The 144,179-nt window shown below is 35.9% G+C and overlaps 2 protein-coding genes and 1 long non-coding RNA gene across 11 annotated transcripts; 2 read left to right on the top strand and 1 right to left on the bottom strand.

Annotated features, from left to right (window-relative positions):
- The first annotated feature begins 45,430 nt into the window (after positions 1 to 45,430).
- On the top strand, positions 45,431 to 79,210 carry Echdc1 (ethylmalonyl-CoA decarboxylase 1). Of its 6 annotated transcripts, none has more exons than XM_046427598.2 (7): positions 45,434 to 45,583; positions 46,428 to 46,522; positions 52,265 to 52,486; positions 58,854 to 58,996; positions 63,476 to 63,528; positions 64,973 to 65,053; positions 78,148 to 79,210. In XM_046427598.2, the coding sequence occupies exons 2-7, from the start codon at positions 46,507 to 46,509 to the stop codon at positions 78,554 to 78,556; spliced, it is 924 nt and encodes a 307-aa protein (XP_046283554.1). In that variant the 5' UTR covers positions 45,434 to 45,583; positions 46,428 to 46,506; the 3' UTR covers positions 78,557 to 79,210. The 6 variants fall into 6 exon arrangements, with proteins under 6 accessions (XP_046283557.1, XP_046283554.1, XP_046283553.1 ...); XM_046427597.2 differs by having other exon boundaries at positions 45,434 to 45,708; XM_046427595.2 differs by having other exon boundaries at positions 45,434 to 45,865.
- An 835-nt stretch (positions 79,211 to 80,045) lies between these two features.
- On the bottom strand, positions 80,046 to 103,699 carry Rnf146 (ring finger protein 146). 3 transcript variants are annotated; one of them, XM_046427604.2, is made up of 3 exons: positions 103,594 to 103,699; positions 91,127 to 91,236; positions 80,046 to 81,784 (listed from the first exon to the last, which is right to left on the bottom strand). In XM_046427604.2, coding segments are annotated over exons 2-3 (1,065 nt in total). In that variant the 5' UTR covers positions 91,129 to 91,236; positions 103,594 to 103,699; the 3' UTR covers positions 80,046 to 80,721. The 3 variants fall into 3 exon arrangements, with proteins under 3 accessions (XP_046283560.1, XP_046283561.1, XP_058429671.1); XM_046427605.2 differs by lacking the exon at positions 103,594 to 103,699 and adding an exon at positions 103,425 to 103,564; XM_058573688.1 differs by lacking the exon at positions 103,594 to 103,699 and adding an exon at positions 103,186 to 103,204.
- Positions 103,700 to 103,773: 74 nt separating this feature from the next.
- LOC131423542 (uncharacterized) lies at positions 103,774 to 125,483 on the top strand. Of its 2 annotated transcripts, none has more exons than XR_009225246.1 (3): positions 103,774 to 106,811; positions 107,662 to 107,772; positions 124,814 to 125,483. It is a non-coding gene; the product is annotated as an uncharacterized LOC131423542 (long non-coding RNA). The 2 variants fall into 2 exon arrangements; XR_009225247.1 differs by lacking the exon at positions 124,814 to 125,483 and adding an exon at positions 110,261 to 111,553.
- Positions 125,484 to 144,179: the final 18,696 nt, after the last annotated feature.

Raw genomic sequence — 144,179 nt, 5'->3', positions numbered from 1 at the left:
TTGTTAAACTTTGGTCATGTCATTAAAACTTTCTCATTCTGTTTCCTTGTGTACTATTAACTATTTTGTGGAGTTTGTGGTACATTCAAATTGATAATATATGAGAAAGTGCTTATAGAGACCAATCATACAAATTTATTTAGTCAATAAGTATCTATTTCATTGAAAGGAAGAAGGTTGAGGCGAACTGTGGAGGAAATATTCAGGAAAAATATATGGGGCTTGGAACAATTACACCAAAAGAGATCCATAGTCCCGTATGTCAAATACCTCCATAGCAACAAAATTATAAATATTTGTAAAACTGTAGTTTGTATATAAATGAAAGTTTGCAAATTTGACTGAATTCAATGACTATTACATATATTTGGTGTTCAATTAATAGGTGATATTATGAGTAATAAAATAAAGGTAAAAATAAGTTATCATTATGTAAAATTTATTTTCCATTCCTTCATTTTTCATGTCTTTCATGATATGCCAGGGTGAGTATAAAAGTATACACAGATTTTTGAAGATTCACTACCAAAAATGTCAAAGAAATGTTAAGATTAACAACTTTTGTATTGATTACTTACTGATATGGTAACATTTGGGGTATACTAGATTAATTTAAAATACACTATTAACATTTTAAATGTATATAGTACATATTGACTTTCACACATTTTAGATAAAGCTAGGCAGTGAGAAGTGAAAAGCAAATTTGAAAAGTCACCTCTCCTCATTCTACTTTTGAGGCAGGGAATGTGATAGAACAACGAAAGGAACAATTGTGTCAGAACAGTTGAAGATCATCATTGGCTATGGTGTGCCTTGATTTTTCCCTAGCTATGGAGGGTCACTGTGAGGTTTATTGTTAGATTGTGCAGGGTAAGAAATGGGGAGTATTACAAATTCAAATTGGCTCTATGAACAGGAAGAGTATGTAAATCCTGGAACATGACATGATCTCTAGGACCCAGAAAAATTCCATCAGAAAAATCTCGCCTTCCTCACAGAACTTTGAAATACTGGAATGAATTTCTCAACTAGTCAAAGGAGGTAAAAGTCAACATGCAAGCCACCTTCCATAAAATTGTATTTCATGTTTTATATACGTCAATGAGTATATTTATAAAATCAGGGGCATCAGAGCTTCCAGAAACAATTGAAAACAAGTTGTAAATGACCATAGTCTATCAGATAGGCTTTATATCTTTAAGTATGACATAAGCATGAATTATCATCTGGCTAGTTCAAATGAAGTAGCAAAATCAGAAAAGGTTAGTTTAGAACTTCTTAAGTCCACCTCTTTTTAATCTGTATTATTAATGTGCAGAAGAAACCTGGGGCTGTATGGGCACAGGGTCAGTGCTGGGGTTGGTCCCCTGGACAGGTGAAGTGTGGGGTCTATATGGGACTTTACCTTCCCATAAGGTGAGTCAGGGTGAGTCAGGGTCAGAGCCTGCTGCTCTGCTCAGCTTTGGAGCACAGCAAGGAATCCCGGAGTGCAGAGAAGGAAAAACAGGAACATGAGGGGAATGAAGAAAACTATTTTTCAGTATACTTCCTCTCCCCTTTCTCCCCTTCCACAGTCTGCCTGCCTGTCTCTCTCTCTGAGACACACAAACACACACACACACAATACTATTTCATCCACAAGGATAAGCAGATGAAGACCCCCATTGTCCATTAAAAAAGTGGTAACGCAACAATTGAAAAAAAACCACAAACCCTCAGACTGGCTGACTAGGAACATTGAAAGCCGAGGCAGAGATAGTCAAGGACAATTCACAGGCCAACTCAGAGGCCATGAAGCCAAGTAACCAAAGATGTACGAGACACACACACTCACAAAGGAACTTTTTAAGAACTTGTTTGTCTGAGCTGGTGCGGGCGGGCAATGAATAATATAATTGTTCTTCTAACAGGGAGGATACAGGATTCTTTTCCTGAGCTATTAAATTTCATGTGTAGCTGCAGGAAGAGAAAACATTGAGAGAAAAATGATCCCTCAGGAGTTTTAAGAATCTCATCCCAACTGAGTTTAAATATAACAAAGCTTTAATATCGGTCTCAGGGTTCAAATAGATGCTATTTAGAAAAAGCAGGGCAACCCACCTCCCCAAAATAGTTTACCTCCTCAAATTCGTGTTATATTGTCTGTAACAAAGTAAACTGTTTATTACTCCTCTTTCTTTAGGGCAAACATGCAGAAATATGTTGGTATTTGCCTCTTTTTATAAAAATAATTAATAGGATTAAACATTTCTAAAAGGCAATAGTTGCATGAGCTAATAACCTTTCAATATGGAAAATGTTTATTTTGGTTTTGTTTTTTAACTCAAGTCCAAAAGAGCAATTTGGAAATTTGTGCTAAAAGAATTTACAAGATCATGTTTGGCAAAAATTACTTGATCATCTGGCTGTGAGAGAAGAGAGGAATGAGATTCAGAGTACAGATCATTCTGCACATCACCTGAAGGAAGCCAGGTTCAGAGGCACTGCCAATTGTTTTCCTGTCATTTCAATTACATTGAATCATACAAGTTGCAACTGAGTCCTTGTTAATAGGTCCTAATTCATAATAATCTCTGATTTGAAAGTTCTATTACAGATCACCTAATTCTGATTTTTTCAATCCACAAAGTGATTAAACATACACACAAGTATATGCTTTTTATGAAGAAAATATTCTAGTTGTTGTTTTTCCAGCTGCACATCAAGTGATAAGGAACATATTAGAATGCCAGAAGGTACTTTGAAGGGAAAAAACAACCAAATATTTTAAATGGTTTCAAAAAACTGATAGAATGAGATGGTTAATTCCAAGGTTGGGGAAAGAAGGTAACAAGGTGAGTCTGGAATCATTTGTTGTACAAGAAATTAAGTTAGTACTCACAGAAAGAAAGGGGGAAAAAAAGTGGGAGTGTGAATAGTTGACACAGGAAGTAGCCTGAAGTGTCTCCAATTTTATCAATCTGAGAAAACTTAATTATTCAAATTATACAGGTACAATTATTTGGATGTTGAATGGCTCCCAAAGGTCAATGCTTGTAATACAAAGTGGCAATACTGAGAGATGGTCGAACCTTTAGGAGGTAGGGCCTTGTGGGAGGTCATTAGGTCGTTGAGAGCATGTTTTCAAAGCTGATTGAGGGACCCTGGTCTTTTCTTCTTCCTCACTCTTTGCTTTCTGGTTCATGATGTAAGCAGTTTGTTCTACCACATGCTCCCTGAGATTGTCCTTTGGCACCATTACCACAGGCTCAAAGCAATGTTTAATTATCTAGTATTTCCTTATAGGTAGATTCAGATAATGCCATTCTGACCAGATTGCTACAAAAGTGAATCTGTCTTTTTCAGGGTATGATATCTCTAGGCACATGGTATCTACCTGAACCTCCTTGGTGATGTCAATTTTGATCACCAATAATGTCTGGTTTCTCTACTATGTACATACTAATTTCTCCCTAATAACTAATCAGCAAGTTATGAAGAGGCACTTTGAATCCATGTAAACATGAATTCTCTATCAATTTTATTTATAAACCTGTCTTCATATTTAGCATCTATTGATTATCCTTGCTCAAATCAATGTGGTATTGGTGATGGAGGCAAAATTACAGTTTTACAACTCCATCATCTTTGCACCTTTATCAGTTATCATTCTGTTCTAAGGAAGTGCCTATTCCCCCTTATCTATCCCCATGTGGACCTATGGATTCCAGTTTTATTCAATAGTATTCCTGTCCTCATGTATTGGTTAGTTTCGAGTTACTATAATGAAATATGTGACGCAGTTAACTTACAATGAGATAAGGTTTACTCTGGATCACAGATCAGGATGTTCCAATTGCTTTGTGGTAACTTCTATTGGAGATGAGGTAGTAATCTGAAGAGATAAGTGTGAAGAAGTTTTAGCCACTTGGAATCTACAGACTATTCACACATGAACATACTGCTATTTTTTGGATAAAAATGCTCTCGGCCCAAAGAGGAGTTCTTAGGTCAAACTTCGGGGCATCTCAAATCAATGGCAGAAAGAAGGCTGTAGAGTCTTGCTTTACTGGGTGAAACTCCCCAACAAAGTCCTCCAGAAATATCTTCTCAAAGACAACTGCCTCTTGTGTACCAACTCACCATGAGCTGGCTTCAGATATAATGACAATCCTTTACTTTCATAGTGCAGACCACCTTTCTGTGTCTTTTATTGTTCTTTGCCACTACCCTAAGTTATGAACCTAAGAACTGTCTGGCCTTGTTCTATATAGAACCTTAAAACTCCCATTTATGCAGGTGTTAGACTATCCTAGGTTGACACTGTCTGATCTGAAAAATGTATTTCAGCTTGGTCAATGGGAAAATCTATATCTTTACCAAAACCTGTCCTTTGTCTTCTTTTATAAAATAAAATAAGGGAGGAAGAACTCTGATTACCTAGAAGTTTCCTTGTTACACTGATAACCCATGTTTTCTGGTAAGTTGCCAGCTAAAATTACTAAGCTGTACCATGAATACGGGCTTCTGAGGTGATGATGGTGACTTAACAACTCAAGGTGACTTTGGTAGTGGGTAAACTGAGAGAAGTCACAAGGTTCTAGTGAGCCACCTAGCTTTAGTGGCAAGCATATCCATGTGGCATGCTTTACTGAGATGTCCTTGAGTCAAAGTGGTAGGCAGAACAGAAGTATCCTAAATAGCTATGATGTCTCCTAGTCTCAGTTTCTTGCAGATATAAAAATAGAAGAATGGTGTGGAGTAGGTCCTTTATAAGTCATAAACTAGAAATATCAAAACATGAGCTTCCCCTGGATAGAAGGGGTGGGAGTTTGTCATCTGCCTTGTGTGAAGGAGGCAGCAAGATAATTGATATGCCCACTATTTATAGCCAGGCAGTGATATCATGCAGGTAATTTGAGCTATGAAGGAGTGTTTTCATTTATGGATAAGTCCTGGATTATGTCTAAATGATATCAAGCATCTAAATAAGAAAATAAAACTTTGTGTGATAAGTGAATTGAAAATGCCTATAGGATTTATGTTCATCAGCAATATAGCTTCATATCCAACTGGGTGTTACACATCCATGCAGATCACTATTGATAGTGCACAGATGTGGCCTCAGGATTTGTCAGAGGTAAAGCACACTTGGACAATTATGAGCTTTGGGAGGCAGGGAGGTAAATGGGTTTTCTGTGAGCTGCGCTGCATTGTCCTTATCGTAACTGCTGAAAAGTGTCCACCTCATTTACTAGTAACTGCAATGTAGTGCACACTTGTCCTGCCGATTAGTCTGTATTTGAGGGGTTCTGAGACTTCATATTATTAGACATGGAAATAACTACAGCATTGCAAAAATTTGTGATGCTCTCTAACTCACTCTATAGTTAGTCCTCTGTTCCTTTACTTAGTCACATTAAAAGTTTCCAGAGATTTTGTAGCCTGATAAAGTATATGTTCTAATTCAAAGACAATTTCTGGCTTGTCTCTGTCCTCATTTCATAAAATCTGTCTGTGATATTGAAACTCTAAAAGAAACATTGTTAGTAGAGATATTTATGTACTATATATATTCCTTCACTCTTTCTTCAGTATTTTCTATTTTTGGTACCAGAGATTGAACTCAGGGGAACTTAACCACTGAGCCACATCCCCAGTGCTTTTGGTATTTAGAGACAGGGTCTCACTGAGTTGCTTAGGTCGTCACTAAGTTGTTGAGGCTGGCTTTAAACTCATGGTCCTCCTGTTTCAGCCTCCAGAGGCACTGCAATTACAGATGTGCACCACTGTTCCTGGCCTTTAATATTTTCTTAAAAGTTACATACTCAAGCATCCCTCTCCATTTTAAATCATTTATACTATGGATGACTTTAGAATATAAATACTAGTTTATTAATTTTCATCTTCTAGTTAATTGGTGACCCGGGTAATTAATTTTAAATTAGTATTTTATTAGGAAAAAAATAAAAGCAAAATTAGACTGGAATCTTTTAAGAAATGCATTTGGTAGGAAAAGCATGATTTTCAAAGCCAGGGATCTCTGTGTTGATCATTTTGATGCTTATTAGTTCTGTGCAAAGGAAATAAAGACTCTCCTTCTATGAATTTATTTCCTCATCTTTTAAATTTACTTTAAATTTGAAAATATAGTTTTTAAGATTTAACATGATTTCATGTGAAGTCCCTAACTCAGTATAGAATTGGCATCACTAAATATTAGCCCCCCATCTACTTCTTATCTTCCTTCTTAGTAGTCTTTTTCTTTTGTCTTTAGTCTTTTTTTCTTTCTTTTTAAAATTTGTTCTAATTAGTTATATATAACAGTAGAATGCATTTTGACACATTGTACACAAATGGAGCACAACTTCTCATTCCTCTTGCTGTACATGGTGCAGGTTCACTCCAGTCATGTAATCATACATGTATATAGGGTAATAATGTCCATCTCATTCCAACATCCTTTCCATCTCCACACTCCCTTCCCTTCTCTCAATCCCCTCTGCCTAATCCAAAGTTCTTCCATTCTTCCCTACTCCATGCCCCCGCCCCCATTATGAGAGAAAACATTTGGCCTTTGGTTTTTCACGTTTGACTTTTTTCACTTAGCATGATGTTCTCCAGCTCCATCCATTTACCTGCAAATGCCATCATTTCATTCTTCTTTAAGGCTGAGTAATATTCCACTGTGTATATATATATATATACCACATTTTTTTTTATCCATTCATTGGTTGAATGGCATCTAGGATGGTTCCATAGTTTGGCTACTGTGAATTGAGCTGCTATAAACATTGATGCCACTGCCTCAGTGTAGTATGCTGATTTTAAGTCCTTTGAGTATAATTTGTTAAATCTTTCTTCTGTCTTTTCTGATATCCACATCAAATAGAATAATAATTCCTTATAGCTTTTACCCATTATTTTGTTCCGTTCTAAAGAATCACAAAAGAAGCTTGTTTGGAGCGAGGTGCCAAGCAGTTAAGCCCAGGGAACAGTGGGTCACTATTCTATCAAGAACCTGATCTGTATTCATTCAAAAATGAAACTGGCACAGGTTTCTCATGCTTGTTCAATCCTGAGTGTATCTGTACAAGAAGAAGAAAGTCACTTAGAATCTCTCTTCTGGGAAAATTCTCAGAGGCTTTCCCTGAAAACTTGTTATTTTGGTTTCTGGCCAGAGTTCAGTAAAGCCAGTTTCTTATTACTTAATTGCCTTATTAAGTGAGAATCTCTTTAAAAAGACATTCATTTGGTTTTCCTTACAATGAGTTCTTTAACAAGTTTACTCTGAATCCGGCTTTGACTTGGAGAAGACAGAATACAAAGGGTTTGTTATTTTTCTCCAAAATGCTATACTCAGCTCTATGGTCAGTATTGAACATTTGAACAGTATATGGTGATAACAATAGGAAAAGAGATGATTACTTCTCCTGCTATTACCAAAATTCTTCATGCAAGTTAGAGTGCAAGACAGGCAGAGGCCAGGATGATGTGGGAAGTCATCAAATTCAGAAAGCAACATCTCCCTCTCTAATTTCACAATTATTAAATTCCAAAACTTTCTGGCTGCCTCCTTAGAAGAGGAAGAATGCTGATTGAACCTCTAACTAAACTCTCTTTAGAATACAGTTGCATACAGTTTTACAGTTAAATACAGTTTTAATGAACATAAAAAAATAAAATTATTGTGAATGCAAAACTATGCACATGTGAGGTAAAAATTTATATGATCATGACATAGTTTTTGTTAAATAAATAGCATGTATCCAAGGGACAAGGCATGCTAAGTCAGAGTAATTATATGTGTTTAATATAATAAAGATGAAAAAGTTGCCTGCCATCAAGAGATGTATCTTGAGATGTTTTTGAAAATGTGAGCATTATATGCAAGATAATATAAGTAAAAAACATAGAGGACCAATACAATACTAATGTTTCAGTCAGCTTTTTTTTTTTTCTGCTGTGACCAAAAGACCTGACAAGAACAATTTCAGAGGAGGAAAATTTTATTTTGGCTCATAGTTTTGGAGGTTTCAGTTTGTAGACAGTTGACTCCATAGCTCTGGGCCCAAGATGAGGCAGAACATCATGGCAGAAGAGTGTGGTTGAGGAAAGTAGCCCAGGATATTGCCACCAGGACGTGGAGAAAACACTCCACTCAAGGGACAAAATGTAAACCCTAAAGTCAGGCCCACAGTGACCCACCTCCTTCAGCCACACCCTACCTGCCTACTGTTACCAGCCAGCACTGATTATGTTAAGGCTCTCAAAATCCAATCATTTTACCTCTGAACTTTGTTGCATTGTCTCACACATGGGATTTGGGGGTTCACCTCATGTATAAACCATAACTAAGTTATATAAACTAGTTATATAGAGAGAGACTGGATTAGAGAGGACCATGTTAATGATACTATACACAACTAGCAGGAAATGGGAAGTCCTTGGAACCTAATAAAATGTCACAATGTAGCTTCAACACCATAGCCTAGACTATTTCAATAAGAAATAATCAGTTCTGGCATGCCGAGGAAGATGGCGGCGAGGGGAGTGCATTGCCCCCATGTGCTGCTTCACTGTGTGGGTGTATGACAAGTCAGGACGGCTAAAGGCTATCTTGTTAGGAATTTCCAGCAATAGTGGGGTGCTCCGGAACCTGGAGGAAGGATTTCCATCGCACGAGGATCGGCTACGGGGACTCAAACGCGAGAGGTTTGTCGCACGGAGGGTAACACTGCTTATTCAGCAAATCGCCCAGCGGCTAGAGTCTGCAGCGCGTGCTCGGAAACGAGGAGATAGCGACAGGGATACAGCGCTGCAGTTTCTGCCAGCCGTGCAAGCACCGTACTCAGGGCTGAATTCTGGGTTCGAGACGGGGGAAGGAAGCGGTCCATCTCGGTTCTCCACACCGGTCAGACCACAGAGGAGGCCAGCAGCCACCATGTTGGAAAGCTGACGTCACCATCCCTGTTTTCGACTAACCGCAGCTCATTCAGCCATAGAACAGGTAATTTCAGGCTGCCATTCGCCTGTGGCTTGCAGACAGATTGCTAGGGTTCAGTGCCTGGGTGCTTCTTAGAACCTGATCTTATCGGAGCGAACACCGAGCGCGGGGCGGCCGAGTTCCAGCTCCCGGAACTGCCCTGGCCCAGGGCTGCGGAGCCTGCGGAGGCTGCTTCTTGGACCCTGCTCCTATCAGAGCATACACCAAGCACTAAGCGGCCGAATTCCGGCTCCTGGAACTGAGCCCACGGGGACTGCTTCTTGGAGCCTACTCTTATAGGAGCTTACACTGAGCACGGAGCAGCCGAGTTCCGGCTCCCGGAACTGCCCTGGCCCGGGGCTAGGAGCCCGCGGAAACTGCTTCTCGGTCCGGGACCTGCTGAGGGCCGGTCAGGACTCACCCGTTGCTTTGGTTGCCCGGCAAGGGGAACGAAATGCTGCCATTCACATAGGATACCAACATGGCAGAGATCTGATGTCATCAGAAAGTGGCGGAGGAGAGAACTTCATCAATACCAGCGGCGACATAAACAGTTGGTCTCCTGGTGGGGGGGTGAGGCACAGACACCTGAGTCTCCTCAATTGTCGTCGAGCCAGAGGGGAGGAGCCTGGCCGCCGCCAGCGCCCGGAGCACGCCCAGCGGCTCGCCAGCGTGGTGACCGCGTGACCCCAATTGGAGAGGGGGCGGAGCGGAGCCGCCACCCGCACCCGCAAGGTGGGCAGACCCGCGACCCAGTGGTACATGGGCGTGGTAGGAGGGGCAGGGCAGAGCCGCCGTTCGTGCTTGCAAGGTAAACAGACCTGTGACAGTCTGGCAGGTCAGGCCCAGTGGCCTGCCAGTGTGGTACACACGTCACCCCAACTGGAGTAGGGGCAGAGCAGATCCTTCTCCCACGCCCGGATCAGGCCCTGCCGGTGTGGTGGCCACGTGACCCCAACTGGAGTGGGGGGGGAGCGGAACCGCCACCCGTGCCCGCAGGGTGAGCAGACCTGTGACCAAGCTGCAGATCAGGCCCAGGGGTCCGCAGGCGTGGTAGGAGGGGCAGGGCAGATCCGCTGCCCGCGCCTCCAAGGTAGGCAGACTTACAACAGACCGGAGGATCAGGCCCAGGAGCCTGCCGGCGTGGTACACACACCACCCTAATTGGAGTAGGGGCAGAGCAGAGTTGCCACCCGTGCCAGGAACAGGCCCAGCGTCCTGCAGGCGGGGTAGTCACGACACCCCAATTGGAGTAGGGGCAGAGCAGAGCCTCCACCCGTGCCCGAAAGGTGGGCAGATCTGCGACCGACCAGCGGGACAGGCCCAGTGGCCTGCCAGTACGACAGACACGTCACCCCATTTGGAGTAGGGGCAGAGTAGAGCCGCCGCCCGCGCCTGCAGGGTAGGCAAACCTGCAACCGACCGGCGGATCAGGCCCGGTGGCCTGCCGGCGTGGTACACTCATCACCCCAATTGGAGTAGGGGCAGAACAGAGCTGCCGCCAGCGCCCAGAACAGGCCCAGTGACCTGCCGGCATGGTAGCCACGACACCCCAATTGGAATAAGGAGAGAGCAGAGCCGCCGCCTGCGCCTGCGGGAAAGATACGCAAGCAGTATGAAAAGACAAGGAAAGAAAGGACCACAAGCAATGCAGGTCAACGCAACTTTAGAAGAGGTAACAGCTGCAGCAGATGGAATGTCAGATAAAGAATTCAGGATATACATGCTTCAGATGATCTGGAGTATCAAGGAAGACATTAAACAGCAAAATCAGATAACGAAAGATCACTTCGACAATGAATTACGCAAACAAATCCAGGAAGCAAAGGATCAACTATACAGGGAGATAGAGGTTATAAAAAACAAACAAACAGAAATCCTAGAAATGCAGGAAGCAATAAACCAACTTAAAAACTCAATGGAGAATACTACCAGCAGAGTAGAACACTTAGAAGATAGAACATCAGACAATGAAGACAAAGTATTTCAACTTGAAAAGAACATTGACAGCTCAGCAAGACTGTTAAGAAACCATGAGCAGAACATCCAAGAAATATGGGATAACATTAAGAGACCAAACTTAAGAGTCATTGGGATACAGGAAGGTACAGAGCTCCAAACCAAAGGAATGAGCAGTCCATTCAATGAAATAATACGAGAAAACATCCCAGACTTGAAGAATGAGACAGAATCCCAAATCCTAGAAGCCTACAGGACACCGAATGTGCAAAATCATAAGAGATCCACACCTAGACACATTATAATGAAGATGCCCAACATACAGAATAAGGAGAGAATTTTAAAAGCTACAAGAGAAAGGAAGCAGATTACATTTAGGGGTAAGCCAATCAGGATAACAACTGATCTTTCAACACAGACTCTGAAAGCTAGAAGATCCTGGAATAACATATTTCAAACACTGAAAGAAAATGGGTTCCAACCAAGAATTGTGTATCCAGCGAAATTAAGCTTCAGGATGGAAGATGAAATTAAAACCTTCCACGATAAACAAAAGTTAAAAGAATTTGCAGCTAGAAAACCATCTCTTCAAAACATCCTCGCCAAAGCATTACAGGAAGAGGAAATGGAAAATAACAATGAAAACCAACAGTGGGAGGTAGGACAGTAAAGGGGGGGGAAATAATCAAAGAGGAAAACAAACCATGTTTAGTAACAGAAATAAACAAATATGGCTGGAAGAACAACCCATATCTCCATAATAACCCTAAATGTTAATGGCTTAAACTCACCAATTAAGAGACACAGGCTAGTAGAATGGATCACAAAACAAGACCCAAGAATATGCTGCCTACAGGAGACGCATTTGATAGGAAAAGACATACATAGGCTGAAGGTGAAAGGTTGGGAAAAATCATATCACTCATATGGACTTCAGAAACAAGCAGGAGTGTCCATACTCATATCAAATAAAATAGATTTCAAGCCAAAGTTAATCAAAAGGGATAAAGAGGGACACTACATACTGCTTAAGGGAACCACACACCAACAAGACATAACAATCATAAATATTTATGCCCCAAACAATGGTGCAGCTCTGTTCATCAAACAAACTCTTCTCAAGTTCAAGAGTCTAATAGACCACCATACCATAATCATGGGAGACTTCAACACACCTCTCTCGCCACTGGACAGATCTTCCAAACAAAAGTTGAATAAGGAAACTATAGAACTCAATAACACTATTAATAACCTAGACCTAATTGACATATATAGAGTATACCACCCAACATCAAGCAGTTACACTTTTTTCTCAGCAGCACATGGATCCTTCTCAAAAATAGATCATATATTATGTCACAGGGCAACTCTTAGACAATATAAAGGAGTAGAGATAATACCATGCATCTTATCTGATCATAATGGAATGAAACTGAAAATCAACGATAAAAGAAGGAAGGAAAAAGCATACATCACTTGGAGCATGAACAATAGGTTACTGAATGATCAATGGGTTATAGAAGACATCAAGGAGGAAACTAAAAAATTCTTAGAGATAAATGAAAACACAGACACAACATATCGGAATCTATGGGACACATTGAAAGCAGTTCTAAGAGGAAAATTCATTGCTTGGAGTTCATTCCTTAAAAAAAGAAAAAAACCAACAAATAAATGATCTCATACTTCATCTCAAAATCCTAGAAAAAGAAGAGCAAAACAACAGCAAAAGAAGTAGAAGGCAAGAAATAATGAAAATCAGAGCTGAAATTAATGAAATCGAAACAAAAGAAACAATTGAAAAAATTGACAAAACTAAAAGTTGGTTCTTTGAAAAAATAAAAAAAAATCGACAGACCCTTAGCGATGCTAGCAAAGAGAAGAAGAGAGAGAACTCAAATTACTAGCATATGGGATGAAAAAGGCAATATCACAACAGACACTTCAGAAATACAGAAGATAATCAAAAACTATTTTGAATCCTTATACTCCAATAAATTAGAAGATAGTGAAGGCATAGATAAATTTCTTAAGTCATATGATCTGCCCAGATTGAGTCAGGAGGATATAGAAAACCTAAACAGACCAATATCAATTGAGGAAATAGAAGAAACCATCAAAAGACTACCAACTAAGAAAAGCCCAGGACCGGATGGGTATACAGCAGAATTTTATAAAACCTTTAAAGAAGAACTAATACCAATACTTTTCAAGCTACTTCAGGAAATAGAAAAAGAGGGAGAACTTCCAAATTCATTCTATGAGGCCAACATCACCCTGATACCTAAACCAGACAAAGACACTTCAAAGAAAGAAAACTACAGACCAATATCTCTAATGAACCTAGATGCAAAAATCCTCAATAAAATTCTGGCGAATTGGATACAAAAACATATCAAAAAAATTGTACACCATGATCAAGTAGGATTCATCCCTGGGATGCAAGGCTGGTTCAATATACGGAAATCAATAAATGTTATTCACCACATCAATAGACTTAAAAATAAGAACCATATGATCATCTCGATAGATGCGGAAAAAGCATTCGACAAAGTACAGCATCCCTTTATGTTCAAAACTCTAGAAAAACTAGGGATAACAGGAACATACCTCAATATTGTAAAAGCAATCTATGCTAAGCCTCAGGCTAGCATCATTCTGAATGGAAAAAAACTGAAGGCATTCCCTCTAAAATCTGGAACAAGACAGGGATGCCCTCTCTCACCACTTCTGTTCAACATAGTTCTCGAAACACTGGCCAGAGCAATTAGACAGACGAAAGAAATTAAAGGCATAAAAATAGGAAAATAAGAACTTAAATTATCACTATTTGCAGATGATATGATTCTATACCTAGCAGACCCAAAAGGCTCTACAAAGAAACTATTAGAGCTAATAAATGAATTCAGCAAAGTGGCAGGATATAAAATCAAAACACATAAATCAAAGGCAATCCTGTATATCAGCGACAAATCCTCTGAAATGGAAATGAGGACAACCACTCCATTCAAAATATCTTCAAAAAAAAATAAAATACTTGGGAATCAACCTAACAAAAGAGGTGAAAGACTTATACAATGAAAACTACAGAACCCTAAAGAGAGAAATAGCAGAAGATCTTAGAAGATGGAAAAATATACCCTGTTCATGGATAGGAAGAACTAACATCATCAAAATGGCGATATTACCAAAAGTTCTCTATAGGTTTAATGCAATGCCAATCAAAATCCCAACGGCATTTCTTGTAGAAATAGAGAAAGCAATCATGAAATTCATATGGAAAAATAAAAGATCCAGAATAGCAAAAACAATGCTAAGCAGGAAGTGTGAATCAGGCGGTATAGCGATACCAGACTTCAAACTATACTACAGAGCAATAGTAACAAAAACAGCATGGTACTGGTACCAAAACAGGCAGGTGGACCAATGGTACAGAATAGAGGACACAGAAACCAATCCACAAAACTACAACTATCTTATATTTGATAAAGGGGCTAAAAGCATGCAATGGAGGAAGGATAGCATCTTCAACAAATGGTGCTGGGAAAACTGGAAATCCATATGCAACAAAATGAAACTGAATCCCTTTCTCTCGCCATGCACAAAAGTGAATTCAAAATGGATCAAGGAGCTTGATATCAAATCAGAGACGCGCTGTCTGATAGAAGAAAAGGTTGGCTACGATCTACAGTCGGTGGGGTCGGGCTCCAAATTCCTCAATAGGACACCCATAGCACAAAAGTTAATAACTAGAATCAACAAATGGGACTTACTCAAACTAAAAAGTTTTTTCTCAGCAAAAGAAACAATAAGAGAGGTAAATAGGGAGCCTACACCCTGGGAACAAATCTTTACTCCTCAAACTTCAGATAGAGCCCTAATATCCAGAGTATACAAAGAACTCAAAAAATTAGACAATAAGAGAACAAATAACCCAATCAACAAATGGGCCAAGGACCTGAACAGACACTTCTCAGAGGAGGACATACAGTCAATCAACAAGTACATGAAAAAATGCTCACCATCTCTAGCAGTCAGAGAAATGCAAATCAAAACCACCCTAAGATACCATCTCACTCCAGTAAGATTGGAAGCCATTAGGAAGTCAAACAACAACAAGTGCTGGTGAGGATGTGGGGAAAAGGGTACACTTGTACATTGCTGGTGGGACTGCAGATTGGTGCAGCCAATTTGGAAAGCAGCATGGAGATTTCTTGGAAAGCTGGGAATGGAGCCACCATTTGACCCAGCTATTCCCCTTCTTGGTCTATTCCCTAAAGACCTAAAAAGAGCATGCTACAAGGACACTGCTACATCGATGTTCATAGCAGCACAGTTCACAATAGCAAGACTGTGGAACCAACCTAGATGCCCTTCAATAGACGAATGGATAAAAAAATGTGGCATTTATACACAATGGAGTGTTACTCTGCATTAAAAAATGACAAAATCATAGAATTTACAGGGAAATGGATGGCATTAGAGCAGATTATGCTAAGTGAAGCTAGCCAATCCCTAAAAAACAAATGCCAAATGTCTTCTTTGATATAAGGAGAGTAACTAAGATCAGAGTAGGGATGAAGAGCAGGAGAAGAAGATTAACATTTAACAGGGATGAGAGGTGGGAGGGAAAGGGAGAGAGAAGGGAAATTGCATGGTAATGGAAGGAGACCCTCAGGGTTATACAGTGGAGGGGGTAGAGAGAGAGGAGGGGAGGGGAGGGGAGAGGTGGGGAGGGTGGAGGATGGGAAAGGCAGCGGAGCACAACAGACACTAGTATGGCAATATGTAAATCAATGGATGTGTAACTGATGTGATTCTGCAATCTGTGTATGGGGTGAATGTGGGAGTTCATAACCCACTTGAATCAAAGTGTGGAATATGATATGTCAAGAAATTTGTAATGTTTTGAACAACCCACAATAAAAAATTAAAAAAAAAAGAAATAATCAGTTCTACATAAAATCCTCAATGTTTCTATTATTATTATTATATACAATGTATATAATCTAATTTGAAAATGGAGTTCATATATGCCTGTACTATATATACAAAGGATTTTATGAATATGGGTTTTCTTAATTCTGTCTTTAAAAGGTATGGCTCATAATATAGGGTTTTAAAAAATTAAAGGTAAATATTCAATTATATTGATTTACTTCAGATGGCAAATGTCCACATAATACCAAAACTAGGAGAAATAGATTTTTAAGGCAAGGTAAAATTTTGTTTGAAACCATGGAATTTAAGTTTTAAGGGCACTGATAAACATATTAGTAAACTCTTGGAGCTAAGTCAAGAAGTCCAACCTACAAATAAAAAATGATGGAGATTAATGTGTCAATAAATAATCCATAATGTTAAAGATAAGGTAATAGAAACTATCTAAGAAAGTAATGATGTTTTTCCTCAAAAAATTATAAGTAGGAAGCAAGGCCCTGAACAATTTAGGGAGACCCTATCTTAAAATTTAAAGATTTTTAAAAAGGATTGGGGACGTGGCTTACTGAGTTCAATCCTGGTACCAAAAAGTAACAGTAGAAGTATCATATTATATAGTAACCTCACTGATAGGGGATATCTCTGATATCCATGGGTTGAAGAAACATCTACACTCCCATGTCTGCTGCAGCACTGTTCACAGAAGACAAGATCTGGAATCAACTTAAGTGTCTATCAACAGATTAGTGGATGAAGGAAACATGGTATACATTCACAAGAGGATACTATTCTGCTTTTGACAATAAAAAAAATTCAGTCATTTTTGAAAACATGGATGAAACAGGAGGATATTATGCTAAGTGAAAATAAATCAGGACAGAAAGACAAAATACTGCATGACCTTATTTATAGGAAGAATCTAAAAAAGTTGATCTCACAAAAACAAAGCATGGAATGGTGGTTATCAGGGTTTTTCTACAAAATAATTCTAGGAAGCAATGCATATGTTAATTAGCTCAATTTAGACATTCTAGTGTGTACATATTTCAGAACATTGTGTTGTATATGATAAATACATAAAACTTTTATTTGACAATTTAAAAATATTTTTTAAAAACTTCCCTTCTGGGCTGGGATTGTGGCCCAGTGGTAGAGAGTTTGCCTAGCATGTGTGAGGAACTGGGTTCGATTCTCAGCACCACATATAGATAAATAAAATAAAGAGGTCCAGTGACAACTAAAAAAAAATTAAGAAAAAAAAATGATGATGGTGTTTTTAAAAAGACCAATGGAGCATTTGAAACACTAACTTTTAAGTACAAAGAAGAGACAAAAATGGAATCGAGTTTCTATTTAAAAAAAAAAATTTTTTTGGCACCAGGGATTGAACCAGAGATACTTTACCACTGAGCCACATCCCCTGTCTTTCTTTCTTTCTTTCTTTGTTTCTTTCTTTCTCTTTCTTTCTTTCTTTCTTTCTCTTTCTTTCTTTCTTTCTTTCTTTCTTTTTGAGACAGGGTCTCACTAAATTGCTGAGGGCTTTGCTTACTTGCTGAGGCTGGCCTTGAATGTGCAATCTTCCTGCCTCAGCGTCCAGAATTGCTGGGGATTATAGGCATGCACTTCTGGCTAGGGAGCAAGGAGTTTTCAAGGAAGTAGTGATAAAGATCTATGCTGGGAGTCCGATGAACTGAGTTCTTTAAATTACAGAGGCAATTTAGACTAACATGTTCACAGTATCCAGCTACTGATTCCTGGAACCGTCTCGCTCCTTATTTTCTTGCATCCTGACTTTTCTTTTGACTTTGTGAGGTATGTCTACACTCTTCCAAAAATTCTCTGATTTTACTTAGACTTGTCAGAATTTGTTCTCATTGCTCTCAACCAAAAGAACTTAATATATATTCCTACAATTGATATAACTTGACATTAAGGAAGATACGTTCCTAGGAAATCACATAGCAGAAATAACATTCTCAGTTTTTCAATCATATTTGAAGCTGTGATTATGTACTGCTCCTCCAGAGCATCTGTTTCACTGTTTGATTTCTCACTCCAGTATAAACTTCATGAGTAAACTTCCAGAAGAAAGGCAACATTACTATCTGCACACAAATAAATTCTGTGCAAGGAACAAGGAACATAGTGATAAGAGTTTAGTCATTGAATGAACATATGCTTATTAACTACTATGTACCAGAAACTGCTAAGTATTTAAGAATACAAAGACAAATTAGAGATTTCTACTTATCACAGAGCCTAGAAATGAGTAGGTGTGCCAATATTGTTAAATGAATTTAATGACCTAGACAGCTTACCATACTTATCATGGTACGTTTTGCAAAATAGTATAAGCTCACTTGGTATTGCCACAATATAACTACTAATATTATTTTCTTCTTATTTTAGGGTTTTCATTTATATTGCCTTATAAGTTTCTTTTTGAAAGGAAAAGTGACCACAACACTCAGAGCAACCAAGAGATCTTTATTGCAGCAGTGCAACAGAGGAGAAAAGAAAGAAAGAGAAGAGAGAGAGAAAGAGAGAGAGCATGCAAGAGAGAGACAGAGAAAGCAAGAGAGATAGCAAGAGAGAGAGCGGACCGGCAGGAGGGAGTCTTTTATAGCCCAAATTTAATGAGGTCTCTGGGTCTGCAAGCTGCCTTGTTGGCACAAGGGGGGTTACGTGTTCAGCCTTGAGCAGGGGGTTGAGTGTTCAGCCTTGAGCGGGGGCTTGGGCGTTTGGGCTTGAAGCAAATAGTTGATAAAGAGCCAGACAGAGGGTTTGAGTGACCAGGTCACCCTGCAGCTAACTTTGTTTGGCATGCCCTGCAGACAACTTACTCAGCCTGTCCTGCACCTAACATTTTTCCCTTTTTGTTTTTCTAAGTGACACGGGGGATGGCGTAAAGTCCTCTGGCTACTTCCTGCTTAATGGTGGGCGGTGTTGGGCCTAGAAGGGGAAGTGGAGGAATGTTTGGGGGACAGGTCTGAGAATACCAGCGCAGCCAAAAATAACACTCAGTGGCTATAGATAACTACTTTGGTAGGGGTAAAGTCCATAAAAGTTCCTTGAAGCCATAGGTTGTCGACAGCATCAAACCATTTCTGAGCAGAGGAGATCTTTGGTATCAGTCATTGGTCTTGTAGGAATTCTAGGAAATATTGAAGTGGCTTGGTTGAATCCAGTAATGTTAAGGGTGACAGCCGGATTGCAGCCAGTGGAAGAGCAATTGCCTTGACCCATAAATTGAGAGCAGGTGGTGTCATCCTGATGCCAAGTCACTCCATATTAAAGCGCCATCTGTGGTTGTGATAGAAACTTAAGAGAGATTAATGATTAGTAAAAGAAGAAGAGAGTTGGCAAAAAATTTTGAGTTTAGTGGGCATGGTGGAAGTCCAGGACTGGACATTTGGAACAAACAGTTGCCTTTTTAACGTGGGAGACATGGTACCAGGGGGAGTGGCCCAAAAGCTTCGTCACCATTGGGGTAGTAGGTATGATTATATGGGGTCCAGTCCAGTGAGGTTCCAACAATTGAGAATGCAGTTCCTGAAGTAAGACTGAGTCACCCAGTTGAAGAGGGTCCAATTCAGTTTGTGGTTGTACCGGGATTGAGGCAATGAATGGCGCAGGAAGGCACTGGTCTGCATGTTCCCTGGGAAGTGAGGGCTGAACCGTTGTCTGACTGGGTGGAGGTGGGAAATCTGAACCTGGGAATGATCTCCTCAATGAGGATGGAGGCAATGGTGTCAGCAATTTCCCTGGAGATAGGGAAGGCTTCAATCCAACCTGAAAAATTATCAACCAAAGTAAGTAGGTAGCAAAGCTTTTTGTGCCTAGGCATGTGAGTGAGGTTGATCTACCAGTCTTTGCCTGGCTAGTGGCTCCTCATCTGAGGTGTGGGGAGTTTAGGTTTGATGCTTTCTTGTGGGGATACTGTAGAGTAGACTGAACAAGCAGAGTGGACCTGCTAGAGAGTAGTTCTCATTCCTAGGAAGTAAAAGAGGGGTTGTAAAACCTGGAAAACAGGTTAGGGAGGGTTTTAGGTGGGGGCAGAGTCTCTGGAGCCAGAGGAGTTGGTCATGAGTCATAGGTCTCTGTCTTGGGCATCAGGGGTAGTCTTAAAGAAGTAATTGATTGACTGACTGGTTGGTGAATTTGTGTATCTGATCTTTCAGGAACTTCTGCAGGCAATTTAACAGTCATGGTCCTATTAGTCGTCCTATTAGGAGAAACATAAAGAGGATTAATAGGGGTCCTGTGAGGGGCAGGAGCCAAGGCCATACTTGACTGAAAATTCCCCATGGAGCCTGTTGGCCTAGTCTCCTCTTTTCTAGCTGTTCTTTGTCCTTCATTACTCCCAGGAATGATGGTGTTTTGGCTTAACTGTTTGGTAGGTGTTTAAGATCAAGCTGGTCAAAATTGACTTTGTTTTTATCTATTGTTAGGAGTCAGCCAAGTTCCCATATGGGTCACTCGTGGGGGAACTTGAGAGTAGCTTCTTAGTTCTGCTAGTGCTATTTGCGCTAGGATGAGTCCAGGTCTTGCTTGACCATGTGGCTTCCCTTGGAAGCATCAGGGATGTCTCCAATGACCCTCCTCTTCATAGCAAATGCACTGATTGGCTTTTTATTCTTCAGTGGTCTCATTAATCTCACTGATCAGGAGGTTATGTGGCCCAGAGTTGCAAAGCTCTTTAGAGAAGTTCCCTGTTCCCTAGATTTAGACTGACTCAGAGGACCAGAGCCAAATATTGGTTTTCTTGGCCTTTTTAATTTAACTTTAAGTCTTGATCATAAACATCCAGCAAAGTCAGTTTCACCCTAAATTAAGAGTACTGGGCTTTAGCTGAAGTTTGGCCTACTTTGGAGTCATTATTACATGTAGTAAGATGGGAGACAGAGCCTTATCTCAGGTAAGGCAGGGCTCTTTATAAATCTTAGGTAAAGTGTTCTAGTATTGAAGTTGATCTTTTTTTTAAATAAAGTTTACATATATTGTTGCTTGATGTCACATGAATACTAGCTAACACAATATGATATTACATTTAAATTGTACCCAGTGTATAGAACTTTATATTAATCTTATTGATAACAGGTCCAGTTACAAAACATTAAATGATATAAATAAATCTCCAATATGTTATTTTTATAAGCGGAACATCAGCTTGATATAATGTTTTTTTTTTTTAAAAAAAAGCTTCTATCTTAAAGAATTATATACCTGGAAAATAGGAACACATTTAATAGTACCACAATTACATTGATGTTTTTGTATTAATCAAGTTTAGCTCTTAAAGAAATAACATATTACAATATTGCAAAATAGCATTTGTTGTTTAACCATAGTTGTATAATTCTTAATTCCTTCAAGATTACTTGCTCAAAAAACTTACATATATAACCAACGTACATAGACCTTTTTTATCACTTGCTTAAACCCTCCTATTTACTTAATAGACTCTCTTATCCAGAAATACCTTTTCCTTCTATTAAATCCATACTTAGAACCTTCTAATTTCTCTTTCCCATCTGTTAACTCTTTCTTTATTCACACTTTGAACTAATCCTTGTCAATTTCTGAATTTAGGTAAATTATTCCATTTTAATAAGAGATATTTTGTTATTTGCAGTACACAATTAATCACATCTGTTTACCATTTCATGAAAATGTAAACAATGTTTAAGTATATAGAATTATACCGTTGTAGGGACGGACAAGGCAAGGCACCTAAGATAGCACCAAAGATAGGGAAACAGTCTTATTTAGTAGCAGCTAGATTCAGAGTGCACAGCTTCTGCCGTAATCAATTAATCCCCTGAAACCCAAATTTAGATAGTTTCAGAATTTTGCACCCAGCATGTAAGGGGAGGGGCTCAGAAGTTCACAGTCTGCAGAAGTTCACAAAAAGCAGGGGTTTTTTTGTTTTGTTTTGTTTTGTTTTTGTTTTGTTTTTTTTGTTTTTTTCTGTTCTGAGCAAGTTAACCCTTCAAGGACACCTGGGAAGGGGAGAGCTTTTTCTTCCTTTTCTTTCCTCCCCCTGCCAGCTCTTACCATGGAGCCCAGTTAGTAACTCCCTTATCTTAGAAATGTAGTCAGCACTGTGAAGTCCAGCTCAAGGCCAGAGGCCTTGTTCACATATCTTGTGAAAAACTAGTAAGGGGGTGTCCAGCACCTGGAGTGCTGATTTTTCCCAGACAGTAGCCAAGTAAAACAGGGCAACATGAAAATAGGAAGTTTATCTACACTGAACTCTTTTGTAGAGATTCTTTTGCTGAAAGTCCTAAAATCAGCCATGGTGAATATTACTGGAGAAGGTCAGTTAAGATTTTTCTGTGGGCCTGGTAGGGAGGGGGAAGACAGGAAGGTGGGGCTGAGAGCAGCTCCAGTGGATCTAAGAATGAAGAAGGAGATGTAAAAGAATAATGGGAAAGGGGTTTGGGATTTTCCCTAGCAAGGAAAACTTGAGCAGCAGAACAGGTAGAGCAGAGGGGAAGACGGGAATGAATATCCCCCAAAGCCTGTGAAGGACATTAAATTCTTAGTAACCTGTTTTCAGTGATGACAAAGCAACTTTAAAGGCCATTTTCACCAGATCTTGGATAGGGGTCTGAGGGCTCTCCTCAGCTAGTTTGAGCTTTGGGTTTAGCTGGTAAGAGGATCCGGTGGGACCCGGTGTGGGCACTGACAAGAGAAGAGAGCAGTGAGTGGGTGGATTCCTTCAGTAACTACTACCTCAGCAAGGGGGCAACGGTCTGAGGAAGGGTGGTGGTGTAGGTTTTTGATCTAGTAATTGGAGGGGAGAAAGCAGGTTACTGAGTTGGGAGTGACGGCAGACAGTCTGGGGCAGAAGGATGAGGGTGAGGTGGAAATTCATTAGCAGGGTCAAAAGTAGATAGGGTGGAAATTCATTAGCAGGGTCAAAAGTAGTGGATGAGTCTGGAGGAGGAGAAAGTTGGGGATCGTGGTTGGGGGAGTTGGTTTGCAAGCTGGAAGAATTTGTAGAGGTTTGCAAGAGGTGCAGAGAGCAGGATTGGATAGGAGTAAGAAGAAAGTGATCTTTACCCATTTTTTTGAATACTCACAGTAATTGTAAAATCCTCCTGACACCACCATTGGGTTTAGGACTCCAGGAAGGGGAAACTCACCAATCGAAGGCTGGTGGTGGATGGAGTTCTGGCGGTCGAGAAAATGGGTTCAGGCTGTCCAGTGAGTGGCACTTCTGAAGGAAGAGGGACCCAAAAGTGGGTTTTAACCCTCTCCCAGGTTTCGGCACAAATGAAAAGAAAGTGACCACAACACTCAGAGCAACCAAGAGATCTTTATTGCAGCAGTGCAACAGAGGAGAAAAGAAAGAAAGAGAAGAGAGAGAGAAAGAGAGAGAGCATGCAAGAGAGAGACAGAGAAAGCAAGAGAGAGAGCGGACCGGCAGGAGGGAGTTTTTATAGCCCAAATCTAATGAGGTCTCTGGGTCTGCAAGCTGCCTTGTTGGCACAAGGGGGGTTACGTGTTCGGCCTTGAGCAGGGGGTTGAGTGTTCAGCCTTGAGCGGGGGCTTGGGCATTTGGGCTTGAAGCAAATAGTTGATAAAGAGCCAGACAGAGGGTTTGAGTGACCAGGTCACCCTGCAGCTAACTTTGTTTGGCATGCCCTGCAGACAACTTACTCAGCCTGTCCTGCACTTAACACTTTTTAATTTTGAATCTAATTTAACTTCTTTGTTTCAAAGGTTTAAGTTCATTCTGGAGATTCAAACATGAAAAATGAAGAATATAAAGTGCAGAATATCCAAAACAATAACAACAACAAAAGAACGACCAAAAAACAAGCAAACAAACAAACGAAAAACAAAACAACATGCCACAGTCCGGCTCCAGCAAAATAGCTGGGGGGTGACGAACAACTTGTGTAGATTGATACAGCAGGAGTGGGAGCCGTTTATTGTAGGACAGGAGGGGTATATACATTACACACAGCTTATCTTAATTAACATAAACTAACATAACATTCCTTATTGGCAGTCAACCAATAAGGGATCTCCACACTTAATGGCTCGCTGGCATTACTTCACAAACCACTCCCTCTGGCAAAACGCCAGGTGCCATCTTGACTTGTTTACAGACCCTATCAACAACAACAAAAAAAAAATGTAACTTGGAAGGAACAACAGGAGCTGGTCCACTAAGTTATTTCTGCTCTGTGAAAAGAAGGAAGAACATGCTCCACTAAGTCAGTGGAAAATCAGTCCTCTGTTGGGAGGCATCCAGTGTGGCTAATGCAGTTGGAAATCATTAGAATCTGTAATCTTACAGCCCTAGGAAAGAGTGAGGAACAATGTGGTCTGTATTAAAACAGCTGTGGATACTACCTCAGATTATTGTCTTTCAAGATGTGGGAACATTTGATCTAAAGACAAGGGTTGGGAACATTTGATCTAAAGACAAGGGTTCTTACCATGGGGTACTGGTAAGTGTTTTGCAACTGGTTTTCTGGGAAGGAAAAAGAAAAAAGAAAAAAAAAAGCCAACACCCCCACCCCTAGCAAAAAATATCTGGTTGTAGCATTTGCCAGTTTTCATGGTGCACATTATTTCTATTGTAGCCTATTTCCAGCAAGTAATGTGATGTCAGCCAGATCATAGGATGCCTGAAAATTTATCAGTTGACTCTCAGAAGCTGGCATAAGTGAACTCTTGCACGACACTGATACTTCTCCATGGAGACTACTTATCAAATTTCTCAGTCCATTGTAGATGCACACTATATTAATGAGTTGTCTTGTGACAGGAATGGAGGAAAAAAAGATCAACTTTGCCCTGTGTTAAGAGTGTAAAAGACATACCATTTTTAAAAAGTAAATTTAATGTTAGAGTTATGTAGGTTACAGGAAAGAACAAACATTTTCATGTAAATCTATCTAAGAAGAGCAAGGAACATAGTGATAAGAGTTTAGTCATTGAATGAACATATGCTTATTAACTGCTATGTACCAGAAAACTGCTAAGTATTTAAGAATACAAAGACAAATTAGAGATTTCTACTAAGATCTTCACATTCTTGTAGAAAAGATAAAGACATTAAAGATCACAATCTATTTTAAGCACAACTATGGAGTAGATATTGGAAACAGTGATGGTACATAAAAAGCATAAAATCTATACTGCTCAGCATTTCTCCCAATACTGCCAGTCATAGAACCTCTTAATATTTCTCTAGTCTCATTTCTACTGTACAATGTGATCCGTGTTTCAATCCAACTGAGCATCTTGAAGCTCCTCTAAAGTATCTGGGCTTTGTAACAAAAGCTCATTACTTATCTCTGTTGCTGATCTAATAATGAAGATAAGGTTTTGAGAAAAAGGAAAAGTTTTATTGATTTGCTAGCAAAAGAGAAACACAACAGACTTCTATCCCAGAGCCTGTGATTTTTCCCTGCCAGAAGGAGCACAGGGCTTTGTTAAGAGGAATACAAGAGCTGAATCCAAACATTAGATATATTTAATTAGTGTCCATAAAGTGTCTTTGAGAGAGCCATTGCTCCAGTTCCCAGGTGTGGGGCTTCTTTATTTTTATGAGCAATCATACTTTTCTGGGCAGTGAAGGATATGATAGCTTAGCCTGGAATGAGAGGGGGAAAAGTGCTAATCTTGTTTTCCCCAATGCTAGAGAGAGAGAGAAGAGGAAGAAGAAGACAAAGGAAAAATAAAAGAAAATCGTGTCACTTTTAAAATAAGACATCTATGATCAAGCAGCAAGGTTTAGCCTCAAAGCATTAAGTGGATAAGTTGAGACATTATTCCTTTTTGTTTGGTTTTCATTGTTATTTGAGAAGTCTGCTACAGTTCTATCATTGTGGATATTCCTTTGCAGTTTGGATGAAAAGAACAAAAATGATCTGAAAACCATTGTCTCCACAAGGACACCAAAGTAAGTCTGACCATGAGCAGAACTGCTTGTAAATATTGACTGGTGGAATTTACCAGCTAAGAAATACATGCAGCATTTTCCATTTCCATGTACTTATTTCAGAGCTAGGAATATTTTTAGCATGGTGTATCTGTGCCATCTAGATTGGTCATTGTAAAAAAAAAAAAAAAAAACCTTCAATTTATGTGCCTCAGTTGCACCAAAAAATGAAAAGTTCTGTTGCTTTCCTGTGCTGACTTAACCCATACTTTGCTCTTAAGACTAGATACACGCTAATTAATGAAGCAAAGGGATTTGGGAACAGGGTCTGACAGTTTAGGGCCTCCTAGGTATTGATTTCAAATATACCTTAGTGTTTGTATAACTGAAAAGTTGAGTGTTTTTGATCATTTGTACCATGCATAAACAGAAACTTTACATATGACAAATGCCATTGTTAATCAATAATGAAAAGATGAATAATTTCATAAGTGGTGCTAAATAATTGGTTAAGCATGTAAAAGTGAAAGCATGCCCATATTTCACACCATATATGAAAGTTATTGTTAGATTAAAGTCCTAAGTATGATAAGCAAAATATAAGACTTAGGAAACCATAAGATACTCTTTTATGACTTTATGTACAGAAAAGAATATATACAATTTTAACTTGTTTAAGAAGTTAAAATATAAACCACATATATGAGAAGTCCGTCTTCTGATTAAAACCCTGTGTGTGTGCTTTCCAGACCTTATGAAAGACTTCTGGGGAAAGCTGTTCTACATGGACAAGAGGAAATGGAAGGTATATTCTTTATTAAAATAAAGCAGAGCACACTTTCCTCCAACTTCTCAAGAGTTGTGTAAAACAACTGTTTATTCCATAATTTGAAGCCAGTCAAGCATGCTTCAATAAAACCAAGCCTGCTACCCAGGCCAGAGACAGATCAAGTCATAAGATTCACAAAATGGAAATTAACATTTGTTAAGGTCAGGAGTACCTTTCAAAAAAAAATGTTGTCTAAATATTTCAGATAAAAAGTTTAGAAAAGTTTCCTTTTGATCTGGCTAAAATATACACTATATTCCTTTTTTTTTTCCTTTTCTACCTCCAGGCACTGCTACATAAAACCGCCAGCATTATTAATGTATCATCTTACTCTATTATTCCTTGACTTTACTAAATATGGCAAGAACTTAGAAATAGGTCCTTAAAAGAAGCAGATGTTATTGCTGTTGAGTTATGAACAGTTAAGCCCTTCCCTTTTCTACTTCTTAAGATTTGCAGGCCTTCATAGAATTGTGTGTAAAAGAAAAAAATCTTTAAAACTAGCTTTGCTGAACGCTCAAAAGGAAAGAAAGAAAGAAGGAAGGAAGGAAGGAAAGAAAGAAAGAAAGAGTAAGAAAGAGCTACAAAATGAAAGTGTACATTCTCAAAATCTTAGAAAATATTTTATCCTCAAAATAAGCCCCCAGAATATATGTTGATGGTAAGCTGAAATTTTCAGTATTTAACTATTTCATTTTTCCTAAGTCATTTTGCAGTCATGGTATAACAACATTTTTAAGTTATTTGGAGTTTCTCTCACATCATTGTTTACCTTGTTCAAAAGACAAAAATAAGCAAAAATGACAACTACAGATAGATTTAGAAATTCTATATTTTCCCCTTCATATAGAGAATAGTTTAGTCTGTGGACCCAGATACTGTTTGTGCCCTACACTTGCCCCAGAAGTTTGTGGGCTGCATTTACATTGGATTAAGTTTCACCTGCCCTCAGGCAAGTTGGGAAAGGTTGTCCCTTTGTTTTCTCACAACAGCCATTATTAACTCCTTTCTTTAATTTATTCCTTTTTCTTTCTTCTTTCCTTTCTTCCTTTCCTTTCCCTTCCTCTCTCCCTCCCTTCCTTCCAGTAAATATTTCACCTAACCTTTGTGCATTCTTTTAAATAACTTTTTTTCTCCTGTCAATTATTCATTCAACACTGACTTTTTAAAAAAAGTATGTAAAAAAGAGATGAAAAGGGCAGAACAGTGCTATTTAGAGACTTACATATTGCTCTGATGTATAATTAAAATGTATGCAAAAAGGAGATGAAAAGGGCAGAACAGTGCTATTTAGAGACTTACATATTACTCTGATGTATAATTATCTAAAATATTTAAAATCAAAGTAAGTAAGTTGAGAGAATAGTTCAGTGGTAGACATGTACTTACTAGTTCTAGGCCCTGGATTCAATCCCATAACCAACACACACACACACACGCACACACACAAAGAAAGAAAAAAGAAAGAAAGGGAAAAATAAGCTTAAATACATGTTAAATTAGAATGAAAAGTATTTTTTTCTTTAGGAAGTCACAAGTGGAAACAAAAAGTATGAGAAACTGCACAGTAACATACAGAGAACTTGGAAGATTTTACTATTAAGAGCCTATAACCAAAATGTGAAATAATTGTTGAAATACAGGCTTTAGTAATTGATTACTTTAAGGATAATTATGAAATAATTAAGTAGCTAAGAGCTACAATTGAAAATTTAAAATGTTGCTTCTGAACAACTTTAGATAAAAAATTGAACTTGTTTCCATATTTAAGCAAATTCTTTTTGTTTTTTTTTTATAATTTTTTTCTAATTAGTTATATATGATAGTAGAATGTACATTGTACATAAATAGAGTATAATTTCTCATTCTTCTGGTTGTATATGATGTAGATTCACATTAGCAATGTATGAGTGTACCTTTTCCCTACATCCTTGCCAACATTTATTGTTGCTTGTATTCTTGATAACTGCCATTGACTGGAGTGAGATGAAATCTTAGAGTAGTTTTGATTTACATTTCTCTAATTGCTAGAGATGTTGAACATTTTTTAATATATTTGTTGATCAATTGTATTTTTTCTTCTGTGAAGTGTCTGTTCAGTTCCTTAGTCCAAGCAGATCAAAGGCTTAGGTGCTAAAACAGAGACCCTGTGCCTAATAGAAGAAAACAGTAGGACCAAATCTTCACCATATCAGCTTAGGACCTGACTTCCTTAACAAGACTCCTAAAGCACAAGAAGTAAAATCAAGAATCAATAAATAGAATGGATTCAAATTAAAAAAGCTTCTTTTCAGCAAAGGAAACAATCAATATTGTGAAGAGAGAGCCTGGAGAATGGTAGAAAATATTTACCACATTCACCTCAGGGCATTAATCTCTAGGATACATAAAGAATTCAAAAACTTAACACCAAAAAAAAAAAAAAACCTAATGAATAAACGGGCTAAGGAACAAATTCTTTATCAAAACAAACTGTTCAAACTATGTGACTAGTCAACTTTCAGCTAAATTCAGTAAGTGGTAGTCTGAATTTATGAATGGGAGCCTAGTATAAGATTAAAAAAATATATCATTCAGAAGACAGGCTTGGTGGCACAGGCCTCTAAGACCAACAATGGGAGGCTGAGGCAGGATGACCTCAAGTTTGAGGCCAGCCTCAGCAACTTAGTAAGACCCTCAGAACCTTCATGAAACCCTGTTTCAAAGTAAAAAGTAAGAAGGACTGCACATGTAGATAAGTACTAAAGTTGCCTTAGGTTCATTGTTGAGCAGCTCCCCAAAAGAGTTACTCAGATAAACAAATTTTTGAATAATGATTAAAACTAAAGAATTTATTTGATTGAAATTATTTTGTATGTATCATACAAACTAAAGCTGAGTGTTATAGTTTATTTTTTTCTTTTATTTTTATTGTTGGTTGTTCAAAACATTACATAGTTCTTGATATATCATATTTCACACTTTGATTCAAGTGGGTTATGAACTCCCATTTTTACCCCGTATACAGATTGCAGAATCACATCAGTTACACATCCACTGATTTACATATTGCCATACTAGTGTCTGTTGTATTCTGCTGCCTTTCCTATCCTCTACTATCCCCCCTCCCCTCCCCTCCCCTCCCCTCTTCTCTCTCTACCCCCTCTACTGTCATTCATTTCTCCCCCTTGTATTTTTTCCCCTTTCCCCTCACTTCCTCTTGTAGGAGTGTTACAGTTTAAATCCTTCTCCAGAAGTTCATGTGTCAGAAATAATCCACAATGAGACAATGTTGAGAGATGGAACTTTCAAGAGGGGAAGAAGGCATGAGGGTTCTGCCCACATGAATGATTTATCATTATGACAAGAATAGGTCAGTTATTGAAGGAATGGGTTCCTGATAAAAGGATGAATTTAGCCATCTTCATACCTCTCTTTCTTGCTCTCATCTTTGGTCTCACTTGGACTTTTGTTCTCCCCTTGCTCTTGACCTTCTGCTGCCTTCTACCATGAGATGATAGAGCAAAAAATTCCAGATGCAGAGCCCTTCAAATTGGATTCCCTAGCTTCTAGAAACATGACCCAAATAAACTTATTTTCTTTACAAATAACCCAGTCTGCAGTATTCTATACTAGCAATGCAAAAAAAATACTATAATAATAACTGTAAATATATAATAATATATAAACAAATAACTATAAGATACTATAAAAACACTAAATAAAATAGGTGGTATCTCTGTGTTGAGTACCAAAATAATTTTTACATGTGATATGCTATTCTGAAAAATACATCATCCTTTCCAAATCTTTAATGTAACAGCTTCCAGTTATAAACATTCTACATCATTTTTCTTTTAGAACTTAAATCCTAAAGTCAGAATTTTCTTTTTTCCTTTTATTATCTTCCATTACATTTAAATGACGTATCAGAAACTATGACTTCATAATTTTTCAATCTCCATATTTCTCTTTTATTTCAGTCTGATAGCTCTGTATTGTTCACTGTGAAGATTAAATATCAAGGCTCTACCTTTATCTAATACTTCTTTCCTGTTTCTCTTTCTTTATTAAGTGCCACTATTCTTTATATTTACATGATAATTTCTTAACTCCTTCTATTATTTTACATTTTTTATATTAGTCCCTTTTTGGCTAATATAAAATAGCTCTAAGCTATTTGGCCTAATTCCAGGTTCGTACATATCAGTGCTATCCTTTTTTTTTTAACACCTTTGAATACTGAGACTCTTCCTCTTCTTCTAAAAAAAGCATATTATGTTCTTTAATAAGGTAAATGACATATTAAAGACTCAAAATTTTTTTGTGGTGCTGAGAATTGAACCCAGGCCTGTGCCTGCAAGGCAAGCACTCTACCAACTGAGCTACATTCCCAGCCCCTGAATCCTGAGACTCTTTAACCTCTACAAACTTTAAAATCAGGCTACAAATTTCAATAACTCTCATACTCACAATCTTCATTGCTTTTTCTCAGATTGTCCAATATTATTGTACATCCCAACATGGCGCTGAAAGGGTCATATAGAATCCCTGTGATTTGTACTTCAATTTTAATAACCTTTTAATTTGTTTCTTGTTGAGTCAAAATCACACTCCCTGAAGAGATCTTATTACTTATTATTTTCTCCTCTCCATTCCCTCAGTCCCATTGTGTCATCTTTTAGACCCAGCAGAAACTTTTTCTTTTAACTTCTATGGCCTTTTAGCAATTCACTGAGGATGTTCATTGCTGGGATGTCTATGAAGAATACATATCAACCTTTTCTTCTTCTCCATACTCTAATATATAAGGGTAATCAGAATTTTGGGCAAGGGGGAAGGGAAGAACAAGGTACAGCCTGGTTTATTTGAAAGCCTCCAAAGTGAAGCAGGCATTGTTAATGTACTGTCCAGAACCATAATTTGCATACATGGTGGCATGTTTTTTGACAGCTAGTTACTTTATCTTTGTCAGAGAACTTCCCTCAGACCTTACTGGACAGCATAGCAAGCAGATGTGATAGTCCACAGAGACAGACCTTAACCAATAATTCATTGGTGTTGTGATAGATATGTAGACCTTAGCTTTCATCATTCACTGAATGAAATTCTTTTACTCATGTTTTGCACAACTTTCTAGACTTCATTTGCCCATTATGGTAGCCTACTGAGTGACACATTTACTTCACTTTTCCATTTCACCTTGGTTGAGTTCTTAGCAATTTGCAATAAACTGCTTGTGCACATGAATCACTGGGCTAAGGGGCTAGAGTCTGGGTCTGGGAAGAAAGGCAATAGTGACATTTGGAAATTGTAATATATAATTTCCTCATACACTATTTGAAATCACTGCTTTAGCAATAAGATTGAAGCCAGCTATATTAGTTGATCTACTTTTTCTGATTTTCATCTCTAAGCAAATATTCTTGTATCTTTTTCTTCATCAAAATCACACAGCGATCTCTTCAGTTAACTTTCCCACATTTCATTCCTTGGAGAAAAAAGTTGTATTTCTCTATCAAGATCTTTCATTTTTTCATCTACTTGCAATACTAGAGAAATTCAAAGACTGTTATGGTTTGGATCATATGCTGAAGGCTGGAACCCCAGTGGATGGCACTTTTGGGAGGCACTGGAAAGTTTAGGAGGTGGAGCCTGGTATAAAGAGGGTAAGTGGTGATAATTTATATTCGATAATATATTTTGTCCTTAGGCCCTGGCGTTTTCTCTCTCTTTCTTGGTCCCCCTCCCTTTCTTCCTTCTGGCAGTCGCAAGGTAAGAAACTTTCTTTGGCCATGACCTTCTGCCATGATATTTCTGCTTCTCCACAAGTCTAAAGGCAAGGGCATCAATTGATCATGAACTGAAACCATGTACAAAATAAACCTATCCTCCTTTAAGTCGATTTTATCAGGCAGTTTGTCACAGTGATGGAAAGCTGATTAACACACTGCCTTTGATGAATTATGCTAAACATTTACAGAGCATTTAATACCAATACTTTGAACTCTTACAAAAACTGAAGAGGGTATACTTCATGCTACTCACTTGAAATGTCACTTATTTTATATGTGTAGTTTCTATATAGATTCTCTCTTTGTTTCATTGTTATCTTTGTCGCTATGCCATTATCAGTTTAAATTACTGTAGGTTAAAAGTATGTTTTGATATTTGATAGTGTAATGTTCTATTCCACCTGAAAACTTAAAGTCTAAAATAGTGAAGAACAAAACACAAAGAATCAAAAATATATTTACGAAAGCAGAGCCCCTGATATGCCCAGTCCACACAAAAGCTGGAACTAGATAAAAGAAAGATGGCTCTGGTGGTTAATTTCAGGGGGTATATCAAAGGTGGGGATAAGGTTTCAAGGGTGGAATCTTGCTTCATGATGTCTTGCAGTCTGCAGGTTGATTGGCATCTTGGCAGGTCACACCCATCTCAGGTGCTGTGTGGGATCCAAGGAAGAGCTGAGGGGGAAGTTCACCTGCATCAGATAATCTATCCCTGTGGGTGTGCCATGGGAAGTTTCCAAAGCCAGATCTACCCCCTACAATGTACATACAACACATTCCACACACAGCTCATGGATGGCTTATGACAGAACAGCAGTTGCCTGTTTCCTCTATGTCCTAATTCTTGGCAATCACTGTAAGTATTATATTCTTGTATAAGTTTGATTGTTATAAATACTAAAATGTATGGCATCATACAGTGTCCATTGATCTAACTTATTTCACTTTGTGTAACATCCTTCAGCTTCATCCATATTCATTACATTATTGTTCACAACAGCCTTAGACACATCACCAGATGTCAAATCTGCCATTGTCTTAATATTAGAATTCCCAGACTTAAAAACTGTGAGAAATGTTTGTTGGTGAGGCTACCATCTATGGTATTTTTATAATAGAAGCCTTAAACAACTAAAAACAATAATATGTCAACAAATTAGACAATGTAAATGAATGGACGAAATCTTAAGAGGAAACCATCCATCAAAACTTACTCAAGAAGAGGTAATTACAGGTAAAAAGACTGAATTAGTAATTCACAATTATCCACAAAGAAATGCAAAAGCCCAGATGCCTGTACTGATAAATTTTCCCAAATGTTTAAAAAGGAATTCATACCAATTCTACAAAAATTTGCTCAAAATATAGGAGAGGAAGCAACACTTTTGTGAGACCAGTATTACTTCATAACAAAACCAAAGATATCATAAGAAAAGAAAACCACAGACGGATATCTCTTATAAATATATATATATATATATATGAGAAAGTTTCTCTAAAAATACAATTAAATTCAGCAACCTATAAAACAGTAAATATCATTTTTGGATGGAGGATGGTGAATAGAAGAAAGCTGTATTTTAAGTCACAATTGGCTTCAGACCAAAGCAGCAGGTGTACAGCTTCTCAATGAGGGTAAGTGAAAGAGGGATTTCACTAAAATTCAATATTGGAGACTAAAAAGTGGTTTAGGGACTCAGGAATTTGGGTACAGTAAACAAAGAAGAAAGAATACATTGGAGCCTATCTGGCTGCCACATTAGCGGCATAGGCACAGCTAATGTGGAGATGGGTGGGGGGTCAGGGGGGAACAGATTTGGTACAGAAAAGTCTGAGATAAACAATGCTGCCTAATGTTAGCTGATCCAGAAGCTGCACTATGTGTTGATGCTTGAAAAACAGGCACTGTATCTCAATAGGTTGAAGAAAGCTGACTGAGGTAGGACCATCTTGGGTCAACTGCAGGACCCAGGAGAGCAGGGGAAAAAAAAATACTGTCACAATATCCTCACAGGTGTCTATCATATGACCTAGGCTGTACATGGTAGAAAGTGAATGAAACAAGTGTGGAGGAGACTGTACCCAAGGAGATTCAAGTCAGAAGGACAAGGAGGGTCCCAAGTTGTTTCTGCTTTGTTTCTGATAGCTCAAATGACCAGATGAAATGGGCCAGGAGTCTGAACAGGTGAGGGTGAATACACTCAGAGATTAAGCTTGGAAAGGCTATGCTCCCTGGCAGCAATGAGTGTAGGATCAACACCCCTCCCCAAACTGGATTTCATGGGAGACCCAGACCTGCATCAGAGATCAGATACTGTCAAGCCCTATAATCTCTCCTAAGCAGACAACATTCAACAAAGCCCCTGAGGTTTGATTAGACCTCAATCCCATCTGCTGAAACTCCCCTCAGTGAACTTTACAGAGCCTGTACCCTGAAAGTACACCAAACTGATCTGAGTGGACGAAACACCAATGCACAGTACTTCCTAACCACATTCCCCTCATACTGGTGAGAAGGGAAGCTGAGTCTTATATCAAACAGCAGATTTAATCTAAGGGAACTTCAGTTGGCAGTTCAGAGAGCAACACAAAAACAGGAAGGAGTTAATAATCCTTACTCTATTGTCATCAGCTGGCTGGATTGGCAACTAAAAAACCACACAAACACAGAAATACCTTTTGCAGGGCTCAGGGACGGCTCTGAAACCTCAGCTCCCACACTGGAGGGCAAGGGGAGCAAGGGAGGCAAGAGGCAAGAGAGCAAGTGTACCCCAAACACTTGTTTTTATTTAGGGGAAAGACATTTGATAGAAAATTGCACCCAAATAAGTCAAGAGATTGTGTTACAGCAAACGGTGGTGGTGGGGTGTTGGTTGGTAGCCCAGTCCCATTGGGTGACATCCACTCCCAGAGTTACACTTCCTTACCAAGCGAAGGTAAGGCCCACCTGCCTCACACTGTGTACATGCCAGTTCCACACCCCCATTACTCAAGGCTATGGGGGCGTGCTCAGCTCCTGTTCAGGGTGGCCCCCAACACTATTATTGTATAACTCACAAATAATTGGAAAGAAAGACTGCTGGACATAAACAGTGACCACCCAATCTGGTCAACTATTTTGACCACTTCAGAGGAGATAGCACCTTCATTTTTCATTAAGATTTTTAATTGTTTTTATTTTTATTTTAAAAATTTAAAAATTATTTCTGTGTGTGTGTGTGTGTGTGTTACTCTTGCTATGCTGTTTGGTTCAGGGAAATATATACATACTCATGTTTGTTTCTTTTTCTCTCATTTCTAGCATTTTTAGATGTAATTATTTTTTCCTAGCTTTGTCTTTTGAGGGTTTAAATATTTTGGATTATGTTTTTTTGTTTGGTTTTGTATTATTTTCATATGCTTATTTCTTTTGTTTCTGTTTCTCCTCCTGCTAAGGGCCAAATTCTACTGTTCTCTTCTCCTTCCTCCCAATACTTTTGCTTCTTCTGTTTTTTTCCTCCTATTATATAAACATCACCTGCTACTCTCGTCTACATTTTCTGTTCACTTTTTAAAATTATAAATTCTTTTCTAACTTTCTAACACTCTTCCTTTCTCCCAATTACCTGTATTTTTACCATCTTTCAGAACCAATTGACTTATGTAACTCCTAACTACCCCATCATAAATGCTGACACAATCATTACTGCTATGGATTATATAGTTTATACCTGGTCTTTCCTTTAAAGTCAGATCTAGTTCATGGTTGTTGATTTTACTATTGACAATTGCTAAGCCCATAATTCTTGGTTTTTGGTGGTAATTAATATTGAATATGTCATAGCAGGAACTAGGTATTTGCTTTAATGCTGTGTATTGTTTGCAATGGTTGTTACCATTGTTTATTTCACTCCATCCTGTGAGGTGCTGGGAACTTCACAGGTTAGAGATTTTGCTGCTGAACTAAACCCAACCAAAAGACAGCATACCTTGTTCCACACATAAATTAATGCCATTCAACCTTCAGCAATACTTTAATACAAAAAATAGAAGAGATAAAAACTAAAACTGACAATTAGATTATGTAATTCCCACCCCATTTAAGTTGGGGTTGTCATTAATAAACTAGACAACATAGTAGACACCTGCCGTTGAATTCCTGATCTAGTTCCTGACTTTTTTTTTGTATTGTTGGTAGTATTGTTAAATGCTCACCCCACCATTCCTATATACTGGCAAATAGTGTTACAGATGTCAAAGTAGACACTGGACATTTAAAATAAATCTATACATTTGTTGCTGACATTAATGACACTCTTGGCTCCTCCCTCCCTCTAAAAGGTTGGGACACTTTAAGATCAAAAGGTCATGTCAAGTGTTCTCTCTCATTTATTAGAGACAGAGGGGTGAGGAGCAATATGAATTGAAAAAATGGAGGAATCTTACAAAAATACAAGAGAGATCAATAGAGTAGAGGAAAGGGATCAAAAGGGAGTGAGGATGGGAGGGTATTGGAAGCACTGGAGAAGAAAACCTATGAAATTATGCTATGTCCATGTATGAATATACCACAATGAATCCTGCTTATATAATGTGCTAATTAAAATAACAACAACAACAATAATAAAAGGGATACTGGTACAGCAAGAAAGGGAGGAAAAGGATAGATACCACACTGAGGAATGAGACTGATCAAATTGTTATTTTTATGTAATGTATGAGTATGGCATACTGAATTCCACTATTATGTACAATTATGCACCAATAAAACATAAACTTAAAAAAAAATCACTAAAAAAATTGACTGTAAGTGTTCTGTGAAATCTGAAAAATGCTTATTCAGTTTTTCATTTAAAAGCTTGTATTACATATCTTTTTTATCTTTTAGGTTATAAAAAATTAAAATTCTAAGTATAAGATCCTCATCAGATATATTTCTTACATTCTATGGTTATCATTTCTTGATATAATTGTAGTACAAAAGTTTTTAATTTTGAGAAAACTAATACACACACACACACACACCACACATGTACTTTCGCATATTTTTATGATTTGAATATTGGGTGTCATATCTTAAAGTTATTTTATAACCAAAGTCAGAAACACTGATTCCTGTGTCTTAACATTTTTATAGTTCTTGATCTTATGTACAGATGTAATAAATTTTGAGTAATTTTTTGCATATAACATAAGGAAGTATTCCAAATTCTTTTGAACAGGAAGATTCAGTTATCCCAGCACCAGTTGTTGAAAAGACTATTATTTCCTTCATTAAATTTTCTTCTTAGTTTTAAAAAAATAATTGACCCTAAATGTTCGTTTCTGAACTCTCAATTCTGTTCCATTGACCCACATGTCTATTCTCATCTGCCGCAGTCTGGCTGGGCACAAAATCACATGCCACTCAAACAGGAACAAACTTTATTTTTGAAACTCCCGCCAATGCCCTGTATGCTGCCGGGAAATATGCCGACCCACACACGCAGCGTTCTCCCGGACACACTACTCCAACAGGAAATCCCTCCTCCGGAATTCCCTCCTACCACACTTTCCCAACCAATGGGAACTCTTTGGGAGTCCCACTAGAGCTCCAAAGTAGCAGGCCAAGGTGGACAGCAGGGGTCTAATATCCATTTGAATGCAGATCTTAACATAATCATATCATCTCAATGGCTTGCTGGCCTCACCTTTCAACCAAAAATGCCATGCATCATTACTATTTGGCTATGGCTCTTAGCACTCATCCCTGTCCCTAGAACTTTCTCAGGCAAATTGGGGAAAATGGTTGGCTCAAGGTTTGAAGTTGTTCGCCCCTGAGGAAGAGAAATTGTTAGAGGAAGGAGGCACCCCAGTAAGACCAAGAACAGTTAGGGCATATGTTGATACAATACAAAAATGTAGCCCATGGCTTTTTAAAGAGGAGTTGTTGAATATATCACAATGGGACCATCATGGTATCCTGTAGTATCCTGTAGAAGGATTTTTCTTCAGCAAGAAAAGAATTCAGCAAGAAAGAGATAGCTAGTTCTGTTTACTACACTTGTCTAAGATCTTGGTTTTTTACAGACATCTGATTAATTTACAAAGCTAAAGTGTTGAAACATCAACCACTAAATATAAAATCAAGTACTCTTTACTTATTAAGTTCCATAAGGTAATATATTTAAACATTATGTGTGTTTTCATAAATTGGTAAATGGAAAAAAAGTTTAATATTGCTTTGTGTCTGTGTCTTTGCTGAAACAAGGTTACTAAGAGTTAAGATTCTATCAGGTGTAATTTATATCCAAAGAGTATAAGAAGTTTCAGTTGGGTTTCAATTATAGTATTTAGTATCATAAAAAACATGAAAGTATTTAATCTTATTAAAGTGGAGTAATTTGTCTAAATTCAAAAATTTTATAAGGGTCGTTTCAGAATGTGAATTTTTAAAAAAGGGTTAACTGCTAGAAAAGAGATATAAAAAGATTCAAGATGTGGAAATATATTTTAATATAAAAAGTTAAAGGAAAAAGAAATGTTTCTAGATGAGATAATCTTTGTGTGGTGAAGTAAAAAGTTGTAAAATGTCTAAGTAAGTTACAAAAGGCTTTAAAAGGTTAAATTAAAGGTGGTTAAGATGCCTTCATGGTAGAGGAAAGATTGTGTCATTCGAAGCCTAGTTAATCTTAAAAGCATTACTTAAAAAAAATGAAAATGGGAAGATAATAGGATAAAAGATATTTGGATAAAGAAGATTAAAAGTTTGAAGTAGAAAACTTTAAAGACAGAAGTACAGAAAGGTAAAAAAAAGATAGAAAAGATGTAGGAAGATAGAAAAGATGTAGGAAGACAAGAATTTTAAACCCACAAAATAAGAAGCAAAAAAAAAAAAAAAAACTAGGAGGAAAAAAAAGCAACTAAGGGGTGAATGTACAAACCTTAGAAGAAAACTAGAAGATAGAAACAAGATAAAAAATGGTTAAAAACGTCAAATAAAGGTATTTCAGATAAAAAAATGCAAAAAGCTAAGACAACTATTAAATACAGACATTCAAGATAAAAAAAGGTAGAAGAGAGAAGTTTAAAGTCATTTATTGGATAAAATAGAAGAACAAGGAGATTATTAGTAATTTTTTCAAAAAGCCCATCAACTTTAATTTCTGGTGGTGCAGAAATTAGAAGTCTCAGATGAGGGTGTTAAAATTTATAGACAAGAGCCAATTTAGAAAACATTAAATTAGAAGGAAATTGGTTTAAAACCACATTAAAAAATTAAAAGGACTAAAGTAATTCTAAAAACTAAGGCAAAATGCTTTTTGGAAGACTTAAATTTAAAAGGCTTTAAATCCAGTATTTAGTTTGCTTTAAAAAACATAAAGGACTTTGATTATTCAAGTATTTCAAGATCAAAAATAATGTTTTTACATTGGACTTTGAGCTAAGATAATTTGTAAAATTGGCTCCCTTCATGCCAGAAAAAAAAAAAAAAAAAAACTAAAGATATTATAGCTCATTGCTCATTGCCACTGTGGGTGTTCCAAAACAGTTAAAAACAGATAATGTCCCTGGCTATACTTCTACCTCTTTTAAGCAATTTTGCTCATCATTTGGCATTACTCATATAACAGGAATCCCATACAATCCACAGGGACAAGGCATAGTTGAAAGAGCTCATCAAACTATTAAAATGTACTTATCAAATCAAAAAGAGGGAATTGTGAAGGGGTACATATCCCCCAAAGATAAACTTAAAATAACCCTTTTTACTGTAAACTTTTAAAATTTGGATTCATCAGGGCTTAGTGCTGTGGAAAGGCATATGTGTCCAAAAAATGTACATAAGCCCAAGGTACTTTGGAAGGATATTCTAACAGGACAATGGAAAGGTCCTGACCCAGTGATTGTTTGGAGTCAGAGGTCTGTTTGTGTGTTTCCACAGGAAGAACAGCAGCCCATTTGGATTCCAGAGAGATTAACTAAAGCGATTTCTACAGACCAAAAAGAAGATGATTTGGCTCAAATCCATAACAGCTGATATTCAGATCTCCAGTTTGGCTATTCTTACATCTGCAGCAGTGATTCTCCCACACTGGAGGCTAATGGATAATGAACACCATTAAGGCCTATTTCAAATGTAAGAAAACTTGGGGCTTACTTGTGGGAATACCTTCAGACTCATATGCAAGTTACAGGAAGAAGGATGGAATATCAGAAGAGTCAAACCTAGGTGGTAACCAGGATGCTTTTTTTCAATATCTATTTTATTATTGCCTTTTCCCACATCATGAAGTTTTATTTTAGTTTTTGAGCTCATACAGACCTAGGTTAATGTTTTTCTGATCAGTTCTATTTTTTGACTGTGGCATTTTTAAACATTGCAATGGAGATTTCACCTGTGAAAAGCTACAAGGCCTTTACTACTGTCCTATGTGTTGTATGTTTATGTGTGCACACTTGTGTTTTGTGTTGTATGTCTGTATGTGTGTACATCCATATATCATATATGAGGAACGCTCATGAAAAAATGGATCCAAATTTTTTTTTATTCACGTGATTTAAATGGTTTAATTTAAATTGGGTAAACAGCTGTTGAGGATTGTTTTAATATGTGAACAAAAAAGGAGGTTAACAGATCTGTTTGTTTACTTTTACCTTTCCTTTTCATTATATTTAATAATTCTGTTCAGGATAATGTAAATTGTTTAGAAAATTGCTTTCTTTTAGTGCCTGCTGGAATGTTACATAATTTTTTTTTAGCTATCATTGCTAGAATTCCTATCTTCATCCCAGTGCCGGTGAAGACAAAGATAAAACTCAACTACAGCTTCTTCGATAGCTATCACAGTAAACTGTATAAACTGATGCATCAATGAATAATAACTCAGCAAGTGATGCTCAATCAAGGAGTCAATTTACTTTGGAGGAAATGGACATATTAATAGATTCCTCTGCTTTGAACTGCTTGCAGAACTTGCCTGGACTATGTATCACTTGCATGCATTATGAACCATCTGTTGGTGCAGCGAATTGTGGTAGTGCTGGGGTATCTTTGCTGATGGTGTCATCGGTGATACAATTTTTCCAAAAAGAGCTGTCATTTGGCTTGGTGCCGTGGCATTTTGCATCCTCCTCCCTTCTACTTGTGATGTCTAAAATTTGGGGGCCAACAGAGGTGAGGCAAAGAACCTCACCCCCCCCCACTGGCACTAAGGCCAAATTTGGGGGACAATAGAGGTGAGGCAAAGAACCTCACCCCGCCACTGGTGCAAAGGCCTATCCACAAGTATGGCTGTATGCTGGATCGGTAGCCAATGACAGGTAAGATAAGACAGGAGGCTGACGCCTAGAGGTCAGCTCATCCGATGACGGGTAAGGACCATATGTAGTACTGGATAATCTAAGACAGGCACGGTCCCTAAGCCACACGCTTGTTGTTTAACTAAACAGAAGTGGGGGAGATATTGAGAGCCACAGTTTAGTTGGAATGACAACTGGCATTTTGCTAGAGGGAATAGTTGAAAGGTGACCCTGCTCTGGGATTAGGGCGGATCCTGCTGCCTGGGCGCCCTCTACTTTGGAGTTCCCGTTGAGTTCTCGCGGGGTTGCAGGAAAATTGGCGCACAGAGCCCGGTGGAGGGAGTTTGTTCCTGGGAAGTGTGTGTAGAGTGCCGGTGAGAGTTCCGGAATAAGGAGTTGCTGTTTGAACCTATAAAACTTTGTGGCAGCTTGGTTATTTTGTGCCCAGCCAGACTACGGCAAAGAGATTCTTGGAAAATGTTAATAATTGTAGTAGAATTAAAGTCAGAATATATAACTTACAAATCACTGAGAGAGATTAAAAAGTGTATGAGATTACTCATATAGAAAGCTACAATTCAGGAAAATAAATACACATGCACACATTCACAAAGGAAACACAAAGAAGCATAAATAACAGGTATGCATACATACAAGCCATAAACTGGTATATACAAATAATTTTTTCTTCAGCTCAAGCAGTTTTTATTTTGATGCCCCAGTTCTGATGAAGAGTGGGCAATTAAAATTTTGGATGTTAAAGTTTGCTTCTCTTTATCCTAGTGTTGTAGCAACACTCTGAGAGGTTTGTATAATTGTACAAGGACATTCTAGTTCTTGAGAAAGAAATAAAAAGATTATTGCTGAATTTCACAAACCCCAGATAAATGGCCTCTTTAAACCTTGTGGTTTTCTGACTCTACACTATCATATAAATCTCTATAATCTAAAATGTGGTTTTCATCCCTATTCTAGTGTCATGACACATTCTATTCCTCCTATTAGAAATATTTCCTTTACTTACCTATGACAACTGTGTAACTCTGGGGACATGACAAGTTCATCTAAACCCCTGCACTAATAGGACTGACCAAATTTCAGTATGGCTTCTAAAAACATAAAGCCACAAGACTAGTATTGATATAGTCAGGAACTACCACAGGGACAAAAGGCAGACATACTCCAGGGACTTAACTCATGAACCATTAAAAGTACCATATGCTTGTGTTATGGTTTGGATGTGAGGTGTCCCCCAAAAGCTCATGCATGTGTGAGACAATGCAAGAAGGTTCAGAGGAGAGATGATTGGGTTGTAAGAGTTTTAACCCAATTGGAGATTTAACTCCCTGATAGGATTAACCGGGTGGTAACTGAAGTGGTAGGGTGTGGCTGGAGGCAGTGGGAATTGGGGCATGGTATATATTTGTAGCTGGTGAGTGCAGTCTCTCTCTTTCTGCTTTTTGATTACCATGATGTAAGCTACTTCCCTCTGCCACACTCTTCCACCATGACACTTTTCTACCATGATGTTCAGCCTCACCTTGAGCACCAAGGAATGGACTCCACTGTTTATGGATTGAGATCTTTGAAACCATGAGTTCTTTTTTCTTTTTTTTTAAAGAGAGAGAGAGAAGAGAGATAGAGAGAGAATTTTTTAATATTTATTTTTCAGTTTTCGGTGGACATAACATCTTTATTTTTATGTGGTGCTGAGGATTGAACCCAGCGCCCCGTGCATGCGAGGCGAGCCTGTTACCACTTGAGCCACATCCCCAGCCCAACCATGAGTTCTTAAATAAACTTTTTCTCCTCTACAGTTGTTCTGGTTGGGTCTATTAGGTGCAGCAAGAAAAACACTGACTAAAACAGCTTGTAATCCCAGAAATTCAGGAGGTCGAGGTAGGAGGATCACAAGTCCAAGGCTAGCCGCAGCAAATTAGTGAGACTGTCTCAAAAATAAAATAAAAAATTAAAATAAATAAATAAATCTTATAAAAACTAGACAGTCCAAAGCCCCCAACAATAACAGGAACTAGAGAGGCTGCCAAGAAGCACTAACTTCACTCAGGCTGCAGATGCTGGATGGATGGACAATGAAAAGCAAGTTACAGCTTGGCACCTGTCTTTATTGTACACTTGCCTCCTTTATTACCTTAAAACTTACATCAGGTTCTTGCTGAACTCTGCACACTGGCATGTAAACTAATCAAGGAGCGTTCATCTAAAACTGGTTATACAAGATTTATTGACTTAAATTTACCTCTCCTGTACCCTTCAAGACTGAGGACACCATGATAGGAATAACTAAGGTATTTTCAAGATTTGCAGGGACATTCAACTGCCAGCTCTTACAATGTCCTATTCCAGACACCCCTAAAAAGTGCCTTGGAATCTCCAGTCATTCTCCTAAATCTGCAGTTACTCAGAACTTCTGGAACAACACCTGGCAAACAGAATAGTCCATAATGAAACTGCCTCACTTAAGCAGGACCAAATCACCTCATAGAAACCAAATTGTCAACCATTCAGGATCACAGGTCTAATAAACATCATACAAAACAAATGCAGATCTCCTCCTTAAGTAAATAGCCCTTCTGTGGAGCCAAATGGGAAAGCCAGAACTGAGATAATGATCAGCCAGATTCCAATCCATCCCAGCAATCTGATAAAAAGGCTTGTCCTTTATTCTGGCAGTGGCATGGTCTTTCTTTTAGTATTGTCTCTCTTCTCCTTGAAGTTAACCCACGATGATCCTATTACAACTTTGCCTGTTCAGAGGTCATTCTTATTGTCACCGGCTCAGAGGGTCCCCATCTCTGGCATATTTATGAGGGAACCACCCATAAAATGCCTGCCTGAGAAAGTTCAACTGTTTTTCAGCCAACAAAATGATATGCTCTTGATACCCTTTTCTTAGGGCAGCTTTCAGAGAGAACTTGCCATTATAAATGTGCAACTTCTGCAACTCAGAAGTACTTTATCAAGGAATTCAGAGCCAAACCTTGCAAAAGCAGTCATCAAGAAGGACAGGGCCTCTCAAAGGTTAAAAAGCCTAAGGTAACTACCAGCTAACAAACACTGTTGGCCTAATCACATTTACACTAGCCAATTCTGTAATTTTTCACTTTTTTGCACCCACACTTCCATTCACTCCAATTCTTTTTAAAACACTGAATTGCCTCTGCATAAGGGAAATTGAGCTTAGTTCTCTCCCTTAGTGTTAGTAGTCACTGGGCAAAACGTTTTTTATCACTTTAATATCCAGATGCTATTTTTGTCATCAACCACCTAATAACTAATTTCAGTCCCACTTCTTTGACAAAATGATTCCAAAACAGATGCAAAATGGTTTTCCCTTTCATCTGTCTTCCAAAGCATTTGCTGTCTGTGCCAGCAAAATGGGTGTTGGCACAGAATTTTACGCTTACCGAGCTTTATAAAAGCCATGTCATATTCAGGGTATACACTGTATTTGATTTAAAAAAAAAAACGATAAAATATCCATTTATCCCTCAAAAACTCTGATATATTACATAGGGTGGCTTTCGGTACCTCTCCCCACCCCTTTCGCGATTCCCTTAAACTGGTTTTCTTCTCTTCATCTGAAGCCGGGTTTACAGCAGAACGCTGGAAACTAGCTGGATGAAGCGGCTTCCCTGTCCCAGAATAAACCCAGGATGGCAGAACCCAACGTTGGAAGATAGCCCAACAGGAGTCCACCGTACTACGCTTTCTCGCGACACCTGGAAGAGCGCAAAACTGCGACGTCCTCCCGGGACAGGGACTTCTGGAGGGAGCGGGGGCGGAACTTCCGCCGGGGTCTGAATAAGGATGCCACGGACTGAAAGGGGACCTGGGTGAGCGAAAGGAAACGCGGGGGAACAGAGTTTGGGCATCGGAGAGCGGAAGAGGCTCTCGCGGAAGCAGGGAAAAGACTCCGAAAGGTAGCGTGGAAGAGAGCTGAAGGGAGTCGTGGGGAAGCGGAAGCAGAATTTCCCCTCCCTTTCGGGCTCTGTATTCGTAGGAGCTGGCGGTAACCTTAGCGTCATTCGGAAGACCATCCCACAAGGTGGCTGTGGAGTGGATGCTAGCGCGTAGCCCAGCGAATCTCACATGGAGAGCAGAGGGGCTCCGCTGCCGGGTCCTCGCCAGGCGGCCGAGCAGGCCCACTGGCCCCTGTTGGGCGTGGGAATGCAGTGGCTTGCGCCGCCCACTGACCTTCCGAGGTATTGGAGGCGCCGGAAAACTTTCCAGGGGAGGTGGGGGGCTTTTAACATTTTCAAGAGGACAAGAAGGCCTAATTTCAAAGCACTTATTTGATTTCTGAAGACTTCCAAGGCCTTGTGTTAATTAGGTAATGGTCTCTGGGATCTCCGTACTTGTTTCTTTCTGTTTTATTCAATCTGGCTTAACTGCCTTTATTCTAGAATTTTTGTATGTGTGCCGCAATGATTAAAAGGCGATACACACGCAGAAGGGCCACAAATGTAGATTGAACCCATAGGTAAATTATGATTGAAAAGACTGATGAGGATTGAGAGAATATCCAAATCAGCACTCCCACATTCCCCATCAAGGAGTTCAGTGTATACCAGCCATTGTTCTAGGTGCTCCCAGTTTGTAGAGATAAATGGACACGGACAGGGATAGCAGAAGACTCCTTTTGAAGACCTTGTGCTCTCTTGAGATAAGCTGGAGGGTTATTAATATTTATATCTTCTGAGGGAGGGAGGGAGGGATATGGTGATACAACATCTGATCTTTTCTTGACAACTTATTGGATGAAAGACAGGTACATAATAATTGGTTGGGGCACAGACAGAGAGTGATCAGCATTCCAGTAAAGAAAATCAGCCTTGCAAGACGCATGGAATTGAAACAAGGTGAGTTATGAGAATAGTGAATTGGACAGATGGACTGTTGGTTGTGGCCAGTTTCTTAGCCCTATGTATGAAATTCAGTCTTAAGAATATTATTGGTAATTACTATTTGCCAGGCATTTTTCTAGACATGGCAATTGCCCTCATGCAGCTAAATGTAGTGGAGCAATTTGATTAAGGAAGTAGGGAAGTCACGGAATGAAGGTTTTGATAAGGAAAGTAGAGGTGATGTTGTCTAGGGTGTTAGAGGAGATGACTTGGAGTTACTCTAAGGAAGAAAAATGTGTCACAGAGATCAAGGATACCAAAGTTTGGAATGATGAAAATCCTGAAGGATTTGAGGAACTGAAACTTTTTTATTGTGGTTGTGTGAAGGAGAGGGTTTGGGTGACTTGTAATGAAACTTGAAAGGTAAGTTTATATGATAATATCCTAACATCAAATTGAAACCTTGACAAACAGGCAGCATATTGACAGTCTAATCTCATATACTTCTGTTTTTTTTCTTGTTCACTACCTGCCTTAGGTTGTTTTCTTAAGTATGATCTGTGTTAGTTTTCTGTTAATGATTCTAACATAATGGTGAAATAGGTAAGTACTTTTAATAAAACAACTAGTGTATTCTCTTTGGGGGTGGGGCATGCCGGGGACTATTTGATCACCTTTGTAGAACTTGAAAACAAATTGGAGAGCAAAACCTTTGATCCCCCCCCCAGGGGTGAGGGGTGGGGGGGTGTCAGAAGGTCTTCTCTCTTACCTCTTTCTAGAGGCTTGGCAGTAAGACTGAACTGGCCTTCTGATGGGGCAGCAAGCGATCCTACAAGACAAATTTTAAACTTTTTACACTGAAGAAAGTTTATAACATTGTAAATGCCTCAGTACCTTTTTGTTGCCTTGTGATTTAGGGAGTAAACCAAGTATAGATTATTAAACTACTTGCTTACACAGAACTTGAATCTTAAACTGTATTTACTTATATTTTCAGATACTATAATAGTTGACTAGTGACTAACACCTTGTTATCTCCTCAGCATTGACCTGCTGTGTACTTTAGACTCTAAATTTAGAATTGGGATTGAAGTATACAAAATAGGCTCTTAGCAAATTTTTAGACTTGGCTGCCTAAACTTTGAGTCAGCTAATTTGGTAGGTTTAAATAGTGTCATTGAGTTTTTTTCTGGTACTATTCTTGTACAGACAAGGAAGGGAATCTGAGAGGAGGAAAAAAAAAAAAAAAGAAGAGACGGTAGTGCAAGAACAGAATGAGAAGAGAAAGAGAAAAATATGGAATTAATAGAGAAAATGTTACATGGCTTAATATAAGGTTTCCTGTAAGAAGTCAGCATTTCAAAGATCACAGATATTTAATGAGGCAAGGTATTACTGTTGTTTACATATAACATAATATTACATAAGTATTTAAATGTTTAATGATTTAAAGATAAGGGGATGAGGATCTGTGCCGCAGTCTGGCTGGGCACAAATCAGGAGCCACTGAAGCAGGAACAAACTTTATTTTTAAACTGCAGGAAAACACTTCACACAGCTCCCTGGGAATCCTCCCCAAAGCTGGAGGCTTGTCCAGGAAGCCCCAGCCGGAAATATCTCTCCCGGAAATCCCTCCTCCTGCACTTCCCCAACCAATGGGAACTCTCAGGGAATCCCTGGAAATCCCCACGAGAACTCCAAAATAGTGCGAGAACTCAAAAGTTGCGGCAGAGGCCGATAGTAATGCCTCACCTGTCAATCAATACTGTTGGCAAAATGCCAGGGGCCATACAGACTCGGCAGTGGCTCTCAGCAGATCTGATGATATTTCATACTAATTGCACTAGTGTTCTTGGCTGCTGGAGGGAGGGACAATGTAGCAGACAAACCCCTTACAAATGAGAGCAGAAAACATATTGCTTGCTGATTCTGTTATCGTACAATAATAATTTAAAATGCTAATGATTTTATAAGCCTTTACTCCTTTGTATTTTTTAGTTTTGACTCTTTAGTCTTTTCCCTATATAGAGCATTATAAAAAACACAGGCAAATTTATTTCTTTAATGTTGTATAATCCATATCAAGTTTCTCTAGCATTTTTATATGAAGTCATGATTAGTGTGGAGAGGATCAGGACTTCTGCCCCGAATTAATTTTATTAATTGAGTTGCCTCTATATTTGATTGTCCCTGGGGATAAAACATACAGAGAGCACACACAGTCCATACAAAAGCAAATTCCTGGAAATATGTTTGGCTCTGAGTATATACACTTGGGTTCTGTGTGAGCTGAGCTATTTACTGATCTTGAGAACATATTTTCTCTAGACCTGGAAGGAGCCCTAAGGAACCCTGAGCCCTACCCTATGTTGCTTTCTTAGGAAGGGACATTCCCTAGACTGAAAGCAACCCCAGGTTCCTTTTCCACAAGGGTCTGAGGGTTCTGCAGGGGTTGTTCTGGAGGTGACATGTAGAGACCAACTAGTAAAGACATAATGGGAGAACAGATCACAGTGAATCCAAAACAGGAGTATCAGTGGAAGCAGATTCCTTTGTTGACTCTTATAGAATGCTCAAAACTATTATGTGTCTCTGAAAGGGGGAGTAAGAATAAGGATACTGGTTTCTCATTTAAGTGTGCTAACAATAATTATTAGGTATTTACCTTAGTATCTACTAGGTATACTGCCTGTCATTCTAAGAAAATTACAAAGGATGTATCAGGATGTAAAACTCTGTTTTTTTTTTGATTGTCCATTTGTAAGAGACACACAAAGTCCTTTAATAAGGACTTTTGCTTACTATCCAACAGCTTTGTGAGATATCTAGGCAAATAGTTAAAGTAGGAAGAATATACTAATAGACCCTTCCTTATAAAGTATATAAAATGGGCATTATAGATATGCAGAGTACCTTTAGATTATCTCTTAATAAGCTAATTTCTTTAAAGTGGCCATGTTTTGATTGATGATTCAATAGAGATCATATTGTGTACAAACTTTTTATAAACTTGATTAAAACCAGACAAGGAGCTCTTGCCCTCCTTTTCTGAAAGGAAACAGAGATTCTTAGCTGATTGGAAGAGTGGTGGCCAGCTGACCAGAGGCCAGTGAAGAAGAGAATTTGGTCAAATATAATGCCCTACACACTTTGAACTTGCATTTATTAGAAACCCAACAATAAATTATTTTTTCTATTTTGTAATTCTTTTGGAATTGCATTATGTGTCTTTTAGTTCCACAAATATTGAATTTAAAATTATATGCTAAGAGTTATGAATAAGGCATAGTCTCTCTTTAAAAATTTAATTTAATGGAGTCAGGAACTCACCTTCAAAATATTACCATTGCCATGGACAGTGGTGCAAACCTGTAATCCCAGCTACTTGGGAGGCTGAAGCAGGAGGATTGTGAGTTCAAGACCAGCCTTGGGAATTTATTGGCGACCCTGTCTCCAAATTAAAAAAATAAAAAAGGAGACCTGGGATGTAGTTCAGTGGTAAAGCACCGCTGGGTTAAATCCCCAGTAAAACACACACATTCCCCCCTCCCCCCCCCACACACACAGAGCTATCATTTGTGTCAGTTCTAAAACTCTGTTTTTTTGATTGTCCATTTGTAAGAGACACACAAAGTCCTTTAATAAGGACTTTTGCTTACTTGCCAGACCTGACAAAGACTTCACACTGTATTATCAGTGGCTCCAATGTAACATTTGTGTTCCTTACGAGTTTTCTATTATGAAATGAAATAGAGTACTTAAGAAACTGTCTTCGAAATTGACAATTTAAAAGTTTGGGAAACATTATCTGTATATTCTTTAGGGTTTGTTAAAAAGTTTACTGAGAAGTATATGTAGCATACACAGAATGTAAAATATATAAGAAGAATGTAAAATATATAAGAAGAATGTAAAGAACAATGACAAAGTAATTACCATTGTATCCATTATTTAGGTTAGGAAATAGGACACATCCACACTCTGAAACCTAACTTTAAGCACCTGTTAGGTGACTCAAACACTTGTTTTTCTTCATTCTTTACATTTAGGTTATCTTATTTATGACTAAATGTAATATAATCTGAAATTCATAACCATAGATTTTTAAAATTTTATAAGTATTTAATAATTAATGCATAATAAGATAGCCTGTGTATAAAATATGTTTAGAATGCTCAGAAGACTTGATTATAGGTAGCTGTGGAGTGATTTGAAGGAGTATTTCAGGTTTTACAGATTATTTGATAAATTGATATTTGCTTTTTAAAATGGAAGGGCGGGGGTGGGGAGAGAAAGACAATAGCAAGTGCTAACAAGATTGTGGAGGAAATTTAACATTCACTACTTATGGGAATATACATTGGTACAATCATTTCAGAAAATGCAGACAGTATTTTCTAAAGTTGAACAAATGAAAACAGTACATGCATTATGATTGATGGTATACCAGTCAGTTGGCTGTGTGTGTGTGTATGAGAGAGAGAGAGAGAGAAAAGTGAGCTCGTGCACATGTGCGCATGCATGCTAGTGCTTGTTAATAGTTGGAACTACCAATGGTCTAAAAAGTTAACTTTGAAAATTCTTCAATATTTAACAATCAGGATAAGATGAGCTGTAGCATACCAACCCAATAGTTCTATTCTTAGATATTTATCCATCAGAAATGTATATATAGTGGCCAATAGATACATACCAAAGTTGTGTATAGCAACTCTTTGTAATGCTAAAAACTGGAAACACCTCAAAAGACAGTTAACATAGAATAGGTAAGTTGTGATACATTCATGTAATAGAATGTAGGAATGATGATGATTGACTATTTAGTTTCTAATTGTACATAATATTAGCAATGGATTCAGAAGTAGAAAGTTGAAACCAGACACAAAAGAATATATGCTTTTCAATTCATGTAAAGTTAAAAAGTATGCAAACTAACCTTGGGTTAGTTTGTCATCCTTATTTGAGGCATTCTGAGTGCAAGGTGGCACAAAGGACCTCTTGAGGTTCAAGTTATGTTCTATTTCTTGATTTGAGTGCTGTTTTAACTAGGATATTTTCAACTAGTGAAAAATTATTGAGCTGTGTCTTATGTTTTGTATACTTTTCTGAATATATGTTTTATATTAACAAAAATGTTTTGATTTTCGTTAGGTAAAAAAAAGTTGATTTACATAGGGCAAAAAAAAATCCTAGGGGAAAAGATGAGATTATTGAGGATATATGTATAAAATAAGAAGAAAAGAGAATAGAACCATGGAGAACACAAAATCCACATACACATTCCTGTCCTTCCCCATTTTCCTTATGATCCTTTCCAGCTTTTTGTATGAAAGCATGGCAAAGGGAAGGATAATGCTAAGAATAAAATTTCTATTAGGGTGCAATTGCTCTCATAGCATTCTGTTTCCAAGGGGAAAACAGAATAGCTGATTGGAAGAGTGGTGGCCAGCTGACCAGAGGCCAGTGATATTTGGACTGAATTAGATTTTGAAAAAGTTAAGGGTTGGAAAATGAAAAACTACTGTGATGAGAAAGACTACCTGGAGACAGGACATTTAATTAAATAGAGAAAAGCAACATTTTTTCTAAGCCTTTTTAGTTTTATTAGGTCCCAGTAAATGCACTGTAATTATGTCATTCTCCTTGATACACTGAAATGATATGTTTTGTGAATCAGCCTGTGGCTGATTAACACATAATAGTAGAAAATTGAGTCTGTTAATCTGGACAGCTGTATACTTACCTCTGTTTTTTCAGAAATGGCAAAAAATCTTTTGAATGCAACATCTCTGTCTGCAAGGACAAAACTACTACATCAAGTGGGAGTATCACTTTATAATACTTCTCATGGCTTCTATGAAGAAGAAGTAAAAAAGACATTGCAGCAGTTTCCTGGTGGATCCATTGACCTTCAGAAGGAAGATAATGGCATTGGCATTCTTACTCTGAACAATCCCAGTAAAATGAATGCTTTCTCAGGTATCATCTTTTCTAAAATAAAGAATGAGACACTCAGTCTTACATGCTATCACATATTTTGTCTTTGGCGACTGAATCTTCAAAATCTTTGCTCTTTGTAGAATGCATGCAACCAAATGAAACTGTTACATGAACCAGGAACATTTTTACTAATGTTAAAATGGTATCTTAATGTTTTAAAAAGAATTGTGAACACAGATATTGATAAAAAGGACACTGTTAAATCAGTCTTATTTTTTCCATAATTTATTAACTATACAAAAACTTTGTTTTCAGCTAATACCACTGAGAAACAAGGAAGAAAAAGTTTCAAAGATTTACTGAAACTGAATAGAAAAACCCATAAATGAAAAAAAATATTTTGCTTACATTTTTTTTAATGAATTGAGATAAGACTGTTATTGTTAATTTCCCTCTGTTGCCTACAAAGTGTTCATTTTAGGAAAAAAGGCACTCCTTTTAAAAAATTTCTTTTTAAATTTTTAATTGTCATATATATGTAGTGCAGTGTGATAATTTGATACATATATTTAATATATAATGTTAAAATTAGAGTAATTAGCATTTTCTTGTGTTGAGACCTTCAAACTCCTCTTAAAATTATTTTGAGATACAAAATGTTATTTCTTATAAATACATAATGTTATTTGTTATAAATGTATTATTTATATATATTAAACTATATATAATAAAATAGTTTTTTATATATTGCATATAATGATTATTAACACATATAATAAATTATTGTTCTGTAGCATTTACCAAACTAGTGAGTATTAGAACTCATTTCTCCAATTGAAACACTGCACTGGCCTATCTGTTGACTTTTGCCTAACTCTTAGATTCTGAGGAATAACTTTTACCTATTAGTCAAAATTCTGAGCATATAATAATTTTATATTTAAGAGACATGGAGAACAGAACGTGGTAATTTTTACTAAAGCTTAAATTTGAATCACGCTACCACCATGTTATGTAAGAGGTATTAAATAGCCTTCTTGACCACACATTATGTTTCAAGGTGATTTTGTGATCTACTTGTCAGTTATGCACTGCATGAGGCAGAATAAATTCTATTCTTTAGTAGCACTTGAATATTGGACTCAAAAATATCTCAGTAATTTTATGTGTCTGTATATAATTATCATTATAACTGCAGATATAATTGAGTAAGTTGTAAACTTTGTAAATACCAGTAGTGAGTACTTATAACTCACAACTTTTCTCTCTGCTTATCAGAATTAAGAGGTATTTTTCTTTTCTTTCTTTTTTTTTTTTTTTTTTGCTACTGGGGATTGAATCCAGGAGTGCTTAACCACTAAACCACATCCCCAGCCCTTTTTTGTATTTTATTTAGAGACAAGGTCTCACTGAGTTATTTAGGGCCTCACTAAGTTGTTGAGGCTGACTTCGAACTCGAAATCCTCCAGCCTCAGTTGGGATTACAGATCTGCACCACCACACCTGGCCAGAGATATTTTTCTAGGTCAGTGCTGACCAATAAAATATAATACAAAACCCAAATGTGATCTGCATGTGTAATTTTAAATAGTCTAGTAGTCATCATTAAAAAAAAGTCAAAAGAGAGACAGATAAAATTGATTTTAAAAATAATACCTTAAATTTAACTCAGCATATCTAAAATATTATTTCAACAAGTAACTGATACATGAATGAGAAATTTTCTTACTAAGTCTTCAAAAGGTGGTCTTAAACTCACTGTACTTCTCAGTTTAGCCTCATTTCAAGTTCTCAGTAGCTACATGTGCTTCATCATTACTTTATTAGATGCTGTAGTTCCATACTTTCAGTTAGCTTTAAGGAATAAAATCCAAATTTGATATTAGCCCAGGAAAAATAAAATTAGAAAGTCAAGAATGCTCTAGAGGATTAAATTATATTAATGGTTCTAATTTGCTACTGAATAGTTACAAATAATCTTTTGTTCTATAGGAAACACTAATTTAATGCATAATGTATCAATTTAGTAAAAACAGAGCTGCTTTGATTTGAGTAATGATGTTTAATTAGGTTTAGTGGGGAAAGGATGAGTGAGAATCATTCATCCAGATACTTTATTTCACAAAGTCAAAAAAATGAATTTAAGATTAACTATTGTATAGATATTGTTAGATTCAAGGCCAACATAATTATTTGTAGATACTTAAATATCTTAGATAATTTGAGATCCATATTTGCCTATATAGATTTATTCTTACCTTAAACATGTAGGTCTTTTATTTCCCCTGCTAAACTGGAAATCATTTGAGAACAAGAGCTCTACTTCTAGGCACCTAGGACTTTCTTGGGAAGGGTTACAGTTCTAAATGTGCCATAATTAGTGATTAGAGAGGATAGCTACATTACTCAATTTTCTAAGTCCAAACATTGATTTAACATTTGTTGTAGAACCACCTTGCTACTGGTTACTTCAAAAAATGGCAAAGAAAATAATAGCTCTGACAGTAGGGATTTTATATTACAAAATTAAATGTATGTAGTTTAATATGAGCTATAAAAATTTTCTGGAAACTTGTACAGATTCTTTGGCATTTTAACCCTTTGTTGTGATCTTTACATTGCTTCTACTTTGAAGTTTTCTAGGCAAAGGAAAATAAAATTAATTATGTTGAAAACATTACAGACTTTATAAACTTGGAACATTACCAAAGATAAGCACATTTAAAAGTCCCTGATTAAATCTTTAAAGTTTCTTTTTCTGTTTTAAATTTATTATAAGGATGCTCAAATAGAATTTTGAAATATCTAATCAATAATTCATAGATTTCATGGTTGGAAGGCATGTGAAGAGTATCTGTGGTTTACCTTGGGTTTGTAAAAGCACAGTTCATCAGTCATGGAATAAGATATTTACTTCCTGAACTTTCCTCAACTGGCATCCTGTTATACTCCTACTTGTATGAACAGAGTAGGAATTTCACTTATTCCAGTATACCATATGTTTGGATTGTCACAAGATCTCATAGTTGTATGTTATAACGTTTGTTAAGATTGTCAGTTGGGACACTTATGCATTTGCTGTGAAGTTATCTCTATATTTTTATGTTTACCCTAAGAAGTAAGTTTTCCTCATCTCAAATTGTATGTTCCTGTTCCTACTCCTGGGACGTGTATGATAAATTTAACTTTCCTACTTAAATATATATTTGTATGAATTCTTTTGGTACCAGGGATTGAGCCCAGGGCCCCTTAATCACTGAGCCACATACCCAGCCCTTTTTATATTTTATTTTGAGACAAGGTCTTGCTGAGTTACTTAGGGCCTTGGTAAGTTGCTGAGGCTAGCTTTGAACTCACAATCCTCCTGCCTCAGTCTCCCCAGCCACAGGGATTACAGGTATGCTCCATCACTCCTAGCTATTTGTATGAATTCTTGAGGTAGAGATAGATAAACTAAAAAATTTGTATCTTTAAAGCAGAGACTCATAGATCCTCTATGTACTCTGTTGTACTAGTACAAATAGGCATTTGATAGACATTCAGTAAATATTTGTAAAATTCATGAACTAAAAGTCTTGCTTGACATTTTTTTTAATTATCAAGATTTTATTTAGCATGACAATACAGTTTATACTGGTAATAAATTAATATGTACAGTTATAAAAAATGTTTGGTGCTATCTAAGAAAAATGTTTCTTAATCTTTGAAGGATATGCAAAATCCTTTAAATAGCTGACTTAATTTTCAAACCCAGAAGTGTGGTAACATTGTTGATGAAAACTGGAAATTCTATTCCCTGTAATTCATGATTCAGACAGTGTTGAGTTTATAACGGTTTCACTTGCCCTATCTGTTCTGGCAATGTCCCACAACTGAATGGGAACTGGTAGCTGGAAACTGACCCTATTTCCTATACCTGTACAGTGAGGGATCCACTGGCCTGGCCTCAGACTCCAGAGCTAATCAGACAGAGATTGGGTTAAATTGGTTAGATTGGCGTAAATCACAGAGGTGTTCCACAAATGTCTGTGGGAATAAATAAGGCACAAGCATCACTCAGAACTCGAGTCATACCTGAAAACCTTGATTTTACTTTCTGCTTACTATAGGATTCATTCCTGGTATGTAATATTGTAGTTCTAAAACTTAAGCAACTCAGTTGATTTAAAACAAAATCATTAGGTCTGGGGATATAGCTCAGTTGGTAGAGTGTTTGCCTTGCATGCACAAGTCCCTGTGGGTTCAATCCCCAGCACCACAAAAGAAAACAAAAAACCAACATTCCTATTATTGCAATATTATCAACAGTCACTGACTTGTATTTCTTGTTGTATTTCTTTTCTCCTGGGATGTTTGAACTTGGGCAACTTTTCATCAACAGCAGAGAGAGTGTTTATGTTAACACCATCTACAGTGAGCTTGAAGATAGTTCATTTCTCTTTGCAGGTTCCTGCCCACCGGAGTCAACCTGTACCCTACTCTGTTCATCTGAGCAGTCACTTTGCTTTTCAAAGTAGTGTGGATTATTTCTGGGCTGACAGTGTTCCTAACAGCAGTGAGATTTCATCATGTCATGAATATGCCATATAATGTACCAAGTACAGCTAGCATATAATTTTTAATTTATTATGTTTCAGCCTAATAGTTGCATATAGCCATGCTGCTGCCAGGTTTAAAAAAGAAAAAGTCCACTTGTTTTAATTTAAACTTCAAAGGAGTGTAGTTTATTTATCAATCAGTACATACTCTAGCAGGCTTTCTAATTGCAGGAGCCATACCCAAAATAACTTGTCAGATATCAGTACATTTTCATACACACAGCAAAGTTGTGTTTGTAATGGAAATTTTCCAATTTTCTTTTGATTATAATTTCTTTCTACTCTCAGCACTCTAGCAAAGGAAGACTAATAGTCTATCTTCATATATTTCTCTTTCTCCCTGGCAACATTTCTCTGGTAGGAGTGCATGTTTGGTTTGGTTGCATGCTATAGAGGCTTATTAGATGTGTCCACATGGATATATTTATTCAGAACAGGCCTTCCATTTTCAAGTTCATTCTCTATTATAGATACTTTGCTTTTTAGGAGTAGGGACACAATACTGTGATAGGCTAAAAGCACTGGCACCAGCCATATAGTCTTGGCATTAACCCCTCTCTGAAATGCAATTTCATTGGTTATATCAGAAAATAACCAAAAATCTAGACACAAAAATATTTGCTTTGATCTGGTAAAATAAAGCATTCATTTACTAAGTTGGCTTGTTTGCTTCCTTCAGGTTTTTTTTTTAAATCTAGTCATGATTTTTAAAGAACATAAGGAATCTCTACTTCTTTGACCATTTCACTTTAGACTTTTCTTCCTTATTCACTTACCTGTAGCAATGGAGAAAATATAGTCAATCTTTTCTCTTTAATACCGCAATAGAACTCTGTCCATGAAGTGTAACACAAATGACATGCTGAACAGCACCTGAACATTCTAATATTGGAGACTGTCTTGGTGATGGAACCAGAAGGGCAGTACTGAGGAAGTAGTGGATTTTTATTTAAGTTAATATAATAAAGCTGATGGTCAAATTTCAAAGAAAGCTAATTTTAACCATCTTAGTAACTAGTTAAAAATATAATCTCTTTTTAATAAATCCTAATGACTGAGGTAGATGATGCTGTTATATCAGATACTGAATTAGGTTTAAGGTATAAAAATGATAACTAAGGGAAAGAAAGCACTGATTTAAAATTATCTTCCTTTAAATTCAGGTGGATAATTAAAAATGTTTCCAATTCAATGTTCTAAACATGAAATCCAGGTATGACATGTCTTGGGCTCACTTTTGTATTTGAAGATGAACTCAGCAGTTGGTGAAAGGACCCATGGGCTAACAGAATGACAAACCACGAAACAGCTGTCCCCATGAAAAAATCAGTTACTCTGCATTTGATATTTCCATCTGGGCTCATTCTCAACTGTTCAGGATGTGGATTCCTAAAGCATTTAAGTAATTTTTTGTTAGTTGAAGGTGCTGGGGCTGTTTCTCCACACATAAATTGATCTTTGTCATGAATCACTTTCTTATGAGAGAACAGCTAGGACATATTGCCACATCTTCCCCATTCTCCAAATCTTCCTTGGTGATGGAAAAGTTATCCCCACACAGGCAGGTGTAGAAATACATTTCGGAGTTATCATATTGTAAGTCCTTGATCTCTACCTCATTGTGAAACACTGCCCCATGGTTGTTGGGGCTAGCAAAAGGCTGGTGCCCCAGTGGTCCAACACCGCCTCTGTTGGTCTAACTTCTCGAATGCCATCTGGGCTTGCTTGATACACTTTTATTTCTGAATTATTTCTGTTTTTGTAATCTCTTACATGTGTTGTGATTTTTCCTCTTCCCTCTCTGGCAGGTGTTATGATGCTACAACTTTTGGAGAAAGTGATTGAATTGGAAAATTGGACAGAAGGGAAAGGCCTCATTGTTCGTGGGGCAAAAAATACTTTCTCTTCAGGATCTGATCTGAATGCTGTGAAAGCTCTAGGAACTCCGCAGGCAAGTGTTATGTGAATTATGCTTTAGGTTGTACATGTCGACCAGACGTTTAAGATATTTATATTTTACTTATGTGGTTATTAGAATGACTTGTACTCTTAAATAGCTTTCTTAGAAACTAAGATCTGAGTATTGGGAATCTCTTTTTCAAGGCCATTGATATGGCATATTCCTGGGTTAATTGAACCTTTCACATGGCAGAAGAAGAAAGCTCTGAATTTAGAATCTTGGGTTTAGGTATAGATCTGGCCCATAACTGAGAAAATTAAGAAGGTTGGCCTTTTATTCCTCAGCTCCATGGAAGTAGTAAAATCTACCTCACAGATTTTTGGAGGCTTGGGATGTCTACTAAAATACTGCTTTGTAATCTGGAAGACTATCATAAGATTTTAAATTAGTGATATAAATTGGTAACACTAAGATGATAGGTTAAATTCAAGATCATCACCTTCTTTCTAGAAGTCAGGTGAAATAACTACTCCTTTTGTAGCCATTTGTTTTGCTTCTTAAAGGTTAAGGTACGATAATATGAAGGACTGAAAAAAAGGAAGGCCAGGAAGATTAGTAATGACCAAAGGTTATAATTAAAATCATCAAGACTTTTGAGTTTTTTAATTGTAAGCTCCCTAGCATCTCTGATGAGGAGTTTGACAAGGTATACATAGGCACCTAGCAAACTGACACATAGTAAATTTCAACCAGTATTAATGATTTTAAAAGTATGCTTGTGAATTACCTGTTAGAGTAGGAATCCTAATCCTTTTCCATTATCAGTCCTCAAAGGAACTGGTTTTTCTTGAATTCAGCCCACATTCCATAGGTCAAAAAGAAAAAGAAAAGAAAGGGAAGGGAAGGGAAAGAAAATGAAGTGAAAGGAAGGGGGAAATGAAAGTAGGGAAAAAAGTAAGTAGTATTTGTTATCCATTTAATAATAGTGGGTTATGTGTAGGTATTTAAGTTTTAATGATATTTCACAAGTCTCATACCAGTGTATGTAGTATATTATTCCTATTTGCATAAATATGTAAGAGAAAATCTCTTCTGATAAACCAGAGCATTGATTTTGATGGAATTAGATTTGAATGCTGGTTTTAACACTTTCTGGCCAAGCAATTGGGCAAAACACTTAATCTTTCTAAGTCTGTTTTCCTAATATAATTTTTAATTTTTAGTTGTAGATGGACACAATACCTTTATTTTATTTATTTATTTTTATGTGGTGCTGAAGTTTGAACCCAGTGTCTCACGTATACTAGGCAAGAGTTCTACCACTGAGCCACAACCCCAGCCCTTATTTTCCTAATCTTTAAATGAGGATTATAATACATATTTTATAGAGCTATTGTAAAGATTCAGGATAATATATAATAAAGTGGCTACTAGCCCTGTGTTTGAAAAAGTTGGCTTTTATTTTTATTTCAAAGAGTTTGAGATAGTAATAAACCTTATTATCCTTGAGATGATGTGGAATTACAGCACCACTTCTAGACTTAAATTTGTAATGTGTTGGAATGGTGAGAACTTTAACCTGGAAATTTGAAGGGATGGATTGTTTCCCAAGCTTTATCAGTAATTAACTGGGTGACCCGCAATATATGAAAATAATTCATCTGATTTTATATATATATATAAAATATATATTTTATATATATATAAAGCTTTTACATATATGTATAAACACACATCATTGTCATCTCTAGAATGGTTGTATTACTATTCACCTTAGTTCACAAAAGATACTATCAAGATAGAATGAAATAATAGATTATTGTGGGCCTGATATAAGTTATGTAGGAAAACATCTCTAAAAAGATGAATTCTAATTCTACTTTCTTATTTTCTTGTAGTCAGAAAGTTGTTTCTGTCTCTTTAGATCATGTAGCCAGGACTTTTTTCCCATATGTGTAAAAGACAGAGTGGAAGTATGTGCGTGTTGTGTGTGTTAGGAGGGGTAGGAGGGGTGTATAAATTATTGGTATGATGTGAGTCATGTTGTAACAACATTTATTGAGAGAATTTTTGTCCAGACTTAGGTAAGTTTGCTCTTTGTAGTATAGACATTTTCCAAGTAATATGCTATCATCAGTGTCTGCAATAAATTTGTTGATTGATAGCTGAGAACTAGAGGTGTCCATTGCTTCTTGCTATATGCATCTTCCAAGTTTCTTCAAGAAAATAAGGAATTGCAAATCTGCTTTATAATGAGTATGCTTAAATTCCAGATTAGAATTGACCTATTTTGTTTAAAGCATTTTTCAGTATAAATGAATTCTTTATTGTATTTCTATGAAGTTTCCCTAGTCATAGTATAAGAAATATATATCATAAAAATAATATTAAGAAACATAGTATATATGTATAGAGGGTATTTTATCACATTTATTCTACAATTAACAAGAACTAGAAATGATATATGTAAAGTTTCTGACAACCATTTTACATGTAGACTATATTCTTATGTACTTGAGAAATAGCTATAAATACATGTAAAACTGAAATTAAAAATAGCTTTGGGGCTTACGAAGCTCATGCATGTATATGAGTTGCAGCTATCTGTTAAATACATTGTACTCTTACAGTTGAGTTATTTGAAGACTTTTTAACATGACTTAAATGCAAACTGTTTTCTCTCAATGGGGCACTTTATCCAACATACTGACTCTTTGTTGTTATAGATGCATCATTAGCATCTGCTTATTTGGTGAATTTGCCTTTTCTGAGAATGATGGGGTGATTGGAATATTTGATAATTTTAGTAAATTGTAGTACATTCCCTTGTAATTATAATAAAATGCTTTAAAGTGATTATTAAGTGAATTTTTTTGAAAAGGGTAATCATTTAGTATTTTTGTCACTGTAATTTTTCAATCTTAAAAATGTTTACTAATGAAAATTATCAAATAAAAACAAGAGACTAATAGAATGAAATCCTCATGTACCTATAGCATCATTAATAGCTATTAACATTTATTGTATTTGTATATCTTTACTATACTTTTTTTCTCCTTTCAAGTGTAACTGATCCCTTAAAAAGTTGGTTTCATTTTGGTAGCCTTTGTTTAATGAACAGGAGAAAAGTTCCAACTGTCCCTGTTAGGCAATTAAAATTCTTACTATCTTACAGACCAAGTAATGGAATAACATGATGAAAGGATTAGCCCTGAAAAGTTATGGGAGGGAGAAAAGAATAAAATGGCAACAAATAATGCAGATTTTAATCCAATTATAAGATTTGGAATTGATCACCACAGATGTTGCATGAACTGTAAGGAGTTTTCTTTAGAGAGAGGAAGTAATCAGACTCCATCTATAAGCTTCATGGTGTAGAGACTCTACTCTTTATGTAATCTTCTACAGAGTGTGTAGGTACATTTCTACCTTTCCAATCACCATTTGAATCAAATAAAACAAGATTTTTTTTCTTCCTCATTCCTTATGGAAGAGGAAAATGAAGTTCATAGTTATGATTCTCTTAAGTTCATGTTGTTATTAAGGGGTAGCACTAGGATTCACACTCAGCTCTTTAATTCCCATTTGGTTTTGCCATGCTAAGTTTGAGATGTTGGCAGAATGCGAAAGTATCTACTAGGTTTTAACATTTAGCTTAAAAACAGTAGTTGAAGTCTTTGGAAGTGGATGAATCTTCCAAGGAAGAAAGTATAAATAAAAAACAAGAAAGAATCGTGGATTAGATTTTTGAGAACATGTGCATTTAGGGTATTAGCTGAATAAAAAGAGTTAGGAATGAAACCTAGAAACGAATAATCAAAGAAATAGGAAGAGAATTGGGAGTATAAAATTTTGCCATTAAACTGTGAGGATCAGGATAAAGAAACTGGTCAGAAAAATGTACTACCTGTTATGGAGAAAGAGAAGACAACAGAGAAAGAGAAGTCATTTAATTTGATGAAGAGACTATTAGAAAGTTTGAGGGAAGTTATTTGGGAGCAGGTTGAAGGCCAGATCATACTGTGTTGACCAAAGTATGTGAGGTGAAAAAGAATATATAATACATTTGGACTACTTTTAAGACATTTGCAATTTGTGGAGATACCAGTATAAAAGCCTTAGGCGTACAGAACATGAAAACATATTACAACTTTTTGCTTCTTCCCTTCCTCCTTTTATGTGTTTATATTCATAGGGTTAATAGGTGGGTGTATCTTATGCTTCTTCCCCCAGATTACCCAGAGTGGAATGCTTCGCTGTTCTAGGTATGTGATCTGACTCTCATACCTGCTTCTTGTTCGTCATAATCTCATGCAAAGCTGAGCTCAAGAACCTTTAGGACATCAAGAGTAAAATACTGCATTATTTGAATTTCAGACAGCATCAAAGGGTTTTAAATAGAAATTTCATTTTTTTTAAGTTAGATATATTTTTGTCTTCATTGTTTATACTAAAAGCTGAATTTTAAAAATATTTCTTAGGTAATACATGTGTGTTATACCTTTGTTTTATGCTTATTTTTATTTAAAGGATGGAGTGGCCTTATCCATGTTCATGCAAAACACCTTAACAAGATTTATGAGGTAATGTATCTTTCTTTTAAATTTATAATTTCTAAAAGATCAAAAATCTCTCTTTACTATTCCATTATTTATACCAGTTAAAAAATAATTACTAATTTTCAAATTGTGTATATTCTAGTGATGTGTGGAGAACAGTCATTTAGTTGCTAATGAAATGTACATGAGTACTGAAGAAAAGAATTTAGACCTAGCCCCTTTCCCTAAGGAGCTTATATCACTAGGTATATTAAGGAATAGACATGGGGGGAGTCAAATACTGATATTAGAGCAAAATATAGACAGTGATCTATTAAAAACAGATAAAGATTATCACATATTTAAGTTAGTAGAATATGGAGTGGAGTGAATCCAGAGGAGAGAAAAAGAATTAAAGATTGGAGAAGACTACAGCTTTCTGAGAGATGGATTTACTTTGCATCTAGATGAAGAAGAAAAGGGGAGACAATTCTTTTATGCATTTGGACATACAAACTGACATATTTGGGCTAATTAACTTTCTACTTTCACATTCTGATTATAGGCAATTTAAAAATTATAAAAACTAAGGAATTTTATATTTAAGCATACTTATTTATTGGTATTCATCACTATTTTTGTTACTCATTATATCTGATAGAGTGATTGAATTATAATATTACTATTCTAAAATACTTTTTTTCATTATCTTAACTCCTGAATTCATCTCTTTCCCCTATTATGCCTGACTTTTTCTCAAATTCATGTGAAAAGTTATTCTTTTTTAGACAATCTTTTCTACTTGGGAGCAGTATGTATCAAGGAGCACTCAGTTATTTTACATCTGCAGCTTCACTTTTTGTTTAGAACCTATAAAAAAATTCCATACTTTTAAAACATTTTAGACTTACCATGTAGTAGTCACACATTCTTACAAACAGAAAAGGTAAAAGATTTATTTTATAACACAAAATAATGTCTCCACATAGGATTAATCTGTGGATCATTTCAAGCACTAATGAGAAGATTTTTGAGGAACCTTCAGTATACAGTTTTGGACCCCTATCTTCTAGATCACAGTTTCCACCATGGCTGCAGCCTTAATTTTCCTACCCTTAAGTAATTTTAGTAAAAATGGACTAAGATGATATTACGTTAAATTATTCACAGTTGCCAGCTTTTGAGAAGTCCCAGGGGCTTTAAATTATACAAAAGCATCCATATTTGGAATAAAGGTATAATATGCTGTCCTTTCAAAAGTATATTATAAGGGAGCTATTTTGATAAACTTACATCCTATTTAGCATGAATTTTTGTATTTTTAGTGTTATGTTGTTTTTTTCTCAAGGTGCATAGATTCAAGGTTCTACTGTCCTTTGATGTGTTTGCTATAAACACAATGCAATAATTTTGTTTCAACTATATTTTAAGATTTTTAAAAATATTAAAAAATAGAAATATTAACATCCATTTGTTTTTCAATACACAGACTTCCTTTAATTAGTGTTGCACTAATTCAAGGTCGGGCATTGGGTGGAGGAGCAGAATTTACTACAGCATGTGATTTCAGGTAGGATAAGCATTGCATTATTTCTTGTTTAAACATAATTAGCATATTTATTTTCTGCCTTCATTTCTATATTTAGTATATTCTTAAACAAGATAATAAATTAGTGAATATTATCTTTTTTGTCAGTCATTATAGTAGATAGTTTTATTTTAGTTTAATTACTATTTTATGCCTTGAAAAAATTAAAACACAATGATTTTGACTAAATCAAATTCATATTAGCAAAACCTCTAGGAAGATAAGTCAGAGAAATGTAAAACTTAAAATCCAAAAGCATTACACATGAAAAGTAAACAGCTGGAAAAGAAAATAGAGGAAAAACCTGTTCTAACTATCCTCTTAGCAAAAAAAGAGGTTTTCTGAGATCCATTATATGTCTTTAATCTGTGTGATTCATAGCAGCACTGTAAGGCTTTGGGGAAGATTAGGGAATAAAGTTAGAGAAAGTTCGTTGGGATTGATAGCTCTTCAATCTCTAGAATTATTCTCAGTATTGAATAGCTATACTACTTAGGAATGACCTTTTATAAAATCTAATGCTTTACATTTGTTTGAAACTGCTTTCTCAACACCATTCCCAAGACCTTTAAGCACAGCTGTAAGGAAACATTAGTACAATAATCTCTACAGACTCACACACTTATGCCTCTTTATGTAAAGAGTAAAGGGTAGAATATAAAAGGGTGATTGGATAAAATGGTGAAATAAAATGGTACAATAATAAAGAGCCTGAGCATCTGAGTTCAGTAGATTTAGGTCATTCTCAGTTTGAGACTTTTATCTGACTTTGAGTAAGTTACTATTTCACCTTTTTAGGTCTGTTTCTTTATCTGTAAAATGGAATATCTCCCTTAAATAGATAAGTATAAATGAGATTATGATTATATAGATTTTATCATAATTTTAACCTAAAGTACATACTAGTGTACACAAATGTTATTTCTTAGAATCTTAAAACTATCTTATACTAATCTCTTTTACAAAACTGCCAATACTTTTAAATTCATTGTCCTTTCATTTGGGTTTTTCTATTCATTGTACACTTGTCCTAGCTAACAGAAGTGCACAATAAATGGAGATCTGTAGTCAAATTTTGACTTGCTTTCAGACACTAAGGAAAAAACAATTCTTCTCTGGCATGTAGTACCATAGATATTTCAGTATATTGTTATATAACATTTTAACAATTTTTAAAAGTAACTTTATTGTGGTATAAATTTAAAAATTTATTGATTTTAATTATGTAAGTTAAATTTGGATGAATGTGTACATCTATGTAACTATCTTCACAATTGAGATGTAGAACATTTTTATTATCCCCATATGTTTGCATATGCCCTTTCCCATGATGGATGAGAGCAGCTGTGACACCTCTTTGTAATTTTAATTTGAATTTCCCCAACAACTTGATGGTGTTGAGCGTCTTGCTTTCTGTTTATTAGTCAGTTGATCAGTTGATATATCTTCTTTTTTGGTCTTCAAAATCTTTGCCCCCTTTTATAAGTTGAATAATAGCAGTTATTTATATATACTTGATAAAATTATATGTCAGATAAAATATTTTTTTAATTTGTTCTAATTAGTTATATATGACAGCAGAATGCATTTCAATTCATTGTACACAAAGGAGAACAGTTTTTCGTTCTCTGGTTGTACACAATGTAGAGTCGCACCATATATGCATTTATACATATACCTAGGGGTAATGATGTCCATTTTATTCCACCATCTTTCCTTTCCCCATGCCCTCTCCCCTTCCCATCCTCCCCTTTGCCCAATCAAAGTTCCTCCATTATTTCCACTGGCGCCCCCCACCCCGCATTATGGATCAGCATCTACCTACCAGAGAGAACATTGGACCTTTGGTTTTTTGGGATTGGCTTACTTTGCAATATATTTTTTTTTTTTTTTTTGAGGTGTGCATACATTTGAGCTTTATTTGATACTGATGAACAGTTTACCAAAACAATTGTACCGATTCGCACTTCTGCCTGCAGTGAGAATTCATTTTGTTCCACATTCTCACTCTCTCCATTTGAAATTTATGTCTTTTTTTAAGCCATTGTAGTGAGTACATAGTGGTACTCTAGCTTTCATTTGCATTTTTGTGATGATAAGTGAAGATAGTAGTAACTTTTTATATGGTTGGCCTTATTTTACTTATTTATTTAGTCACTTGAATGTTCTCTTTGTGAGGTGTCTATTCAAGACTTTTGCCCATGGGGGAGGTGGAGGGGGGATTATCCTTTTCTAATTGATTTGTGAGAATTCTTTGTATGTTCTGTACATAAGTTCTTTGTTGGATGTAGGCATCAAAAATCTTTTCCCATTCTATGCTTTACATTTTTATCCTCTTCCTGGTGTTTTTTTAAAAAACAAAGTTCTTAAATATAATTTATCATTGTATGTTTCTTTTTCCAACTAGCAATTTTTTTATCCTTTTAAATAAGTCTTGGCCTACTCAAAAATTATGAAGATGTTATCCTATATGTTCTTTCTTTTTTTTTTTTTTTTTTTTTTTTTTTTTTTTTTAATTTTTTATTGTGGGTTGTTCAAAACATTACAAATTTCTTGACATATGATATGTCAAGAAATTTGCAATATATTTTTAATATATAAATATTGTGAATATTTGCTCCTAGCCTATGGTTTGCTTTTTTATTAGTAGCAAATTTTGAAGAGCAGAGAATTTTATTTTTTAAAATGTTTCTAGGTTCTCTGTTTAAAATAATTAGTCTTGTGAAAAACTTGCAAAAATCATACATATAATTCCTATATACCTTTCACTCCATTGGGGATTGAATCAGGGGCTCTTTACCACTGAGTTACATCTCCAGTCCTTTTAATTTTTTATTTTGAGACAGAGTCTCACTAAGTTGCTGAGGTTGGCCTTGAACTTGTGATCCTCTGACTCAGTTCCCTAAGTAGCTGGGATTACAGGCATGCATTACCACACCTGGTATTCTAATATCCTTTTACTGGTCCATGATCTAATCAAGAATATATTTTACCTGATATAGATATTGTTACCCCAGCTTTCTTGCGATTAACATTTGCCTGTTCTTTCATTTTAATTGATCTGTATTGTTTAAACTAGAGTCTGAGAGACAACATACATTAGGTGTCTTCCTTTATTTTTTTTTTTCTTCAGAGTGATGACAGTCTTTGGATTGTTCAGTAGAGTAACATTATGGAGTATTTACTCTATATTTGTAGACAGTGTTATTGATATGATTGGGTTTAAATCTACTATATCAAAACTTATTTTTTATTTGTCCCATCTGTTTCTATCTTCTTACTCTTTTCCTGCCACATTCTAGATTATTTTTATCATTCTATTTTCCCTCTACTATTGACTACGTGCCATATATGAAGATTTGTTTATGATTTCTTAACAGTGTGAACTTTGGGATTTTAAACTTGTCACAGTTCAGCTTCACATGATATTATATTAATTGCATAAGATATAAGAACATTACAATATAATTGTAGTTCTCTTTTTCTGTCCTTTATGTATTGGTGATATACATTTGCTTTCATTTAACTCCACAATCACCATATTTTTGCTTTAAACATTTATCATTTAAATCAATAAATATAATGAGAGTCAAATGTCCTTTTATTTATTTGTATTTTTCTAGAAGGAATATTTGGGTTTAAGCATATTTTGATTTGTGACTAATTCATGATGATGACTCACCTAAAGAAACTCTTCTAGTATTACATATGTTTTGTTTTATTTTGTTTGAATAGTTTTGGAACTCATTTGTTTCTAAAATAGCTAGACCTAAATAAATACCTGGATGATGTTTCTACATTGATTTTCTAGTTTTCTGAGAATAAAATGAAAAGCTAGGGAAATGAAAGCTAGGAATTCTATCTTAGGAAACTTCACATAAAATGTTTTCCATGGACCCTTGATTTAGAAACCCTGTTTTTAAATAGGTATTTCTACGTATGTAATATTTTGTCATTATGTTTGATATATTATTGATGGTTCTTCTGTCTACTAATTTAGTCTGATAAGGCCTTCTAATATTTTAGTTTTGTGTATATAAAACATAAAAGTTGAGTTTCATGACGTGTTACAAAGTGAGAACCTTATGTAACCATGATTTAGGTTAAGAACTGGAGCGTTGCCAACACTTTTGTAGTCCTCCACCTACCCTTTAGTCACAATCCTCTCATTTCCACTAGGGTTAACCTCAAATATGGTAATTCCTTTATTGCTTTCTTTTATGGTTTTATAAAATAAATATTCCATAACAAATATTTTATTTTTTCTATTTTAGCTTCATAGAAATAGTTTCAAGGTTTAATAGAAATAGTATGAAAAAGATTCAGCTAACACATGTAAAGTTTAAAATTTATCACTCAAGTTTTAGTTTGTTAGTTCAACCATGTCACTTTATACTCACAGAGATTTATAAATAGTTTCAGTGTATGAGACAATTTACCAAGATCCTAGGTTCTTTGAAAATTACTAATTCCTAATTTAACAGATTCTAGTGCACAACGAAAAATGGTCATTTTGTTTGACAGTGCCCTCTGCTGTCATCCATGCAGATTGCATTAGGATTCAGCTACTCTATTCTATGAGCAGTCATTGACATTATGGATGATGTGAGACTAAATGGGAAATTGGTCTATATGTGAAAGGATAGAATACTTTCCTCATTTTATCTGAAATGCAGGTACTTATGAAATATACAATTTAAATATATAATTACATAGAGTATATATTTTTTTAAACTGTATGTATATGTTACTGCACTTCAAAATTCTCTACATAAAAGTAAATGCAAATTAAGACTTTGTAGATGTCCTTTGGAGAAAGTGAAAATTATTTAGAATCTACTGTTTATCTTCAAGCATTTATTAGACTTTGGCATCATCCTTCATATTCATTCCCTACCTGTATTTGGGCATAGTTAGGGTTTAAGACAAAAGGCAAAATAGCAGGTGAAATAATCCAAGAATATTTAACCCCTTGATACTTATAAATTGCCATATTATGTTAACCTCTAACTGAAAGAAATATAACATGTCTCAGAGTCTCATTAAATATTTAATTTTGTTGTATGTGAGACTATTGCCCCCTGGTTACATTAAGTAATATATCAGGTATATTCACAGAGTAGAATACAGTTTCCAATAAAAACATGTTCATCTGTAGACTAACTTCTCTGTAAGTGGTGTCTTCATTCATTAAACATTTTTTAGCATGTACATATGCCAGGCACTGTCATTCACAAAACATTTATGTTTTAGGTTTTTGTTCTGTTTTTCTAGTTGAATGTTTCTGTTATTTAAAAAAAAAAAAAAAAACAATGGTCCACAACCAATTACAATAGTCCCTTCCATAGAGTTTTGCTTTCCGTGGTTTCAGCTACCTGTGATCAACCACAGTATGAAAATATTAAATGGAAAATTCCAGGAGTAACAATTTACAGGTACTGTGTTACACATTGTTGTGTAGTCTGATGAAATCTCATGCCATCCTGCTCATATCTACCACGGATGTGAATCATGCCTTTGTCCGATGTATTCACACTACATATACTACCTGCCCATTGGTGAGTTGCATATATGTAGCTTTAGTAGTGGTCTAACATTCTCAGATCAACTGATATAGTATCCCAGTGTTTGTATTCAAGTAATCTTTTTTTTTTAACTCTATAATGGCTCCAAAGCACAAGAATAATTATGTTGGAATTTTATTATACTATATTATTGAAATTTCATGTTCTGTTTCATTAGTCATCTTTCTTAATAATTTCACTATGCTTAATTATACATTAACCTTATAATAGGTATGTATGTATAGGAAATAACAGTATATGTAGGCTTTGGCATTGTCTTTGGTTTCAGGCATCCATCAGGAGTTTTTGGACCTAACCTCAGTGGGTAAAGGGGGATCACTATAGAAATTAAAGTGATTAAACTGATCCTTCACCCTGTATGTTTGAAAAGAATTGTTCCCTTAGACGTTTTTAAAACCACATACCAAGAATAATTGTAGTTCTTAAAAGAGGCTAATAAAGCAGATTGCTTACTGAATGATGTACATTACTAGGAAGTGATAAATCAGTACAACTCCTCTAGCTGATATTTTCCCCTGTTTTATCAGTACTTTATTAATTATCTTCTATGACAAGTTGCTTTAATTATATTCATAGTTAAATTCTAAGAAAATCTGTGTCAAAAGAACACCAACATTTTTATTTCATAGCATTCAACTAAAATGGTAAGTTCTTTTAAAAAGTATATCTATTGGCCCTCTTTAGCTTGTTTAACTTTCTTACTCTGGAGAATTGCCTAGAATTTACTCAACTTATATTTCTACACTTTTCCATTTCCAATGCATAATACTTCAGCAGATGGAAATATACTTAATATGAATTTACACAAGAAATGAGCCCAGATGTCATACTAGCATTGTCCCTTCCTCTCCAGAAAAAACCCCTTTAAGTACCAGCTGATAATAGATTTAATGAATACATATGTCAGAAACACTCAGGTCTACTTGGCATTAGTAAGTAGACCTTCATAGTAAATTATATTTTGTTGAGTCATTATTTCACACAAAATATTCCAAAAGACAATGGCTTTTTAAAAGCATTTTAAAAACCAAAAGGCTATCTTCTGCATTAAAAATTGGCATTTCACAATTGAAAAATTAAAACAAGATGACTTGAAAGTAGAAGACTGGTAAGAAGAATAAAGGCACAAGTTGTGTTTAATAAAAAAGGAAGAAGAAGAGGAGGAAGGAGAAAAAGGCATTCCTGCTGGGCCCAGGGGCACATGCCTGTAAGACCAGTTACTTGGGAGGCTGAGGCAGAAGGATTGCAAGTTCAAGGGCAGCCTGGACAACTTAGCCAGACCCTGTTTCAAAATTACAAAAGGATCAGGGATGTAGCTCAGTAGTAAAGTACCCATGCAATCAATCCCTGTTCACCCTGTCCCCCCAAAAGCATTTCTCATTGCCCAGAACCTAGTTGCTCATCATTATACTTCCATTATGACAGATTTCCCTGAGTGCCAGGGATACGGAATATTTTTCCTGTATTTGTTGGCTATTATATTTCTTATGAGAAATGCCTGTTTACTTCTTTTGCCCATTTATTGATTGGGTTATTTGTTTTTCTGACGTTAAGTTTTTTGAGTTCTTTATATTTTCTGGATATGAGCAGCTGGAGCAGCTGGCAAAGATTTTCTTCCATTCTGTAGGCTCCACATTTAGTTTTTTCCTTTCCATCCTTGTTTATTGAATTCTCTCTCTTGAATATATAAAGTTTGTAGTAAAAAAGCTGTGTAATTTGGTATTATTAATGGTATCTCATAAGAAAATTGTAGAAATGATTGCCCAATCAAAGGTTAAATGAATAGTAACAAATTAATGAATATTGTTAGTTATTACAATTTCTCTTTCATAGGAAATAGACCAGCCTTGCATTCCCTTTAGCGTGTTTCATTAGCCTTGACAACAGAGCCTACTGTTAAACCTTTGAATTTTTGCCAATGGGATGGATGAGGAATAAAATTTCAGCAGTTTTATATGCATTTCTCTAAGTGCAGTTGATCTTATTTTCATGTGTCTAAAAACCATTTTTTAAATCTTTGTGAATTACCTACTCATATTTTGCTTATTTCTGTGTAGAATATTTTATCTTTTACCCTTAATTTTTATGTTTTGAAACCTTTAGTGATATTTGTCATCTGTGATACATTTAAAAAATATTTGCCTACCTGGCCATAAGTCTTCTGAGTCTGCTTATTGTTTTTGCAATGCAAGCCTTTTTTTTTTTTTAATGTAGTCATGTCCATCAATCTTTTTTTTATTGCATCTGAATTTTATGCGGTAAAAAGCCCTGCCTCTTTCCCAAGTTATAGAGAATTCACTTACGTTTTATTCTAGTATTTGAGTAATTTTATGGCTTAATCTATAACCTATTTTTAGCTTATTTTTATGAATGATGTAAATAATGGACTTATTTTATCTGTTTTTTGCCAAATGTCTGTTTTTCTGCAACACTATTTTGAAAGGACTTCTGTGTTTTAGTGATTTCAGACACACCTTATCATGTGCTAGATTTCCACTTGTAATTGTATCTATTGACAGATTTTGTTTTGTTCCAATTCCAATTTTTCTGTATTGTTTTTAATGCCGTGATAACTATGCATAAGGTCTTATCCACCTGAAGATTATTTCCTGAAAATAAATCCTATAAGTTGTACAAGTACTTAAAGACTAAGAGAATATTCAACACTTTTGATATGTATTGCCAACTTGTCCTCTAGGAAAGATCCTACCAATTTATACTAACACCAGCATTAAATCAGTGTTTATTTGAGCAGATCCTTTCTTACAATGAATATAATCCTTTTAAATTTCCCTTCTTTCAGCCTACACCATTGTGTTAATGAAGGGAGCCTCATGAGGCCAGTCATCTGAGGATTGGGAATGAAAAAGTTTTAGGGGTAATCTTTAGTTTCTTTCCTTCTGTTTTCTATAATTTGTCTCATGATGGGTGACAAATAGAAAGTAAAAGGGAAGAAGGTGCCAGGAAAGTATGTGTGCAAACAAATAAGTATTTATGTTCAAACATGATTTTAAAGTATTGCTTGTTGTCAGAGATGCTAATTATGTGGTTTTCTATACCATATTTTCTCCAAATCAGCAGTTTGCCTTGTTGTCTTTGACTCTTAATATGCAATGTAAAAGGACTAGCAACTTCTAGCCTTAGACATTTAAATCAGTGATTAAAACCTTTAAATTTATGACATCCCATTGCTAGTTAATTTTATAGTGTCAATGCTTTATTTAAAAACTTTCAAGTACTTATTTGGTTACTTATGTTATTTCATTTTGTGTCCTTTTACTTTGTTATAATTTATGAGGTATGGTATGCAGCCAGTCTAGTAGCCAGACTAGGATTCCAAGCCAAGCAGTCTGGCTACATAGTCTATGCACTTCACAGCATAGTTGAATAATGTCCCAATTCAATATGCATTTCTATCCTCATCACCAAGTTCACTGTGCCTTTCATCAACACCAAACATTTTTATAAACTATTTTTCTTGTATAACTTTTACTAAAAATTTCCTATTTTAGTAAAATTTGATAAGTTCTTTTTGAAATTGTTTTTCTTGACTACATTTGGTAACCCTAAAATGTAGACTTAATTTATTAGAAAGTAGTAAGTAGCACACTGAATGGTTTTCCAGGTATCAACTTCGACCTTCTATCACCAGCCAAACATTAATAGTCTTTCTCTAGTTATACACAGTTTCTCATATAACACGCTTCGATCCAGACAGTAACAAGAAACATCCACATTTGATTAACTTCATCTCTTCTCTCCCAGGATGTCAGAGGAAATTTTAAACATTGCCAGGAAGCTTACATAATGAACAACCTAAAGACACTTATAAGTATTTCCTTTTCTTATACAAATAAGGGGCTTTAATATGATCTTATAAATTGAGTCTGTAGTAAGTCTATAGAATTACAAGAGCTGTCTTCTATTGTTTACATGAATTGATAGATTATCTCTTGCAATAAATTATATTACAGGTAAAACTACATGAAACCCTAGAATTAGTCTATACTCTTGTAAGATGAATGAATAGTTTGTTTGTACATGTATCTTGCTGATGATATCATGTTTTCTTAAATTAGGTTTTCTACATTTAAAATGTTATAGATTATAATATTTAGGTCAATTCCCTTAAGTCCTTAAAAGAGCGTACTATAGGGATACTGCTACATCGATGTTTATAGCAGCACAGTTCACAGTAGCTAGATTGTGGAACCAACCTAGATGCCCTTCAATAGATGAATGGATAAAAATATGTGGCATTTATACACAATGGAGTACTACTCGGCACTAAAAAATGACAAAATCATGGCATTTGAGGGAAATGGATGGCATTAGAGCAGATTATGCTAATGAAGCTAGCCAATCCCTAAAAAACAAATGCCAAATGTCTTCTTTGATATAAGGAGAGCAACTAAGAACAGAGCAGGGAGGAAGAGCATGAGAAAAAGATTAACATTAAACAGGGACGAGAGGTGGGAGGGAAAGGGAGAGAGAAGGGAAACTGCATGGAAATGGAAGGAGACCCTCATTGTTATACAAAATTACATATAAGAGGAAGTGAGGGGAAAGGGAAAAAAAACAAGGGAGAGAAATGAATTACAGTAGATGGGGTAGAGAGAGAAGATGGGAGGGGAGGGGAGGGGAGGGGGGATAGTAGAGGATAGGAAAGGCAGCAGAATACAACAGTCACTAGTATGGCACTATGTAAAAAAGTGGATGTGTAACCGATATGATTCTGCAATCTGTATACGCGGTAAAAATGGGAGTTCATAACCCACTTGAATCAAATGTATGAAATATGATATGTCAAGAGCTTTGTAATGTTTTGAACAACCAATAATAATAAAAAAAGTGCTATGAAAGGTTACCCTCTAAATGTTCTGTATTTCTCTCCTTGTTAAACAATTATGTTCTTCTGTCACCAGTGATTTCTCATACTTATTTACTGTGTATCAATACAAAGGCACACCCTAAAGAATAGCTGTCAGTTTGATCACAACAAATAATTTTACAAAGATTACCTCAGGATTTGTTACAATCATGAAATAGTATTTAAAAAGGCATTTTATTTTGTAAAATAGAACAAAGGAGAAAGAACATGGTATGAAGATCATAATGAAGAGTCTTCTTTAGAAGCAAAGAATTTTTAAAATGTGTTTAAGTTGGTAATAAGTTTTGTTGTATAAACCGTATACATTATACCAACACCTAGGACGTTAACTAATTTTTTCCCCCAGCACTGAGGATGGAACCCAAAGTGCTAGGCAAGCACTCTATCACTGACCTACCCTGCATAGCACAATAACCAATATTTATGTTCACTTAAGGTTCCTAACACAGTCTTTTACTCCATTGTAGGCATAGTTCTGAACCAACATCAGTGTGAATTCCACAATTTAATTGGAACAGTGACATAATTCATTCTGTGAAAAGCTTCATAGGACTGGGCTAAATATTAACAATATTCCTATCTGCAAGGCTGTCAGACATTATTATTTCTATGATTTGAGTCCTTAAATTTTTGACAGTTTGTGATGTCAGTACTCCTCTTAACAATTTATGGCTACATTCAGATTCTTAATGAGACCTGTTAATTCTTCTGCCCCATTTAAAAATGATTTATCAAAACTATTTTCTTTTTCTTTTTAATATTTTTTTAGTTGTAGGTGGACACAATATCTTTATTCATTTATTTACTTTCATGTGGTGCTGAAGATCAAACCCAGTGCCTCACACATGTGATGCAAGTGCTCTACCACTGAGCTACAGCCCCAGCCCCAAAACTATTTTCATAGATCTCTCTCTTCTGGAGTATTTCTCCTATAAAGTGTCAAAAACCTCAAGATTGTTGTTCTTTGTGCTAAGAGAACTAAATCACCTGGTATTTGAACGTTTAACGTTTTGGAAAGCAAGATTTAAGGTCTTCTTTTTGTAATAAGTAGTTTGAAAACAATCATTTTTCTTAAAAAGTTAAAATTTTGATATGACATTTAGTCAGAATGACATTTTAACATAGTGAAAGCATGCATTCAAAAACTCATTTGGTATTTTCCTAACTATATAGGTTTACTCAGTCTCTTAATATTATAAAATGTTCCTAGGCAAACATGAAGCCTTTTGCTATGACCACCATTTTTTTTAAACTAACTCCTTTTGTTGTTCCTTTTGTTGCTTATTAATCAATGGTCATACTCATAAAAATCCCACAATTTGGGGAAAAAGAACCCCTGCTATAGGAAATCACTGCTATCAGTCTAACCCAGATGACTACTGGTGTTTTTACTGGTATCCCTGTGCCACAAAGTTAAAATTTTTGAGTACATACAACACATACTCTCATTTAACTTTTGTTCCCTGGATTTCTTCATCTATAATGAGGATATTTCCATACCTCATATGGTTGTTCTGAAGGATTAACATAAGCTTCCTTAAACAACTGGTATGTGATATTAAATGCTAATTTTAGTCTATACAGCAACCAGAACAACTCTTACAAAATGTGAGATGCTAATTTGTCAAAATCCCTTTAAGAAATTTCACAATTAAAGAATGAAGTCTGGGGCTGTAGTTATGGCTCAGCAGTAGAGCACTTGCCTAGCATGTACAAGGCCTTGGGTTTGATCCTTAGCACCATGTAAAAATAAATAAAATAAGGGTATTGTGTCCAACTATAACTAAAAAATATTTTAAAAAAAGAATGAAGTCTGAGCTCATTATGGAGGTTTGTAAGTCTGCTCCTCTGATTTTGTTCTGTGTTACTCTTTGCTTTCTCTATTCCAGTTACACTGGCCCCATCCTCAGAGATACAGAGCAGTCCTAGTTGAAGACTTTTGCATTTGGAATTGCTGCTTCTTGGACACTTTTTCAGATTTTTGCACTTCTCTAAATGTTGAGAACATATGTATTCTCATTCATTAATTCCTTGCCCCACTTTGTTTTCTTTATAGCACTTATCACTGCAGATTGTGTGGTGCCTCTCTCTCCAAGCACAGAATTTTATTTTGTTATAGTCTTCAAGCATCTAAACACTACCTGACATTGGCAGTGCTCAGTAAATACTTGCCAGATATTGGGCTATAAGATGAAATTTATTATTTTTTTCCTGAGGACTTTGAAAACCCTAACTTACTATGTATTTTGTGTGTGTGTGTGTATGTTTGTGTATATGTATGTGTGAGTGGATACAAACATACCGATGCCCATACTTTCACCTGTTCCGGGTTTTTTCATTAGGACTCTACTCACTTTAGAAAAAAATTGGGCTTTTAGAAATAAACATAAATTTGCAAAGTTAAGAATAAGCAAGCACATGTTAAAACAAGTAAATATATTAAAAATTTTAGATGGAGTAACCTCATCTTTCTAATATTCAGTTTTTAATATTATGTATCTACCTAAAAAGAACAGTGATTTCATGTCACATTATGAAGAGGTAATACTTGATTATAGTACATATATGTAGTTATATTTTATCCTTTTTTGCTTTTGCAGGTTAATGACTCCAGAAAGTGAGATCAGATTTGTCCACAAGGAGATGGGCATAATTCCAAGCTGGGGAGGGGCCAGCCGGCTGGTTGAAATCATCGGCAGCAGACAAGCTCTCAAAGTGTTAAGTGGGGCCCTCAAACTGAATTCAGAAAAAGCTTTAAACATAGGAATGGTGGAAGAGGTCTTGCAGTCTTCAGATGAAACTAAATCTCTAGAAGAAGCACAAGAGTGGCTAATGCAATTTGTCAATGGGCCACCAGAAGTCATTAGAGCTTTGAAAAAATCTGTTTGTTCAGGCAGAGAGCTGTATTTAGAGGAGGCATTACAGAATGAGAGAGATCTTTTAGGAACAGTGTGGGGGGGACCTGCAAATTTAGAGGCTATTGCTAGGAAAGGAAAATTTAATAAATAGATTTTAAAAATGTTTATGTACTACAAATAAATCTTCAATGATTAATATATATGAAAGTTAAATGATACTAAATATGATAGAATTACTTTGAAGTCTGCTACTAAAATTCAGATTTACTTTTCTTATAATTTTTTGCTTAAAATTATTTGTCAATTCCTAAATTCTCATAATAGTTTTTAATCTATAACTGAAGATAAGCTTGCAAAAGGAAAAGCTTCTACATAAAACCTACTTCTGGAGCTGTTTTTCATAAATGTTTTGTTCTGTCTTACCTAGAAATAACTTAATGAACTCTGTTATTCAAAAAAAAAGTGGGCAGGGATCAAGAGAATATGAAAATAAGAAAAGGTATAATTAATCATTTCTGCTGTAAGCAGCTCAAGTAAAATTAGTGAGAAATGACCCTTTGTTTTAAAAAAAATCTATTAATCAATCAGTGAGGAGACATGATATGGAACATCAGCTATCTAAATTATTCATTCTTTTGTTTCCTGGAATTTCTGTTTTAAAGATGAGATGTAAAGATTAATGAAGCATCCTATAACAAATCTGCATTTTTATACTAGATTTGTTTTTCTGGAAAACAACTTTTCTTCTTTTGTAACTAGCTATTTTTTAAAAGTAAATTCAATAAAAATGCACAGCTCAAACTTTTATGATCCTAGTAATTTACTTCTTTAAAAATGTGTTTCAAAGAGTTAAGTCCCAATTCTAACCTTTCACAAGAAGAAAACTTCAAATTAGTGAGTTTTTAATTCTTGCTTTTATTTGCTATTATATTTAATTCCATTTGAGTCATAGTAAAACTACCTTGCATATCCTAAATCAACATGATCCTGCTTTTTGAGTTCCAAAAATATAGTCAGACAGACTGATGTTTTGAGGACATTCTAGATTACATGCTAACCCAATACTTCCTCTCTTGCCAAGAAAAAAGTGGATTTTCCGACCTACAATATTGTATATAAAATGAATTTGTGTCTACTAATGCTGTTTTTACGCAAGTCTGCCATGTAATTCAGATGTAAGAACACTAAGTATAAGACTTACTAAGTAAGTGCAAGACTGCTACAGAAAATATAAAACATTGGCTATTTAAGAACTCTTAAAATTGTTTCACAGGCTGTAGGTTTATTTCCATACCTACAGACTGCCTTACCGATTCTGTTTAAATATTCTCTAGGGGCTGGGGATGTGGCTCAAGCGGTAGCGCGCTCGTCTGGCATGCGTGCGGCCCGGGTTCGATCCTCAGCACCACATACAAACAAAGATGTTGTGTCCGCCGAAAAAAAAATAAAAATAAATAAATAAATTCTCTTTAAAAAAAAAAAATAAATAAATAAATATTCTCTAGGAAGAAATCAAACTTCAGAGCAGGTGACTATTTAAGTGAAATACAATCAGTTCAAACCACTACCTTGTTAGTAACTTTTGGCCACAAATATCAAAACTCTTTCCATCCATTTTCCACACTCAAACCAGAGACAAATTATTTTCAATAAACTCTAGTATTTATTAAATTATAAATTTTTTAATCAAAAAGAAAAATGCAGATCAAGAAAAACCTCAAACTACAAGGACTAGACAGCAAAGCCTCTGGGAACGCCATGAAGTGTGTTACAAAGATTCTGAAACATAAGTTATTAACTGTTTTCTTCACAATCCATTTTAATAACTTTACTATATAATAGTTGTTATTCTTCTATTTTTAAATCCCAAATTCACATCTATTTCCACATTAAGCTTCCTGCTCATAATGATACCAAACATCTCACAGGTGCCAAATTTTAGTAATGGTTTTATGCCAATCCATGCAGAAAAATAAGGTAATGCAAGAGTTGGATGACGACTATTAATGCACAGATAATATACACACACTGGCCAAAAGAACTAAAGAAACTTAAAAAAAAAACCAACTATAAAGTAAACAAACATCAAGAAAATGGGAAACTAAACAGCTCTCAACTATTAACACCCAAGTTCCTTACATTAAATAAATTTCTCAACAGACATGTTAGACGTTTTAATTTCAGATCTATCCTTCCCTCACCCCTTCCCACCCCAACTCCCCAAATGCACTACTAGGGATGAGTATAACGTTATGTGGGCAGAAATTTACAGATAACCATTTCAACCTTGAGCATGGAGCTGAAAACTTCTTAAATTTAAACTTCAGTTACTGTGCACTGTCCATCAGGCCTTCTAGATCTGACACTGACACTCACTGTTCCAGCCCCTGCTACTGATCGATCAGGAACTGATCGATCAGCTACTGTCTGGTTTACATTAGGAACCAAAAGTCTCTGTTGGGTCAAGGAGTGCTGTGCAACAACCACAGATACATCTTCACTATCACTACTGGCATCTGATTCGGTTTCTTCAATGGAGGTGTCAGGTACCCTGCTTGAAGAAGGTGATTCATGATCTTCTTCTCCTTCCCCCCTATGACTCCTTTCAGCTATGCTGTCTCCACTGAGTTGTAAATGAGAAAAAGAGTCTTCCAGAGAAGTACCTGCATCAGGGGATGGTGTTGCAGGACTGGTTAACTGGCCATCTACTGATGTTAGGGGCCTTGCAGAAGACACTGGAGGCTGAACAGAAGCTCCACTCTGTGCTGATATGCTGTCCGCTCCATCGGCAGAACTCTCTCTCGCTAGGTTTACGGTATTAGTGTCACAGTCCAGCCTAAGTCCAGCTACTCCCTTCTTTGGTATATCTATTATATCTCGCTTAATCTTCCTGCGACGTCCATGTTCATTTCTCCTATACTGAACCATATTTTCAAGATCAGCAACATACAGAAACCCAGCAATTAACATTTCAGTGTTCTTTTTACCTTTAGAAAAAGCATCTTCCAGCTCTCTACTAGTACGCTCATCATACTGCCACCACCCATTTCTTCCTTCATAATACCATGCATATTCACCATTTCCTCTACTTGCTGCCTTAAGTTCTTCTGGTGACAACAAAGTTGGCTTGTCAAGGAAATCCTCAGGAATTTCTTGTCGACAAAGGGCACATCGCTTTCCAAGCCACGAAGCTCCCTTTACACACAGATAGCAGAAAACATGCTTACAAGGCAGACTGACTGGGTGAACACATGTTTGCAGACAAATGGCACATTCAGGAACAGTTAGAGAAGGTGCAGTATTAGAACAGGACTCATTCGCTTTCCTGTTCGTAGGAACCATGTTTATTGAGTGATCAATCTCACCACAGCCAGCCATCCTAAGAAAATGAAAAAAAAAATACAATATTAAAATCATGTAAATTCTTCCAATATCTAAATTCAACAATTCAGAAAACATAAGTACCTATTACATGCATTGCATGCAAGCCACATAGAACCAAATAGATTGATAAAACCAGATACACACATTTAAAAATGTACAATCCATTCTTGACTGATTTAAAAATGTACAATCCATTCTTGACTGACTACAATCAGACTAAAAACCACAACACAGCCAAAAATTAATTCAGATGACAAACAATGTTGAATCCTTTCCAGGATGATTACTATCAATTTTACAAATTATGCAATACATTAATATATTTGTTACTTCACAAAGAGGCCATATAAAATTAAGACTAAAGCTGAAATCCTAGAAATTCCCTACCTCTGTTATATATGTAAAAACACATGTTTAACCACTCATTTGTCATGCCTAGCCATTTCTTTTCTGTGAAACACTCTTCTAATGGTTTCCTTGTTGGCTTTTTCTATTTTTTCTAAACCCTATGTTCTTCTCACTGTATTCTTTTGAAATGATCTTATCTATACTCATGGCATCAATTACTACTTATATATAAATGATACAAATTAATTCAAACTGTACCTCTCCATTTGGTGTGGCCCTATATTGTCTATTTTAGATCTAGTATATCTGGAAGGTACAAAGCTGAAATCATGATGTTTCTTTCTTACTCCCTAAAATAGCCTTCATGGTGACACCACTATTTGCTTATCCAAGCCAAAAATCCAACTCAGAAACTCTCCTCCTACATGTTTCCATCCAAATAAACCATCATTATATCAATTTTATCTCTCAAATTTTATCTCCTATATTTACCTAATATCCATCTCTACCTTCCCTAGCTATCAAGCAAACATTTGCTTATTAAATTATTGCATATGCCTTTTAATTTGTCCAGGCACAACAGCTGCTTATAAATTGTTTTTTAGGATAATAACCAAAATCTCTAAATCCATCATGCCCTGTATGGTCTGGCCCCCCACTTCCATAGGAGCCTCATCAAACTTCTCCTTGACCAGGCTTCTAACCAAACTGGCTACTCCCTGTAATAATGAGCTTTCCCAATTGGGAACACTCCTTCTCATCTCCTGCTTTCCACACCCCTTTTGATAAGCAAACTAGTATCCATCTTTCACCTCTCTTTAGAAAACCTCTATGACTAAGTCAAATAATCCTGTTAACTTCTTGCTACCACAAACTCCTCATTCTTTATCAGAATTGCACTGTAACATTTACTTTTGTGAAAATGAATGTTTTCAAACCAGATATTTGGGTTTCATTTTAAATAATTTTAACCTAAATTATCGGACCTAAAACTTTTTTTAAACATGTACTTAGATACACCTTGACAATATGTAAAAATTCTGTCAGTGTATGTATTGAAGCAGCACAATGAAGAACTGTATAATGAAAAGCTTCAGCCAGCCAATGAAAGGAGGATAACTAACTGAGAGAGAACTTACATAGTGAAACCAATGCTAGACAAGAAATCTAAAAACCTGGTGAGTCTTACTACCCCTTATTAATTATGTGCTCTTAGTCCTTCAGATAAAATTTTAGTCTAATTTCCTCACCTAAAAAAAAAATCAGAGTTTACAAAGCTCTGGTAAGAATGGCCCTCCAAATACTTAATAATCACTAAAGCCCCATAAAAGTTAGAACCATATAAAATCATGGGAGAAAATGATACCACTAACAAAACTGCCCTGAAAACGAGGGAAAGAGAAATAAAAGGCAAGATTTGTCAAACTGGAAACACTGAACTTAAACACTGACATAAAAATTTGAACTTCTACCTTATTTTATTTGTTCAGATAAACAACATCCACTACACAGTCCATCTAAAGATGAACAAGACATTCATCTTATTTTTGTTTGTTAAATAAGGACACAAACATGCATGTAGATAATCACATTATGCAATAAACAAAATGTGTTAAGATACAAAGCAATGAGAGACAATGTCATTAGGTGGGTGGCCCTGGATAATGGAAGAGATTTCAGGCAGAGACATATGCAAACCACTCAATCATGTAAGCAGTGGAATAGCAGGAGATGGAACTGTAAATGTTATCAGAAGCCAAATAAGAAATATCTGATGACTTTTATTCCACAGTAATAGGAAACCAAGATATATTTAAAAGGGGAAAAAAAACAGGGAAGCAGACTAATTACTGAGAAATGGAAGTAAAGATTCAGAGATTAGAAACCATTAAATATTTAAAATGAGTAAAAATTTCTCTGCACCAGTTAATTCTGCCATTTTAAAGAAGAATATTTAGAATATAATCACCATAAGGACCTTTGCTTTTTGCCCAAGATCAAGAACTCAAAAATAAGTTCAGTGGTGCTGGGTGTGGTGGTACACACCTGTAATCCCAGCAGCTTGGGAGGCTGAGGCAGGAAGATCTAGAGTTCAACGTCATCTCAGCAAAAGCAACATGCTAAGCAACTCAGTGAGACATTGTCTCTAATAAAATACAGAATTGGGCTGGGATGTGGCTCAGTGGTCAAGTGCTCCTGAGCTCAATCCCCAGTAACCCCCACCAAATGAGTCCAATGATTATAAAAAGGGGATCGTCAATAAAAATGTTTAATCAAAAATTGAAAAACAGTATTCTTTGGCTTTAATCACACCACATTCAATCTTGTAATGATCCCATTTTTTTACTGCTTTTTCTGTGTTCTTGTTTCCTTAAGAACTTACTAATAATGTAAATTTTAAAAAAGATTTATCTAGATAAATCTTTTTAAAAATCTAGATTAAAAAATTATCTAGATGAACATTTATCTAGATAAAGACACAACAGAGTCTCCATGGAAGAATTAATCAAAGAAATGCTCAATTTCTAAGTTCTTTTTCAAACCAACTCTAGGTTTATAGAATCCAGCAAAGTACAACTTTCCCTAACCCATAGAAAGTTCTAAATCAAGCAAATATGACTTCCGAATATGTATTAGGCACTGTAGGAACTTTAAAATATTTTTCCTTTTCTTCAAAGATCTTAAAACAACTTAAAGTACAAGTAAAGCACATGCTTCTTAATGGCCCAATTAACACCCCCATCTATCCCACCCTTCCTATCCCAAAAGATATGGCAGTGCCCTCCACATTTCATCTCAAAAACTCTCATTCATTGCAATTTAAGTGAAAGAAATTAATTTCAATGAAATTCTTGAAAGTCTTTTTAAGAATTTCCCTATGTGCCCAAATTTCCAATTAAGAAAAAGAAACCAAGAAAGAAATCCATTTACAAGTAATCTTTTATAAATAAGTAAAAAGCCTGTGATTTGTGATTAAGACAAAGTGATAAAATGGGCTTTTGCTCATCATTATTTTGAAAAAAATAGCAATATCTTACAAATAAATGTCTATATCCTAAACTATCTAGACCACCTGTAAACAAAGAACAAGTTTAAAATTTTATAAATTTAAATGGAATACAAGCCTGATAAAATGCAAACAAGATATCCAACATGTCACTGGGACCAATGCCATACTTTCAAATACATAATTCCAAACGTGTTATATTTGATCTAAGTAAAATTGACCTGAAACATCAGTTTTCCAACACATGCAAGTGGTTTATATATAGAAAAGAAAGTTTCCACTGGTTGCTAGGTGGCTTGCTTATAATCCTAGCAACTCAAAAGGCTGAGGAAGGAGGATTGCAAGTTCAAAGCCAGCCCAGCAACTTACAGAGACTCTATCTCAAAATAAAAAATGGGGGTGTAGCTCACTGGTAATGTGTCCCTGGGTTCAATCCCCAGTAGTATTTGTAAAATTTTTAACTAAAAACATTACTTTCCACTCTGCTTAATGTTATCAATATTTTGTACAACTCTTACCCTTACATGTATAGGTAAAATTAACCAACTTTAAAATGTAAAAAGCAATTATGACCACCCTAGGCAAGGCATGAACTATAAAAGCAATATATTTGGAAAGGTAAAACAACAACTCTGTGCAGATATTTTGTTTCCCTCATCACAATGAAGTTTACTTCATTGGAAAATTTTATCAGAAAACAAACAAGGGACACTGGAGAGCTAAAAGTGCATTATTTCATAGGAAACATTCTCAATTATCAATATGCAATAGCAAATTTTAAATTCTGATTCATTTTAGTCCACAAAGTCAATAACCAAATAAGAAACTGGGAGAAACATTTGTTAATACTTCTTATATAATTCTGGATGAGGCGTAAACAATAGATAAAGAAAAGATATTTAACAATGTAAAGATCAAGCAACCTCAAACCACTAGCCTATATATAAGACATACTTCAAGGCTGTTTTTATAACCATTTTAATCAATCCTACTGTCTCTATTTCACAAAGTTTCAATAATCTTAAAATAGGTGACAGCTCAAATGTATGCAGAGGTTCATACCAATATGTAAATAAGAAATGTTTCCTCATCCATCTTTGTATAGAATAAAGATTTGGTAAAGAATTAATGCTAATAAAAAAGAAGTACTCCTGTCTAATAAATGTTGTATGAAACTCTACAAATCATTTTGCGAAAAAGGAATTTATTTCTAGGTTACTAAATTAAGAGAAATTCAACACAAGGAAATTTGTAGTTAATTTAACTCTGCTAAGGAGCATCAATTAGCACCTATTTTCAAAGACTTTCTTACTAAAAATTCTTCATGTGCTATTTTAACCTTAAGGATTAACCCCATTCTTATTCCCATAGATAAGCCGTGGTAAATACTTCTGCAAGATGGTAAGTGTCTATCAACCCTACTAAGTCTTCTCTCAAAAAAGACAGACCATAAAGCGATAGTAGTGGAACTGATGGAAATCTTCAAGGACTCAGATTTTGTTGAAACTTCTTAAAGATCTTTAATTAAAAAGAAAGGTAAAATTATGATAAACACAAAAAGTCCTCAGCATATAAATAAGAACATTTTAGCCAGCAATAAAAATACCAATCAGGTGTTCACAGATGTTTACTTTTACTATGTTCAAATATAAACATAGGACTATCACTTATTTATTATGTAATATGTGCCAGGCACTGTTTGAAGCACTTTATATTTAATGCTTACATTATCCTATAAAATAAGTCAATTATTTTCCTTATAACATATAAGGGAATTAAGAAAGTTCAAGCGATGTGTCCAAAGACACTGACTCACCATTATTAAGTGATTGAGACAGCTTCAAATCCACGTGATCTGACTCAATATCTATTATCTTAATGCTACAGATTGCCTCCAAAATAACTATGGCCATCCAAATACAAGAACCACCCAAAATAATTTTAGAAAAGATAAAATTTTAAGAAGTTAACAAGAAAATTTGCCAACTAATAAAGGAATGAAAATTCCTGTCACTTGCCCAAAGAGCACTTGTGACTTTCAGTATTTCTCTTTATTCCCTTTCAGTTTTGAACTAAGGAAGAAAATATTTCATCATCTATTATGCCTATGGCACTAGGAAAGAGATACATCATCATATTTCCTATCAAAATGCAAGGGAAGAAAAGTTCATTAACACATGCCTTGCTTATTAGTTTTATGACAGGCACAACAGATACCAGAAGGAAATTGTTACATGTAGGAGGGCACAGGCGTATATTAAATGAATGAAATGTACTTTCCAAGAAGTGGTGCAGCAAAATCTTGTCTTTATGGTATCTTAATAGGTTTAGACATTTATTCTAAATACAATGGTTCTTAAACATTTTGGGGCTAGTTTTATCAGGAGTTTGATGAAATCTTACGTCAAATTTCAAGGGGTTAAAAGATCTCTATAAAGTTGATCCACACATGAATCCCTATAGCAGCCAGGGGAATTCACTGAAACATTTTACTTTAGAAAATAACAAGTTAATAATTTTTCAAAATTTTAGACAGCAGTCTGGAGAAAAGTTTGGTAGTGGGGGAGGGCAAAAGGCAACTGGAATTTATATACATCCAGGTAGAAATCCAATATAAGATAATGAAAGGGAGGGTGCCGACATAAGGTTCCAACAGTAGAATATAAGAAATGCTAAAGAATAGAAAAGATGGAGAGTGGCACTATTCTCCAGGATTCAGAATTTGAGGAGACTTTTGTCTCAGACACAAGGACTTTAAGATATTTATAAGGTTTCCAGGAGGAGATAGGTAGATGATAGCTATATTTACTAGATTGGTATTCTAATCTAGACAGAAATCAAACTGCCAAAAAATCTGATGAGTCACCAACACATACCCAATTCTTGGAGCCATAAAAATCGATAAATCCCCAAATTAAACCCCCAAAGAGAGCAGGAAAAGAGGCCAAAGAACCTTGGGTTACTCTAAAATTTATAAATGAGGTATGATAGCCTGCAAGAAAGATGGGGAACAAAGAGAGAACATCACCACAAAAGCCAACAGTGGAGACATTTGCAAAAAAAAAGAAGTGTCAAACAAAGAGAAAACTATAAAAGTTACTGTGGTCAAATTTCAATTGATTGAACTGCATGTTGCAAAAGTTGTGAACTCCACATCCTGATTTGCTATTTTGATTTTCCAAAGACCATCAAGCCTGCTATGGATAACTTTTTAATTTAGCAAATACATCTTTTTTTCCCTGTCCCCCAGACTACTATAAAACTTTTCCAATGTCTAGTTTAAGAGATACTCTGACTCCAATGTCACTGAGAAATTACATAAGCCAAAGATAAATCTTCAAAATCTACCTGCATCTTTACTCTGCTTTATCATCATTCCTCCTGAGAACATGGTACTGCTGGTTGTTTTCAAAACTAACCCTCCAATTTCTAGTGTTAATGCCATGCCTTAACTCCTCCAAGACTCTAATATTTCAAAAATCAATTAACATGATAAATCTAATGACCTCTTTTAATGCAATCTATTCAATACTATTGCACTAAATAATATTAACCATCTATTCTGTTTCTTAAACTTCATACTTCTCATTTCCATAATAGCATTCTCAATACCTTCTTTCATTTCTTTTTATCTTCTCTGGCATCCTTTAAATACCATTACTTCTCACAAGTGGGTAGTACTATATTCTATGCCTAGACAACCTACAAAATATTTCACGTTAATATATAGACCTATACGACTCTCAACATCTACTATCCAGAAATCTTCAACCTAAAGTCCATATTTCTAATTCTGTATTCAAAAGGTTTTCCTCAACATTCTCATGGTACTTGAAATATGACTGAAAACAACATTATCTGTTCCCCTTAATCTGTATCCTCTTTGTTCTCTACCTTGGATAACACCTGGAGCCACTCCTGGTGCTACCTTATTCCTTGGCCACTTCTCTCTCTCTCTCTCTCTTTTTTTAATACAACAGAACACTCTTTAAATATGTCCCCTTTATTCCCAAAGACTGTGACCCTAATTCTAGACTCCTGGACACACTCTTGTAAAAAATAGTAACCTTCCAACTGATTTCAGTCTTTTCTCCCTCAAGTCAATCATGTTTAATTAATCCTCTTTCAATTTTCAATAGTTTATTTATATATATATATATATATATATATATATATATATATACACACACACACACACATATATATATATATAAAATTAAATTCAAAATCCTAAGTATTACCTTTCAAGACCATTGATGTGGGTTTTACACTGAAACAGACTTAGATAAAATCTAAGCTTTACCAAGTATTTTTAATATGGTTACCTAACATTTTCCAAATTTACTTAAAGACAAAAATTACTGAACCCAAATGTTTTAGTTAGCATCTCGGAATCTGTACTTTAATAAAGTGCCCCAAGGGCACTTATTCTCTCTCAGTACACACTGACTCAGGCAAGTGACATAATCTATTTTTTCATCAGCAGGTGAGACAACTAGTGTAATATACAGTGATAAAACTCAAAAACTCAAATAAAACACCCAGTAAGCCCCTTGTAAAATAGTAGGTACTAAATAAACATTTAATTTCTTTTACTTACACTCTGAAATCTCTTTCTCCTACCCTACTTTTCGAAACAGGACTGTTCCCCAACCTACCTAAAATGCCCTGATATTAGACTGCTATATCCCTCCTTATTCCTTTGGCTTGAAAATATTTTCTAACTTTCTCTGATAAATTAGTCATTTTTTAAGGCCAAACTAAAAGTTCTTCTGTCCACTTTCAACCACTCAGATGGGACTAATTTCTTACCCTCAATTCTAATAGCATTTTACTGTTATCTCAATATGACATTTAATTGCATACTCACACACACACACACACACACACACACACATACATTTGTCTCATATACTAGAACATAGCGAGTTCCTTGATGATCAATAGCTAGACTATCTAACCAAGAAGATTAAACAAAAAAATAGAGGCTGGGGATGCAGCTCAGAGGAAAAGCATTTGCCAAACATATACAAAGCCTCATCTTGTTCAATCCTCAACATAGGGAAAAAAAATGATAGAATAGATTAACATAATTAAATAATAGATACATGTGTCCTAGTTTTTTTTTTAAAAAAAAGGGTTACTGGTATCATTTTTCTTTTACCCAATTCTCAACACTAAGAATGATACGGTCATACTTTCAAAGGAAGTACAGAATCAGATATACTAACTAGGAGAATATGGAATAGTGCCTACAAGGGTTACTCTGGTTCAGTAATTTAAACACTATAATCACAAAGCTTCAAAAGCCAGTGAAATGTGTGATAATTTTTTTATGACATCAAGTTAAATAATGTTCATATCAATTTGAAAGAAAAAACTATTATGTTCATTGTGGGAAATGTTATTGATGAAACACTGTGGGAAATGTTTCATCAATAACCATCAAGTTCAATATGAGCAAGTTCAGGGTAATCTAGCATTTTAAAGCATATTAAACAAAGACTAAATGACAGGAAAATAAAATTGTATATCAGAGTGAATTGATATGAATAAAAAGCAACAGTACTAATTAAAAACTCAGCTATGCTCTGAAGAAATGCCTTAAATTTAGTGAAACAAGTTTTTAGTAATTACTGTTTTTATAACCCAGACAGTTTCTTGTTTATAAAACCAGATACTGTCTAACTGCGTCATTTATTAAAATGTTAAAAGAAAGGTAGACCCTAGAGGCCCTGGAGATCTTGCCAGTTTTCTGGCCTTTAATAAGCAAATTCCTGTTTTCAGTTTCACTTCTTACAGAGATTTTTTTCCCCCATAGGATAATTTAATGCAAATAAAATTGCTAACTTAATAAAGCATCTATAAGCCAATACAAAATGCTCATTTGATATAATTAAAACTAAACATAACAGACCTTTGATTGACAGTCTTTTATACCAAGCCATTGCAAGTTTTGAAAAACCATGATGCTATACTTACATTTCTATTACAGATTCCACAGATGCCTGCCACAAAAATAAAACATCATCTTCATCAGCAGTCAGCCAGATTGTAGTATATTCTCTTCCACTGCTGGTTCATTCTTTGTGCTACAAAAGAAAAAAAATTTCACTATCAATTTCTCTATAGACTAATCAAGATCAACAGAATTAGTTAATTATGACTGACCCTTTCACAAGTCTATGGCAAATCTTATCTTTAAAGTAAAAAACAAAAATCAAAAACCAATCATGTGAGCTGGAATGTAGCTCAGTGGTAGAATGCTTCGCTAGCATATGTGAGTTTGATCCCCAGTACCAGAAAATAAATCAATAAAATGGGTATTAAAAAAAAAAAAACACCAAGGATGCCTGCTTTTTCATCACTGATAACTGGATGTTCTAGCAGAGTAATTAGAATGGAAAAAGAAATTAAGGACATAAAAATTGCCAAGAAAGCCGGGCACAGTGGCACATGCCTATAATCCCAGCGGCTCAGGAGGCTGAGGCAGGAATGAGTTCAAAGTCTACCTCAGCAAAAGTGAGGTGCTAAGCAACTCAGTGAGATCCTGTCTCTAAATAAAATACAAAAAAATAGGGCAGGGGATGTGGCTCAGTGGTCAAGTGGCCCTGAGTTGAATCCCCAGTACCTACCCCCCCCACAAAATGTCCAGAAATAAGTTTTTTAAAGTGTCTAAGTAAAATTGTCTCTATTTTCTATAAATAGACAAAAGATTCCCAAAGAATCCCCAAGAAAGTTAATTATCAAGTCTGGCAAAGTTGTGATTACAAGTTTCACACACACACACACACACACAAGTTTTGTTTCTATATCAATAACAGTCAACAATCCAAAAAAAAAAAAAAATCCATGAAGTGATTCCAGTTAATAGCATCCAAAAGAATAAAATAGCTAGGAATCAACCAAGGAGGTAAAAGACCTGTACATTGAAAATTATATTACTGAAAGAAATAAGAAGAGCTAAACAGGTGGAAAGAAAACCAGCTTTCATATATTTAAAGACTTAATATGTTAAGACAACAAATACTACCCAAAGTGATCTACAGATTTGACATTAAGAGGACCAATGTTATCGAAGTGATCTACAGATTAAATGTAATTCCTGTCAAAATCCCAGCAACATTTTTGCAGAAACGGAAAAGCCAATCCTCACATTCATACAGAATTGTAAGGAGCCCCAAATAGCCAAAACAATCTTCAAAAAGAATAAAAAAGTTGAACAATTCCCACTTCCCAATGTTAAGACAAAGGTCCAGGCATCAAAACAGTACAGTGCTGGCATAAGGACAAAGACATAAATGAAATAGAATTGAGAATCCAGAAATTAATTTTTCAAAAAGGGTATAAAATCCATTCAATGTGGAAAGATTATTCTCTTCAACAAATGTTGGGACTACTGAATTTCCACGTGCAAAAGGATCAAGTCAGACACTTACTTTACAGGATATGCAAAAATTAACTCAAAGTAGATCAATGATCTAAATATCAGAAGTAAAACCATAAAACTTCTAAATGGGCAAATTTTCACAACCTTGGAATTGGTAATAAAGTCCTAGATATAACACAAAAAGCATAAGTAGCAAGAAAAACAAACAGATTGGATTTTATCAAAATTAAATCTTTTGTGTGTCAAAAGCCATTTGTCAAGAAAGTAAAAAGAGCCAGAGAGGCGGGCACACACCTGTAATCCCAGCAGCTACAAATTAATTCAAAGCCAGCCTTAGCAACTTGGTGAAACCATGTCTCAAAAAAAACTGCTGGGGATGTGGTAATACCCCCTGAATTCAATCCCTGGTACAAAAAAAAAAAAAAAAAAAAGAAAGAAAGAAAAAAGAAAAGAAGTAAAAAGATAATCTACCTATAGCACGGAAGAAAATTTTTACAGATAATGTGTTTGATTTAAAGTTTAGAATAAAAATTTCTACAACTCAATAACAAAAGGACAAAAAAGAATGAAAAATAAGCAAAGAACTTGAATAATGACTTTGCCAAAGAGATACAAATAGTCAATAAGCACATGAAAAGATGCTTAACATAGTGATTGGGAAAATGTAAAAGTCTCATTGATATAGCTACTGTAATGACTATAGTTTTTAAAAACATGAATAAATGTTGGTGAGAATGCGGAGAAACTGGACCCTCAATCATTGCTGTTGAGAATATTAAATTGGGTATCTATTATGAATAACAATTTGATGGCTCCTCAAAAAGTTAAACATAATTACTATATTCCCCAATAACCATGCCCCTAGTTATACATCAAAATAATTGAAAACAGGACTTAAATGGGTATTCATATACTAATCTTCATCACAGAATTATCAGTGAAAAATCAGAGATGATTCAAAGTACTCCTCAACAGATGAATGAATAAATAAAACATGATATGTAATCATATATTACTCAGTAATAAAAAGGAGCAAATGAAGTTCATCCAACATAGGTGAATGTTGAAAACATTATGCTAAATAATCCAGACATAAAGAGGAAAACATTAGATTTAATTCAATTTAAACAAATGTTATAGGTATACGGAAATTAAGAAGGGGGAAAGGAGTTATTGTCCAATAGGTATACATTTTCTGTCAGAAATGATGAACACTTTATAGAAATATACAGCAGTGATGGTTACACAGCATTGCAAATAAAATTAACTACACTGGATTATACAATTAAAATAGCTAAATCATAGAATAATTTTACTTGTCTTATACCACACTAAAAAACTTTCAAGTAAAACAAGACCTGTATGGACAAAGAAGCAACAAAAAAGCCAAGCCGCCCATCATATAACATTGAATGTATTCGGCAGTCATAGCCTTCCTGCAAGGGAGGTGTACAAAGGCAGTTGTGATCACATTAACTAGGACTTCCTGCTATTTGCATGCCCAAGTTCACAACCTTTAATGGAAGCTCTCTCAAGATTCCTCCTGTTCAGAAAATCCAGAGGTACCATATAGAACACCACTTCAATCACTAATTTTTTTCTCACTTTGTATTTCCTGCTTACACTTCAATTTATCTACTGCCAAGAGGCATACCATACTACACAGAACTTCAAATGAAGCAGACATGATTAACTAAATAGATGAAAAACCTCACAATAAGCACAAGGTAGGTCAGGCTTCAATCTTGTCTTTTGGTTCCATGTGCCTCTTATATTGCGGTCATCTATCTCCCCAAGGTATCTAGTGATTCTAAAGATAAATATTTGTAATATATGTGGTCTCTAAAATGCAAGACAGCTTATTCTACCAGAATAATAGAACAAACAAATTTCAGAACCAGTAAACTTTCATGGGCTGGGGTTGTGGCTCAGTGGTAGAGCACTTGTTTAGCATGTATGAGGCACTACATAAAAATAAATAAAATAAAATAAACGTATTGTGTTCATCTACAACTAAAAAAATGAAAAAAAAAACAGTAAACTTTCAAAAGTAATTGACTAAATAAGGTTTCTAAGTAATATGGCTTTTTATTTGCTGACTTTAGATGACACAAGCTCCATTATATGACTTTCCTTGCAACCCTCACTTTGCCTGAAAGTGCCTACAAATTCCATGGCATAACAGAAGAGCATTCACATCCCTCTTGCAGCCTACTCAAAAGAGAAACTACCCATTTTCACACAATCCATCTGCTTCCTATCTGCAAGTCAGGAGGAGACATTCTACTGTTCTAACGTCTTACTTATTCTTTGAAGTCTCTCCCATTGGCTATAATATATACAATACCCTACTGTTACTCTCTCTCTACCTTCACTACTGATCTTTCTCTTTACCCTAATTCTGACATCACTATGAGCCTATTACACATACTTGAGAATGAACCATTCAACATCTCAGGGGTTTCTAATACTTGCCCCAACATATTAATTAGAATTATGTTTGCTATAAATGTGCATTCTCCTTCTCTACACCCAGAGATTCTAGGCCAGTGGTACTGATGCAGGTAGTCTAAAGAACACAAAACTGTCCTCAATTTTCAATTTCTGAAATCCTAAATGTAATTAACTTCACTTCTTCTCAGTAACAAAAGAATCACCACCACGTTTGGAACTAGCTGACACCTAAAACTGCTGCCTCTCAGATCACAAGCACTGGTCCTTTCAGTTTATTTACTCATTCCCACAACTGCTAATTTTGGAGACCTCCAGCTTCTTGACCAAATCCTTTTCTTTATCCAGTTCCTGATCTCATTTTCTTTCCTGCCCAAATTGGAATACAGTTTCTTAACCCCTAAGTCCCTCACAGCCTTGTCTCTCATCTATACACTCCACATATCCCCATCTTTGCATAAATCTTACAATGAAGTAACATCTCAACTTCTATGCCTTTATCACCTAATTGTTGATGGGGGGGGGGGGGAAACCCGCTTACCTCCACTCTCCCTTTCAACCAACCATACCAGAGTGTGCCAATTTTTATTTCTAACACCTCTGAAATCTATTCTGTAACCTCCTATCCATTACTAACACCTTAGTTTAGACCCATTTCTCACCTGGAATACTCTTCACAGAAACTGGCTTGCTTCTATTATCACCCTCAAATTCATTCCGTGATAAAGGACAAAACAGACCAAATTCCTTCCATACCTGAAGCCCAATATTGCCTCCCTGGTCTATAAAACAAAGGCAAAGCTCCTATAACAAAGGCCTTAGTGATCTGAACCCTAAACAAACAACTCTCTACTCTTTTTTAACTCTGATAACCACCATCATAGATTAGTACTCCAGTTATGCCAACTTACTCATCCTCCAACCTTCCACTTATCATTTCCTTTTACCTGATATAGCATATTCTTTTACAGTTTCTTTTATGCCTATTTGTTCTTCAATATATTGCTCAGGAATAATTATCCCTACCCTTTCTTTTAATTGCCTCCAGAAAGTCAAATGTTCCCTCTTCTCTATTTTCTGTTTTTCTTAAAATATTTTCCATTATTTTCAGTGGTGTATTATAGTTGTATAGAAAGGTGGGATTGTTACATATTTTGGTATGTTCTTCTATTACTGAAATTATCACATGCACTGAGAGTATTAGTTTTCAAAGCCTGATTCCTCTATTAACCCATTAAGTCCCAAGTTTTTAATTCAGTGACTATGTCAATAAAATTGACACAGGTTTATTAAAATAGATTGGAAATCATAATCTAGAACTTATATAGCCTTTATTATCTTAATAACAATAATACAGATTGTTCTATAAATAGGACACTGGGACAATATAATTTTCTCAAACATTCATAAAAATGTTTTCTGCAACACATTTTTTGCAGTACAAAAATACAGGTCATAACTCGTTAACAAATAACCACAAGCAGAAACATGTTAAGAATTTGTCAGGCAGCAGTGCAGTGCACAACACATTACTATACAGTATACATTGTCCCAGAGTCCTATTTATAGAACAGATACTTAATGAAAATTGATAAAAAATTTGATATACTGTGCATGCCTTGAAATAAAATGACAACTAGTTCTAGAAATGAAATAAAATGACAACTAGCTCTAGGTTAGTTCTGGAAAATGTTTTCATGAACGCATTTCTTACATTTGTATAAGTTATGTAGGTAACATTTGGTTCAGTTTAACATTTAGTAAAAGTAACTTCCACAGTAAAGTTTATACCAATTTACAATGAAGTTAAAAATATTTTTGAATGCACTTATCATTCATCTGTTACTTTTATCAATAGAACTTTAAAAACAATATATATTTCAAAGTTAACGGAAGTAGTATATATGTTGCTCAATTTAAGCTTTTTTATAGGTGTTCCACATCTGGGATAATAGGACAAAAAGATCTGAAAAATAAGCCTCATGAAGACAGGACCATTTTTACATCTTTAAGTGGCTAGTAAACTGCCAATCATTTTTTATTTGAATTGGTAGCTATTACATAAATGAAAAATTACCTTTCAAAAATAACCAAATTTGTTAACTCACATAACAAAACATTTGAGTTCTGTGAACAAGGCACCAAGCTCAAAGCTACAAAAGATGTTAAGATAACTAATTTTTTTAAGAACTTAAAAATTTAAGAGAGGGATGTAAACTGTAACTACATTTACAAATAGATTCAAGTCAACATTATATGTTTTGGAAGATATACCTAACTATTATTCCCTGGCAGTGAATTCTCCAGAATGCACATAAAAATCCAGCAATAAGCCAAAACAGGATTCTGGACAGCCAAAAGACCTTCATAAAGCTCTTTCCCTAGGGATAAAGGTAAAGATGACCATACAGGATGGCCTAGCATTTGTCCAGTATAGTCCTTTGTTTCAAGTATCCTGGAAAATAAATTATATAAACATCCTATTCTTCACCATAGGGTATTTGGATCATCATTCAAAAGTAGATTTACACTTTACTCCCATTCTAAGATCAAAAACTACTGCTAAAGACTGCTGTTGATCATTAACATTAGTTGGTCATTAGTGGTGCTTCCCTATTCTGCAAGTTTTTAAAAACATCTTAATCAATCATTTTAATCTCTTATTCTAGGAACATTTGATTGACTGTTAAACTCCAATCTGGAAGATTTAATTGCCCATTTCTTTTAAAAATCTTATTAGACCACTGTTTATACTTTAATAATTTGATTATTCTTTTTATTCTTATTGATTCTTGCTTATTCTTATCTTGTTCATAAATATGTTAACTATGAAACAAACTGATGCTTAAAGGAACCTAGGTTAACTGAAGCAAAGTAGCTTTAAAGTAATATACAGAAATTTCCTAAATATTTTCTATTTGGGTACCTAAATAAGTTCTGACCTTGTTTTATAGATCTATTTCACATAGCTGGAAAAAAAAAAAAAAAAAAAAGCTGTAGCCACACTGAAGTAAAAGCTTTTCAAAATGTACATTAAAACAAAAGTGATTTTTAAAATGTCTAGTTTATATAAGGCGATAGAGTTCTATCATTCTGATTTCCCTACTTGTAGACTAATAATTGAATCCAAGCAATTCACCTTATCAACAAAATAATATTCTCTGAAAAAGTCCTTTAAAAACAGAAACAGAAACAGAGACCTATTCACACATTATATGACAGCAAAACATCTACTATAAACAGACACTTTTCCACACTCTAATCCTTCCCATTCAATAGAACACTCTCACCCTCATTATACCCCTCTAGTTTAATTAGATTTTGTAAACAATATCTATCATAGACGGTAATCTCTATTCCAGTATGACCTTTCCTTATATTAACTAATACCCTTTTCTAGAAAACACGATAAAAATATTTATTTAGCCTAATATTTCCTTTTTATTCTTTTTTTAAAATTCTGGCCTCATGTAATTGTCAGGACTCTCAGAAATGTCTTCCACCAATTTTTAAAATCTTGATGATTCTTTTTATTCCTTTAAAGAGTTTTGTTTTTGTATGAGAGATGGAACCCAGGGACTCTTCACCACTGAGCCACATCCCCAGCCCTTTTAATATTTTATTTAGAGACAGGGTCTCACTAAGTTGCTTAGGGCCTAGCTAAATTGCTGAGGCTGGCTTTGAAAGGAACCAGGTATAGTTATTCTTTAACAATAAAATAAACTCAAATACTATCTTTCTATGTTCTTGGTGCATTTTTTAAAGTATTTCACTTGTAAGTATGCATTATCTTTCAAAAATAATTTATAAGTCAATATAAGTAAGTTGGTCCTTCAAATTTGAGATTTAGTAATACTACCCCATCAATAGATATCACTCCAGCTAAAAAAGGAGACAAAACTTTATAAATGTAAAACAGGACTCCTGTGGAATCCCTAAAAGAGTGCATATAGTACATATAATATTTTTAAATATTGCAAGTTAGGATGACATTTTAAATTTCTATCTCAAGGATAATTTCAAAGTAGAGGCTAGATGGATAATGAAAGTTGGGGGAAGGAAAATAAACTAAAATGTTAGTAGCAATCAGATCCTAACTATGCAAACTTTGGTTCCCAACCAGCAATACCAGCATGACCTGGGGGGTTCTTACAAATGAAAATCTGAAGCCCTACCCCAGACCCATAGAATCAGGTCTCTCAGTGATTTAAAGGCTTCTATAGTCTCATTATATCACTGCATCCTCCAAACAACCTGTAAAAAATGACTAATACCCATTTCACAAATGAGCAACCCCAAATTCAGAAGGCTAATAACTGACCCAAAGTCACAGAGGTATTAATACCTGATAGGATTCAAACTCAAATACACTGATGTATTTTTAAAAATCCTTTCTACAATGTATTCTCTCTCAAGGAAAAAAACTAGAATAGTTTTGTACCTAAAATATTTTGCAAACACATATGTAATTTCAAGTATAACACAAAGAAATAGGTGATATTAACTTTTATTTTATTCAAATCAATGTATCTACAATGTTACCTTTTCAATATGTATTCATTGTAAAGAAATTATTAATGAGATATTTTACATTCATGTGTGTATACTCTGAAATTCAAAGTGTACTCTACATTTACAGCATAATTCAGACTGGACACATATCAAGTAATCAATAGCTCCAGGTGGTCAGTAGCTACCATATTGGGCAGTGCAGATCTACAATTTTTTCCTTAGCAACTTTTTTGTAAACACAAAACTGGCAAGTTATTACAGTAATCAATAAAAAGAAAACAATGAACTCCATGTTAATTCCATGCATATTCTATTCTGATCAGTTAACAAGTTTAGGTGGGCCCAATTCTGCCAAGCTGACCATCAACTACAACCTCTGCAGAATATAATTTAAAAAGCCCTGGGATAGGGCTTCACAAAATAGGGTATATATGTAACACTTAGAACTGTCATGTGAAAAAGTCCCAAATCTTCCATAATATCTGAAAACAACATTTTTTTTTTAAAAAAAAAAAGAGGGAAGAGTGATGCTTCCATTTTATTCAAACCCAGGAAGAGAGAATATTGTAATTTTAACCACAGGCCCAGAAATAATTAAACAAAAAATAAATAATTCAAATATTCATAATTCTGTTGCAATGAATGATTTGTAAATTATACAGACTCAATGTGATGATCTATTAAAAAAGTAACAAAAGCATTAGATTACAGTTGTGGAGGAAAAAAAGGGGTGACAGATTAATTTATAACTATATAAAGAGGTTTAGAGATTATCAGTGATTATTTTTTACATAACCAATTAAAATAAGTACAACTGAAAATGAAGTAATATTGCGTAGTTTAAAATTTGTGACTACTGAATTCATTCATTCTATTATTTGAATAGTTATTTCTTATGAAAATATCTAGAATTAAAAGTCCAATTTTCAAGTCTGTCACAAATTTTTTAAAAAGCCATTTTCTTTTCCCCAGATAGTAAATTCAAATAAATAATTCTTTTAAATATATAAATACATAATGTTTATCTAATGATGTGTGTACAATATTATATAATAAATATGTATACACATTCTCACACAGGAGAAAAAGGAATGAAGAGTAGAGATTAGGTGATTTAGTAGATAAACCTTAACAGTTTCTTAAGAGTTCCAAATTAAGAAATGTAACTAAATACCATAATGTATCTATTTTTGGCCTTCATCACCCCAGTTGAAGACCAGCTTACAAAAAAACACAGGTCACACTTGGAAGACCATATCCATTTCAGCTGAATAGGGTCCAATACTTTATTTTAAATAATTCTTTCCCAATTATATATCATTTCCCTTTAAAAACCATCTATTTACTGCGTTCACAATCTTAATACTTAAGCATTAAACCTTTACAATTCTTCTCTCCAAGGTCGGGCTTGCATTTTATTTCAATATGGTATGTACATGTGAATAAATATTGTCTTTTAATTATATCAAATATAGGAGGTTCATGGCCAGCACCATTCTATAAAAAAGTCTCTAATTAAATTTGTGATCTTGGTCAAGTCATAACTGCCATGTCTTTGTTACTTCTCCCTACACTATAATTTTGTAATTCTAAGTGCATTAATAGGCATTTAACAAGGGCTGGGGATGTGGCTCAAGCGGTGGTGCACTCGCCTGGCATGAGTGCGGCCCAGGTTCGATCCTCAGCACCACATACAAACAAAGATGTTGTATCCGCTGAAAAGCTAAAAAAAATAAATAAATATTAAAACTGTCTCTCTCTTTAAAAAAAAAAAAAAGGCATTTAACAATAGGCTCTGTTTTAATTAACCCGAAAGACAATATGGCACAAACACTAAATAGAATACAGAAATAGACACAGGTGGTTGTTGCCCAGTGTTAGTTTCTATACTCACAAACATTGTTCCTAATTCAGCCTGCTGTTTTACAAATTCAGATTCCTTAATCAAAGGAAACCAGGCAAGAGAAAAGTCTCAGCACCTTTCATTACTAACACCAGAGGAAAAAAACAAGTATAACCCCAATAACCCCTTTGTTAGAAGTTTCATGCAAATACAGAAAATGATATTATTTAAACAGAAAATTGTGAAATTATTTAATCCTATCATTTTCATCTTTTAATTTAAGAAATCATCTTGAATTTTTTCAAAACAAGTCTGCTCCTTTCTTCTGACAATTCAAGTCAGTGAAAACTGAAACACTTTACCAGGTTTCTCCTACAAGGAAAAAAAAATGTCATTTCCTTTTTAATCCCTCTTGTCTAATGACCAGATATTTGGAGAAAGTTTTCCTGATGATAATAATTCTACCACTTTCTTAATGGCCAACAAAAAAAGAGAAACTTTCAAATGTTTAAGTACCAGTCTTTTCCTTCTGTCCACAATTTCCACTGGCCCATTTGACATGTAAATTCTAAATCCAAGTGCTCCAATTAAAATACCCAAGGCAAAACAAACGCATCCAAAATCTATTTTTAGAGTGGCATTCACTCTTTAGTTTTCTCTTTAAAATGAGATTTACTTGACCTATTTTCCTGTGTTTTTACAGCACCCAGACATTGAACAAACAATGTGCTAGTCAAAAAAAAAACCCAGCAAAGCCAACATCACAAATCCTATTATTTGTGTGGGTCAATTTCTTCGTGTCCTAATATGCCCCGTCTTTTTGAAGTCTACATACAGTCATTTACTAAAATGTTGTAGGTCTTCCAAATTTTGTAATTACATACTGCTTTCAATGTCCAAGTTATATGTTCACATCTCCGCTTGAAAAGTACATGTATACACACACACACACACACACACACACAGTCTGTGTGTGTGTGTGGGGGGGGGGGGAGTGCCCTGGCACCTGAAATGTCAATCATTCAAAGAACAAAGCCTTTCCTATCATATCTTAGCTTTCTTCTTCCCCTCAGTTCTACATTATTTAAGTATTTTTAGAATGTAACTTAAAATGTTCAAAACTTGGAAGTACGGGCTCACTAAAATGGCACTTAGAAAAAAAAAAAAAAAAACGTATACCAGAAAGACTCCCAAGAAAAAAATCTTGTTGCCAGAATATATGGTAAAGTTACAGTCCTACAGAGTTTACCTGTGAAGAGAGCTGTTCCATCTCCACACTAAAAAACAATGTTACAGCGTTTCTTTAGAAGTCTTCAGAAAATAAACTAGCGACAACAATGGAAGACCATACTCTTTCAAATGGGATGGAGAGTAGGAAGAGAACTCCGCACCCGGTAACCAGAACAAAGCAACAACCTCGGCTTTAAAGACGCACAGAGGCTGGAGAAGCTCTATGGGTACTCTGGACACATCTCCTGATTATTCCAATGCTTTAATAATGGTCAAAACAACTGATAAGATGCAATGCTGGGTTTCAAATGGGCAAGGTGGAAGGATTGCTCTCTCAGTGTTAGGCAAGCCCCAGGGGCTGAGTAGAGAAGAGAGGGAGAAGAGAAAGCAGCAGCGAAAGACTCCAAGAAAGACAAAATCCAGAGACCGTGCGCCCTGACTCCGATCTGACCCAGGGCCCAAAGTGTTTGACCACACACAGAACAGGGTGCAGGCTATCCCCCAAATCATCGTCGCCCCTAAACCTTGAGGCCAGATGGTGCCCGGGTAGAGGCCTGACACCATCGCGGAAGGGGAGACGAGGGACCCGCGGCCACCCAAGGCAGCGACACAGACCGGGCGGAAGAGGCTGCGCAGTAATGGCCGCTGCTCCGCCTCTCGCACCCTGGCTGCGACCAGCTCCGGCCATCGCCCAGGGCAGGGGCTGCGGCGCCCTCCGGCAACGCAGTGGCCGTCACAGTCTTCTTGCCTGCGACAGCAGCCAAAGCGGGGGCGACGGAAGGGCTGAGCGGTCCCCTCCCGCCTCCGCGCGGACAGTCGGGACCGCGCCGGCCCAAAGGCGTCCATCTACGTACCGGCCCCTGACCCCGCCGCCGCCCCTCTGAGGCCCCGAGCGCAGGGCCGATCCGAAGTGCGTCGCGGCAGAAGGTGACACCGCGGGCTATGCCACCTCTCCCCGAGTTAGGATCCCCCAGTGACTGACTTTCACCTTGCCCCCTACCAGGGCTTCGCCCCGACTCCCACCTCTCTGGCCACAGCCGAGGCCACCTCGCAGTCTTTTCTCTTCGGCCTCTGAGCCCGCACCGGACGGGGACGCGCGCGGCCGTCACGTGACCGCCCGGCGCTCGCGGGGGCGGGGCCGCGCGGGGAGGGAGCCGCGCTTCGCACCCGCGCACGCGCGGGCGTGTCTGCCCAGCCTCTGTCCCTACGCTCCTCCCAGGTTCGCATAGCCGTGTGCACCAGCTTTCCGGCAACGCAGTGGCCGTCACAGTGCAGCAATTTCGCTTACTGGATCCTTCTGACTGGTCCCTATTTTACTTTCCTTGTGCATCTTGGCGGCTGGAGGCTCGGGAAGAATGCGGAGCCACTTGCGAGAGATTTGGGGTGGAGCAAGTAAAACCCTCGTACAACCAGGAAGTGCTGCTGCCCCGCTTTGTGACCCTAAAGAAACCCTTGCGCGCCTACCCGAGTTTCGGTTTGAAGAGCCTCTAGCAAAAGTACAGTTCCTTTGAGGAAAAACGTAAAAACAAGGCAGGAGGGGGAGCCCACTGAGACGTTCCAATTTATTCACCTTCTGAATGGTTGAGCGATGCAATAGGGGAGGATAAGGCCCTTTGGACTTATTTTTCCTGACAAAGTAGGGCATGAGAAGCTGGAGGAAGAAATTAATCAGCGTAAGAATCTAAAATTAAAGAAATGGATTATTTCCATGGCAAGAGTGTGTTTTTGTTTTGTTTTTTTACGGTGCTGGGAAGGAATGTGGTGTTGTCAAAACTCTTAACAGTATTGTGCATTCCGTTTTAGCATGTACAATCAGCAATTTATCTTTATTTTTAGTTAAATGAAGAGAATGAAAGCATGTCTTTTATTATTTACAAGAGTATGTATTTCAACATTGTGTAACAACATTATCTTCTGTCTTACATTGATGTTGCTTTTTTATTTCATTAACTCATTCAGGATTGGGAAATTAAAGGTTCTTTATATGTACAGAAATATGTACATTTTCTTTTATTTCACTGAAGTCAATTTATTTCAGGATCCATATTCATATATGTAAAAGCCTCTTCAAAGGTGCCATTTGTTAGGAAAGTGGCACAGGACTGAATCACAGAAGCAAGTTTATTGTCAGGAAATCTGACAAGGCTGCTTCTGTGCAAAGAGAACAGCAGCAGCAGATTTCCTCTAAGCTAAACTGATAAGTCAGAGTCTGGGTTAGGCATTGGGGTTGGGCTTAGCCCTTGCTATTACAGGTGGAAAGCAAACTTCAAAACCTCAGGGAACACAGAGGGGAGGGGGCAGGAGGAGCAGGCACGTTGTCTGGTAGCTCCTGTACATAGTCAGAAAGTAGGCTAGTGTCTGTGAGCACTGTGTTCAGGGTACAGGTGGAGGTGTCAGCCTCTGTGTGAGTGTGTGGGCTCTTGCAGGAAGGGAAAAAGGGAGAGGGAGCAGGGTGAGGTGTCTGGGCAGAATGGAGTCAGTTTAACTTAACTTTCTAAATTAACCCATAGTTATGTTAACAGGCTAACCCCATTTACTCCAATGATGTTTTCTGTCAATACTATTTTGCGTATAACCTCTATAAATGTAGAAATATTGAAGTGTATGTCCTCCAGATTTAAGATTAGTTTTCTCTCTTATCCATTTAACCACGTAGTTTACCCCTCCTCCTACACAACCCATGAAGAGATAATAGCAAAATTGTGGTATGTATTGAAGTTTCTAGCTTAAAGAAATAATCCTAAATACCAATGCACATTGTCACATGTGTGCTTTACATGCATAAACTGGTTTAACCCCTACAATATCATATGAATTGGGTCTTACTACTAGACTGATTTTAAAGAAACATGCACACAGCTAGGATTTGAATGTAAAAGACTATAATAGTTAACCTAGTCAATCAAACCCTTTTAAAGAACCAGATAATAAAAGGTTAAATGACTTACTTGAAGACCTTGAGAGAGTTGCAATCAGAACATAAGTATGTTTCCTAGTCCATAAATGATTCTAATTTGAAAGGTTTTGTATTTTTTTATTTGCTCTGGGTCCAGATTTAGGACAGATTCTAGCTGGGCATGGTGGGTAGGCCTGTAAACCCAGGAATTGGGGAATCTGAGGCAGGAAATCACAAATTCAAGACCAGCCCAAGGAGTTTAGAAAGACTCTGTCTCTAAATAAATAAATAAAAAGGACTAGGAATGTAGCTCAGTAGTAAAGCCCTTCTCCAGTACCAAAACAAATAACCAAAACAAGAACAGATAAATAAGTTGCATTCTGTCTTTCAAAAGATGTAAGATAGGGGTTAATCAACAGAGTCTAAAATACCCTTCCAGGCTTCAGCTCTCTTTATTTCAGTAAATGGTTCCATCTTTCCTTCTCCAAACCCATTTTTAGTCTCTCCCTCTCTCTTTGTTCCCATCTTTGTTTTGTAAATAATCTATTGGCTCTTCCTTCAAAATACATTCAGGATCTAACTAATGAACACCTCTACTACAATCTACATTATCTCTCATTGGACTATTACAGTACCCTAGGAACTGTCAATTCTCAACACAAAAGTCAAACCCATTAACAAGGAAGTGATGTCATACCCTTCCTCTGTTCAAAGTCTCCCTTGGATTCCCAACATAAAGCAAAAACAAAAGTCTTCCAATAGCTTTCTATCCTCCCCTCATTACGTCTCTGACCTCACTCAGCCTTGTGTTCCTACAGGACTGTATGCAAGCTCTCAACCCCATATTCTTTGCTGTTGCTGTTTCCTCTGCTTTGAACACTTACTCATAATGGCTTGCTCCCTCTAATTGTGTTCAAATGTCGTCTTTTCAGCCAGTCCTCTACTCCCCACCCTACTTTAAATCCTAACATTTCCAAAATTTCTTATTACCACCATTATGTTTTTTTCTCTAATACTTACACAATGTAATATATGGTTTGTTTGGCTTATTCATCTTTATTACGCTTCTCTAAAATATAAGATTTAGAGGTGCAGGAATTTGTGTTATATTCTGGATCCAGATTGCTAGGAATGGTGCCTGCTACAATCTTTGTAAATATGTTGAATGAATGAATATGTGCATACACATGAGATTGTATGTGTATCATATACACACATTAACATACTGATATATAAAGGGATAAAAAGTGAACTTCTTTTTATTTGTCAGCAATTGCATATAAAGAGAAGAATTGAATGCATAGAATACAATACATCTCACTTCCACCAGCCACCTATAAGAGTGGTAAGTTTCTGTCTTTGCATGATACAAGGCAAAGATATACTCAACATTGTTAAGAGTGTTTTAAGAGTAATTGGTTTCCACTAATTGTTAAAGGCCCAAACTTTCAAAGTATTTACTTAAATAAATAGAGCCTAAAAGATTCAAGATATCTCTGTAATAATGTTCTTGTTACTAACATTTTATTTTGCTTCACTGAAACAAAGATAAAAGAGTTGGCAGCAGATTGCTGGGAATTGTCCATTATTTATAACTTACTATTTCCTACTAGCTCATGAAATACTTTCATGAATAGCACACACCTCCTCCAGGAACCACTCTTTCCCATTCTGTTCTCCCAACACCCAAATAATCTGATATTATTTATTTTATTTAAAGATCAAAGTATTCTTTTTTATTTGTTTAATATCTAAAGAAGTTCAAGAAAGCATGCATGAAAAAAATCATATAATGTCACAGTGGAGCATATGTTGATTTAGTTAGTATCAGGCAGTAGTTTTCAAAGTGTTGTCTAGTGACCCTGGGTATCCTTGTGACCCTTGCAAGGGATCTGCAAGGGGGAAATTATTTTCATAATACGGGTTGGATCTGGAAGTCCCCCAAAAAACTCATTGTTGAAAGCATGATCTCCAGTACAGTAAGGTTCAGAGTTGGGACTTTTAGGCAACAATTAGGGCTCTGACTTCATCAGTGGATTGATCCATTTGCTGTGTTAGTCCATTAATAGCTGATTGGACTATTAGGTGGTAACTGAGGGCCAGTGTGGCATGGCTGGAGGAAGTAGGTCACTGGGGGCATAGCCTTGGATTATATCTATCCCTGGACCCTTCCCCACTCTCTCTTTTCTTTCTAGCTGCTTTGAGCAAAGCAGCCTTCCTGTGTCACGTGCTTCTTCCATGATGTTTTGCCTCATCACAGAGTGAAAGAAATGGAATCTCCGGCCATGGACTGCACCTCTGAAACTGTAAGCCCAAAATAAACCTTTTCCATTCTAAGTTGTTTTTATCTGGTATTTTGGTTATAGCAGCAAAACGCTGACTAACGCACATAAAAACACTAAGTCTCTGGCTGTTCTGTTCAGTTGTACTCTCTCTCCAGAGGCTGTATGATGTGTGATATAGCAAAGTTTGAATATAGATCTAGATGTGAGAATTTGTATCTATTAAATCAGTCATTAAAGAGACTTGCACAACATAAAACAATGTCATTCTACTCATTTAATTATCTTTGTTTTGGAAAACACAGCCATTGTTTATTAAATGACTTATGTATGCAACTACATTAACACTTAATGAGTCTATTCTTTTTAAATGAATTAACAAATATTTTAAACAGTTCTCAGTTTAAATTTATAATTTCATAAATGTAGATTAACATACAAATAAAGGTTTTGGGGGTCTGCTATAATTTTTAAAAGTTTAAATATATCCTGAAGCCAGGCATATGCCTATAATCCCAGTAACTCTGAGGCAGGAAGATTGAGAGTTCAAAGTAAGCCTTAGCACATTAGCAAGGCCCTAAGCAACCTCAGTGAGACACTGTCTACAAATAAAATACAAAAAATGTGTTGGGGATGTGGCTAATGGCTAAGTGCCCCTGGGTTCAATCCCCAGTACCAAAAAAAAAAAAAAAAAAAAGATATCCAGAGACAAAGAGTTTGTCAATTCTACATTGGTCTGGAGGCTATTTTATATACCAACTATCAGCTAGTTTCCGCCCCCCCCACATGCCAGCAATCATCTGATCGCTATGGACATCACTTTCTCATATGTTTGGAAACAGAACAAACAAGATTCAGGAATGTACCAGTCATTATAGCTAGCAGATGAATAGAAGTAAAACCAAGAGTTTTGTAAAGCAAACTTTAATTGAAGCTTTTGCTTTCAAAGCTGATATAGAGCTTGTTCTCTTGTCCTATCATTTGACGCTGCTGTTCTTACAGTAATGGAATGATACTTTTTTAAGGCAGAACTACTTTGTCAACAATAGGATACAAGCCAGTTTTGCTAGTGTTTTTCTTTTACCTAATGTGATTATCCATGCTCTTTCTATGCATAGTTGTCACTTTCCTCCTCCAGTCCAGAAGTTAAATTTCAATCATAACAATGTATGCCCAGCAAAGGGCCCAACATAAACACAGTCCCTGAGTCAAATCTTATAGTTTGACTATGAGATCAAGCATGCCTTTCCTAACCCTAATTTTATGTATATATGACATGTGTATTGATTTTTGAAGTCTTATTTTTTTGCTATTATGTTATGACTAAAGTCTGGGCTTATTGCATTAGATAACATGATCTCTTCCCTGAGGGTAGTATTGAAAGTAAGAGTAAATGCTCTATATTATTTTTTTAACAACAGAAAAAAGTTTCTTTTAAAGCTGATTTATTATTTTAATAAGAGTCTCTTAAACAAGATATTCTATCACATAAAGGAAATAGCTTAGAGTCATGAAAGTGGCAACTATGTTTTGCAAAGTCACATTTTAAATAAACGGTTAGGATTTAGGAGTCAATTTTTAATGGTTTTATAATCATAAGCTTTTAAGATTTACATATAAAATTATATGCACATCAAAATATCAATTTAATACATTTATAACCTAAGAACTTGAAACATCTTTACAAAAGTCTCTCAGTAAGGATACTGTTTTGGAAACTGAAACCACCTTAAACATTTCAAAGAAAAGGAATTAAAGTCAGTGAATTGGTGGCAAAAAAAAAAAAAAAGAAAGTCAGAAATTTAGCCAAAAAAGAAAGATGGGAATATCCTGAAAAAGTCACTATCTCTTCTAAGGCTGACAGAATAAAGGATTTGGTGGTATTCTTGGGAACGTTGCTAGAGTTTTTTTCTTTTCTTTTTTCTAAACTGCTGTAATAGGAAGCCAGGACCCCATATGCTCACAGAGGCTGCAGGAGCTCAGGAACTCATAGCCACAGTCACCTACCCTTACCATGCCAGAGCCAGAAACAAAACAAAAATCTATCTTTTCCCTTCTGCCTTCTTTTTGTATTAGTGTGCCTCTCATTGCCAGATCCAAACATGAATTCAGCTGTCAAAAGATTTTTTTTCTTTCTTTTTTAAAATTTCTTACATACATGACAATAGTGGAATGCATTACAATCATAATTATCCATTCACAACACCATTTTTCGTAACTCTGTATATAAAGTGTGTCCACTCCAAATTATGCCATGATAAATTGTGGTATAAAGGTGTATTAAGAATTGTAATGCAAAAAGATTTTTTTAAATGACCTTTTCTAGCTCCCTTAGATAAAGCAGACTAATGATGTGCCAGTGTGAGGTTGGGCATCAAGTATGTAGTTTACGAAGGTTGAAAGTTGATGAAAAATATTGTTCCAGATGATATTCTGAAATATGGGAAGAATTACAACAGTTGATTGACTACTTAGAATGAACAAATGTTATTTTTTCACAATAATACTTCAGGTCCATGAATATCTTTATGTTCATCATCTTACTGCAAAAGACAACTGAAACCCAGAAAGGTTACCAGTGCTTGCAAATAGCCCAGAATAGATTCAAGATAAGCAGAGGAGCCTGGCTGAAGAGGAGAATGGACATGAGTTCATAAAGAGTCATAGAGACATGAAGAGTCTTGGTGTCAGAAGTACCATGAACTAACACAGAAATGCTTGTTATCATCTCTAAACCTCAATTTTTCTTTATGTATCTACAAAACAGGAGCTCTCCTGGATCCCAAGATTCCATTCTTTACTGGGACTTACACCATTGACTGTTCTGATTCTTAGACATGCAGATTTGTGTTGGAATTGTATCACTAACTAACTTGTGGGACTTCTCAGCCTCCATACTCACGTGAGCCAATCCCTTATAATAAATCTGTATGTATCTATGTATATCCTATTGGCTCTGTTTATCTGGATAACACTAATTAATATATCCAGTAATTCATTAATAAGCCAGTAAGTGTGTACCAACCTCTGAGCTAATGACTGTAAAGATGTGGACCTTTGATATAAGACAGTGTTATCACACGCAATTCTGTGACTTTTGTGACACAGACCCTCTCCTCCTCTCAATGCATCAGGTTCAGGTGTCACACAGGAAACTTACTCATTCATATTGCACTGTAGCCAACTTGAAGTTGAGACTGATACATGGAGGAAAACAGGATTAAGAGAATGGATTGGGTTTAATGAACCACAACTAAAGTTGACTTTTGTACTTCTCAAGTATGTGAGCTCATACAGCATAGTTTGCATTTGAAATATCTGGTATAGTTTGCATTTTAAATATCTCCCAAAGGCCCATGCATTAAAGACTTGATCCTTAGTTTGACACTAGAAGATGGTAGAAATCATTAAGAAGTCAGGTCCAATGGGAGGTTTTAGGTGGTTGAGAGCATGCCCTTGAAGGAAATTGTGGGATACTGGTCTCTTTCCCTTTCCCTTTTGTTACCAAAGGTAAAGTGAGTAGGTTTCTCTACTACATGATTCCATCAAGATGTGCCACCATAGCACAAAGAAGCAGGGCAAATTGGTCATGAACTAGCAACCCCCCAAACTGTTAGCCAAAACAATATTTTCTCTTCATAAGTTAATTCTCAGGTATTTGTTATAGCAATGAAAAGCTGACTAACACACTCTCTATATTGTTTAAGTGAGTTTGAGTTAGCTTTTCATGCTATATATTTCCTAGATGGGGTTGTATACAATCCCATATGTTTGTTTAGACTAGCATATTTCTAGCTTTTCTGCTTTCTCGGTCCTATTAAAATGTTAGACATATAAAGCAAACGTGAAATAAAAAACTGTCTTAGGCAACTGGTACATCTCTCAATTTTTGATAGAGTAAGAAAGTAGAAAAAAGGAAATAAATGAGAAATTGCCTGATAATTTTGGGTTAGATCAATATACATACAATACCATTTACATCCACAAGAGAAGAATGTGGATGCCTATGTAATAATTACCAAAACAAAAAACAAACAAAACCACAAGACAGGAAAGGGAAGAAAGGAGGAAAAGAAGAAAGGAGGAAAGGAAGAAAGAGGGAAGGAAGGAAGGAAACATATGTTTAGATTACAAAGAAAACCGTTATAGTCAGATTTGCATTGCTGTGACTAGAAAAACTAAGCACAGGAAAGTTATTTTTGCTCACAGTTTCAAAGGTTCAGTTCATGCTTGGCTGGTTCTATCATTTTGAGCCCAAATAAGCCAACACATCATGGTAGAAGGGCATGACAGAGGGAAGCTGGGAAGTAGATAGAGAGGGAAGATGTGTGCCCCCAGTTATCTACTCCTCCAGCCATGTCCCAACTGCGTACAGTTACCATGAAGTCTATTCAAACTAGGATAGACCAATTGGAATACAGCTCTCATAATCTACTCATTTGATCTCTGACTATTACTGCATTAATACAAAAGATTTTGGGGGACACTTAATATCCAAACCATAACATTTGACCCATTGTCCCCAAAAGCTTATGTTCATGTCACAAAGCAAAATGCATTTAATCCATCTCCAAAAATGCAAGAGTCTTAGCAGTTCCAGCATGCCCTAAAGTCAAAGTTCAAAGTGTTTTCTGAGACTCATGGGAAAATCTTGACTATGGAGCCCTGTAAAAATCAAAAGCAAGCTGCATAGATCCAATATATCTGTAGCATAGAGTAAACATTCCCACTTCAAAAGGGAGGGATGTGGACATAGAAAGAAAGGATGGGGGCCAAAGCAAAACCTAAATCCAGCTGGGAAAATATTTTTTATAAGTCCATTCCTGGTATCTGTGGCACATGGTAGTAAGATGTGATTTCCAAAGGGTGTGGCCAGTCCTGCCCCTTTGGCCTCTCTTGAGCATGATCTTTCTGCAGGAAGCAGCTTTTTTTCTTTTCTTTTCTTTTTTTCTTTTTCTTTCTTTCTTTTTTTTTTTTTTGGCAGATGGTCCACTTTACTGGCATCTCTGAATTCCCAGTGTCTCCATTTCAGTTTGGCTTCACCTTCACAACTTCACACATCACCCTCTCAGAGACAATCTGCAGGGATTCTGACCCTGCTACACTTTGCCTAGCTTCCCATGCCCTCCTTTGAAATCCCAGTGGAAGCTTTCATGACCCTCTATCTTTAGCAACCTACTTTCCTGAAGAACCAGAACCACATTGGATGACACCAAGGTCTATCGTCAGCTTATACAGTACCTGGGCTCCCTGGGATCATGGCTACAGCAGCCTCTAGTGCAAGGGCAGTTGGGAACATTAAAACAACTTCCTAAGCCCCTTCCCATACTCTCCTTTGCAAGCCAGGGGCCCCTTGTATCTTTTCTCAAAGGAATTTTCCCTTCTACATACTTGAGCCTGCAATGAGAGTAGTTTTGCAAATTCCTGAGATGTCTTCAGTCATCTTCTGTGTTGTCTTTATGAAAAGTGCTTAGCATCTTTGGCTGTAATCTCTTTTAACAATCATGTCTTCTTTGACCCCAGTTTTAAATGCACTTATGTACTTTTATGGCCAAACTGAAGGTTTTAAAAGTTCTTCAGCTGTATTTTCTGCTATTGATTTTCATAGTAAGCCCATCTAAAAGCTTCCAGCCATATCCATACCATAAACTGAATGCTGTGCTGCCTTGAAATTTCCTCTGCTGGATTAATTAGTCCATCACCTTTAACTTCAGCCTCACACAAAGTTGCAGATGTGGGCAAAATGTTGACAAGTTCTTTGCCAGAATGTAACATATGTTGGTCTGTAGTCTAATTCCCAATAGAGTCATTTCCCTCTGTTATTTCATGAGCACAATCCACATTCCTATTGGTATTCTGTTCTGATCTCCCACCAGGATCACTCATTAAGCTCTGCTTACAACAATCTAAGGCTTCTTCAGCCTGCATCCCCAACTTTTCCAAACACACCCAGCAAACTAGCACCAAAGGTTTCTGAACCACAAGGTCAGGCTAGTCACATCAATGACATCACTTCTCAGTACCAATTTCACTACCAGTGTCAGTCAGCTTTGCATTGCTGTGACCCAAATGCTTGACAAGAACAACTTAGAGGAGGGAACATTTATTTTGGCTGATGGTTTCAGAGGTTCTGTCTATGCTTAGCTGGTTTCATCACTTTCGGTCCAAAGTGAGGCAACATGTCACGGAAGAACGGCATGGCAGAGGAAAGCTTCTCAGGACATGGAGACTGGGAAGAAATAGAGAGAGGAAAAATGCACACTTCTGGGGCCTGCCCCCATGACCCACTTCCTCCTGCCAGGTCCTACCTGCCTAGAATAAATTCATTAGCATTTTTTAATTGTGGGCAAAATTTATCTCAGGAAAACATTTGTACTCTTATAAGTTTTAGTACTAAAAATAATGAAAATATGAACTTAAAAAAGGAAACAGAAATAGAGGAATGTTATGTTTTGGGCATGAAACATTCCCAAAGACTTATATGTTGAAGTCTTTCCCCCATTGCATTAATATCCAGAAAGAAGGTTATTGGGAAGTGATTGGATCATGACCTCTTCAGTGGATTAATCCATTGATAGATTATTTGCCAATATTAGAGGGAGGTGGTAGAAACAGTAGGAGGTGGACCTTAGTTGGAGAAAGTAGGTCAGTGGGGTAGTTCCCTGGAAAGGTATGTCTGTTCCTAGCCCCTTTATTTCTCTCTTACTTCTAGGCTGCCATGATATGAGCAGCTCTACTCTGCCATGTCCTGCTACCAAAATGTTCTGCTTCAGTCGTGTCCTAAATAATGAAGCTGACCAACCATGTCCTGAAACCTCTGACAGCATGTGCTAAAATAATTTTTTTCTCCTCTAAGTTGATTTTACCAGGAATTTTGTCACAGTGATGAAAATCTAACAAAAGGAATAATATACTAAATAAGAAAGTCAAAGTAGAATTGATAATCCAAATATATCATTTTGTTGTAAACATAAATGCACAAAACAACAGGTAAATCTTGGAAAAATTTCATTGATAAAATGATATAAAAAAAGAATAAAAAGTAAAAACAACTATAGATATTAAATAAGTTAATATTACTAGGCAACACCATACTGATAAATTTGAAAATCTCAATCACATTAGTACCTTGGAACATGCCAATCTTTATGCAACAAGAAAAACCATCCTGCATCCTTTCATTCTCTACAAGATCACACTCTTTTAGTGTCACTGGAGTATTTACCATTATTGGACATGTACATTTTTTAAAATTTATTTTCTTTTTTCTCTTCTGAGAACATAAGTTCCTTGAGAATAGGGTTCTGTGCGTCTTTATTGCCCAATGCACATAGAAGAGGTATGTATTGGGTATCAGAAAGAATCTTAGGAAAACAAAAACTTAGAATCACAAAACATATACAGTAATCATGGAATTAGCTTACTATTTCCAAGACATGACAATTTGCTTTTGAGCATTTTCAACTTTCAATAAATAAAAACTCTCCATATTATATAAAACCCTTGATAGTCCAGAAAATGATGACCAGATACTCAATTATATAAATTTCAAAATTTATACAAAGAATGAATTTACAAATTCTTAAAATCAGAAGAGGTTCATGTGAAACATACTAATATACCAGTGGATGGATACTGGTTTTGAAATAGATGAGTATACTTTGTCTCATAGTTACTAGAGTGCTTTAAAAAATAGTGGTAGTTAAAATAATTATGTAGAATTTATTATTACAAAAATAATTAGGATTGGTTTATCCAGACCCTGTCTCTTAAAAAATTAAAATGGGCTGGGAGTGTAAGCTCAGTGCTACATCGTCCCCTGGGTTCAATTGCCACCACCGCAGAAAAATAATTAAAAAAAAAAACAAAAAACATGAAGCCAGGTGCAGTGAGTGGCATGTGCCTGTAATCCCACCAGCTCGGGAGGCAGAGACAGGAGGATTGCAAGTTCAAAGCCAGCCTCAACAACAGCAAGGTGCTAAGCAACTCAAAGAAACCCCGCCTCTAAATAAAATACAAAATAGGACTGAGGATGTGGCTCAGTGTTTGAGGGGCCCCTGAGTTCAATCCCTAGTACCTGTCCCCACCCCCCACCCCCTAAAATGAACACTTTGGTGTAAGCATATGCCTTCAACCTTGGAGAGGTGGTCTGTTACTTTCTCATCAAGACATTGGCCCACTTTGTTTCCTGCTTTACTATTAATCACTTCCAGAATGATTCATCTTTATATAATTATTTCTTTGAAAAAAAAAAAAAAAAGAACGGTCTTGCACCAAGGTTAAACTGGCAAATCATAACATTGCTCTACATTGGTACACTTCCCAAAATCTGTATTATTCATTTGTGCAGCAGACATCTGTTGTCTATATCTGCCAAAAATCCATTTCCCCTTCTTTTTGAAATGGTGCCCTGAAATTACATTGGGAAAGCTATTCCTTTTCTATGGATATGACCATGAAAATGTTAATCCAAGTGTCCCCATTTTCCTTGGCCAGGGGATAGACATGTGACCCAAATCAGATTTCGGGGTTCATGTGGATTGCAAAAAAAAAAAAAAAAAGTGGAAAAAGTAGTTGGTGCTGATTAATCCCATCTGGCTTTAACTGTCCATTTGTTTCTATTATCCCAAGATACAGTTTGGTTCCTGACTTTAGACTGACTCAAAGGTGGTTTAAAGGTGTCCATATTCTTCAATCCTACTTTCTTGTGTGTGTTGAGATGGGTTGATTCCTGTGTCTTGCACTTAAGGAATCCTAACTAATGCACACTTTCTATCCATTTGAATTTTTCCATATATAAGTTTTTCCCCCCAAACTCAGAAACTATAGCCCTAATTAAACAGACAAATGAGGTAAGGTTTCTGACCAACACCAGCCATCTGGTTTATTTTTCTTATGAGATGTTGGATCTATTCACAGGATATGGTTAAGATCAGATCACACCTAGAATGTGGTTACTGATGTCAAATGACTGTCATCACTCATATTCCAAATACAAGTAGTTATTTCTTCCTAGCCAATCTCTACCCATTTAATTTCTTTTTATTATTTTGCTGTACAGAGTAGGACCTCCAGTACAAAATTCAACAGAAGTGGTACTAGAAGATATCTTAGTCTTTTTCCTAAAGAGAATATATCTGTAATTTCATCAAAAAATATTATATTTTTTGAAGGTTTCTAGTAGATAACTTTGACAGGATGATGCTTTTCTATTTCTACTTGCTAAGAGTTTGTAATTATTATTATTATTATGATTATGATTGGGTATTAAAATATTAAAAATATTCTCTGTACTTATGGAGATTATATGTTTTCTTTTCCTAATTTCTTAATGTGGCAAATTGCAGTGATGGAGTTTCTAATATAAAAAGTAGAATTCCTAATATGAAAATATCTTTTGGTATAGACACTCCCAACTTAGTCATAAGATACTCACCATGGGATACTCCCAATTTAGTCACGGTACACTCACACACATGCACACACAAACACAGAAGCATGGGCAGATTCCATTTGCTAATATTTTATCTAGAGGGTTTATAGCCTACATGACATCCACCTATAATTTTCTTTCCTTATAGTATTTTTGTATGATTCTAGAATGAAAGCTATATTGGTCTCAGAAAATGAGATACTAGAGGAAAATTTCTTATTTTTCTGTCTTTTAAAATAGTTCGTATGATTTAGGGTTCATAATTTACTTGAAACAGTAATTCCCAAACTTCAGCATGAATCCTTGCTTATACATATTCATTAGCCTCACACCCAGAGTTTCTAATTTAGTATGTATGAATTGAACTTGAGAATTCACACCTCTAACAAGTGCTTTTGTTCTGAGAACTAGAATTTTAAAACTACCTTAAAATTTGGGAAAATTGATTTCTAAAATCCACTGGACTGATTTGCTTGGTTTTATTAAGTGGTGGATGGATTTTAAACTATTCACTAATATTATGATGTAGCTCTTGTTAAGGTAACTTTGACATCCATTTTGGTGAGATTTCTCTAAGAAATGGTCATTTAGTCCAGGGTTTCATTTACATTGACAGTTATTCAGGACATTCTCTTATAATGTGCTAAGAGCCAAGTATATGATGCATGGCATTTTTGGTCGAAAGGTGACACCAGCTAGCCATTGAGATGATATGATTATGTTAAGATTTGCATTCATATGGATATTGGACTCCTGCTGTTCACCTAGGCCGGCTACAGGACTCCTGGAGAGTTCCCATTGGTTGGGCAAGTACAGTAGGAGGGAGTTCCGGGGGAGGAGCGCTCTCTGCGGTCCGGGAGGAGGCCACGTGGGTGGAAAAAATCTTCCCGGGCGGTACAGGACATTGGCGGCAGATTCAAAAAATAAACTTTGTTCCTGCTTGAGTGGCTCGTGATTTTGTGCCCAGCCAGACTGCGGCAATAATGCTTTAAATTTTTACCACATTGGGTCTTATTTTTCACTTCCAATATTATTTATCTGTGACATCTCTGGTGTGCTGCAGCTGACTTGATTTGGCTGCCCATAGCCAATTGTCTGTGTATTTCTCTCAGTTTGCAGTCAGTGACATCATACTGATAGATTAGAATCAACTATGGTAAGAATAGTTACACTATTCTAATCATAAACCTCTATAAATAGGGGAATACCCTTACCCAGAGAGCTGGTCTACCAGCAAAACACCACTACTTTCTTCTCTCTTTCTAACACTCTCTCCTTTTCCTCCTTCTCTCTCTCTCTCTCCCCCCCCCCATCTGATTTGTTATAGATTTTTCCATTTTATTCGTGTTTTAAAAATAATTTTGGTTTCTTTTATTGTCTTTTTATCCTTGTTTTTAATATAAATTTGTATTTTATCTTAGTTTTATGATTCTCTTTGTTCTATTTCAAGAATTTATCCACTTTTTAAAGTTCTTGGGTGGATATTTAACTCATTAATTCTTCTTACTTGTTTTGCAATATATGCTTCTGAGACCCCATTTTCCTCTTAAATATGCCTAATTGTATTCCACAAGTTTTTCTATAAGGGAGTTTAATTGTAATTCATGATTTAATATTTACCACTAATCACTGTCCATTAGGATTTCTTCTTTGATTCATGGCTTACCTAGGACTGTCCTCTTTTAAATGTTCACACATTCGGCAGTATGATCTTGATGTACTTGTTTATTTTTAAGCTATTTTTGTTATTAATATTTTTATTTTATAGTAGAGTAGTTATAGAATGTGGCATACATGTTATATGAGTTTTTAGTATTTGTAAAGACTATTTTCGACCCAGAACCTGTTCGACTTTGGAAAATATTTCATTTGAGCTTGAAAAGAATGTGTATTCCTTAATTGTTCTGTAAATAACTATTTCTTTTCATTTTTTTTTGTGCTCAAAACTTATAAACCTTTTTACCTAATTTTTTTTTTCTGAGAGAAATTTGTTAAAATGTCCCACTATTTAGATCCTTTGTTGCTCTTTGGTCTTTCTTTTTGCATTAGAATCTCAGCCCTGACTAAAATATATTGTCCAATACATCATGGACGAGGACATGGGTTTCACCTTCCGTTCTGTAGTGTTTCTTTACAGCTGACTATGGTTCTTGGATTTTTCTTGTCTATCCTTCAAGCTAAAATTCATCTAATTCTTAAAATTCATCTAATTCATCATGAATTTTTAAAACATTTTTTGCAGACTTTTCTGTATGTGTTCAGGGAGAGAGAGAAACCGTCCATGCCAGCTCAGCTGGTCTTGTTCACCTGTGCTCTTCTTGTGCTTTCCAATCCTACCTTTTATTTCTTTTTTGCTAAGATACAAAGTATAACTTTTATATTTGTTAATTTCTTTCATCTTGATCTTATTTTTTCAGTTGCTATTCTTTTTTTCTTCATTTATTAGATTGGAACCTTTATTTTTTTCTTTGCTTAATTTTACAAAAGCAATAAAGAATTTTAACTTCTCAATGGAGAGCTTTTTAAGGACAAGTATGTTTTGAATATATTATCTTAGCTCCCATTTGTCATATTGTTCTATGTCTATTCTTTATCTGCTTTTTAAAAGTTCACTGAGATTTTGTTATGAAAAATAATGCAAATGTTTGTTTCATATTATAAGAATGCTTGAAAATGACGAGTAACTTTTTAAGAAATAAATTTATAAGATTTTTCAGTTATAGACTATAATTTTTATGAATTCACCATCTGTAAATGAGAAGGATATAGTGAATTTATTTCCTTCTCTTATGTAGCATATTACATATATAGACATTAATATATAGTTTATGTAATTCAGCAGTTGGCCAATACTCAATATTGATTTAAAAGGTAAATGGATGGAGTTAGAGAAGATAATGTTAAGTGAAGTTAGCCAATCCCCCCCAAAAAAAAAACAACAAATGCTGAATGTTTTCTTTGATATAAGGAAGCTGATTCATAGTGGGGTAGGGAGAGGGAGCATGAGAAGAATAGATGAACTCTAGATAGGGCAGAGGGGTTGGAGGGGAAGGGAGGGCCATGGGATTATAAATGATGGTGGAATGTGATGATCATTATTATCCAAAGTACATGTATGAAGACATGAATTGATATGAATATACTTTGTATACAATCAGAGATATGAAAAATTATGTTCTATATGTGTAACAAGAATTGTAATGCATTCCATTGTCATATATAAATTTTTAAAAAAAAGTGATTAGAGGGCTGGGGTTATAGCTCAGTGGTAGAGTGCTTGCATGAGGCACGGGGTTCCATCCCCAGCACCACATAAAATAAAAACCAAACAAACAAAATAAAGGTATGTGTCCATCTACAACTAAAACTATTTTTTTAAAAGTGATTAGAATTATCCCTTAAATTGGGCTGATGCTGTGGCTCAGCGGTAGCGCACTTGCCTGGAATGTGTGAGGCACTGGGCTCGATCCTCAGCACCACATAAAAGTAAATAAAAAAATAAAGGTCCATCGACAACTAAAAAAATAGTAAAAAAAAGAATTATCCCTTAAAAACAAATTTTAAATACTAATAATTAAATTGTTTTAAAAACTAAGCTAAACACATTCTAGTTTAATACCATTGAGTCTGTGTGACATGCTATTAGTGAAAAATAAGAAGCAAATTCTGTAGGGTTTTGAAATGTCAAAAAAGTATACTTTTATTAATAAAAATTGTTTTGTAGTATAGATTATAAGATAGTCCATTTTTTTAAGTTTTGATTTAATTACATAGTAAACATTAGAAAGGTACATGTAAGTTTTGAGCAAGATAATATTATGGTGAAGCAGGTGGTAAAGAATAATATGTCTGATATTGATAGGTAAGAGATCTGTAATGAGGTAAAAAATGGAACCATGAAGATCAGATATACAAGGAGTTTATTTTAATCAAGCAATATATGATGACAAGAGATTTGAAGACAGAATTAAGAAAAAAATGAGAAATATTGCAAAGAATAACAAATGTGTCTGGTGAAAATTGACAGAAATTGAAGGTTTCAAAATAAATCTTTAAAAAGTAAGTCCTTCATACATCTATAAAAATCTCAGAGTTCCCTAAGGGGAAATGGCTTTATTTCTATTCAAAAAATAAATGTTTAATAATAAGATTTATAAGAAGATAAATATTTGCTTAAAAATACATTTAAAATTTTAAATTAGAACTTTTTCTTTGATGAACTTGAATTAATTCAAGATGAACTAATTTGGACCAGATTTTACCCACATCTATTGCCTTAACTACAAAAGAGAACCATGAGAAAAAGAGTTTTCAGACATTTGACAGCAGACAGTACAGGACTATATTCCTTAAGAGAAGGGATACGTGCAAGGCAAGCCCGATGATTTTTATCAGTTTATTGCTTGGAGGCAGTTTTCATGCTGGAGTACAAGGATAGGAACCCAGACAGAGATTAGTGCAGTGGTCTTGCTAAATTGAGAGAAAAAAAATCAGTTTGGTGAAAACTGAGAATTTGTTAGTGGGATTATGGAGACTTCAGAGCAGTCTCTTGCGTTGTCAGCAGAGAACGAATTACCCACAGGAGACAGGAAAACCACCTCAGGATCTCAGAAAGAATCACCATAAAGGAACAGGCAGAACAATGCCTGCAAATTTCACAGGATTTGGAATTGTTCATGTACCTTGAAGCAAATGTGTAAAGATCATAAAATGAAAAGTGCATCAGGGAGATTTCTCAAAAGGATATCAGCAGTGAAATTATATGGACACCAGAGTGAAGGATGCTTTGGATACACTTCTAATGACCCTCTATTTACCCCATTATAAAGTGGGACTTTTCTACCCTAAATAGTACAGGATAACTAAACACTGGATACCTTTTCCTGTACAGAGGAGAATGGCATAGTTTATTGATCACATGCACTTACAACCTAGAAGTGGATCTTTATGACAGGTAGGGCCACAGGAGGTTGCACTAGGGAGTAGAGTAAACCCAAAGATCTGTGAGAGGCAGGCTTTGTAGTAACAGGATGGTGGGTACTCATTAGTTCGCATAGTAGGATGTGATTGTCTTACTTGTATAATTTTGTGAACTGACAGTGAAGTGAAACACATTAGGTTGAGGACCAGGTCAGGTGCAATTGGTTCAGCTTATAGGGAAACCAGATAGCCTTTCCTGAGGAGTGGAATGTGCATTTGATGAAAGCAGGGGAACTCACTGCTAGGACTTTGGAGCTGGGTAAAGCTCAAAGATGCTAAGACAGAACTTGAAATTTTACTTTTAATATTATAGACAGATTGTAAAAAAGTTCAAAAAAAGTCAGCATGATCCAACTGATTACAAATAATTTACCTATAATATAACTTACGTATTACAAGTTACCTAAATAAAAACATTCAACAAAATTTTAAGAAATGTAAAAAAGTAAAGCAATTGATTGTATAAAGTCCACAATGCTCATTGTCAATTTAAATAAAAATATAAAATGTGCAGAAAAATATTATCCAAAACTATGAAAAAAATCTATTAATTGAAATTGATTCAGAAATATTAGTGACAATGAAAGTAGCAATAATGTATAAATAGTTCTTACAAATATAACCCACATGTTGAAGAAGGTAGAGAAAACAGTAAATGATGAGAAAAATTAGATAGTATAAAAATGTCCCATATGAAGCTTGTAAAGATGGAAAATACAATAACTCAATGAAAAACACAGTGTATGGACTTAAAAACAGAGTGGGCACATTGTAAGAAAAGATGGGTGAATCTGAAGGCATGGAAAAAGAAACTATACACAAAGAAGCCCAGAGAGGAAAAAAACTTACCAAGAATCAATGTCTATTTGGACAATTATCTAGTAGTTTATTACAAATGTAATTAAAATTCCAGAGGAAAGTAGTGAAGGAAGGGATGTTACAAAATCTTTGCAGAAATAATATCTGTGGAGATATTATTATCAGCAAAATATTTCAAATTTGATAAAAACTATAAACCCAATGATATAGGAAGGTCAATAAAAATCATTAAGAAATACCAACTGACATTATAATCCAATTATAGAAAAATCATAGAAAATCTTACCATCATGGAAGAAACTACATTACAAAGGAACATATTTAATAATAACACTAGACTTCCATTAAGCCAAAAAAAAAAAAAATAGTGGACAAATAGCTTCAAAGTCCTGGGGGCAGACATGACACATGATCAACCATTTGAAAAAAAATGATTAAAATACAAAACCAAAATAAACTCTTTCCAGACTAATAAAGTCGGAAAAATTCTTTGCCAGCAAAAATGCATGAGAAGAAATCTTAAGGAAACTTCTTTGGGCAGATGAAAAGTGGTATCAGCAGGAAATTTGGATTTAAACTAAGTAATAAAAAGTATCTGAAAGAGTAAATAGATGCTACATATCTTACTCTTAATTCATTTTTAAAAGTTTCATTGAAAGATAAGGACTGCATAAAGCAAACATGATATCAAACTATTGTAATGTTAAAGTATTTGTACTGTATAATATATGGCAAAGGATAGGATGGGGAAATAGATTTGTGATTTTATGATTCTTAGAAAATGAATGAGGTTAAATTTTCATTTGAAGGTAAACTGTGATATTGTTGATGTGTATTGTAAACAACAACAACTAAACAATGAAATAAAAAGGAATAGGTAATGAGTCAATAGTAGGAATAAAATAAAATAAGAAATGATACTCATTCCAAAAGAAAGCAGAAAAAAATAAATAAATAGAATTTCAGGTGGGATGGTTAGAAAGCTAATAGCAAGATTGTAGATTTAATCCTGTATATATTGATGACTATATTAAATGTGAAAGGTCTAACACAAAAATTAAAAAGCAGATATCATCAAATTGAAGTTTTTTAAAGTAGGTAGGCCCAAATTTAGACAACCTACAAGGCAAAAAATTTAAACAGAAAGGAGGAGGTAAGTAAAAGTACGGGAAGAGATATACCAGGGGGTAATAGGTACCATACAAAGAATCATGAAAATTCTAGTGAATGATTATCATTTCTGACCACAGTGAAGAAACAGAGATAAAATCTAACCATACATATGAAACAAATTAAAAGTGTATAAATGATATTTAACAGTATCTTTAAAAACTGTATGTAAGTTTTGAATAAGGAGAATGATTTCTGAGAGATGGAGAAAAAATGAGGTGACCCTATAATCCCCTTGGTTAATGCCTTGAGAGAGAATTACCATGATAAATGGAGGGAAATGACAGATGTCTTGAGAGACATTAATTATCAAAGTTCACTCAAGAATAGGTAATCTGGGACAGGGGTTGTAGCTTAGTGGTAAGGTGCTCGCCTAGCACGTGCAAGGCGCTGGGTTCTATCCTTAGCACCACATAAAAATAAACAAATAAAATAAAGGTATTGTGTCCAACTACAACTAAAAAAATTTTTTTAAAGAATAGATAATCTGGGGTTCTCTGCTGTGAGGCAAGCCTTCATGGTGCACAGCATCCACCAGGCTGATCAGCATTCCATGATTGGAAGAGAAAGGGAAGGGATACATGCATGATGCTCAGAGTGCTTGGCATGCTGTGAGGATGCAGTCTTTGCCTGATTCCCTGGTCTCCTCTTCTCTTCTGTTAGCATCAATGAAACAGCAATACATGTACCTAGCAGACTGCAACTGAGTTGAAGGCAGATGCAGAGAATGAGAAAACAACAAGAGGCGCTATGAAATTGAAAGACCCTCCGATTCCCTGTCCAAGGAAAAGCACATGAGACACTGGCTGCAAAAGCAAGAGGCGGTTTATTAGGACACAGGCGCCTGCGGGTGCGCAGCAGAACCTCAGCCAGAGCTTCAGTGAACTGGCACACCGGGCTTTGGGGCACAGATCTTTTATGGGGTAAAGGAGCAGGTTTCGCGCGCGCGGCAAGCAACAGGTTTCTTATTGGTCATTTTGAACCTAGCATATAGGTCACCTAAAGAGCAAGGTTGTTTTTCACTGTATGTTCCTGGAAAACCCACAGTTTTACATTCCATTCTTTCTGTTCCTGCTTATCTGTTCCCGTTTGCCCAATCGTGTCCTGGGACACAATTACCCGGTTCTTTCCCAACCATCCTATTCTTTCCTAATTGGTTACATTTAACTGGTTATCTGAAAAACACATCTGGTGCCTGTTAACTGGTTATCTGAAAAACACATCTGGTGCCTGCGCAGGTTTGTAGCATGCCCTGATGATTTTGTAACTGGGCCTAAAGTTATTGGGCTGGGGTCTCTCAAAATTATACAATCAGATGAGAAAAGAACCTTAGGTTAACCTGTAATAGTATATACCAGAATAAATTTTAGAAGAATTGTATGGTTGAATGTTTACAAAATAATTTTTTTAAAAAAGAATATATATATATATATATATATATATATATATATATATATATATATAATTTTTTCTTCAATTCTAATGTCTTTGTGCTTCATTACTATAATATAATTAAAATAATGACTCATCATCCAGTGACTAGCATGTGATAGAATAATTCTTTATATAATTATTTATTTTAAAATCACAATGTCTTGATTTTAATGAAGTGTATAAAAAAAAAGCAGGGAATTACTTACTTGATCTTGGGTGGGAGAAGAATTTCCAAGCAATTTTTAAATTACTCTTTAAGCATAGTATCTAAGCCAGACTCCATAACAAAAATTCTACGGAAAAAAATGCAAAGACTAATATTAAAGATCAACAGACTAAAAAGAAAATTTTGCAATATAATTGAAATACAGTAAATTAATAAATATTTTTTTCTCTTTACCTAATTTCATATTTAGAGAAAAGTTGAAAGGCTAGTCTGAAAATTTCAAGACATTGTGATTTTAAAATAAATAATTATTAGTGTGTTTTCCTACATATTCTCCAAATAATAACATTTTTACACATTTGATTTAGTTTTTGGTTTGCAATAAATATTTCTTTTGTGTTGATACTTTGAGAATGTGTCCATGCCCTGTTACTGTCAACTGTCTCCAGTTAGCTTTAAGATCCATCGATGTTCCTTGCTGGAGCAGCTACTATGATGAATGCTAGAAGGTAGTCTTTATGTAAACATTAGTTGCAACTCCCATTGTCACAAGTTCCCCACCAATGATGATTTATCTACTAACCTGCTTATTTTTTCCTGTATGTATGAGCACATGGATTTTTATTTTATTTAATAAATAATAACCAAATAAAAAAAAAGAATAGATAATCTGAATATTCCTAGATTTGTTAAAGAAATTGAAATTGTAGTTTTAAGACTCCTCACAAAGTTTACTCCATGTTTGTATGGCTTACCTAGAAGTGTTAACAAATGTTTAAAATAAAAATAATATCAATTTCATACAAATTGCAAAATGTAATGTGTAAGGAATACTTCCCAATTTGCTTTTTGAAGCTATAATTAAACAGATGCCAAAAAGTATTACAAGAAAAAAAAATTCAAAGAAAGAATAATCAATCAATATTACTCATATCAATGTAAAAATTCTAAACACATTTTAGCAAATTAAGACCAGGTTATATTAAAAATATAGTTAGTCATAACCAAGTGGGTTTTATAATAGGGATATAGGACTGTTTTAGCATAAAATAAATCAATGCATTCATTATATTATAGGCTACAAAGGAAAAATTGAATTGAAAACCTATCTCAGTGAAAAGCACAATCCTAAATCTATACCTGATAGAAAATTTGGGGGCAAATTTAAAAAATGCAAGAATATTCTCTTAACTTAATAAAAAGGCATCTAATAAAAACCTGTAGTAACATAATACTTAGTGATAAAAGAATAAATGTTTTTCCTTTGTGGTCAGGATCAAAATATAGATGCCTGATCTTCTCAAATCTATCACTAGCAGGAAGGTTTCATCTTAAGAGTCTAGTATCTGTAGAGAAATTGCCCCCACATATGATGACGTGGGTATTTGCACTGCCTGCATGAGTGAGGGGAATAATAGAAGGGTCATACACTTATGGCTCTGCTTTGTAGACAAGCACTATAATCTTTCCATGCTTCTTATTATTTTATAACTTTTGGTTAACTTGACAATTTGGAAAAGAGGGTGACTTGACAATTTGGAAAAAAAAATTATGACATAATGACTTTTTTTTTTTTTTAAGTACTGTTAAGGTGAGAGGAACATTGGATTCCAAAGTTCTGGTTGGGATCTTGGTTTTTGCCACTTAGACAAATATCTTTCATGGCCTCAGCTTCTCATTCAATAAAAAAAGGGACAGACCAAGAATCTCAAATTCTCTTTTCACTTGGAGATTTCTAAGTATCTAGATTAGCATCTTTCCATTTTTATCAGGCACTACAGTTACTTGCAGAGTTCAGATTCCTGCATCCTGCATTCAAGAGCTTCTCCTTCAGTACATCAGGAGAGGAGCCAGATAATTTGCATTTCTAACAAGTTCTCGGGTCCTAATGTTGCTACTGGCCTTCAGACTACACTTGGAATTGCATGGGTTTAAACCTAGAGATTATCTTCTTGCAATTCTATTTTAAGACACTAGATGATGTATTTTGGGTTGAAATATTCCAGTAAGGCTAAGTATTTTAAATAGCATAGTATAAAACATACGTGTAGAGATTGTATAGAAATATTTGTGTAGAAAAAACTGATTTTTAAATATTATCACCTGTGTTTTCTTGGTTAAGGAGACACATTTGGATTATGTTTGTGAGTTAGTAAATTTAGTCCTTTTTATTGTGTATCTTTTTTTGTTTAAAGGTGTTTGGTTTATATTTTGAGATTTAGAACAGGATCTTCTGCCTGTCTTGAGCTTATAATCAAAGAAGGAGACAGGCTTAAGCAAAAACAAAGAAAACTTTAATTTTATTAAATGAAAGTTCTAAAACAGTTCTTAAAGAAACACAAATGCATACACAAAGAAGCGCACAACATACTCCCATAAAAATGAGAATCTGAGAAAGAGGTTAACTCTAACAGGGGATGAGGTGGTGGTGGTGGTGGGGGACAAACAGGAGTTAGACCTGGTGACCTGATTCTGGTAATATAGAAAACAGAAAAGGACATATTAAGGGAACCTATAAACACATGTAGGGAATCTGTTTTAAATATTTTTCTATTTTGGAAGAACACTAATCTATTGAGAACTTTCTTTTTGAGGTACTATATACCTTTTAAAATATATTAAGTACATTGATAATAATTATGAAACACTTGTTATCTAGAGAATATGCTGAGTCATAAAAACCATCATTGTAACTATCAAATTTAATTTTAATATCTATTAACTTTTAAATTCTATTCTCTTTTACTTCTTTCTATTTTAACAATGTCTTCTAAATTTCTGTGAGCAAAAAGAGTGAATAAATAAAAAAAATTTCATATGAGACACTGGGCAAATCAAATCCAAAATTACTATGGTTTGGATATGGTTTAAATGTAGAGTTCAAAGGTTCATGTGTTGGAAACTGGACCCTCAGTGCGGTGATGCTAAGAAGTGGTGGTGGACGCTTGGGGCATAATTCAGTGGTAAAAGATTGCTGGGCATGCAGGAGGTTCTAGGTTCAACCCCCAGTATTGCAAACAAAAACAAAACAAAAAATTGAATCACCTGTAAGAAGTGAGGGCCTAGTGGGAAGTCATTATGTCATTTGGAATGCTTCCCTTTGAAGAAATGAATGTAGTTTTTATAGGACCCTAGGGTAGTTCTCAAGAAAGGAATGTTATAAGAAACAAAAACTAGACATCCGTGCTGTCTCTGGATTTTTGTCTCACTATGTGATCACTCCCTCTTGCTTCCACTATGTTAGTCAGTTTTTTTGTTGCTATAACCAAAATTCCTGACAAGAACAAGTTGGAAGAGAAAATGTTTATTTTGGCTCGTGGTTACAGAGATTTCTATGGTCTGCTACCTCTATTGCTTTGGGCCCAAGGTGAAGCAGAGCATCATGGCAGAAGTGCATGGTGGGGGAGTGCTGCTCTGCTCATTGTTGCCAGGAAGCAGAGAGAAGAAGGAGAAGGAGTCGCAGATTAACCCTTTCCATGCATGCCCTCAGTATCCCACTTCCTTCAATCACACCACCCTACAGTTACCACCCAGTTAATTCATTCAAATGATTAATACATTAAATAGATCAACCCACTGATCTTGTTGTATCTCTCACAAATTAGTCATTTCACATCATGTGCTAACACAGGAACTTTGAGGGAACACCTCATATACAAACCATAATGCCCACCATTGTGATGAAGTCACTAGAGCCAGCACCATACTCTTTGGCTTTCAGCCTCCAAAATCGTAAGCTAAAGGAATCTCTTTTCCTTATAATTTACTCAGCCTTGAGTATTTTGTTGTAGCATTAGAAAATGGACTAAAACAACAATAGAACAAATATTTATTTATAAAAATAAAATTTGGTTAAAACTAATATAATATGTATTTCCAGACTTAATGGCAACAAATAATCATATGATTTATGTGTGGATATTATTTTAATTATTTATTTTAGGATTTAAAGTCCTAGAGCACAGAGATTTAGTCAGATCCATGGTCTGTGCTATGAATTTTATTCTTTTATTTTAGTTTTCTACTTGCATTATAATATTAGAGTAGGTAGGTAAGATACTCATGATTACTAAGATTTGTTGAATTACTATTATTGAAACCAGAGTTTCTCTGCTTCTGCTGGTGGGTGGAGTCTGCTTAAGCTGTAGGCCTCTGCAGCTGAGAAACATTTTGCAGCTCTTAATTGTGGGCAAGGCTCTCTAGTGTATCTGTAGACCCTGGCAGCTCACTGCCAATTTCTTCTTTCTGGATTCTTGTCCCACAGAATTGAAGAATGAAACCTACAGATGAGGATGAGTGAGTATAAGAGTAGAATTTATTCAAGTATGAGTAGAAACAGAACTCCTGCAAGGGGACCTGGATAGGTGCAGCCACTTGAGTGTGCTAGTCTATGGGTTTATAGAGCACTTAGGTCAAAGTTATTGGTTCAAATTTACACTAATCAGTATTTGGAAAAGTACTAATGCTTGGTACAAATTTGTGCTAATCAGGGTTTGTGAAAATACCAATGCTCTTGGTTAGCCCTGCAAAACCATTCATGTCTGCCCCACTTCTGTTTTCCTACTTCTCATGGGGAGGTGCAGGTTGTCTGATCAAGGATGCTCAGGGATCCTGGGCTGCAGTGCTGTGTGGACTGGGTGTCCACATCAACTCTAGCTGAGTCACTGCAGGTGACAGGTCGAATTCCCCTGGCTTGCCTCCTAGGCCTCACTTCCCTGCTGTGTTCCAGCCCCCCAGCCCACCCAGGCAACTGCTGCACCAACACTTCTGAGTGGGGATTACTGTGCTGACTGTGTGGCTCTGTGGAAGGGGAGCCATGTCATTACATGTTATGATGGACTTACCTTGAATAATCCTGACACAAAAATGTAAGCAGTACTAACTTCATATTAAGTATTGCTTAAATAATAAGTCATGCATTCTGAAAATGGTATGGCAGCTTCCCCTTGACTACACAGTGAATGATTGGCCCCACGACCTATTTTTCCTTGTGAAGTATTTGGCCTATGAAGGGGGAATCACTGCGGCTTCAATAACTTAATGGTCAGTCCCATTATTCCAGGCACGAATCCACTCTTAATTTTGTGTATGTCTCTCAATTAGCAAACAGAACAGGGGAATTATCCTGACTGGAGCTTTGAACTATTGGTGGGCTCTATGTTCTTGAATATATTTACAGGTTGATGCTATTTCAGAAATATACTAAGACTTATAATTTTTAAAACATGGTCATTGTTATGGTTTTGGTAAGGTTTGAGTGTGTTCCCTAAAGGTCCAAGTACTGAAGTTTAGACTCAATTTTGAGTAACTAGGACTAGGAGGGTGAAAAATCAATCTGACTATGGTGTTTAAAGGTAAAACCTTTGGGAGCTTATTAGTATTAAATAAAGCCATCAGGGTGGAACCCCATAGCTGAGTACTGGAGGCTTAATAAGAAATAGAAGAGAGAACAGAAGACACACGTATGAACTTCCTAACTCTTGATATGTGATAAGTGCCAATTTAGGGCTGTGCCAGCAAGAAGAGATGGCTCCTTCATGTGGGCCCAGAAAATTACGAGCCAAAATAAAACTCTTTTCTTCATAGAGAAGCCTGCCACAGATATTTCATTATACTTATAAAAAATGGACTAATACAGAAATAGAGGTAGACTTAGAAAACTATATAGACAATCAAGACAATATGCACAATGAAAACAACATATAATCTACAACATGAAGGAAACCTTTTGGCCTACATAGTACAGTATGTTTAGTTCCAAATAAATGTGTGTGACTCTAACCAAAGATCTGTCATTTCGTTAACTTTCCTCTTCCATAATTATCTAACCATCAGGTCCGCTATTTGTCTCAGGACATGTTCTGCTCTTAAACTGTGGCTTCCCATGATATATTTTCTGGATAATGTCCAAAGCTTGAACCCTTGCTGATTTCTCAGACATTTGTGCATTACTGACCCGTTTCTATAGGAATGGTGTGGCAGATAACAATAGCCACATATTCTTTGACACTGTTTCTTTTATGAGGAGGGAACTGTTTCCCTTTCCTTTGGACTTGGATTGGTATAAAGCTGTTCAGACTAATAGAATGCAGTCAAGGAGATTATGGCCTTTTTAGACATCATTTTTATGAGACTGGAAGCTTGTGCTTCAGTCTCATAATGCTCTAAGGCTCAAAATAAGAGGTCAGAACAAATTTCTGGAGAGAATATATGCAGAAAACAGAAAATACATAGCATTATGGTTTGGATATGGAATGTCCCCTGAAAGACATGGAGAATTAACTGCACACACTCCCCCCTTGCAATTCCCCTATCTACTGCTGTTTCCCACCTTCCTTCCTGCCCCATGCATGTAGGGTAAATTGGAGCTTTTGTTATTCAGAAGTCCAGGTCTCAGCCAAAGGGAAGACAGAAGTGGAAAATGGGGAGTGTAGAGTCTTGATTTAACATCTGAGCAGCCATCTTAAATGTTAACCGCCATCTTATGAGATAAATTTCGCTTTCCTTGTACTTCCTCTTACCTGAACTCTCTCCATCCCATTAGTGACCTACCTCATGGTACCATAACCCCAAGCCAATCCCAGGACACGACCCCTTGACTCTGGAAAGCCCCATGGTGCCATCGATCTAAGCCAATCCCATGCTATTTCTCATCCCCCTAGCTCTGATGCAAGCACCCCTGAGCCTATCCTATAGTGCCACAGCTTCAACTCCAAACCCCTACCCCACGAAAGCTGAACACCTGAACATCTTGGCCCCTCTCTCCTCTCTACAGAGAGATTGCCTTTATTTGTCAGCTTTGACAAATAAACTTTCCTGTGGATCTCTGCCTAGTCTTAGTCCTTCATTTCTTGATCACCAGTCTCTTGTTTTCTCACTTTCAGGGAGAACACAAAAGGAACTTGTACCTGACCTCCACCTGATTGAACAGCTGTCCCCAGTACAATAGGCCCCAGGGAACTTCCCTACTTGCCCTCCTGTCCTATAGACATGAACCCTCCAAAAGTAACTGACCAGCTCATCCCATGCCCTGGCTCTGCTAAACCCTATAAAACTCAGACCCCTGTTGTAGCCCATCACCAATCTCTCTCCTGAAAACGTGTCCCTCTTCTGCTTAATAAAAAGCATCACTGAACCATTGAGGTCTAGTCTCATTTTGGTTATTTTTGCTTTTATCCTTCATAAGCTCATGTGCAGAGGCCTGGGTCCCCAGTACAGCAATGTACAGACGTGGGGCTTTTGGGAACTGAGGGCTCTGATCTCATCCATGAATTAATCCATTTGATAGATTGATAATTTTAATGGACTGCTGGGAACAGGTGAAAAGTATAGGCAGGTAGGGAATGATTTGGAGGAAATAGATCACTGGGGTCATGTCCTTGAGGACTGTATCTTGATCCTGTCTTTCTTCTCTCTTTCTTGTCTGTCCTGGGATGACCAGCTTTCCTATATCAGTCCCTTATTCCATAGAGTTCTGACTCATCTCAGTCCCAAAGCAATGGAGCCAGCCAACCATGAAATCTCTGAAACCTTGAGCCAAAATAAATCTTTCCTCCTCTAAGTTGTTCTTGTCAGGTATTTGGGTCATGGTGACAAAAAGCTGACTAACACATATGCAAAGAGTCAAAAGGGTCCAGCTGTGCCAGTCTCCCAGCTAATCTTGGCAAATAAGTGTGCAAGGGAGTGAAGCCTTCTCTGAGACTTGCTTATTTATATGAGCATCCACAGTTTGTAATTGGCCTGACTGTAAAAAAGCAGGCATTTTTTTTTAGTTGTAGATGGACACAATACCTTACTCTATATGTTTGTATATGGTATTGAGGATGAACCCAGTGCCTCACTTGTATATGGTATTGAGGATGAACCCAGTGCCTCACATGTGCTAGTCAAGTGCTCTACCACTTAGTTACAAACCCAGCCCTTCATACTCCTTTTTCTATATGGATTTCTTCTGATAATGTTGCAAGGAGACTTTGTATCATTTTCCCATTGCCTCCGAGGGGAGTGTATGTGTTTCTCCCTGCTGGTATCTTTCTCCATATTGCTTTATCTTTATGAATGTGTCGGTTTTTCCATGCTTATCTTATTTTATATTTTCCCTTCTATTTCTCTGACTCTCCCTATTAGTTTCTCTCACTGTCTCCCAGGACAATGTGTACAGAACAATGGATTAGAGCAAGACACTAGAGCCAAATTGCTGGGAGCAGGCTTTACTTCTGCTATTAACTGTGTGACAACCTTGGGCAAATTTCTTAATATCTCAGTGTTGTTGTAGTTTTCCCATAAGAAATATGAAGACAATAATACAATATTTTTTGTTTATCCATGGTTACAGCAATTTCCACAGATTTAGTTATGCAATGTCAAATATGGTCTAAAAATATTAAATGGAAAAATCCTAGAAATAAATAATTCAAAAGATTTTTTGTTTTGTTTTGTTTTGTGTACTAAGGATTGAAACCAGGGGTGGTTTTACCACTGAGCAACATACCCAGTGCTTTATTAAATTTTGAGAGAGGGTCTCACTAGGTTAATGAGGCTGGCCTTGAACTTGTGATTTTCTCCTGCCCCAATCACATGAGTTGCTGGCATCACAAGTGTGTGCCGCTGTGCTAGGCACAATTTATTAAGTTTTAAATTGAACACTAATATAAGTACCATGATGAACTTTTATGTTGTCCCTCTCCCTCCTGCCCGAGACAGGAATGGAGTCTTTGTCCAGCATATTCACACTGTATATGTTATTTGCCTATTAGCCATCTCCATTATCACATCAATTGTTGTAGTATCAGAGTGCTTGTGTTCAAGTAAACACCTACTTTACTTAATAACGGCCCCAAAACTCAAGAGTTGTAATATTGGCAATTTGGATCTGCCAAAGAAAACCATAAAGTGCTTCCTTTACGTGAAATTATAATCATATTTAGAGAGAGACAACATATTCCCATAACTTTTGTTACAGCATATTGTTATAATTGTTGTGTTTTATTATTGGTTACTATTGTTAACCTTTTAGTGTATCAAATTTATAAATTAAACTTTATCATAGGTTTATATATTGTTATGGTTTGGATGTGAGTTGTCCCCCAAAAGCTCACATGTGAGACAATGAAAGAAGGTTCAGAGGAGAAATGATTGGGATGTAAGAATATTTTTTAATATTGTTTTTTTTAAATTTATATGTGACAGCAGAATGTATTATAATTCATATTACACTTAACCTAATCAGTGAATTAATTCCCTGATAGGGATTAACTGATGGTAACTGAAGTGGTAGGGTGTGGCTGGAGGAGGCGGAAATGGGGGTGTGGCTTTGGCTATGTATTTCTATCTGGCAAATGGAGTTTATCTACCTTCTGATCAAGATGTGAGCTGCTTCTCTCTGCTACACCCTTCCGCCCGCCATGATGTTCTGCCTCACTTTAAGCCCCAAGGAATGGAGCCAGCCTTCTATGGACTAAAACCTCTGAAACCGTGAGCCCTCAAAAAACCTTTTCTCCTCTACAGTTGTGCTGGTCACGTCCTTTAGTCATAGCAGTGAAAAAAGCTGACTAAAACATGTATAGGAAAAAACACAGTATATATAGTGTTCAGTACTATGCAGAGTTTTGGGCATCCATTGAGGAGAACTGGGGACATATACTCTGCAGATAAGGAGGGAATACTATAGTTTCCAACTATATTGTGTGTATAAGTCACTAAGTACACAAATAATGAATATAAATGTGTATATATACTTACATGTGTGTCTACGTACACTCATGTAGGTATGTGTATTAGGATGGTGGTCCACAAGAGGTTCCCTCTAAATTAGGCATTACAAGTTCTGATCTTAATGTGCTTCTTTATCTCTATTTCTTGTTCCCTGTCCTTTCACTTTTCCACTATTCTCGCATTTCCCTGGAAAATAACTGATATGAAAATTGCATTATTTTTGAGTAAATCAATATATTATAATATTCCTAAAATTACTTTTTTAAATGAGTCCATTTTGATATATTCCTCTCTTATTAGCATAAGAATCTTCAAGCTTATATGGACATTGACTTTTAAATTTTTCTTTTTCTCACATAGAATATATAAAAAGACTCTCTATCCAGCAGGCTTAGTTTATGGAAGGATATTTAAAATCTTTGTTTCTTTTTTTTTTTTTTTCCTTTTTTGGAGTGAAACATGTGAGAGACGACATTCTTAGATTCCTAGGAAGGACAGTTCTGGTGGACTCTGAGGTTTGTGAATTTCCAAGTGTTATGATTTGGATATGAGGTGTCCCCCCTCCCATAACTTCTGTGGTAATAATGCAGAGGGTGCAATGATTAGATTACTAGAGTTGTAACCTAATCAGTGGTTTAATCCACTTTAAAAATTTGAATGGGTTACTGGCTGATAATTGTGGGCTGAATGGAGTGCATCTGGAGGAAGTGGGTCACTGGGGATATGCCTTGGAGATTATATATTTTGTCCATGGCTCTTCCTGCTCTCTTTCTGCTTTCCTCAGTGTCATGAGCTGAGCAGCTTTCGTGCACCCTGACCTTTCCACCAGGATTCTGTAGCTCAACTCAGGCACAGAGAAATGAAATCAGCTACCATGGACTGAATCTCTGAAACTGTGAACACAAAATTAACTTTTTCTCTTGTCAGGTGTTTTGGTCACAGTGAATGGAAAGCTGGCGGATACACCAAGCTTACCATTCTCTTACATTCAAGACAACATATTGTTTCAGGTAAAGTCTTCTCAGAATCCTGACAATTCTGAGACAAGGGTTTGTATAGCAGTGATTTGTAAAGTAAGTACTTGCAGGAAAGCAATAGGTTTAGCAGGACCAGAACACAAAAGAAGCCAAGTAAAATATCAGTCTGCTTTTGCAGGAATATCAAATTCTCTGTAATATGAAATTCACCTCAGCGTTGTCCTGAGGAAAGAAAAAAGCTGGGATTTCATATTTTTGCATCAGTAAGTAATTGACCAAAGGCTGGAAGCCTGGGAGCTACATAAGCTCCCAGGAATTTTCAGTTCTTTTTGTCTATATCTTTATGCAAAACAGTTTCAGGTATTTTTTCATGAATCTTAGGTATAGGCTAGAAACTGGCAGTAGGCTGATTAGGAATGGTAAAAGTAATCTAAAAAGATCTAGGCAGAACACAGAGAATGTCCCAGTTTCACAAATATAAAAAATTATAAGGAAGGAAAATAATAACTTTTTGCAAATGAAATTTGAATCTATTCAAATTTACTTTTAAAAGCGAGTCACTGAGAGGTGTTAGCACATAGCAGCAGGTGGCATCTCCACATTTGTTGGCCATATGTTTTGGGTCACAACAACATGGATTATAGCTAATTAGTTTAGATTCTAGTTCAATTTATTTTAGAAAAATAACACAGCATACTCGTCTTAATTCAAACTGATTTTCCTATGTTATGATGGCACTTGCAAGTTAGCACAAATAATAATGATGTAAGAAAAAAGAAAGGAGTCATTTCAAGGCTGAGTAATGTCATGGGTTCATTAACCTTTTCAGGCCAATGAGACTTCTAAACACAATGGTCAGAGCTAACTTCTGACCCTTGGGGCTATTTGAGGTGACCTAGAAGGGAAAAGTCAAACTGAGTAGCCTTCTCTTACTGATTTCCTGATTTCAGAGGTTAAAAATGGACTCTTAGCCCTACTCCTATTCTCAGAAAAGCCTTTTCCCAACATTCTTGAATTGCAGAGAAGTCAGGCCAGGGGCAAGCTGTGAAGGAAGGCAAGAAGTAGTGAAGCTGGAATGTGGCAGTCAGTCTCTTGTGTTAGTCCCTTTTTACCCCCACTGGGACTCTTGAGTCTATTGCCTCTGTGGTTCTCATTCAAGAAAAGACAAGAAAACTAGTACTGAGTGTTCCCTGTGTCTACAATAATCTCTGTGGTTATGGGTATAAAATGAAAACGTGGATGCACCCCCTAATCTCTGCAGGAAGGGTTGATATAGGTGGTGTCAGATGTGGTAGTCATGCTTTAGTTACTGTAAAAGTTGTAACCCCGTCTGGAGAGAACTTTTCTGGCCAAATTTGTGGAAGATAATACCAGTGCTCCCCGAGGACTTTCTTCCCTTTTGGAAGGGAAAGGGTGGGTTTGGGGGGAGAAAATGAATAAGAATGAGCATTTCAAGGTTAAGAAATAAAGCAGGCTGAAAGAATTTTGTGGAACAAATTAGAGGGGCCAACTCTCTAAAGAAATGAACTGAGAGTGAAGTTTGAGCATTTGCAGATATAGAAAAAAGAAGAGTACTCTGAAAATAGTAATGAGGGCTTTTAAACAAGAAAGAGACAAATCCCAGGGTAGATGGCCTGAAAAAAAAAAAAAAAAAAACTATCAGGGCAATAGAAGAGTATACAGAATTATCCCAGACTAGAGCAGTACAGTTACTATATGACCTCATCCAAACTGGCTAAGGGGGTCTCACAAGCTTATTAGTAAAAGATAACTAAAAGTCTACTTCAGAACCATTTTATTTTAATATATCAAAATCTTACATATATATGTATGCATTTAGTTAGGATGAAATATGTGAGAGTGTGTGTGTGTGTGTGTATGTGTGTGTGTGTGTGTGTGTGTATAAACTGCAAGAGATTTGTGAAAAGATATATTGTTAGCCAGAACAGAGTATCATAAGCACCATTTTTAAAAAATTTATTTTCAAGACAGGCTCTCATTAATTTGCTTAGAGCCTCACTAAGTTGCTAAGGCTGGCCTTGAACTTGAAATCCTCCTGTCTCAGTCTCCTGAATCACTGGGATTACAGGCTTATGACACTGCACCTGGCTGTAAGCATATTAATTCTATTCTCCATAAGTACCCATACCCACATATCAAGGAAAATGTATGCACAGAAAATAAAACAAAAAGAAGGACTACTCTTTGGGATTGGCTCCAAATTCCCATGCAGAGATCCAGTGGGTTGCACTAGCCTTGAGCATTCCCTTCTTTCAGCTTGGTTTATTGGGCCTCAGCAGCCTAGAGCCAAGGTCAAGTAGAAGACCTACTTGCTTTCTTTGCTTTTACTCCAATCTAAATTTTGAATGTCAGCACTCCTTGAATTAAGGAAAGCACACCATCTAACAACATGCACTGGAAAAAGAAAGCACAGAAAACCATGATAATATTTGGCTCAAGACAGAGGGCAGAACTGGTTGGATTCCCATCCCCTGTGTTTTGGGGGTTGGCTGGGAAGGGAACTCAAGGGAGCTCCCTTGGCTCTTCTCGTGCAGCTGGGTGGAAGAACTAGCCAGGGTTATGCAACATATACCAGATAAAAGCCTAACTCAGTTATATGAGGCCAGAAATATAAAGTGTCTGAAAATTGTTGTCTTCCTATAAAACTGAACAAAATGAACCCCTTCTCTTAATCAAGAACATCCTTTGTTCCCACTGAGAGATGAAAAGTCCCTTAAATTGATCTTACCCTCAAATTATTCCTGAAGAAATATTAAAATTCTAAAATAGTGCAGCAACATCTATTTTCTTTTTGCCTCCTTTCCTGCTGTTGGAACTGGCATTTATGACTTCCAAAGTTTTGTATGTCAACTCCAGATTTATCAGACTTCTTGAACTGAATTTTCTCAGTAGCTTTCTCTCTTTTTCATGTGTAATTCTCATTTATTACTATTTTCATCCACCTGGTTCAATTGGGGCTAATTGTCAATGGTTCGTAGATAGAACTATTGGGTAAACCAGGTTCCCCTTTCCAGGAACTGAATCTTTTCTTGGTCAGGAACAGTGGCATGTAGCCTTTGATTAGTTAGTCAGAAGGCATCCCACATATTCACCATATTGGGAAATCCAAGAAAATAGAGTTGACACCATCTCACCTCCCAAACAAATAGATATGAAAAGCTGTTAGTATTACCATATTTAGAAGATTCCTTTAGTTTCTGGCTTATCCCTGAGGTTATTTCAATACCTGTTCTCCAGAAGTAATTTTCTAAATTCTGAACATTGGGCAAATATCATTCCAAATAAAACCTTTTCTTCCCCTTGCTTCAGTTCATTTAAGGTGGGTTTCTGTGATATATATCTAACAAAATCCTAATATACCAAGATTTTCATTTGTTTCATGATTCCCATTGCAAAAACCATTCTAGTTGGTGTTTTAGTTTCAAGTACCATATTGGGAACACTATTTGATGAGACTGAGCCATGGAAGGACACTTTTTTGGCTAGACTGGGTTAGTGTGAATGACGTAGAACATGACTGGCCAGAAGTTGTAGACTTTGCTTTCTCTACTTAAATCCATCTCTTGGTTTTTACCACATGGGAGAGTGCTAGTTGCCTATTCTAGATTCCATTCTTCTTTTCTTCCTTGTAATAGAAATCCTATATATTCTAACCTTCCTTGGAGATACAGATGGCCATGTAGTGAAGTTTTGGTCAATGACATGTAAAGACAGTGTTTTACAACTTTTCTAAATTCCATTTAATGGTCTGTTGGCAATATGATCGTTTTCTCCTTTCTTTTCAAGTCCCCCTCTTTTCATCTGATTCTCATGAAATCCAGGTAGAACTTCAGTAGGTCTCTTGAACCATGAGGTGGAAGTCATGAGCTGAGGTTGATGGAACTGGTTTATGAAGTCATGGATCCTTATACCAATGCTGGAATGAAATACATATGCTCAGGCCTTGTCCTCCTCCTCTACCCCACTTTTTCTCCTCTTCTTCTTCTCTTCTTTCTTCTTCTTTTTCAGTCATGTGGCAAAGATAAACTTCTATTGGTTTAAGTAACTATTATATTGCTGTTATATGCAGCCAAACATCCTAAGTGCTGAACCTCTCCAGAGGAAAAAATCCCCTTAAGATCATATCCAATAGTAAGAAAACAAAGAAAATAATAACAAAGGCCATCAGTAATCAGATTTCATCTACTGAGATTATGGTCAAATACAGTGCACTGAGTCTTGAACAAAATTAGACTAATATTATTATTCTCCAATGGGAGAGAATTTAAGGTAGGATTATGAACAAAGTTTGGGTTCTCCCTAGAGGTGACACATTTATATTTTTGAAAGTATAGAATTCTCATTTCATGAATGGGTTTAATCATCTCAACAAATGTTAATACTTTAGTAATGTCAATTCTCCACACAAAGTAATGTCAATTCTCCACACAACAATAAAAAACCCAGAAACCAATGCCTTGAAAATGTAATGGGCCACAGAGAAACCAAGAAAAAAACTAATACAAGAAAAGAGAAGACAACAAAGAAATAAAGCAAAAGAAGAAGGAAGAGGAAAAGAAGGAGGATTATAAAACAAAACCAAATAATAATAGATTTAAAAAAATCTTAAAATGCACTCTGATCTTTGTATTGTATTTTTGTAAGTCCTATAGGAGTTCCTTTGGTGGTTCATGTGTTGTGGATGCAGCTGGGTGGGGTTGAAATATGCTTTAAACCCATATGGAATGTCAGAGAATTTGGAACACACTGATCTATCTGGCTTGTCATTATTTCATTGTACAGTTTGAGATGAGAAATCTAGGTTCTGATTTTTTTTTTCTCATATATATATGCTATACATAAAATAAAAATTTCTATTCCTTGAGGAGAAAGGTCAAGCTCAATAAGAATAAATTCTAAGACCTCACCCAACATCTTCCTAACTACAGTTAATGGATACTCCAGCCTTTCAGTTGTTTAAGGCAGAACATTAGAGACATCCCAAACTCTTCTTTCCCACCTCAATTATAACCTAAGCAGAGTAAATCTGGTATCTCTATTTTTCAAAATAGTTCCAGAATTTTACTCCCTATTATTAGTTTACTGCTTCTAATATATTCTAAGACATCAACTTTTCTTGGCTGCTCCCTTTGTTCTTTGTCTCCTAAAATCTATTTATAATCTAGAAGCTAGAGTGATTCTGTTAAATATTAGTCGTATCATGGAATTCTTCTGCTCAGCATCTTCAGTGGCTCTCCATTCTTCCCAGAGTAAAATCCCAAATATACTCTATCACTCCACTTGATTTAAAATTGCCATAGAATCTTGGGGTCTTGTAACTATAAGCCTTTAAATTATCATGGTCAGTGGATGTAAGGTAAGGTTTCACAGAGCCTCCAAAACAGGCAGGATCTAAATGACTAAAAATCTGCTTGGCTGGGTTATTATAAAATAATTGGATTATATAAATTTGAGTTTGGTGCTGGCAGACTTTTGAGCTAATGGGTCTCAGTTTACAGTGAAGGAATAAGCAAACTAAGGATGAAGACATAGGCCATTTTGACTCATTTATATAAGAGAAATTTTGAGTTTTATTTTTTCTAGTTATAAAGTGTTTTGTTTGAATTTCAACTTTTCTACTTCTATTACTTGTTTAATCTTGGATATTGTAATATGCTCCTATTTTATTTGTATTTGGAGAATTATCTTAAATGCATATAAAAAGTTGTTGTCACATAGTAAGTACTTAATAAATGGGAGTTGTTGCTAATTTTTTTTTTAAGTTGGAAGTAATGGAGAACACTGAGAGAAAATGTCAGTTTGATGGCTACCTAGCAGTGGTGTGATAGTGAGTATAGCACCAATGGATTTGGCAGACACAATGAGGAACCTTTTGTAGAAACCTACAGGGAAAGCCAAGCATACAACAGTGATTGCAGAAAAATAATAAAAATAATAAAAGAATGGGTTTCAGAAGTATGGAAAAAATGGACAGGATTCAATCAGTGGATTGAATATAGTTTTGAGCTTGTGAAATGGTTGAGAGGAGCACTGTTGGCCAAGATAGAAAGAACAGGAGATGCATAAATATAAAGAAGGAGGAAGGTGGTGAGTTCAATTTAGGACAATATAGTTTTGAAAATCTATAGAACATTCAAGTCAAGAAGTTTTGTTTTTGTCTTCTATTATCCATTGGCTATGAGGACCTAGGAAGGAATAAGGTTGGAGTATTAATGCTAAATGTAGTTAAAATTCTACAAATGAATGGGCTGGGGATGTGGCTCGAGCGGTGGCGTGCTCGCCTGGCATGCGTGCGTCCTGGGTTGGATCCTCAGCACCACATTTACAAACAAAGATGTTGTGTCTGCCGAAAACTAAAAAATAAATGTTAAAATTCTCTCTCTCTCTTTTAAAAAAAATTCTACAAATGAATGAGGTTTTTCTTTATGGAAGATAAAGGAGGCAGTTGAAGAGTAAGTGATGCCATAAAAATCATATGAAAAAAGAATTTCAAGGAGAAAGATGAGCAATAGAGAGGTCATGTAAGGTTAAGCACTGAAATGTGTCTGTTGTTTTTAGCGACTAGCAACACACTTGTAGGAGAGGTGAAGAATCACGGATTTAGTAGTTGAGACAAAAGTAGGAAATGGGGAGATAGAGGTAAATTCATGTCAGTCTTTGGAGAAGCATGATTTTAAGGGGAAAGGAAAAGTAAGGTGTTCCCTAAAAGGAGTCAAAGAGACAAGATGGGAGATGGTGAAAGAAAGAAGTTGAAATACGGAAGAAAGGAGATACACTGGATTTAACTAAGGTTCCCAAAGAAATGGAAAGATATGACTCAAAGAACAGATGGAAAGATTAACATTTGCAACACAGGAAACCATTTAGCTAAAATAGAGAAGCTCTGACTATATTTACATCTATTTGTGTTGTGGGGAGAGACCAGAAGTGGAGAACTCTTCTTGCAAAATGATCTGTATTTTCTCTCTGAAGTAGAGTTCATAGTCTGAGAGTGATGGAGAAAATCCGAGTAGTGAAGTTTTGAAAATATTATTGTGGGAAATGAGAGAGGAAGCAGACTAAGGGTAGTTAGAAATTTTACTGCGTAGTGCTAATAGCTCAACTGATGTGGGAGCCCGTGAATTTGTAGTGGCATCAATCCATGTGGTTGTGGCTTTTGTTTTCAGCAGTGTTTTGGCAGCCAGATATATGACTGGAAAGGGAGTTGAGTGGTCAGTCCAGGGTCTGAGTTTTGCTAATTCAGTGCAGAAGAAGGACAAAGAACAAATTGACAGATGGCCTTGACAAGAGAGGTTTAAAGTAATAAATCAGGGCTGGGGCTGTATCTTAGTGGTAGAGCACTTGCCTATCATTCGCAAGGTCCCGTTTTAATTCCCATCAGTGCAAAAAATAAAAATAAATAAACAAATAAACAAACAAACAAAAAATGGAATAAATAATGCGATTTATATGTACTAAGCTTGATAATGATCATTTAGTTCCTAATCTGAGCAAGGAACAATGCTATGTTTTACACAGTTTAGCTCTTATTTTTCACATTAAATATGTGATGTGAATGTTACTGCTATTTACAAATGAGGAAAATGAAGCACAGGTAAAATAATTCAATGAAGCCAGTATGAGGATGAGATTAGGAAAAACTGAAGGAACAAGGACTAGAGCTCTTAATAAAGTTGAAGAATATTATTAGTAAACTAAAAGGTTGAGGGAAAAGAAA

Source organism: Marmota monax, unplaced genomic scaffold (assembly GCF_021218885.2).
Source record: "Marmota monax isolate L192 unplaced genomic scaffold, Marmota_monax_Labrador192_F-V1.1 WCK01_AAM20220418_F8-fsc00424, whole genome shotgun sequence".
NCBI classification, from domain to species: domain Eukaryota; kingdom Metazoa; phylum Chordata; class Mammalia; order Rodentia; family Sciuridae; genus Marmota; species Marmota monax.
Note: the sequence above shows the minus strand (reverse complement) of the source record. Positions and strands in the feature narration are given on the sequence as shown.

Bases quoted from the DNA above. Each gene is read 5' to 3' on its own strand.
- Echdc1 (XM_046427595.2), top strand. From the start codon at position 45,753: ATGGAGAGCAGAGGGGCTCCGCTGCCGGGTCCTCGCCAGGCGGCCGAG. The intron at 45,866-46,427 runs GTATTGGAGGCG...ATTGGATGAAAG, and splicing joins CCGCCCACTGACCTTCCGAG to ACAGGTACATAATAATTGGT. The intron at 58,997-63,475 runs GCAAGTGTTATG...TTTTATTTAAAG, and splicing joins AAGCTCTAGGAACTCCGCAG to GATGGAGTGGCCTTATCCAT.